At 44.3% G+C, this 105000-nt stretch overlaps 3 protein-coding genes across 3 annotated transcripts in view; 1 reads left to right on the forward strand and 2 right to left on the reverse strand.

Moving 5' to 3' along the window:
- LOC144890812 (disabled homolog 2-interacting protein-like) overlaps positions 1 to 4770 on the reverse strand; it is a gene marked incomplete at its 3' end in the record, with an annotated part of 129530 nt that extends 124760 nt beyond the window's left edge. Inside the window, exon 1 of the mRNA XM_078772652.1 lies at positions 4719 to 4770. Within this exon, the coding sequence (XP_078628778.1) occupies positions 4719 to 4770 (52 nt within the window). The remainder of the gene's footprint in view (positions 1 to 4718) is intronic.
- Positions 4771 to 10671: 5901 nt separating this feature from the next.
- On the reverse strand, positions 10672 to 65863 carry LOC144890813 (disabled homolog 2-interacting protein-like; the record flags this gene model as incomplete). Its single annotated transcript, XM_078772653.1, has 12 exons — positions 65832 to 65863; positions 39699 to 39751; positions 38577 to 38674; positions 33853 to 33990; positions 33410 to 33628; positions 31760 to 32164; positions 27248 to 27392; positions 22394 to 22538; positions 16617 to 16853; positions 16158 to 16359; positions 12121 to 12362; positions 10672 to 10864 (listed from the first exon to the last, which is right to left on the reverse strand). Coding segments are annotated over exons 1-12 (2109 nt in total), but the record flags the coding sequence as incomplete, so codon positions are not given.
- Positions 65864 to 69689: 3826 nt separating this feature from the next.
- Positions 69690 to 90915, forward strand: LOC144890671 (proteasome subunit beta type-1-like). The gene is made up of 6 exons (XM_078771834.1): positions 69690 to 69853; positions 71476 to 71583; positions 82920 to 83001; positions 86888 to 87017; positions 88623 to 88729; positions 90419 to 90915. The coding sequence occupies exons 1-6, from the start codon at positions 69783 to 69785 to the stop codon at positions 90581 to 90583; spliced, it is 663 nt and encodes a 220-aa protein (XP_078627960.1). The 5' UTR covers positions 69690 to 69782; the 3' UTR covers positions 90584 to 90915.
- Positions 90916 to 105000: the final 14085 nt, after the last annotated feature.

Genomic DNA, 105000 nt, shown 5'->3' on the forward strand with positions numbered 1-105000 from the left:
GCAGCCTTCTTGGCTGCCTTATAACTTTCATGCTCTGCCTTTTCTGCCCCCATACCCTCGCCTTCTGCCACTCCTTGAACTTCTTCCTCTTCTCGGCAATCTTCTTTCCAACTTCATCTCGCCACCACCATGTTTCCGAGTGCCTCGGTGGTCCTTTTGTCATCCACATACCTCACCAACGGCTCCCAACAGACTATCTTTCATTGACATCCAACCACTTTCAAGCTCAACCACATCATCCTCCACCATACTCAGCCTCTCTTTTAATGCCTCCCTCACTGTCACCTCTTTCAACCTCCACACCTTCATTCTTGGTTGGTACTTCACCCGCCGAGCTCTCCTCGCACCTTTCACCCTTATGTCGCAGACAACCAAGTGGTGCTGTGAAACAGCCTCCTCCCCCGGGATCACCTTTGTGTCTGGAGGTGCCCCCTATCTCGCCTACGCATCAGCAGGTAGTCAACGGTTGTCATCGACCCACCTGACGTGTATGTAACAAGCTTATTATCCTCTTTCTGGAACTGAGTATTGCAAATGAACAAATCAGCTCCATCAGCAAACTCCAAAATCCTTTCACCTTCTCCATTTCTCACACCATATCCGTAACCCCCATGAACTCCCTCAAAACCATCCATACTCCTTCCCACAAGTCCATTTAGGTCTCCTCCTACCACAACAACTTCCTCATCTTTCACATTTTCCATCAGCTTCTCTATAGCACACCAGAACTTGTCCTTCTCTTCATCGCTCCGGTGGAGCATATCCCGAGATGATGTTCACCAAGAGCTTTCCAATCATCATCAACCTTTCACTCACTCTAGTCACACTCACCACACTGTCTACAAACTCCTCAGAAAACAGGACACCAACACCATTCACGCCCTCCGGGCACCCTTGCCACACAAACTTGTATTTCTGTCCCTGCCTACCCTTCACCATTCTCACACCACTTCCCTTCCATCTCGTCTTCTGCACACAACATATGTCCACTCTTCTTCCGACCAATACAGAATTTATGGCACAAAAAGAAATATTTATTAAACGGAACTGAGAACAATGAAACGCGACAAAAGATAAATGTTCCAAATCGGGACGGCCCCATACCTCACTTCAAATACACGGACCGGAGGTGCCCCACCCCCCCCCCCCCCCCCCCCCCCGTTCACCAGGCCTGACGCAGCATTTATGGACAAGAGACCACAAGATAGTGTGTGTAGACTCGTAATAGATATCAAATTTACACACCAATAGATATCCAATATATATCAAAATTACACACAAATTCCAACAGTGGGTGGCAGTCTTTTTCACAGACTACAACCGAGCTGGAATGGGTATTTAATTTTGATTTCTTACTTTCTATTTATATTTGAAGTTTAAATCATTCTATAATGAACACAAAAAGGGTCCATATGTGACAGATCCCGCCCTCTTTCCCTCCATTGTAGGTTTCACCCAACAATATGAATTTTGTTCTTTCCTGCCCCCTTTTTGGGTAAAGTGGCAATGTTTGTTGATTTCCAAGCTGATGGCAGATGACCTTGAGCAAAAGAGAGGGTGAAGAGAACAGAGAGAGGGTGAGATAGAGTGGCAAAGCAGGATTTTAGGACCCATGGGCTGATGCCTTCTGGTCCAGTTGCAGAATCTTAGTCATTTCAACATCACATTTGTACATTTACTCACTATCATCAAGCCTGTTTAATTCAGAACAAAACTGAATGAAACGTCACAGTATATCCATTTTTCATGCACACAAAGACTGGTGCTGTAAAGTCCATGTAGCCATTGAGATCAGAAGTTACACAAGAAATGGGGATAACCTGGATGGTTTGAGAAAAAAAAACTCTCCAAACATATAAATCACCAGGTCAAGTCATAAAATCTTGCATCAATCTATTCATTGTGATATATATATATTTTTTTTTTTTTTTTTTTTTTTTTTATTTATTTATTTATTTATATAATTATATATATATATATAATTATATAATTATATATATATACATACATACATACATACATACATACATACATATATATATATATATTATATATATATATATATGATATACAGACTTGGCATTTAATATGGAATATTTTTTTTGTGGGGGTGAACTTACTTTTCAAGATGACTTAGAACCAAAAGTTCATTGGAATTATGTTGACATTATTCTAGATTTTGTTAATGTGACCTTTAAAAGAAACAAAAACCACATTTGACATTTCGAAGCAAATAAATTGATCCTTGAAAGTGATGTAAACTGATATCGAACTCAATTCACGGACAGTACTGTGTAAAACTTCTGTACGTTTTCCAGAAGTATCTCTTTATTTTGCACATTAGCCAAAAAAAATTTCAACAAAAACAAAAGCTAAATAATGACTGGGATTACGGACAGTAAAATTACAGTTCAGTACTTCGTGTAACCCCCACGAGCATTCAGGAGAGCACGTACACGTCGAGGCATGCTGTTCACGAGATTTGCCAAGGTTTGGACAGGAATCGCTTGCCATGCAGTGACAATAGTCTGCTGCAATTCACGCACAGAGGTAGGCTGCGGGTCCAAGTTGTCGATTTGACGCGTTAATTCTGCCCACAAGTTCTCTATCGGATTCATATCCGGGGACATGGCAGGCCACTCCATATGCTCTACACCACGGTCAGCAAGAAAGTGTTGGATCATGTGAGCAGGATGAGGCCGTGCATTGTCATCCTGGAAGACAAAGTTTCCTCGAAAGGCTGCACGAGCAAATGGAAGCAATGTTTCTTCCAGAATGACCCTGTACTTTAACTGGTTCAGGTTTCCATTCAGAACAACCAGGTCAGTTTTGCCCCCTGCATGAAAAGCAGCCCAAACGGTCACCCCGCCACCTCCAGCTTGGACTCTTGGCACTATACAATCTTCGTTGTGGGCTTCATGCACTTGTCTGTGCACTCGGACGCGGCCATCTTGATGATAGACCAGAAATCTAGACTCGTCACTGAAGGTCACGTGATTCCAGTGTCCTGGCTGCCATTGACGGTGCTCTCTGGCCCACTGTAATCGGCGCTGGCTGTGTTGTCTGGTCAGGCGTGGCTTTCTCAGGGGACGCCTGGCACGATAGCCTGCTTGAACCAGTCGTTGGTCGACTAGCCTTCTGGATACAGGCACATTTGTCAGTTGCTGCCACTCAGCCCTAAGCCGATTAGCTGACTTGGTACGGCCATTGCAGACTAACCGGTGCAGCTGTTGATCATCTCTCCTTGTGGTTCTGCGTGGACGTCCTGGCCTCGGTGTTGGAGTAGGGACACCCCTATGAGCATTTCGTTTCAGGTTCTTTGACACCTGACCTTGAGTGATGCCATACTGCCGAGCAACAGCACGCTGTTTCATGCTAGAATTTCGTAAAGCCACCACTCCATGACAAACAGCATTGTAAAGTTGACGGACCATCTCCAGAGGAAGCGGCAATAACTTTTGTAGACGTGCAGCAGTTGTTTTCCACTAATACAGAATGCAACAACCCTTATATACCCGATTGTGAAGCCAATCGTCAAATGTACCTGTCCTTGCATTTTGTCACGCCACCTGTGATATAATCCTGTTATTGACTTCTTGCTGCGAAAGACAATCAGTGACATGGTTCTTTCAACAAAGACATCACCGAAGGGTAAAAGAAACTCACCAGATTGATATACTGAGTTCAGAAAGTAAACCCAAGTCAAGAAAAAAAATATATTCCATATTAAATGCCAAGTCTGTATATATATACACAGTGCATTCAGAAAGTATTCAGACCCCTTCACTTTTTTCACATTTTGTTATGTTGCAGCCTCATGCTAAAATCGTTTAAATTCATTTTTTCCCTCATAGTGGAGTGGATATGTGCCAAAAAACACCAGAGTAGTGCACTTCTGGCAGAAAGCATGACATTTGGCACACGGGGGTTTTCGAGTATGCTGAATTCAATAAGAAGAGGCAAGTCGCAAAATGATTACTTCCGGTTAAAAATGGCGGATTTCAAAATGGCCTCCAAGTAAACCGATAAAAAACGTGTATCTCATATATCGGGCATATAGCAATGTGTTTGCATAACCAAAATAGCTAGAATATCATTATTATTAACTGTACATTGCTTCTTCATGTCAAGATGTACATTTGGTACCAGTGAGGGCCTGAAGGCATATTAATAACGTTCAACCCTGCGCGCCTATAAAATTGACAACTGACACCATATTGACACAATATTTTTCATTAATATCACACCATGAATTTTTGTGAGGTTTTAATTTTGTCATCACGTTAATTTTGACATAACGTTGGTGAGCTAACAGCGCCGTTGGTATGTTTAGTGAAAGTGCCATGGTCATTAAAATGTGGTAAAAATAACTTGTGTTGTTGTTTTTCTCTACAGTTTGGTACAGTCGATATATGGTTCGAACAGTCCACTGGTTATTATCTTATATTTGCATAACATAAATGATAAATGATGTTGAAGTCTATGAATAGTATTCATCTGCACTGATTGAGGTGTGTTCTATCTTTCCAGGGTTTGGTGTTTGGTGGTAGTCTCCACGCTACACTGCAGTGATGTCAAAGAAAATCAAGCTCGTGTTACCAGACACACCAGGTCAAGGCACAGACTGGTCACTGTGTGTTCTATGTCAAGAAGCCAGCACCGAAGTATTGGTAGATCCAAAGAGGAACCGCAATGTGTCCTACAGATCTATAGGATACCAGACTTTATCAGAGAATCTCCACGCATTGAAGGATTTAGACGCTGTTCCATTCTCCATGAATATTGCCAAATTGGACGATGGATCTGGTATTGAAGAAACGCTTACTAGAAATAACGCTAAATGGCACAAAACATGTTATCTATCCTGTAACAAACAACAAATTGACAGGGTTCGGAAACGAAATGCCAAACAGGACACAGGTACTTCGTCAAAAGCATCAACGCCTGTTAAAAATAAACTTCGGTGCAACTTATCCTTCGGTCAGTCAGATGACGCCACCGTATGTTTCTTCTGCGATCAACCTATACAAACTGAACACAAATATCACTGTGGAGAGACAATGAATGTCGATCAGAATGTTCGGCTAATGGCGACAGCACTGAATGATACAAAGTTGCTAGCTAAACTTAGTTCTGGCGACATGCCAGCTAAAGACGCTACATATCACAAGATCTGTATGACTGATTTGTATACGAGGTACAGATCATATCAACGACACCAAGACACTACAAACAAAGCTCGCGATATTACGCCAGATTCGATGGCTCGAGCAGAATTGGTCTCGTACATAGAAGATGCACACCAGAGCGATGAGAAACGAAACAAGATTTTTAAACTGGCAGATCTTTTTGTTTTGTACAAGGATCGTCTACATCAGCTCACAGCTGATAAACTAGGGTATATTCATGCCACTAGACTCAAGGAAAAGCTCCTCGCTATATTACCAGGCTTAGAGGCAAACAAGACCAAATCAAATGATGTGATCCTTTCATTCAAAGATGATATAGGTGATGCAATACTTACTGCTAGTCAGACAGACCCAGATAGTGATGCTGTCACACTCATGAGGGCCGCACAAATTGTACGCAGAAAGTTGTTTGAGGTAAAACAGTCCTTCTCAGGGTCTTTACTGGATACTCACTAGAGCAACCTTCCGTCATCCTTGCTAGCCTTGGTCCAGATGATACTCTGTGGTACAAATATCAAGAGTCAAACTGCCAGCAACACAGGACAGAGCTATACAGAGCTACAGATACAGAGCACCGTATCATCGTAGTCCCAGTTGTTATGCTACAATGCTGTGAAACGATTTCGCAAGGAAACTAAACTTGTAAGGCACAATCCCGATCGTGAGACAACTTCCACTATACTTGGGTCTTCTGGTCCATAACAAGACCAGAAAGCGTGATTTGGTAGACATCATGTTTGAGAAAGGTATATCAGTGTCGTACGATAGGGTACTACAAGTATCCACTGACGAAGCTAATAAAGTGATTGATCAATTTGAGCGAGATGGTGTTGTTTGCCCTACTTTAATCAGAACCGGACTCTATACTACCGGGAACCTCGACAATATAGACCACAATCCCTCGTCATCATCAGCTCAAGATTCCTTTCATGGCACTGCATTATCTCTAACGCAACATGTGACACATGACAATCCTGGTATTGCTTGTGAGCGGAATGAGCAAGTTGTTCAAAGTGAAACTTCTGTGTGTAAATCCAGAACGATTAAACCATTACCAGATGCTTATACATATGTCCCACCAGCACAGTTCCCAGTGGCCAAGCCTGAGCCTACATGTCAAATATATCACAGCCGTATACCAGATACCACACTACTGGAGGCAGATGAGACCCAGCATCAATGGCTATCCAAAGTTCGTGAACTCATTCATAAAGAAGACCTGGATAGTCATGGCAATATATCTTGGTCGGCATATTTTGCAAGTCTACAAGATTCGGTTCCACGTCCTCCAGCCGTCATAGGACTGATGCCCTTGTTCCGTGACTGTGCCCACACGTTGACCATGGTAAAACATGGCATGGATCTCATCAAAAAAATCTACAGAACACGTCAATCGAGGACAAATTCCTGTTATCACACTGGACCAACCACTATATGCTCTTGCAAAGAAGGTTCAGTGGTCTTGGCCTTCATTGTATGGAGAGGACAAGTACGTTGTATTACTAGGGGGCCTTCATAGAGAGATGGCAATGCTCAACCTCATGGGAGACTGGTTAGAAGGAAGTGGTTGGACGGCTGTTTTGTCAAGTGCAAACGTTACTCCCAAAGGCCGAGCTGATAATTTGCAGAGGGATTGATACAGCTAGCGCACAGTGGGCACACCAGGTAACAGCCGCTGCTCTCTTCATGCTGCAGATGAAATCATATAGCGCTGCAATAAAGACTACTGCACCAGATGATATTTTGCCTTTTCGTGAATGGTGTAACCAGATGGAACTCAACCATCCACAGTTGTGTTACTGGAGTAAAACTCTCCAACTAGAGCTCCTCTTCCTGCAGTTTCTTCGATCACAACGCGAGGGGAACTTCAAATTGTATGTGGAAGCACTTGGTAAAATCATTCCATGGATGTTCGGTTTGGACCACTACCACTATTCCCGATGGCTCACTGTACATGGTTGTGATCTCGTACAGCTCCAGGAACAATGCCCGAATGCTTTATCTCAATTTTACAAAGGACATTTCGTGACTCAGAAGACCTGTCACAAATTTTCTGCGATGGCCCATGACCACGTTCATGAACAGCTCAATGCTATGGTCAAAGGTGAAGGAGGAGCGATTGGTATCGAAGGAGCTTTGCGAAGGAGCTTTGCGACGTTGGATGGTAGCTGGGCCGGAGGTATCAATAATTCTAAACGAGTATGAGGACAGTCAATTGTCGAGGAGTACAGACAGTCGTCAACATGAACAGATACCCAGTACACAGAAATCATTTGCTTCTGATGTGACAAATGTGGTGCACGTGATTGATGGAATGGGTAATCCCTTTACAGATGATAGTGACGAATTGTATTCCTTGGACACGAAAGTAATCATGTCGGAAGAAGTGGTTAACGGTGTACGAACTGTAGAAGAACTTGGCAAAACCCAGTACAAGAGCTTTGTCGACGATCGAATTGCGAATTGCAAGCACGCGTACTCCTTTCTATGACACCATCACCAAAAACAACTTACCACTATTCAATTGTTACCACTATTCGTGGTAACAATTGTTACCACTTACCACTATTCAACTTACACTTGTCAGTGCAAAAAGAGCTGCTCTAGGAGGTGCAAATGTTCTAAAGCAAGCCTTCCGTGTACCCAGTTGTGTTTATGTGCAGGCCAATGTTCCAGGGACTGAGAACACTGGACGTTTACGTGTATATAATGTATTTCTCCTTAAGCTACCATATTTGTTGTGGACAATTTGTATATTTTAATGATATTAGATAAGCGTTAAGGTTGCGATGTATTTTCACAGTTCAAGTGATATTATTCAACATAATTCTATGTAAAATCAATCATGTTTAATTTAAAAAATTGTGTCGATATTGTACCAATTGTTTCAATTTTTCGGCGCACAGACGTAAGCATTATCCATATGCCTTCATGCTCTTTCGGGCAGCACTAAATGTAAATCTTAGTGTGCAGAAGCAATGTAGAGTTGGCATCATGATATGTTACTTTTTTGGCTTTGCAAACACATCGCTATGTAACCAATATATGAGATAAACGTTTTTATCGGTTTACTTGGCGGCCATTTTGAAAACAGCCATTTTGAACCGGAAGCAATCATTTTACGACTTGCCTCTTCTTATTGAATTTAGCATACTCGAAAACCCCCATGTGCTAAATTTCATGCTTTCTGCCAGAAGTGCACAACTTTTGCACTTATCCGCTCCACTATAGGTAAAAGGCGCTATATAAATACAATTATTACTATTATCTCGTCTGCATGGAGAGCTCGAGTCAGTTCTAGTCCCAATGATTTGTCATCTTTAGGCTTCACTAAGTATTCTACTTGCCATCGTAACACAGTCCACCAAAGGAATTACGCAATGTTACCTTCTCCAAATCTTGATCAGGTGTTTTTTTTTTTTAGTTGACACTTCTATAACTGTGCGGTACGTGCTGGGTGTGAAAATTGCCTTGGCCTAGTGATGAATGGAAAACACAGCCTGCACATGGACGGCTCTTTCTTCGATGTTTGAAGAAAATTAGAGCTTAACTTTTTCCCATGTGTATATAATGCCAATGGGTTGTAACAAACAATGAGAATCGTATCAAAACCACAAAAAAATAATGAAGTAACAGCTATTCAATCGCTTCCTTCCCTTTCTCCGTTTCTCCCACATTTGTATTTCCCTCAATCTTTCTCACCTCAGCGACACTGGGCCCATCCCACTGCACACGGCCGGATGCAGCATTCGACGCTAAAGTGCTGCCTGGGCCCAGGCAAAGTGACGGTGGCTCAGAGCGGCGCGGACGAGCTGCGACAAGTGGGGGGTTTTTGTCGGGCAATGTCTGCCGGCGTGCATACTCTCCACCGCGGTTAGCTTCATCGCCAGCTGTGAACCCCGTGCTAGAGAGAGAACAGCAAGAGGGAGGATGTCACAGCCAACATATGGTGGCTTGAGAAGGAGACTATTGTAAAATGTATAAAAATATGTACCACCTATGTGGTATACAAGTTGCTTCCATTTACTTGGCAGTAAGCCAAGGAAAAACGGCTAAGTTAGTAGTTATTGTGAAGTTTTCCGGATGGGTTGAGCTAGAATGCTCCCCACCGTCCTGACAAACTGCATCTCTGAAATAAAATCCTGGCTTCAAATCAACTTCCTCAAACTTAACTGTGATAAATCTGAAATAATCATCATTGGCCCAAAAACGCTCACAAAATCCACCCATAATTTTGCCCTCAACATCGACGGTATCCCAGTATCCACCTCCCCTCTCATCCGGAATCTTGGCGTCATCTTTGACCAAACCCTCTCCTTCGACAAATACACTAAACAGATCACAAAGACAGCCTTCTTTCACCTGAAAAACATCGCCCGTCTCCGCTCATCCCTCTCCTCCACGGCTGCAGAAACCCTCATCCACGCCTTCATCACTTCCCGCCTGGACTACTGCAATAGCCTCCTCTATGGTTCACCCTCAACAATCACCAATAAACTCCAATATATTCAGAACTCCGCTGCCCGTCTACTCACCCATTCCCGGACCCGTGACCACATCACCCCCGTCCTTTACAAGCTTCACTGGCTCCCCATCTCCCAGAGAATCCAGTACAAAATCCTCCTCTTGACCTACAAAGCCCTCCATAACCTGGCCCCATCCTACCTGGCTGACCTCCTCTCCAGACACACTCCCACCCGCAACCTCCGCTCTGCTGGTACCAACCTCCTGACCCCCCCCATCCGGACCAAATTCAGATCCTGGGGGGACAGGGCCTTCTCCATCGCTGCTCCCACCCTCTGGAACTCACTACCTCACACCATCAGAGACTCCTCCTCACTCACCACATTCAAAACATCACTCAAGACCCACCTGTTCAGCACTGCATTCAACATTCAACCCACAGCATTTAACCCCTGACTATCACTTCTCCTTCTCCCTCCTTTTGCTTTAAATATTTCCCTATTGATTCTTGTCTTTTTGCAATTGTTGTTTTCATGTTTTGTTATGCATTATGTTTTGCACTCTGTCAAAGCACCTTTGGGCTTCATGAAAAGTGCTATACAAAATAAATGAATTATTATTATTATTATTAGAAGCTCACCCGACACCATCGCCAGCAGGAAAATCGAGCATTGGGGCTCGGAGGCCAGACGTCCCCTCGGTGACCGACCCGGACGTAGAGCCGCGGGTGCAGTCGGGCGGCACGCCGAGATGGAACAGCGGATTGTGAAAAGACAACGGAAGCAGGGGTGGTGGTGCAACTGAGTGGCCAATATCCCTGGGGAAGGGGAAGTAAAATTACACATGTAAGATGGGAAAAAATTAAGGAAGGGTTGTTGGACCAGAGCGAACCATTGGTTCCATACCTGCCAACCTCTGCCATGGTCAACGCTAGCTGTTCGGGTCTGCGAGCCAAAACACCACCAGAAGTTTGCGACCAGCCTCCTTTAGGCCACAGCTTCCCACCTGGCCCCGTGCTCTCATCGGCCGAACCAAGGTCAACGCCACCACTGTGGAGGCTGCTGCTGCTTCCACCACCCACATCACCATCACGATCAGAGGGAGGGTGGCTGTGCGGTGCGGGTGGAGAGGATAATGGTGGCGGTTCGGGACGCGTTACGAAGAAAGCTTCACGGTTCTCTTGTGTCGGTGATGGTAAGCGAGTGACTCCCCTGAGAAAGGATAGAGGTGAAAGATAGTCGTTAACGAAAGGTAGTCATTCAAAATATTGTTTGTTCATAATCATTTTGTTCATAATGTTCATAAAAGGTAGTTTGAAATTGTTCATAATCGATCGAATGACACATATGTCATATAAACTCATAATGTAATCTTTAAAACAATCCTCGTGCTTGAAAACATGTATTTTGACACCCTGTTTGCATTTCTATCATGTTTTTAGGTGATATGATAAAATATGATATGATAAAATGCCAAAATTGCCGCCATTTTGGACGCCATCTTGAATTTCCGTTGAAGCACAAGGCGGATGTCTGGGGACTTTTAGTATGTTATTCAGGACAGTTTTCTGAACATATCCTGAAATTTACAGCTTTGTTTGAATTTGTTCCGGGTTAAATCTATTATTCCTGGACTACTTACTGTGGATCAGAATTGCCAGTAATAAATACTGACAAGCTTCTGCAGATGAATCTGTGCGAACACTGCATTTGAATCCAAATCCTTCATGCTGCTGGCTTCGGCATCCCATTACAATGTCTTGACCCACTACGCCGCCAACGTCCCCTACAATTATGTTCCGGGCAACGGCCATTGTAGTATGGCTAATATCGAGTCAAAATGAACAATAACAATCATCCAGCAGGACACAATAGGAATGTTAATTGGACACCGTACTACAGAGGGCGGTGACAAAGAGCCATTGTTGTGTTATCAGTTATCCTGTATCTGAGGCTCGGAGACTACGTAACTTGTACATATGATTCATGTGCATATTCCTTTGCTATCTTTGAGTAGTTCCATTCTCGAACCATATTATCTCTAAATTAACATACATATTTGGCAGCAGTCGCTCCTCCATCACAAATGTGCCTCCTGAGCACAATCGAAAAAATAAAATTCACAATTGGGAATAGTACAATAATTTATACTTGGTGCTCAAAATCTACTCTTCTGACCAGTGAGTAACATTTGACAATATCATGTCATTAATATTGTAAATTACTCATGAGCAGAAGAACATGTTATTACCATCGACATTGGGAATTAAGTGTTTTAATGGCTTGGATGTGCTCGTGTTAAAATAGTTACGATGAATCCTGACTTGTTCAGCTTTGGGGCCACAATGGGACTGCCAGGTATGCACGAAGGAGATCAATGCTTGCCTAATCCACATTACATTGATTCGGTTTCCTGGTGCCAACCAAAATAGATCCCATCAATCCCATTTATGCCACCAATCTCTCACCCGGCCATATCTCCATCTTCAACTATACGATGGAGGCCTGAAGCCAAGCTCATGCTGCTGATGGCGGGCCCACTCGCAAGCCGATCTCCTGCAACACCCGTTATCAACAGGCCCGGGCATGCCGTGCCGGGTCCGTGCATAGATACCAAGGGCGCAGGTGGGGCTGGGGGGCTCGTTGAAGCGAGCGCTGCACTGATGTCACCCAGGATCCGTGGCAAAGGACCGAGTTTGGCTGCAAGAGTCTAAGGCAAGGGGTTGGGGGTGGGAGAAGGTTAGGGAAGAAAACGGAGTCTTTCACAGACAATTATCACGAATGTACAGTGATCAGACGGTATTGCCAAAACTCAAATCAACATGACGTTTTGGGCAGATTTTAGGCTTTTAAATAATTTTCCCAGGGTGCGAAGTGCAATTGGGTTTATAAGTTTTTCATATCCGTGTTTCATCCTCTTTGCAAGTGGTTGGGAAACTTCAGTGGCTATTAAATCACCAAATCTCCACCACCAAGCTCAATTTTGTGTTTTCCTCTCAGGAGATATCAATTCACGTGGTACCCCACGACAAATTACAGCAAGCTACAGGCACCGGCAACATGTAAAACTTGGCTTAAAATGCAGAGCTTTCAAGTCAACCTGTATACTAATTTGCATATACCAACAGATCCTCAGCAATGTCATCATGAATGATTAAATGAAGTAACCAATCAATAGAAAGGTGGACGAGGGAGTAACGAAAGGAAGCAAAGAGATGGTGAGGGAAAGGAGATGTGGGAGGAGATGAGGGACGGGAAGGAGAGTATGAGGGGAAGTAAATGGGAGAAGAGTAAGCTAGAAGGAGATGGGGGAAGAGAGGAACGAAGGAGAGGGAGGTTGGCAAAGAGAGGTTCGGAAAGGATGAGGGAGGTTGGCAAGGAGAGGTTCGGGAAGGAGAGGGGGATAGAAGGGAAGAAGGGGGAGGGAGAAAGGGAGGAAGGAGAGAGGAGGCAAGCAGGGGGGAATGAGAGGGGTAAGAAGAGAGGTGGTGGCAGGGGGGCGGAGAGGAGGAAGAAGAGGGAGGTTGGGGGAGGAGAGTGGGGATAGGGAGGAGGAGAGGGGAAGGAGAGGGAGAAAGCAGAGGGGAGGAAGCAAAGGGGAAGAAGGACAGGGGGGAAGGAGGAGGAATGAGAAAGGGAAAGGGGGTGAAGAGAGAATGGGGAAAGAGATGGAGAAAAGAGAGAGGGGGATGAGAGGGGGAGTGGAGGGAGAGGGGAGGGGAAAGGGGGGAGTGAGAGAGAGAGAGAGGTGACCATGCCTCATTAACAGGTCCGATCACCATCGAAGGATGCAGCTCAGCTTTGTGGTATCGCAGTACCAGCAGAATTCTGAGTTGAGGCTAGTTCTGCCACTGTGGCAGTGCGTGCGCAAATGAGCCAATTATTTGACCATCTCTTCTTCCCAAAGGATGTCCCATGTCACTAACAGAAATGGTATGCCAGCTGTCTTGGATCACTGTATAGTTACGATGGGTGCATTCATGAAAATGGCAACAGTAATGAAACTGCAGCTATGGTGTGGGCTTTCAGAAATACGCAACGCAGCGCATGGAATGGAGCCACCACACACTGCGAGTAAAATTTTGTAACGTAGGATGAAAAAGCCTTTTGCACTTCTTTCCTTCTGTGTATTTGGGAAAAAAACCCAAAAAAAAACAACCAAAGAGAAGGCCACAATTAATATAGCACTTGGCCACAAAGTGAATCCCTTAAACAGCGGGTACAAGAGCAGCGTTTAATCCAAATGCCAGATTCTACACAATTTGGTGGGGATTCTACAACGTGCATTTCGTGGTAATTTGCATTCGTTCTCATAAAAGCATTTTGGAAGACCAAGCCTCGATGGCCTGAAATTGGGTCGACAAGGGCTGTTTGAAAACGCCAGTAATTAGATAAACATTTCAGAAAGAACAAAGGCTTCCTCTTCAGCTTACATAAATTGGAGGTTTTTTTTGTTGTTGTTGCTCTAAAGTCTAAGCACACTGTCCTTTTCACAGAACCTATGTAACTACTAATGTATGGGCGATGTTTAATGGCGAGCAATCAACACAAGGCCTTTGGTAAACGTTCCGACTCATACATATAACGAAACACCACCAAAGCACATCTGTTTCACTCGCCACGTCACTGTGGTAGTTTTGTTGGCATTCTGCTTGCCTTTGGTCTGATCTGTTTTGAGCAGGCCTGCCACCAAAGGTCAAATACGGTATGTTAACGAGTCAAAATAACTGTGACATGTCTGTTACTTGTCGTATTTTGCACATGTATGCACTAAACTAAGCATGTGTGCAAATGGTTGCATTGCACTAAACTTGCTCAAATCTATAGTGGTTTTCTAAAAAGGGATCTGAAAAACATGGTAGATGTATATCTGCTTTTGCATCTTCAAGAAAAGATGCTGCAAAAGCACCTATTGCAATGTCCTTTGCAAACTCGTCGAGACCCTGTTAATTCACCATGACAATGATTGGCAAGCTACGCACACCTCCTGCTCAGCTGAAACAGGTCGAAGGTAACACTCGTGATTTGTCGACATGATTACTCCGCCAGGGAGTAATGCATTCGATCGTGTCCGTCCGTGTGTGTGTGGTGTGTTCGTGTGTTTGCGAACAAGATATCTGGAAAAGTTCTGAACGGATTTGGATGAAAGTTGGTGGGATGATTGCCCTTGGGATAAGGAAGAATTGATTAGTTTTTGGTGAAGCTCAGGATATTATTCCCGATCCAGGAATTTTTGAAGGATTTTTTTTACCATTGGAAGATAGGGCTCGTTTTTTTTAACATTATCTTCTATATATTCTATATTTAACATTGTGATATGAAAATAGTTTTCATATTTGTTGTAAATGTAGTTTAAACTCGTGGTTATGCGTTGGAGCGGTGTATTTTCTTTTAGCAGCGTCGTCTTCAATATTCTTTTTTTTTTTCTAATAAAGACATATTCTGTCATTTTAAAACCACCAAAGTGTGTATTAGGTTTCCCCGTTTCATAAAATGTATCGCTTGATACGTATAATGCTTTAAAACTTTTTTTTTTTTAATCTTTACCTCAGAAGAGATATCAACATTTAGCTCAGCGAATGTCATTCGCGGTGTCAGTATTTGATGAACTTATAAAGACTTAGTTCCAGATTTGTCAATGGCTGAGGTATATTAACAAACGAATTAAAACAGATTTGGCAAAATTTCACCTTTTTTAAAAAAGATCGCACATTCACTCAGGGTTGCGAGAGGCTGAAGAAGAAGAAACCTCGCATGGGCTTCCCCGACCAAATAAATAATTCTGGTTCTGGCTCTGCGATTTTCAGGTTTATTACTCCCGCTAGGGAGTAACGCATTCGATCCTGTCCGTCCGTGTGTGTGTGTGTGTGTGTGTGTGTGTGTGTGTGTGTGTGTGTGTGTGTGTGTGTTCGTGTGTTTGTGAACAAGTTATCTGGAAAAGTTCTGAATGGATTTGGATGAAAGTTGGTGGGATGATTGCTCTTGGGATAAGGAAGAATTGTTTAGTTTTTGGTGAAGCTCAGGATATTATTCCGGATCCAGGAATGTTTTTGGAAATTTTTTTGGGAAAGATTTTTTCTGTTTTACAGCATTAAAGCTTTTATTCTTATTCTTAAATGATGTTTTTCTCCTCTAATTCCGAGATATATCAAAATAAATTCTGACAGTTAGGGCTTACTTCCTTTTTCATTTATTGTTTTGGGGAGAGGGGATGTCAAACAAAACGTATTATTCCAACTAAACCCACGGCGGGAGTATGCACTCTACTGAGTGGCGTTCTAGTTGGTACATGTTGCAGATTTAAAATCCTAGATATTTCATACTTAACAGTGTGGAAGGTTTATTACTTGGAGTAACCATAATTCTTCCTCCACAATGTCTGGACTGGCAGAAGAAATGAGGCTGTGCACCTGCTTTGAAGAATTCAACACCGATTATATAGTCACCGTAACTCCGGAATGATTGAATTGTAATGTACTGTATCCCCATGTTCTTGGCTACGTACCGCATCTCCTTGAGCGAGGAGTTCTGAAAGGAGGATGTGGAGGAAGGAGAGTTCACGGCCTAGGTCTATGTAGCCATCAAAGCTCTCAGAGTGAGGCCCTGAATCTGGGTTGGTCATTTCCAGCAGATACCGCTTCATCTTTCCCCACTCGTTTTCCAAAAAGTCATTCATGAAGGCCATGTAGTCTTCCTTGTTTCCAAACCTGACATGGAATGAGAAAATGTGGCATGGGTTGAGGAAATACGAAATGAGGGGAAGATAGGGGCTTTGGTGCAGGGTATGAGAGCACAACAAAATGCACAGGTAAAAAGAAGTTGAAAGTCAAGGAATTATGGATGGCAAAAGTAAGACAAGGTGGAATTATGTCCAGGAGTAAACAGATCTAGACTGAAGACAATAAGCTAATAATTGCAAGCATGATGGTTAAGTATATCTGAAGGCCGGATACCCAGCACTCACTTTGTGAAGTTAGCGAGGTTCTGGATGACTTTGGCAATGAGTGTGAGTGTTCGAGCGGTGCGCTCATCTGGGTACTCCTGGGTCAAACCAAACAGACTTGGGGACATGATGGCGGGACACAGGAAACGCAGGAAGAGGGAGGCAACTACGAGGCGCTCACTCAAATCGTGGCGCCCACGGCCGCCACATTGCTGCCGACAAGATGCAAACACTTCACGGAGCTCTCGAGGAAACACGCTGTGAAGGAAATGCACAAGATTATAAGTTTGTAATTAAAGTACCATGGGCTCATCTAAACCAAACAAAGTATGCAAGGCCTCTCAAACAGTATTTCTCTTGTTACAGGGTAAGTATAGCTAAAGTGTAAAGTTTGTGGTGGTTGCATTTCCTGAAACTTTGTTGCATTGTCATCACTGGTCCAGCTTCAATTCTCAAGGCTGCTCAGAAAAAAACCTCGACCGGAGGAGATGGGCACCACTGGGTATATCTGTGCAAAGAAAAACCACTATGGTGGCCTGACGAGCTTCATAAGGTCCACAGGAGTATTACCACCCTATTTCTTTTACTATACAGTACTTGCACTTGAAAAGAAAAAGGTGCGTTTTCTAAGCTGAGTGTTTATCTCAACTGATAAACCCACAATGCTCCACAAATTAAACTAGAAGCATCTGAAAAGGCAAAGCCCGTCCGCGTCTGCTTTGTATTCAGACTTCTTCTTCCGGATGGTAAACATGACGAAAACGGATAACAAACCCCCACCCCCAAAAACCCATTTTAGGTGATCTTGACCTCTTGACCTCAAAAGCAATAGGCTTCAATGACCCAATATGCAAATTCTTAAAACTTCAGGTAAATTGGATGAAAATTGACGATTTTATGACACTGACCTTTAACTTTTTGACCAAATAATTAATTTGTTTTCTCCATATTAGAAATATAACTTTAAGAAAATCTGATGACAAAAGTTCAAATGTTAAAAGGTTACCGCCCGGACAGCCAAAGACACACACACACATACATACGCACACACGACTAGAACACTCGGTAGAGCGCATACCTCCGCAAGGCTGAACGGTTTACCTTTTGTATCCCATTGATAGGCCGGATCTGGATCCAGACCTGAACCAAAATCGAATCGTCTTGTTCTTGAAACACACCCAACCTGTCAACTAAGTTTCATCCGAATCTGTCTACAACTTTCTGAGATATCCTGCTCACAGACAAACAGTCAGACAGACAGGTGTGAAAACATAACCTCCGTCCACCTTCGGTGGTGGAGGTATTAAAGCACAGGAAAGGACCACTTGGCCCATCAAGCCTGTCATATTCACATCCCAAGGCCACAACGGTCTGCTCTTTTTAAAATACACAATGGGATATTTAATGTCCAGGACCTAAACATATATGGGACAGCCAATCATACAAAGCACCGCTCCGCTCCGCTCTACAATAGAGTGACACGCTGTAAAATTTTCTAACCTGAACCAAATTTCAAAATTTTAACTGTGGATTTGAGCTTAGCAGCAGTTCCGACTGTTAAAAAGGTGTCTCCGGGCGGTGCTTCGTATGACCCACTGAACGTGTTCTTCAGGCGCGGAAGCTCGCTGGTGATCGTTCCGGGTCTATTCTCCTTATTCCTAGAATTTTTCTTTCTCCATCTGACACGGATCATCCTTTACAACTCCGCGGAGGACAGTTTCCGGTCAGGCCGGTCTTTGCGATGACAATCAACAAAAGCCAGGGTCAGAGCTTGCTGGAGTGCTGCTTCCCACCAGTGTTTTTACGTTGCACCGAGTAGAGTAGGAGACCCACATTATCTGCGTGTCTTTGCCAACCAGAATTAATTGCGGATAAGGAGAGAGACTGAGCTTACTGCAGGCCGACTAACCCGCAACGTTGTTTATGGGGAGATCATCTACGAACTCAGGGGCAGATACAGAGTGAAAGTTTGAGGGATAATAGCTCCCAAGAAAATGATGCTTTAAAAAAAAATGGACTAATTTGGCTCAGTAAATAAAACTTTTTTTTGTTCATTACAACTGACTATACCTAACTATTGTTCACCGTCACAAAGCATAAATGATGCCAATGGAAACAAACGCGATGCCCCTATAAGGCTAATTTGCAACGTTTGTTTTGGTCAGATGTATAAAACAACACGTTTGTTTTTCCTGATTGTCACTTTCATTTTGCAATTCATCATTTATCTCCACTTCAACATCTGATCTCTGGGAACATAAAACAAATTCATGACATTATCTTTTGGTAATAAGTGTGCAGACGACGAACATTAACGCTGGCTTAGCAGTAAACATAAACTTCTGAAAGCATGCGAGGCACCGCTTCGTTGCTTATACACCACCCAAATAAAGCGAGGCTTTTCCACAGAACTCTGTTCCACGGGTCCCTGCTCGTTCTTTTTTAAAATGTTCTTTTTGGAAAGCAAAGGTTTCCTCCTGGCACACCTCCCATGGAGATCAAATTTGTGCAGCCTCTTTCTAATGGTAGACTCGTGCACTTTGACATCAACAGTGGCAAGAGCTACGTCGGTCCCATGATGACATTCTGGGGTTCTTACAGACTTCTTTCAGCATCTTGCGGTCTGCTCTCGGGCTGAATTTGCTGGGGCGGGCTGGCCTGAACAAGTTGGCAGTTGTTTGGAATCTTCTCCACTTGTAGATGATCTTCCGGACAGTCAAATGATTGATTTCAAATTGTTTGGAGATCTTTTTAAATCCCTTCCCCGCCTTGTAGGCATCTATAACCTTCTTTCTGAAGGCCTCAGAGAGCTCTTTTGATCTAGGCATGGTGACGCTGCATACTTCAACAACAAAGAGCAAACCCAACTAAATGTCTGAGGTTTAAACAAGACAGGTTCCTGCAAGATCCTCTCTAACAATGTTCTAATCATTTGCACCTGAGCTGGTGCACCTGATTCTAATTTTAGGTATTTGAAGTAGTGATAAACGTAGGGGTGTACTTACTTTTTCTACATGCGGTATTTGCATTTATGTTTATTTAAATTATACAATGGACTACAAAATGTAAATGTTTCATGATATTTGTCATATTATATCACTTTTATCTATCAATATTGTTGAAATGAAGATCAAATAGCTGTATGTTGAAATATGTTGAAAAAGTCAAAACTTTACATGGGGTGTACTTACTTTTTCACATGACTGTACAGCTTACTGTGGCATTTTGTGGGGCTCACGTACCAGAAGTTTAAAAATATTATAACCACAAACTATTCAGTTAATTCTGTCCATTGATAATGGCATAATAAAAAATAATGATAATATTAACAAGCTGCCATCCATACATCACACGAAGAAGAAGAACATCAAGCATCGAGCACGTCCCCCAAAGACTAACGTACCTGAGTCGCATTGAGGAGAGTGAGTGAGCCTTCTAAGTAGGCCGCTGGCAAGGCTGCAATATTAATATTAATAATAATAATAATATTGACAAAAATAATCGTAATAATAATTTGACTCGACCTCAACAAAATCTGGAGGAATTTCCATTTTTTATCAGCTTTTCCACCTTGGAAAATGCCATGTTAACGTGTATAGATAGCAGCTTGAGTGTCATTTCATGTTGTGGCATTTTTCCAAGGCCATAACATGGCTTGTTATGGCCATAACATGGCGCACCCAAGAACAAAAGTGATAACAACAATAACAATAATAGCATAATAATATTAACATTATTCTGATTCTGATGCACCATGCTATGTTTCAGAGTGTCAGTGTTGCCAAAGCAGTTTCCTGGCAAGGACTAGGTGGTTTGCCATTGCCTTTTCAGGAGTAATTTGGGCAGGAATTTGTAATGTGTTCATGGTGCCGGCAATAACTTGCCAACTCTTCGTGAAGGACAATGTGGGATCTGTAACGTCAACAACTAATGCAAACAGACAAGACGTCCAGATTACCGTGTCCATCCGAGGGACGACACACACATTGATGAATCATCCTCCCAATGAAACACCAGGATGATAGTTTATAGCTGGGTCTGGATTCAAACTCAAGCTCGACAGCTTAAAGGCGAGTGTGCATACCTCTAGGCCATCCTGCTGGCCCTTTCACATTATTACTAAGGAATAATATTAATAATAGTAATAATAATAAGGGTGACAGGATGACCCTCCACACTCACCCCTATTCTCTGACCACTCCTGTAAGGAATGAGTGAATATTTATAAAGGGAAGGGTGATGCCTGAGTTAGGGATAATTATAGGGGTTTGAAGCTGCTGGACCATGGAATGAAAGTGTTCGAGAGAGTCGTGGATAAATTGATAAGACGGAGTGTTAATATACATCAAATTCAAATTGGCTTTATGCCAGGATGGGGCACGTTCGATGCTATTTTTATAATTAGGCAAATACAGGAAAAATATCTGGGGAAGAAGAGACAGCTGTACTTTATATTTGTGGATTTAGAGAACGCATTCGACAGTGCCTCAGGTGCCTCGGGAAGTGGTGCAATGGTCAATGAGAAAGTTATGTGTGGAGGATTGGTTAGTCAGGGTAGTCATGGTGATGTATGATGGACCAAAAACTTCTGTGAGGGTAAATGGAGTGCAGAGTGAGGACTTTGAAGTGAAAGTGGGGGTTCACCAGGGGTCAGTCTTCAGCCCAATCTTGTTCATCATGGTTCTTGAAGCCATATCACAGGAACGTAGAGGAGACTTACCTTGCGAGCTCATGTACGCTGATGACTTAGTGCTGATAGTCGAGAGTGTGGAAGAGGTCATGGGTAAATATACAGTATTGAAGGAGCGTTTGGAGGCCAGAAGATTGAAAGTGAAGAGAACAAAAACAAAAGCACTGATTAGTGCGGTGGGAGAATGAACTGTGGAAAAAAAGTGGGAGGTGACCTTGTGTTGTCTGTAAAAAGGGTGCAGGTAGCAACTCAATATTGTGTAAATATTGTAACTGCTGGGTGCACAAGAGGTGTAGTGACATCAGGGGTAGACTGCAGGTGGTTCCTGACTTTAAGTGTGCTGTCTGTGCAGGTAAACAACTGGTACCAGTCAGAGTGGAAAGATTAGTTGATGGGGACATATCCCTGGAATGTGTAGATAGATTTTGTTACCATGGTGTTATGATTGCTGCAGGTGGCGGTGCAGTGGCAGCAGTGACTGCAAGAAATAGAAGTGGTTGGCGGAAGTTTAGGGAGTTGTTACCCCTGTTGACATCAAGGGGGATATCTCTCTCCAACTAAAGGGAAAACTTAATGCAGCTTGCGTTCGAAGTGCGATGATGTATGGCAGTGAAACCTGGGCGATCAAAAACGATGAAATATGAATGGTGAGATGGATGTGTAATGTGACACTGAAGGATAGGAAACCAAATGTGGAATTAAGAGGTAGGTTAGGTATAGAGAGCATGAGTGAGGTTATGCATAGGGGTAGGTTGAGGTGGTTCGGACACATGGAAAAGATGGGGAAGGGCAGCTGTGTGAAGAAGTGTATAAATATGAATGTGAATGGAAGAAGAGCTCCAGGCTGTCCGAGGAAATCATGGAATGAGTTGCTGAGAGATGATCTCAGAGTTAAAAGCCTAACAAGAGGGCTAGCAACGGATTGCGCTGCCTGGAAAGCAGCCATTAGGTGAAACACGGCTTACACATTCAAGCATGCAAATGGCCGTAAAACAACGACGACGAAGAAGAAGAAGAAGAAGAAGAAGAAGTAGAAGCAGAAGAGGAAGAGGAGGAAGAAGAAGGAGGAAGCAAGACCTTTATGGGTGAGTCACATTTAATCACCCACCAATAGGAATTGATTATTTTGCAGAACGCCAACTCGCAACACATGCGCAGGTTATCCTGGTTCATCTGCAGGTCACCGGGTGTGCAGCGGCTTGGGTCCACCTCGCAATTCTCATCTGACTCGTATAGAGCCTTGATGAATTCCCCTGAACGGTGTAAACAAAACGCACTGTTAATCAGCATCATCTGCTTCGCATCGTGTGATGAAGGAGGATCTTTCGATCTCTCAATAATGGAGACAAGTTCAGAATACCAAGTATCTTGATAAAAGGTCAAATTTCATAAATATAAACTTAGCGAAATACCAACAACCATCAATGACATCATCAGTGACATAGGGGACATAGCATGTATAATTGTATATATATGAAGAACACAAAGGACAAAAGGATTGTGACACCAAAATGTAAACAACCATTAACATGGATGAGCTTTCGGGTCTTTGAAAACTCTGTAGAACAGCAAGGATGGTTGTGATTTATTTCAGAAAATTATATTCTGCTTGACCTCTCTGGCACTCCGATGTGAGCACTTGGCTTACGATATTGAGATTCTCGGCTCAAATACAATACAACGTGTTGATTTGTTCACTGTGACCCGGACGTCATTGTCAACATGTAATGTATGTGATGACGATGGTGTGAGTCGTCGCTTTCTACGACTCTCTTCACTTTGTTGGCATGCTCACAAAGCATTGTGCGTTGTGCGATGGCTGAATAGGTAAAAATGGATGGTGAGCAGGTGAGCTGGTGCCAATGAAGGGAAAAACCAGCATGAAGTTGACACAGCTGTCTGCAGATGCTGCGCAGTGAAGCCTTAATTTGTGCCACCACTGACTTTCATGGGCACATTTATCCACGATGTTGTGCTGCCCAGGCTGACCTACCAGTGCGGTTTGATATTTGAGTGTCCTTCTCATAGCCTTAGCCGAAAGAGGCTTCCCCCACAAGGCAGTGGGGATCCGTTACCCTGGACAAGGGAGGGGCCCATACCAGGTACTGTTAGCCAGAACCAGCTGAGCACGGGACTCGCATGGGGCAGGGAGGTCACTCCCTGAGCGTCCTCCCCGCTTGTTCCCCCTTCCAACTTTCACCTTCATCTCCCTCAACATTCTGCCTCGCTCTTCCCCCTCGTCAAACACCTCACTGCGCCTCTCCCAATCACCATCAAACCTTTTGTCCGCCCCATTCTTCCCTTTCTCCAAGCTATTCTGTAATCTCCGACACACCTTCAACAGCTCCCCCTTCCTCTTCCTCTTCCTTAATGGTATGGACCTCAAACATCCGGGGCCTTCACTCAAACAGACGTGATCTGCTTAACAGAAACTTTACTCCTTCATGACGTCTCTGATTCCTTGGTATCTCTCCCAGGTTACTCCCTCCTCCGGTATGATAGACCTGAGCCTCGTCCTGGAGGTGGGGTTGCTATCTTTATAAAAAACTCTCTTCCTCACTCGCCCTGCACTGCCCTCTCTCCACCTCACCCCCAGGAATACCTTTGGCTACGGCTTCCCCTTCGCTCCCACCTTTTGTTCATATGTGTGTTGTACAGTCCACCAAACAGTGGTGACTCCATCTACATCTTGCTGTCTGAGAATATGGACCAACTTCTATCTACCCATCCCAACTCTCTCTTCCTCATATGTAGTGATTACCTTCGCAAAAGCCGAAGGTTATGTTTTGATCGCTGTGTATTTATTTGTATGTCTGTGTGTGTGTGTGTGTGTATGTTATTCGCATAACTCAAAAAGTATTCAACCGAATTGCATGAAATTTGGTGGGATGATTGGTTATTATACGGGACACATTTGATTAGATTTTGGGAGCAATCGGGTCAAAGGTCAAGGTCAAGGTCACGAAAAGGTCAAAATCGTATTTTTGTTGTTCTGTTCCCTACACTCCCATGCCAAGTACAGAACAGTAGCTGCGGCGAAGGTATGCGCTCTACCGAGTGCCCGTTCTAGTTTCAACTGTCACCATGCCAGTTGGCTGGGTGTGGGTACCTCTCTCACCAGATATGGCTCTTCAGCAAAGGACTTCTGTGACTCACTGGGACTGACACAATCTGTCAATTTCCCGACCCGGATTTCAGTCAACCGAGCATCTTCTCTTCTGGACTTGGTTATGACTAACTTCCCTGAAAATGTCTGCTGCTCTTCTTCTGCTCCAATCGGCTCTTCTGATCATGTGCTTGTTAAAGTGGACATCTCTCTGACCATTCTCAGAGAGCCTCCTCAGCGTCGACGAGTCTGGCATTTCACTCAGGCCAACTGGCACGGTCTTCAAGCAGCCATCAATCATCTGGACTGGTCTCCCATCTCTACTGCCTCTGACATAAATTCTTCCTGGGAATTCTTCCAAAGCAAACTGCTCTCTCTCATGCACAGATTTATCCCATCTCGTCTTCTGTTGTCATACCCTTCCTCCCGTCCATGGTACACGGAATCTTGTGGTGAGGCTATTGCCCAGAAACAACTTGCTTTCGTCTCCTGGAAAGCAAATCCAACGGAAGGAAATCTCATTTCCTTTCACAAAGCCCGAAACAAGTGTGTGTCCACCCTCAGGAGAGCCACGAAACAATATCTCTCCATTCTCAGGACCGAACTCTCTTATCTGTCTCCCTCTTCCAAATCCTGGTGGCATCTGGTCAAATCTGTTTCTGGTGTTTGTTCCCCCTCCATCCCCTCCCTCACCTCAAATGGCCACACGGCTGACTCCGCACGTGAAAAAGCTGAATGCCTCAACTCTGTGTTTGCCTCTAAATCTTGTGTCCCAAACCCATCCCTCTCTGTACCCACCGTACCCAGTCGTACCCAGCTGCTCCTGGACTCTGTGTCCTTTCCTCCTGACAAGGTGGAAAAGTTTCTGTCAACCCTTGACTCGGATTCTGCAACTGGACCTGACGGCATCAGCCCACGGGTCCTAAAATCCTGTTCTTCCACTCTTTCACTCCCTCTCTCTGTTCTCTTCACCCTCTCTTTTGCTCAAGGTCATCTTCCATCTGCTTGGAAATCTGCCAACATCACCGCTTTGCACAAAAAAGGTGCAAAAACAGATCCCAGCAACTACAGACCAATCAGCCTTCTCCCAATTATCAGCAAAGTCATGGAATCCATCATTGCTTCAGATATGAAATCTTTCCTCTTCTCCAATGGCTTGATCTCTGATCATCAATTTGGTTTCAGACCTGGACACTCTACTCTGGACATGCTGCTTCTGCTTTCTCAACAATGGATGGAGGTCCTCAATGCCAAACAGGAAATTAGAGCAGTCTCCCTTGACATATCACGTGCCTTCGATACGGTCTGGCACCCCGCTCTGCTCACCAAACTCTCCTCTTTTGGTATCCATGGAAATCTCCACGCATGGCTGGCGGACTTCCTCTCTAGTCGTAATCAACGTGTGGCCCTGAATGGGTTTCTCTCATCTCCTCTTCCTGTTCAGGCTGGAGTTCCACAAAGCAGTGTTCTGGGCCCTGTGCTTTTTCTGGTCTTCATCAATGATCTCTCTGACTCTCTTGAAAATCCTCTGTATCTCTTTGCTGATGACTCTACTCTCTGTCGCTCCATTCTTCATCCCTCAGATCGGCAGTCTGCAGCCTCCTCACTCTCTGCAGACCTGGACAAAATCACAGACTGGGCAAACAAGTGGAACATGTCTTTCAATCCTGACAAATCTCACACTCTTACGATGTCTCTCCGAAAAGACCGACTGGACAACCCTCCCATCCACTTTCTGAATAATCCTCTCCAAGAAGTTCTGTCACTCAAGCTTTTGGGTCTCACTATCTGCCATGATCTTTCCTGGGAAAACCACATTTCAAATCTGGCCTCCAAAGCCAGTCGCCGACTGGGCATCCTCCGTCGTGCGAAGTCCTTCCTTGGCACACCTGAGCTCCTCACCACATACAAGGCTTTCATCCGCAGCTCAATGGAATACTGCTCTCCCCTCTGGGCTGGTGCTCCTGCCTCACACCTAGCTCGTCTTCACGCTGTTGAAACCAAAGCATTCAGAATCATTGGAATCTCCCGCGATGAAGCTAACTCCAAGGGCCTCTCACTCACTCACCGCAGGCAGGTTGGTGGTCTTTCCGTCTTCTACCGACTCCTCTCTGGCCTTGCCCCCCCAGCTCTCTCTGGGCTCTGTCCCGCAAATATTCCTACAGGTCGCACAAGATCTGCCTGGCAACCCTCTTATGGTCAAACTGCCAAAATCAAGACTCTCTGCTCACCTTCACTCCTTCATTCCTCTTTTCTCCCGCCTCTGGAACAAAGTCCCTCACTCTCTTCAATCCCACTCCACCCTCCAGGTCTTTAAAACAGCTGTTCACCACAATCTCTTATCTTCCCCCATCCAAAACCTTGATATTTTCTACCCCCGCTAATTTCACCCTCGTTCCACTTTTTTGAAATACCAACTTCTGTCCTGGAAGTCCTTGGTGTCCTTGTGTTTTATACTTCTCCCTCCCCCCCCCCCTTCCCACGCCTCCTCCCCCCAAGCCCTCTCCCTTCCACACATCTCCCTGCTCTCAAATGTTGTGTTTGTGCGCTTCCCCTTCTCTCCCTATCTTATTTTCCGCTCCCTCTTTTTATATATTTTGTTTGTCTGGTTGATTTGTTTGTGAAGTAAATGTTAGCTCTTTCACGAGCCTCGATTCAGTATACAAAAAATAAAAAAATAAAAAATAAAAAAAAAGCTGTGAATGTGCCGTTCATAAAAACAGCTACTCTGCTACCCATATTCCTCCATAAGAAACAAGCTCCTTCATGAGCCTTAAACACAAAACAGATAAATGTACACACACAAAGCAAACACACATAAAATACACTCAAGTTCTCACTACTCAACATACGCACCAAGTGCATCCTGGAGATACTTGTGCCCAACGAGCTTCAGGAACTCCTCAATGGCTTTGGTACCCAACGTGTTTTCTCGAAAGAGTAGGTGTTCGTTCTCGCCGCACCTTTCAATCTCTGACAGCACCATCTCACAAAGAAATTCCTGCACAATGGAAGGTGTGGGGAGCGGGATGGGGTGAGCAGAGAAATATAATGTCATTGATACCAATTTATAATGTTTAAAGGAGCAGACAAAATGAAGACACCCATTTCAGTTGAACTATCAATAATATCCGTGACAAAATTAACGGGTGAACACAATGAACTTGTTGCTTGAATTAAATACAAGTTACGAAAGATAAATCTTATGTTTATAAATAGTAAAACATTTTTATCGCCTGCTGTTGGGTTTTATGCTTTAATCCATGCACACTTGGACGATGCATTTTTCCACAGGCACTGGCCATAATGACGGGATATATAATCACAACACAACAGATCAAAACAATTGTATAATTATTGTCGTTGTGTGTTAAAAGTGGGCTTGGCTGTTCACAACACATTCTGCGGTGATCGAGTGATCATTTCGGTGAATTCGGGGCCAAGATAAGGTTAATGGATCTGCTTCTTCTTTTTTCTTTTGTTGTATACGAAGTTGAGGCTTGTGTAAGAGCTAACACATAGAACATACAATAAAGGGAGCGGGAGACGAGAAGGGAAGGGAGAGGGAAGCACAACAATAGAGAATAGGGACATCGGGAGATGTGGAAGGGAGAGGGCTTGGGGAGGGGGGGTGGGGGCGGGGGGAGAGCAGTATTCCATCAAACTGAGGCTGAAAGCTTTGTATGTGGTGAGACGCTCAGTAGTACCGTGGAAGAACTTCGCATGACAGAGGATGCCCAGTGCCAACTGGCTTTGGAGGCCAGCGTGGAAATGTGGTTTTCCCAGGAAAGATCATGGCAGATAGTGAGACCCAAAAGCTTGAGTGGCAGGGCTTCTTCGAGAGGATTGTTGAGAAAGTAGATGGGAGGGTTTTCCAGACGGTCATTTCGGAGAGACAAAGTGAGAGTGTGAGATTTGTCAGGATTGAAAGACATGTTCCACTTGTGTGACCAGTTTGTGATATTGTCCAGATCTGCAGAGAGTGAAGAGGCTGTTGCCTGCCAATCTGAGGGTTGAGATATGGAGCGGCAGAGAGTGGGGTCATCAGCAAAGCGATAGAGAGGATTATCCAGAGAGTTGGAGAGATCATTAATGAATACCAGAAAAAGCATAGGGCCCAGAAAACTGCCTTGATGAGCTCCAGACTGGACAGGAAGAGGAGATGAGAGAATTCCATTTGGAGCCACACGTTGACTACGACAAGAGAGGAAGTCCACAAGCCATGCATGGAGATTTCCATGGATACCATAGGAGGAGAGTTTGGTGAGCAGAGCTGGGTGCCAGACTGTATCGAAGGCACGTGATATGTCAAGGGAGACGGCTCTGATTTCCTGTTTGGCATTGAGGACCTCCATCCATTGTTGAGACAGCAGAAGCAGCATGTCCAGAGTAGAATGACCTGGTCTGAATCCAAATTGATGATCGGAGATCAAGCCATTGGAGAAGAGGAAGGATTTGATATCCAAAGCAATGATGGATTCCATGACTTTGCTGATAATTGGGAGGAGGCTGATAGGTCTGTAGTTGCAAGGATCAGTTTTTGCACCTTTTTTGTGTAAAGCGGTAATGTTTGCTGATTTCCAGGATGCTGGCAGATGACCTTGAGCAAAAGAGAGGGTGAAAAGAACAGAGAGAGGGTGAGATAGAGCGGCAGAGCAGGATTGTAGGACTCGTGGGCTGATGCCGTCTGGTCCAGTTGCAGAATCAGAGTCGAGGTTTGACAAAAACTCCTCCACCTTGTCAGAAGAGAAGGACACAGAGTCCAGGAGCAGTTGGGTTCGATTGGGTAAGGTGGGAACAGAGAGAGATGGGTTTGGGACAAAAGATTTTGAGGCAAACACAGAGTTGAGGCATTCGGCTTTGTCACGTGCGGTGTCAACTGTGTGGCCATTTGAGGTAAGGGAGGGGATGGAGGGGGAACAAACACCAGAAACGGATTTGACCAGACGCCACTAGAATTTGGAGGAAGGAGACAGGTTTGAGAGTTCATTCTCTTGTTCCGAGCTTGGTGGAAGGAACTGAGATTGCCTTCAGTTGGATTAGCCTTCCAAGAGGCAAAGGCAAGTTGTTTCAGGGCAACTGCCTCACCACAAGATTCAGTGTACCATGGATGGGAGGAAGGGTAAGACAACTGAAGACGAGATGGGATTAATCTGTGCATGAGAGAGAGCAGTTTGCTTTGGAAGAATTCCCAGGAAGAATTTATGTCAGAGGCAGTGGAGATGGGAGACCAGTCGAGATGAGATGATTGATGGTTGCTTGAAGACCGTGCCAGTTGGCCTGAGTGAAATGCCAGACTCGGCGACGCTGAGGAGGCTCTCTGAGAATGGCCAGAGAGATGTCCACTTTAACAAGCACATGATCAGAAGAACCGATTGGGGCAGAAGAAGAGCAGCAGACATTAGCAGGGAAGTTTGTCATAACCAAGTCTAGAAGGGAAGATACACCATTGGCTGAGATCCGGGTCGGGAAATTGACAGATTGTGTCAATCCCAGTGAGTCGCAGAAGTCCTTTGCTGAGGTGCCATGGCTGGTGAGAGATGAACCCACACCCAGCCAGCTGGCATGATGACAGTTGAAGTCGCCACAAATGAGGAAGAGAGAGTTGGGATGAGTGGATAGAAGTTGTTCCATGTTGTCAGACAGTGAAATGTAAATAGAGTCATCACTGTTTGGAGGACGGTACAAGAATACAAGCTTTCACTCGCGTGATGATCACAAAGCCTATCGACACGTGATCCATTTCAAATTTCTAGACTATGACGTCACACTGTGTGGCAATAACGCGAGCATAAAAGCAAAAAATAATGATAAAAGTAAGTACGTGTGCAAGTTTCTTATCGCTGCAGTAAGTAAAGGAAGTTATTAAAGGGTAACCACACTCGTTTCAAAAACTGAGAATTGCAAGATGTGATCATTTGAAATTTTCTGCCTTACACCCTTGTATGAGAACAAAAAGGCAGAAGCACTATTAAGCAGCAAATGTAACTTCATGAATCTGCTGGCAATGTCTGTGCATGTGGCCACGCATTTCCTTTGTTGGTTCCTGATTGGATGCGAAAGACATACCTTCATGCGGCTTTCAGAGCCAATCAGAGACGTCAGATAGGAACGCATGGCTGGCTGCACAGAAACAGATGGGGAGTTCAATGAAGTTGCATTTTTTGCTTAATGTGGAAGTTTTCATACAATAATGGGAAGTGGCAAATTATATGGCAATGAAATGAAGCTATTGTGTGTTTTTACATTTCAGTGTGGTTTCCAAATTTCCTTTGATTAATCTCAAATAATGTTCATCATTGAGACGAATAGCGATGGTAGTACTCGGTAGAGAGCATACCTCTGCCAGGCTGAGCAGTTTACGTTTTGTATCCCACTGATAGGCCGGATCTGTATCCGGACCTGAACCAAAATCGAATCGATTTGTTCTTGTCACCTACCCAATTCATCCACCAGGTTTTGTCATAATCCGTCCACAACTTTTGGAAATATCGTGCTATATATCGTTTTCGGTCCCATCTCTCAATGCTGAGGAATCACTTTAAAAATCCTTGTATCCGGATCCGGATCTTCACCAAAATTTAATTAATGTGCCCTTATCACACACCCAATCTATCGACCAAGTTTCGGCCAAATCTGCCAATAACATTTTGAAATATTGTGCTATATATACTTTTTGGCCCTATCTCTCAATGGTGAAGAATCACTTTAAAAAGTCTCGTATCTGGATCCGCATCTTCACCAAAAAAAAAACCACCTTTAGAGGCCATTTTTCCCCGCAAGCGGGGGTTGGCCTTTTTCGGGAACTGTGGTTGTTGTTGTTTTTCGGTCCCCTTTTTGAAGCAATGTTTTACGGCCGGATGCCCTTCCTGACGCCAACCCTTTTTGCCGCCTTTAACGACAAGCAGGGAATTACCAGTGAACTGGTACTCAATTTGCCGACCTCGGAAGGATGACAGGCTGAGTCAACCCCCCTGGCGTTAATTCAGCGATTGACCGGGATTCGAACCCAGGATCCTAGGTAATCCTAAGCCGGCACCCTAGCCGCTAGCCCAACACCAGGGATCTTCACCAAGATCGAATCAATTCGTCATTGTCACACAACCAACCTGTCCACCAAATTTCATCCGAATCCATTCATAAATTTTTGAGATATCCTGCTCACAGACAGACAGACGGGTGAAAATACAACCTCCATCCACCTTTGGTGGCGGAGGTAAAAAGTGGGAAACTAGCGATCAAGAAGAGGATGGAAAGAATATAGCAGGAAGAAAAGACAAGGGATCTAGGTGGAGAGATAGGTAGAGGATCCCAAAGTCCACAAAATATTACAAGGAAGGTCCATTCGTCGGGCCAGCTGTGTCTCACCTTGGCATTCCCGGTGCTCTGTAAAATGTGAACGAGGGCACGTGCCACCTCCTCCTTGCTCTTTACTGACAGTAGGGGCTCGAGAGCAGCACATAGTGCTCCGTGCCGTGTTGTTATGTGCTCCGCAAACTCCTTGTAGCACTCCATGGGGAGCACCGCGATGCTCAAAAAACGTGCCTTTATGCGTAGGGCTGCAGGTGGGGATGCAGCCTTACCCGCACCACTCAGCTTAGTGGCGGCCCCACTCACACCACCCCCGCCACCACCGGGCCCGCTGCCACCGGGAGTTGAAATGGCGTACCATTTCTCAACAAACTGGCGGCCCCGTACCGCCATCATCGGTATCATGACCAGCCCCACATAACCACTCGCCTTGTCTTTCTTCTTCTTGCTTTTCTCTTGTTCCTGTGGAAGAGGTGAAAGAGGGCATGATGAAGACCAAAAAAAATGGATGGGTTCTCTGGAAAAAAAAACAAAAAAACAATGGACATAAGAAGAAAAGAACAAAGAACAGTGGAAAAAAATGGTGAATAAGCGACAAACAAGAGAGATAAAAATAAATAGCGAGTTCAGGTAAGCAGGCGCTGAGTGCAATATGGGATTGTAATTATTTAAGGAACAAATTGTGGATTAGGATTAGATCACAGATACGATCAGCTGGTTGCATCATCAATACGGTGTAGTTATCGTCATCACAAGTCATTGTAGATCTCATTATGCTACCTCGCTGCATGTTATCTCTTGTGTTGTGATCAGAATGCTGCATCAAGGAGGACGCCTCCCTTCATGGGAGATGTTACGCTTGTTGTTCCACCTGCTCTTGTGACTTACGGACGTTAAATATCTCGCGGTCTTTCAAAAAGAGCATGCCGATGTACGCCGGTGCCCTGGCCAAATTCTGCATTCTTGGGCTGGTATAGAGTGTGGACGCAATGCATCAGCAGCGTAGCTGTACCAAGTTTGCTGTGTTTAACCGCCAACTGTCCGATCAGCTGTACGGATCCAGCACTCGGGAGGAATGAATCCTTTAATTGTTACAGGAGCCCGTTTACCTATGTTGTTGCAATGTTCACAAAGGAGCATCGCCCGTGATCACCTTTAAAGCTTCAGAGCGAAAACCCCCTGCACTGACAAGACTTGGATTCAAATTCAATCCTTCCGGGCTCTACCTCAGGCCACTGGGGCTAGCAAACCCCGTGTGACAATGAGCAATGTCCGTGCATAGCTGCTAAGCCAGCTCCACAAAACTTTTAGGCCGTTGCTCTTGCCCTAGCCAGGTGATAGACCCAGGAGATGATGGTGCATTATTTTCTGGATGGATTCTTGTGTACGGATCCCCTGTAGCCTATATGTTTTCACACATCGCTGGTAATCCACAAATACCTTTCAGGGATGCCTTTTCAAATGAACTATGGTAATATGCCTTTGGCGAGCTGGCTATATGCGCACTCTATTCGGAGGTCATTATGGCAGTACCTGCCGACAACTTGGTCAGTCGGTTGCCGACTGCTTTTGCAATGGCATGAGTGTTTTCACTTTGTCGATTCCACATTTTTGTTAGCTTTTTACCGTCGGTATGAGGCATTCCTGTTTCCCAAATTGTCCAACGATTTGATTTGCTATTTGGCCAATTAGCCGTTTGTTACGTACCTTGTACAAGTGTATGGTCAAGTGTCGAGCGGAAGACGGTAAAGCTGCAAACTCAAACTGCTCTCCCCAAAAGAGGTTCTCACGCCGCGCCTTGCTCGTGGTTCGTGCACACAGGGCGTCATCCACACACACCTCACAGAAGTAGCGGCGTTTCGGTGGAAGGTCTCTCGCTTCGATCACCCACACCCGAAGGGAATTCTCCACACGCCGAGTGTTGTCCTGTCAGGCGGCCGGTGGAATTGGACAAAAAGGTCATGGCTTGGAACATCCTTCGGAGCAATCCACACCGTTGCAATCTTTGCATGTTTACCTGTGCAGCTTAAATTTGGGTATAACTCGAAAAATGATATCAAAGATGAAGAAGTCCTGAATCCATTTTGTATAAAGCATCCTCGACTGCAACCGCTTTAAGTCACCGAGGTTGCCGATTCCAAATGGCCCACCTGCCAACTCAGAATGCTAAACGCCAATCGGAAAAAGAAGATCGTGTACAGACCGTGAGAATCAAACATGTCCACATGGAAATTCTTAAACTTGGCGACTTTATGCTCGGTGGCGTGAGCAATATTTCGAGGTATGCACTGTGGGTTTATCGATAGTGGTCTTTGTGGATTCAATCATTTTGTTCACCTCTCCGTTGTTATTATTCGATAAATTGATAAGCAATTGTCGGATATACATATCACCAGCAATGAGCCTCATTTTATGCCACGTTTCATTAAAAACACAGAACCCAGAGCCGTACACACTTTGTCTTGGTCCCTCCTGTTTGCCTGCAAGGTAGTGGAGCGACAGGGACGCAGTGGGAAGCCGGCTGCAGGTGGAGACGAGGGAGAGGTTTGTGGACGTCTCGCCTGATGGCTCGGCTCCAATTACTGTGCGCTGCCTGAATTATTGATGTCGTTTACATGCAGCACGCTCAAGACAAGGCCAAAATGGATGCTTGGCCAATTTTGCTGCCTGGTTGGATGATGTGTCCAAGTTACGGAATTTAAACTTTCTGAACACTTGTCGTGAAACACAATGAGCGACATTCCAAGATGTGTCAAAGCAACGACTACGGCAAGAATTGCACAAGAAAAACATATTATATCCCACCCGAACAATAATAGGAGGCCAACTTTCAAGTAAGGCTGTGCTGGTACACTGGAGGATTTTTTCCCCACGATTTTCCGGATTTTACGTGAATTCCCCCCGTTTTACAAAAATACACGAGACACGACATATCCAGAAAACATTACCACGTGAAAACGGATTGCTTATGGGAGTTCAATAGAATTGGAGATGAGCATAAAGCATTTAAAGTGCTTGGTAGTGAAAGTAAAATGATGGATTTAAAATAAGGTGAGGAACATCAAAGATGGGGGAGACATCCCCGATGGCTCGAACGCCATCGCTTCTTCAGTCGGACACAATTGGTGAGCATATGTCGCAGACAAACATACTGACGATGGGAGGTAAACGGTAGATTGACACCGGCATGGCGTAAAACTCAGGCTATTGTGCCATAAGAAACAGCCAATGGAGGCAGCTTGCTTTGCCAATAAATCTCCAGCATTACCCGAGCGTAAAGTAGGCAGCTGCTTGGATTTCATGAGGGCCCACCATTGGAATCGATACGTGAACAAACAACAATATCTTGAGGAGCAAATGAGTCTTCTGATGGTTTGACAAGGGATTTGATACCATTCATTCATCGTAGAGGGCATATTTCAATGAAGGTTTGTTTGGTGACGAGGAAGTGCAGCTGCACACTTGTAGTTCCAAACCCAATGCAGGTCGTCGTTGAAGGATTTTGATTCAATTTATTCGGAGAAAGTTCCTTATTAGTGCAGCTCATAGATGCATCGTCATCACGAAAAATTAACTCTGGCCAGTGTGGCATGCAAATATGGATGCTGTGCCACTAAAATACAACGCCAACACATGTCACGATGACAAAGAGCTTGGTTCCTTCACAGACATTTATAAGGGGCTAAATCATCGGTGACCTTCCACACCGTAAAGGTCATTCGCCGCTTGTGATATTGAAAAATACAGCTCCTCGGGACATCTACGGACACTCATCACAGCACACCTTCGGAGTTGAGGTCGAACCCCGATGTATATTTCACACACGGAGACACACACACACACACACACACACACACACACACACACACACACACACACACACACACACACACACATACACACACACACAGACATGTCAGGTCCACATCCTACAACCTTCATTTCCACAATGCCACCAGCGTTTTGCCTTTATGTGCTTTCCTGTTGTTATTGCCAACATGGCTCCAATCTGTAACTGTGCAGCCTGAGGACATCAACTCAGTTTTAGACTGTACGGGGCAATGTTGCTGTCCCTCACAGACAGAAGCGCTTGTTTAATTGTGGTAGCATTCGCAAAGCTGTATCTGAGATGCATTAAAAGACAAATAACCAGTTATAAAAACCACTGGTAACTCTTATTCATCTGGAAAGATTTTTTTTTAAAGTATAGTGCTTTTACACAGAGTTTGTAGGTCATTAAAGAGATGTACAGGGGAGGGGAGGGTGGGTCAATTGAGATGGTGATGAGTCACCATTTTGAAGGAATGGAGAAGGTAACGGCATTGGACAAAGACAAGGAAGCAAATCAATATACAAGTGAAAAAAAACCACAAAGGAATAGATGAAAGTATACAGCTCCGATTTGAGCAGGATTAACAAGAGAAAAGATACCAGATGAGCAGGTGCTGATGGCGATGACAGAAGGAGTGATGGCCATATTTTGAGCAGTCAACGTGTAACAGGCCTTTCACAATAATGTTAATCAACCATGAGCTTTCAACAAAATTGTGAATGGTGTTGAAATGCTCAAAGAATGTCGAAAGTTACCTTTCATCGACTTTATAGTAGATTCTCAAGGAGCACAACATATATTTAAGCTATGGGCACAAATGTGAACGCTAATCCATTGATACCAGACACACGTGGATGCACGTCAGTCATATTACCCATTCAGATAACATTCAGAAAGTCACGTTACCATTTTAACACGAATATCTCCAACTTTTTTTTTTTTTTTGCAATACAAGATCGAGTGAAAGAGCTAACATTAATCACACAAAAAGGCAACCAACACAACACACAAAATAAGGGGAGCGGACCACAAGATGGGGAGAAAGGGGGAACGACACAAACACAACATTTGAGAGCAAGGACATCGAGAGAAATGTGGGAGGGGGAGGGCTTGGGGAGAGGTGGGAGAGGTATAAAACACATCAACACTGCAAGGACTTCCAGGAAAGAAGTTGGAATTTCAATAAAAGTGCATCTGGGGTGAATTAGCGGGGGTAGAAAAGATCAAGGTTTTGCATGGGGAAGTTTTTATGATGGTTTTATGATGTTTTTATTTTTATGATGGTTTTAGAAGATTTTAGAAAATCCTCTCTATCTCTTTGCTGATGACTCCACTCTCTGCCACTCTATTCCTCATCCATCAGATCGGCAGTCTGCAGCCTCCTCACTCTCTGGACACATGGACAAAATCACAGACTGGTTAAACAGGTGGAACATGTCTTTCAATCCTGACAAATCTCTCACTCTTACAATGTCTCTCCGAAAAGACCAACTGGACAACCTCACTTCTGCCATCTGGTCTCACTATCTGCCATCTGGTCTCACTATCTGCCATGATCTTTCCTGGGAAAACCACATTTCCAAGCTGGCCTCCAAAGCCAGTCGCCGACTGGGCATCCTCTGTCATGCAAAGTCTTTCCTTGGCACACCTGAGCTCCTCGTCACATGCAAGGCTTTCATCCGCAGCTCAATAGAATACTCAAATGGAATACAGCTCAAATGAATACGCCAGCTCTCTCTGTGCTCTGTCCTCCAAATATTCCTACAGGTCGCACAAGATCTGCCAGCAACCGTCTTATGGTTAAATTGCCAAAATCAAGACTCTCTGCTCACCTTCTCTTTCATTCCTCTTTACTCCCACTTCTGGAACAAACTCCCCCACTCTCTTCAATCCCACTCCTCCCTCCAGGTCTTTAAAACAGCTGTTCACCACCATCTCTTATCTTCCCCCGTCCAAAACCTTGATCTTTTATACCCCCCCACCCCACCCCCGACCCCTTCCCATGCCTCCCTCCCACAAATCTCCCGATGTCCCTGTTCTCTGCTGTTGTGCTTGTGCGCTTCCCTCTCCCTCCTCATCGTGTCTCCCGCTCCCTTTATTGTATGTTTTGTGTCCGGTTTTTTTGTTTGTTTTTTTTGTGATTGATGTTAGCTCTTACACGAGCCTTGATCTTGGATACAAAAACAAAATAATAATAATAATAATCAGTTCATCTTTGCATCATAATATATACTTATACCAAGTTTGGGCAAAATCCCATCGACGGTTCACAAGTTAGAACAGCAACAGATGTTTTCCTTAATGTGACCTCTGACCTCTTCATCCAAAAATGTAATCAGTTCACGTTTACATCATTGTAATACCTGTACCAAGTTTGATTTAAATCCCATCAGCTGTTCTCAAGTTATCATATTTTTACCTGACATGACCTCTGAACTTTGATCTGTTGATGCCACAAGCCAATCAGTTCATGTTTGTATCATAAACACGAATACCAGTGTTTGTTCAAAATCCCGTTACTGGTTCACGAGTTGGCGCAGCAACATAATTTTTACTTAACATGACCTGTGACCTTTGACGTCTTGATCCTGAAATTAAACAGTTAATCTTTACATCATTATACATACCTGTGCCAAGTTTGAATTAGATAGCTTCAGTCATTCTCAAGTTATAGACCTATCCCAGACTTTAACCTTTGACCTCTTGACGCCAAAATCAAATAATTTCATCTTTGCATCATAATACATTGTTGCATAAACTTTGGGCAGAATGACATCACTGGTTCACAAGTTATTGCGGTAACAGGATTTTTACCAAACATGACCTCTGACCTTTCACCCCGTGACCCCAAAATCTAATCAGTTAATCTTTACATCATTATACATACCTGCACCAAGTTTGACTAAGATCCCTTCAGCAGTTCTCAAGTTATCGCAGTAATGAAAGCCTATCACGGACGGACGGACGGACAACCTGAAACCATAATGCCTCCCGCGACTTCGATAACGGAGGCACAAAAAGTAAATCTAATGTCTTGCTTACCACCACCTCCGGCAGCTCGTACTCTTCAAAATCAGGTCTGCAATAACGACCATCACTGGAAGTGCTCTCATCATCTTCACCGTGACGGAGAGAAGATCCTGGAAAGAAGAAGCAAAATGGACATGAAACAGATATTGTGACAGAAAAAGATCAATGGACAGAATATCACGAAGTTCAGGTGTGTGTGCATTGTGGAAATAAGACATCAATTTCATAAATTAGTCTTCGTCTTCTTCTTTGCCAGCCAGGTGTTCACATACCATATCCCCTAGTAAGAGATCAAGGGCTCAGAACATGCAGAATTGGCCCAAGTCCTTGAGCAACTGTTTGGCTAGGCCTGACATCATCGTCGTGGATAAAGGCAGGAATTTGGAATTTGTCCAGAGTGCCAGTGATAGCTCCACTACTCTTGGTGAAGGTCACCATGTGATCTTTAACGCTCACCACCTCATGCCGGCACACGGGATACCCAGTTTAAGCACCATCTCACGTCATCCATCCTCATGACCATGATCTATATGAACCGCATTAACCCTTCCCAACCCAAACCAATCACTTGCTTCCTTTCAGCGTTTCCTCCACCTCAATGATCACGTCGTTTTACATTTTCATTGAAATTGATTTGCACTCTCACCATCATCTGGTACCGTCTACGATTCAGAGGTTGCTTCTTCAGGAACACCATTCAAATGTCTATCCAGCAGCTCGATCTTTAACTTCCTCATCTATTCCATCATCTTGTCTGTCCATTTTAATCCTTGCCTTCCTCCTCTTCCATCAACATTTCCAATCAGTATTGTTTTGTATTGGTTGAGGTGATTCTCAGCGTGGCCAAATATTACACATTGGGTCCCTCTGAACGATAGTTACACCTGTGACCGAGTGAAGCTGCTAAAACACTGCCATGGCATGACTGGAGAATCAAAACAAAAAGTTTGGAGCATTCACGGGAAAGATTGCTGTGATGAGAGGAAGTTGTTTGCGTCACTGTCGTGAGGAACAAGCAGCCACCACCGGCAAATTGGAAAATAAAGAAAACAACAACAAAACATTTTCAGGTCTCTCTTCTTGGACTTGTAAATAAGTGTATATTTTGTGAAAAGATAAATTCTCAAAACTCACCAGGAAGCAGCTCTTCATCAACAGAACCATTCGACACTTTATGCTCCGCATTCCTGCAGAAAACAGATTTTGTAAAGCTGTCGTTAAATAAATGTCACAAATAAGAAACAATAGCAGAATAAAAATGCCGTCAGGCAGGAGAAAATCAGCTGCATCGGTTCTTTGTGTTTTCTACATTCAGACAGAAACACCACCACTACACTGTGCTACCCTACCAAGTATCTTCATACCTGATATCTCTACTAACCTTCACTCTTTCATTCCTCTTTTCTCTTGCCTCTGGAACAAACTCCCCCACTCCCTTCAATCCCACTCCTCCCTCCAGGTCTTCAAAACAGCTGTTCACCACCATCTCTTATCTTCCCCCATCCAAAACCTTGATCTTTTCTGCCCCCGCTAATTCACCCCAGATCTACTTTTTTTGAAATTCCAACTTCTTTCCTAGAAGTCCTTGCAGTGTCCATATGGTTAATACCTCTCCCACAGCACTCTCCCTCCCACAGATCTCTCAATGTCCCTGCTCTCAAATGTTGTGTTTGTGTCCTTCCCCCTCTCTCCCCATCTTGTCTGCCGCTCCCCTTATATATGTTTTATGTGTCAGTTTGACTTTTTGTGTGATTGTTAGCTCTTTCACGAGCCTCGATCTTGAATAAAAAATAATAATAATAAAAAGGAATTGAAGACAATATTTATCTGCTGGGTTTAGAGTAAAGAAAGTTAATAGAATTTTAGAATGTAAATAAAGTCATTGTTAAAAGACCTATATTGATGTTAATACAAAAAGGAGAACGGAAGCAAAAACATATTTTCAGAAGGACTTTTACATATTAATCAATAATGCTGTATTTGGAAAAACTATGGAAAATGTTAGGAATGGACAAAACATAAGACTTGTTACATACCGGAAACAGGCATCTAAATTAATTAATAAACCAAGTTTTCAAAGGTTGGAGGTGTTTTCAGAGAACTTATTGTGCTTTTCATTTGAATAAAGAGAGCATTGAAATGGATAAACCTATTTATATGGGAACATCAATTATTGACTTGTCAAAGTTGTTAATGTATCACTACTTTTACAACAACTTAAAGAGGAGATATGTGGATGATATTAATCTACTTTTATGGATACAGAGTTTTATTTTGAAAATCAATACGGAAGATATTTATGAGGATATGTCTCAGGATGTTGATATTATGATACAAGCAATTATAAATCAGATAACAAACTATTCTCGACAAAGAATAAAAAGGTTATTGGAAAGTTTAAAGATGAATTGGGTGGAAAGATAATGAGTGAATTTGTAGGATTGAGAGCAAAGGCTTATGCTTATAAATATATTGATAATAATATTGACAAGTCAGGAGACGACGATGGTTCACGAGCGAGCGGTATTCAATGACAAAGGACGGACTATAAGCGAAACAGGCCCGGACTGGGGGGTTCGGGGGCCCACGTGGCAGGTGTCGGCCCCTGGATTGCGGTGTACATGCCTATTTACAAAGGGCCGCAATGCGCTGCATGCGCAGGCCTTTAATTTAAGAGCCAGCTGTACGTAATTGTGTGGGGTTTTGGCCTGGAAATGTCAAAACGAAGGTTCCTGACCTTGAAATGAGATAGAATATAATGTATAATCAGTTATGACGTTAGTTAGCTACACAATACCAAAAATTGAGTTCGATTCTGACAACTTTGAAAATTTGACCTTTGTGACCTTCAAAGGTCAAAGGTCGAAGATTCTGAAATTTGTTGGAAAACTTGTATTTCATGATGTATGTGATAATATAAAAACATGTATGACATTTCACCCTATCAGGAAGCGAAGAATGTAATAAAACCATCAAAAATCGACTTTTCTAAATTTCGTGACCTTGTGACCTTGACCTTGGGGCGAAAATGAAAAATCGAGCTCCGTGGGGCTAGACACGTGACATTGGCCTAACCAAATATCGAAACCCCTGTCAGATTCCACCAACTACCTCGGAGAAGATGTAGCTTGAAATCGGTTACCCCCGAAAAAGACATCTTTTTCGGGCATGGCTCCGCCCACAATGGCGCAATACGCCCACTCTCGGCATGACACAACTAGATCATGATATCGACCTCCCACCCAAATTTCATCAAGATCGGATGATATCATCGGGTAGTTATGCTGCGGACAGACAGACACACAGACACACACCCATGACGAATATAGTGGTCACTCTGACAACTCGTGAACCAAAAATAGTGATAAAAAGTTAAAGGGGGAAAAGAAAAATGTAATCAAAGAAACAATAAACTTTGAACATTATTACAAATGTTTAACCTTTGAGAAAGAAGAGTACAGAAAAATGAATACAATAAGAAGTTATAAACATCAATTATTTTCAGAGGAGGTAAATAAGAAGGTATTGGGGGCTTTTGATGATAAGAGGTTTATTTTAGACAATGGAATTGACAGCCTCCCTTATGGTTATAAGTGTTAAGATAAGTATAAGTGTTAAGATAAGTATAAGTGTTGAGATAAACATGAGTTAAGATATTTAAAAGATAAGTATGAGTGTTAAGATATAAATATGAATTAGTTTAAAAAGGAAATGGGGGTGGGGGGGGGGGGGTTAACGGGCTCCCCCCACCTTTTTTACTGGCATACAAATGGTATAACCAGCAATAACCAAACCACAGAATGGAGAAAATCACATCCTTGGTATAAAAATGGAAAACGTACAACTCAGGGGGTTCTCAGACAAGAGCAACAAGAGAGGTTTATCATTTCATCTCTGCCTAACAAAGATACTTAAACCAAGAACCAAGTTCAAACATACTGTCACGTCCGTGGCCAGCCTTGGACCAGAGCAGTCTTGACCTTGGCCTTGGACCAGAGCAGTCTTGACCTTGGCCTTGGACCAGAGCAGTCTTGACCTTGGCCTTGGACCAGAGCAGTCTTGACCTTGGCCTTGGACCAGAGCAGTCTTGACCTTGGCCTTGGACCAGAGCAGTCTTGACCTTGGCCTTGGACCAGAGCAGTCTTGACCTTGGCCTTGGACCAGAGCAGTCTTGACCTTGGCCTTGGACCAGAGCAGTCTTGACCTTGGCCTTGGACCAGAGCAGTCTTGACCTTGGCCTTGTACCAGAGCAGTCTTGACCTTGGCCTTGGACCAGAGCAGTCTTGACCTTGGCCTTGGACCAGAGCAGTCTTGACCTTGGCCTTGGACCAGAGCAGTCTTGACCTTGGCCTTGGACCAGAGCCGTCTTGACCTTGGCCTTGGACCAGAGCAGTCTTGACCTTGGCCTTGGACCAGAGCAGTCTTGACCTTGGACCGGACCAAACCAGCCAACCAGTTAACTCCGAGGTGTATTTCGAAACTTGGCGGGATTATCGTTGGCGCGCGCGGGAAACGTTAAAGGCCTAATCTAGTCAGACGGTCTCCACGGGATTTTATTCCTCGACCCACAAACGAGTAAACGAATACGACACAAAAGTGAAATGCAACAATGATGAATTTATTAAAATAAACAGGAAACGTTTATGAACGTTTTTAGCTCTTTCAAGAGCCTCCATATTGTATACAAAAAAAAAACAACATAAAATGGCAAAATAAATGTTGAGGTTAAAAATAACCTATTATTCCTAATTTGAGATGTCTGCACTATTAAGATACACGAAACAGACAACGGGATGATTGAAGAAAATAAAAATAAAATGCACCCTTCGACGTGGCACTGAGCTCTGGTGTCGACGAGTACTTCGTTGGGATCGGTCGCTGAGAGGACCGCACGTCAAGACGGCCGAACAATGGCGCTGGTCGATCGTGCAGCGCACCGAGCAGTGCAGCAGGCGGCCAACGTTCCCCCGCTCCATCAACTTGGCAAAGGCTCCACAAAGCCACGAATGCTCTCTTTTTAGCGCACACGAGGAGAGCGACCGTCGACCACAAAGCGAGCATCAGAGAACTATAGACTGCTTCTTCTTCCTCCTCCTCCACAATCCACGACCAAAGCGACCGCAGCACCAGTTCGACTTTCGAGAGACAGCGACAGGAGTCAGGAAGGGACGCATCCTCCTTTGCCCCTTGCTGACGTCACTCCCTGACGAATCCTGACATCCCATTACATCATCCCATGGCTCCTCAACCAGTCACGAATCTCGGGGCGTGGTTTCTCCGTCTCGAGTCAGAGAGGTGGCGTCCAGCCATCCTTCGGGAATGTTTGGCTGGGTGGGGTTCCCTTGCCGATCGGAATGTCCGGTATACTGTCGGCTATTATGGTTGTTGTAATGGCGGCCCTTTTTGATGAAATAAAAACGGAGGGAACGACAACGGCACTCAGAAGAGAGCAAACCTCCGCCTGGTTGGCCATATCACTCAATGGTGATGAATCACTTAAACATAATACGAGCCGGATCGGGATCTTCACCAAAATTGAATTGATTCTTCCTGATCGCACACACAACCTGTCCAACAAGTTTCGTCCAAATCCATCCATAACTTTTTGTGATATTTTGTTCACAGATAAACGGAAAGACAAACAGACAGGGGTAAAAACATAACCTCCATCCACCTTTGGCAGCGGAGGTAAAAATCGCAGGATGCAATACATACTGGGAATTATTAATGTTGTGCCCTTTCTGACGAACATAAAACACCACCGTCTGTGTGGTGACACGTAAACACTCTTAACCTGAACATTTACCCTGCTGATGTACATTGAAGTTCTGCATCTTCGCGTCACAAGGTCCATGTTAATTAATACATTCCTACCTTTCCGATGAGATTCATCCTTAACCCCACAAACATAACAATACTAATTGTCAATATACTCGATGGTGATGAGTTCAAAAAGAAAATTCAGTTATTCCCTAAAATAGAACAAACAAACATTTGTTGGCTCTCTGTGTGAGTTTAAAGGAAATATGGGGGTCCATTGAGAAGTTAACCTTTGTTGATGGCTTCGATGGGGAAGGGAGAAATAGACAAATTATTTGAGGGATATGGGGTATTGGCCAAATAGTTTTTCAATTCGAAATTTAGACAGTGTGATACGGGAAAAAATAAATTTGAGTGTAAGGGGTGAGCGGCAGGGTGGGGAGGGGAAAGGAGAGGGGGCGCTTGTCGTAGGAAAATGTTGGTTTTGAGATAAGCGCCAAAATGGTAAAATGAGTGCAGCGAGTGAGCTATTTTGGTGATTGTCCCAAAACCATACCTGATAAATCTCACACTCTTACGATGTCTCTCCGAAAAGACCGACTGGAAAACCCTCCCATCCACTTTCTGAATAATCCTCTCCAAGAAGTTCTGTCACTCAAGCTTTTGGGTCTCACTATTTGCCATGATCTTTCCTGGGAAAACCAAATTTCAAATCTGGCCTCCAAAGCCAGTCGCCGACTGGGCATCCTCCGTCGTGCGAAGGCCTTCCTTGGCACACCTGAGCTCCTCACCACATACAAGGCTTTCATCTGCAGCTCTATGGAATACTGCTCTCCCCTCTGGTCTGGTGCTCCTGCCTCACACCTATCCCGTCTTCACGCTGTTGAAACCAAAGCGTTCAGAATCATTGGAATCTCCCGCGATGAAGCTAACTCCAAGGGCCTTTCACTCACTCACCGCAGGCAGGTTGGTGGTCTTTCCGTCTTCTACCGACTCCTCTCTGGCCTTGCCCCCCCAGCCCTCTCTGGGCTCTGTCCCCCAAATATTCCTACAAGTCGCACAAGATCTGCCTGCAACCCTCTTATGGTTAAACTGCCAAAATCAAGACTTTCTGCTCACCTTCACTCCTTCATTCCTCTTTTCTCCCACCTCTGGAACAAACTCCCTCACTCTCTTCAATCCCACTCCATCCTCCAGGTCTTTAAAACAGCTGTTCACCACCATCTCTTATCCTCCCCCATGCAAAACCTTGATCTTTTCTACCCCTGCTAATTTCGGTCCCCTTGTGTTTTATACCTCTCCCCCCCCCCCCCCCCTCCCCTTCCCACGCCTCCTGCCCCCAAGCCCTCTCCCTCCCACACTTCTCCCTGCTCTCAAATGTTGTGGTTGTGTGCTTCCCCTTCTCTCCCCATCTTGTCTTCCGCTCCCTCTTTTTGTATATATCTTGTTTGTCTGGTTGATTTGTTTGTGAAATAAATGTTAGCTCTTTCACGAGCCTCGATTCACTATACAAAAAAAAAAAAAAAAAAAAAACATTTTCCTACTACTCACACCACCTCAACACCCAACACCTTCTCAAAGATAAGTACATGAACTGATTAATTCAATTCATGTGGCGTTAATTGAGGGAAAGCATTATGGGAGAAATGGCTTCCTCAAAGTTCCTTGTATTGGTTGACAGTATTGGTGGTATCTTTCGAATATAATATTGTACAAAGCACTTGGTGCGTCCTTTGTTATGGTTCAAATATTTGCAAACGAAGATTAATATTTTGATACATCTAGTTTAAGTGGTATTCAGTGTGTCACGTGTATCAATAAAAAGCTGAATGCCTCAACTCTGTGTTTAACTCAAAATATTGTCCCAAACCCATCTCTCTCTGTACCCACCTTACCCAGTCGTTCTCTCCTGACAAGGTGGAAAAGTTTCTGTCAAACCGAGACTCTGATTCTGCAACTGGACGAGACGGCATCAGCCTGCGGGCCTTAAAATCCTGATCTGCCACTCTTTCACACCCTCTCTCTGTTCTCTTCACCCTCTCTTTTGCTCAAGGTCATTTGCCAGCATCAGCTTGGAAATCAGCCAACATCACCGCTTCACTTTTTTTTTTTTTTTTGTATACAAGATCGAGGCTCGTGAAAGAGCTAACATTAATCACACAAATAGTCAAACCGACACACAAAACACAAAAAACAAGGGGAGCGGCAGACAAGGTGAGGAGAGAGGGGGAAGGACACAAACAAAACATTTGAGAGCAGGGACTCGGGAGGACTTGGGGGGAGGTGGGAGAGGTATAAAACATATGAACACTGCAAGGAATCTGGGGCGAATTAGCGGGAGTAGAAAAGATCAAGGTTTTGGATGGAGGAAGATAAGAGATGGTGGTGAACAGCTGTTTTAAAGACCTGGAGGGAGGAGTGGGATTGAAGGGAGTGGGGGCTTTGTTCCAGAGGCGGGAGAAAAGGGGAATGAAAGAGTGAAGGTGAGCAGAGAGCCTAGATTTTGGCAGTTTAACCATAAGAGGGTTGCAGGCAGATCTTGTGCGACCTGAAGGAATATTGGGGGGACAGAGCACAGAGAGAGCTGGGGGAGCAAGGCCGGAGAGGAGTCAGTAGAAGACAGAAAGACCACCAACCTGCCTGCGGTGAGTGAGCGAAAGGCCCTCGGAGTTAACTTCATCGCAGGAGATTCCAATGATTCTGAAGCTTTGGCCTCAACAGCATGAAGCCGAGCTGGGTGTGAGGCAGGTGCACCAGCCCAGAGGGGGGGAACAGTATTCCATTGAGCTGCGGATGAAAGCCTTGTATGTGGTGAGGAGCTCAGGTGTGCCAAGGAAGGACTTCGCACGACGGACGATGCCCAGTCAGCGAATGGCTTTGGAGGCCAGCTTGGAAATGTGGTTTTCCCAAGAAAGATCATGGCAGATAGTGAGACCCAAAAGCTTGAGCGACCGAACCTCTTGGAGAGGATTGTTGAGAAAGTAGATGGGAGGGTTTTCCAGTCGGTCCTTTCGGAGAGACATTGTAAGAGTGTGAGATTTGTCAGGATTGAAAGACATGTTCCACTTTTTGACCAGTCTGTGATTTTGTCCAAGTCTGCAGACAGTGAGGAGGCTGCAGACTGCCGATCTGAGGGATGAGGAATGAGCGGCAGATAGTGGAGTCATCAGCAAACAGATAGAGAGGATTTCCCAGAGAGTCGGAGAGATCATTGATGAAGACCAGAAATAGCACAGGGGCCAAAACACTACCTTGGGGAACTCCAGCCAGAACAGGAGGGGAGATGAGAGAAATCCATTCAGGGCCACACGTTGCCTACGACCAGAGAGGAAGTCCGCAAGCCATGAGTGGAGGCTTCCATGGATACCATAGGAGGAGAGTTTGGTGAGTAGAGCTGGGCGACAGACCGTATCGAAGGCACGTGATATGTCAAGTGAGACAGCTCTGATTTCCTGTTTGGCATTGAGGACCTCCATCCATTGTTGAGACAGCAGAAGCAACATGTCCAGAGTAGAATGACCTGCTCTGAATCCAAATTGATGATCGGAGATCAAGCCATTGGAGAAGAGGAAGGATTTGATATCCGAAGCAATGATGGATTCCATGACTTTGCTGATAATTGGAAGCAGGCTGATCGGTCTGTAGTTGCAAGGATCTGTTTTTGCACCTTTTTGTGTAAAGCGGTAATGTTTGCTGATTTCCAAGATGCTGGCAGATGACCTTGAGCAAAAGAGAGGTTGAAAAGAACAGAGAGAGAGGGTGAGATAGAGTGGCAGAGCAGGATTTTAGGACCCGTGGGCTGATGCCGTCTGGTCCAGTTGCAGAATCAGAGTCGAGGTTTGATAAAAACTTCTCCACCTTGTCAGGAGAGAAGGACACAGAGTCCAGGAGCAGTTGGGTTCGACTGGGAAAGGTGGGAACAGAGAGAGATGGGTTTGGGACACAAGATTTTGAGGCAAACACAGAGTTGAGGCATTCGGCTTTGTCACGTGCGGTGTCAACTGTGTAGCCATTTGAGGTAAGGGAGGGGATGGAGGGGGAACAAACACCGGAAACGGATTTGACCAGACGCCACCAGGATTTGGAGGAAGGAGACAGGTTTGAGAGTTCAATCTTGAGTGTGGAGAGATAGCGCTTCCTGGCACTCCTGAGGTTAGACACACACTTGTTTCGAGCTTCGTGGAAGGAACTGACATTGCCTTCAGTTGGATTTGCCTTCCAAGAGGCAAAGGCAAGTTGTTTCAGGGCAACTGCCTCACCACAACTTCCAGTGTACCATGGACGGGAGGAAGGGTAAGACAACTGAAGACGAGATGGGATAAATCTGTGCATGAGAGAGAGCAGTTTGCTTTGGAAGAATTCCCAGGAAGAATTGATGTCAGAGGCAGTAGAGATGGGAGACCAGTCCAGATGATTGATGGCTGCTTGCAGACCGTGCCAGTCGGCCTGAGTGAAATGCCAGACTCGTCGGTGCTGAGGGGGCTCTCTGAGAATGGCCAGAGAGATGTCCACTTTAACAAGCACATGATCAGAAGAACTGATTGGAGCAGAAGAAGAGCAGCAGACATTTGCAGGGAACTTAGTCATAACCAAGTCCAGAAGAGAAGATACTCCATTGACTGAGATCCGGGTTGGGAAATTGACAGATTTTGTCAGTCCCAATGAGTCGCAGAAGTCCTTTGCTGAGGTGCCATGGCTGGTGAGAGATGAACCCACACCCAGCCAGCTGGCATGATGACAGTTGAAGTCGCCACATATGAGGAAGAGAGAGTTTGGATGAGTTGATAGAAGTTGGTCCATGTTGTCCGACAGCGAAATGTAAATGGAGTCATCACTGTTTGGAGGACGGTACAGAACACATATGAACAAAAGGTGGGAGCAGAGAGGAAGCCATAGCCAGAGGTACTCCTGGGGGTGGGGTCGAAAGAGGGCAGTGCAGGGAGAGTGAGGAAGATAATTTTTGATAAAGATAGCCACCCCACCACCAGGTCAAGGTAAGGCAGACATAAGAAAGGTGCGAAAACAGATCCTTGCAACTACAGACCAATCAGCCTGCACTCAATTATCAGCATAGTCATGGAATCCATCATTGCTTCGGATATCAAATCCTTCCTCTTCTCCAATGGCTTGATCTCTGATCATCAATTTGGATTCAGACCAGGTCACTCTACTCTAGACGTGCTGCTTCTGCTGTCTCAACAATGGATGGAGGTCCTCAATGCCAAACAGGAAATTAGAGCTGTCTCCCTTGACATATCACGTGCCTTCGATACGGTCTGGCACCCCGCTCTGCTTACCAAACTCTCCTCCTATGGTATCCATGGAAACCTCCATGCATGGCTTGCAAACTTCCTTTCTGGTCGCAGTCAACGTGTGGCCCTGAATGGAATTCTCTCATCTCCTCTTCCTGTTCAGGCTGGAGTTCCCAAAGGCAGTGTTCTGGTCCCTGTGCTGTTTTCTGGTCTTCATCAATGACCTCTCCGACTCTCTGGGAAATTATCTCTTTCTATTTGCTGATGACTCCACTCTCTGCCGCTCCATACCTCATCCCTCAGATCGGAAGTCTGCAGCCTCGTCAATCTCTGCAGACCTGGACAAAATCACAGACTGGTCAAACAAGTGGAACACGTCTTTCAATCCTGACAAATCTCACACTCTTACTATGTCTCTCCAAAAAGACCATCAGCACAACCCTCCCATCTACTTCCTGAACAACCCTCTCAAAGAAGTTCTGTCACTCAAGCTTTTGGGTCTCACTATCTGCCATGATCTTTCCTGGGAAAACCACATTTCCAAGCTGGCCTCCAAAGCCAGTTGCCAACAGGGAATCCTCCGTCGTGCAAAGTCCTTCCTTGGCACACCTGAGCTCCTCCCCACATAAAAGGCTTTCATCCGTAGATCAATGGAACACTGCTCTCCCCTCTGGGCTGGTGTTACTGCCTCACACCTGGCTCGGCTTCACACTGTTGAAACCAAAGCTTTCAGAATCATTGGAATCTCGCACGATGAAGCCAACTCCGAGGGCCTTTCACTCGCTCACGACAGGCAAGTAGGTGGTCTTTCTGTCTTCTTCAGACTCCTCTTCGGCTTTGCTCCCCCAGATGTCTGTGCTCTGTCCCCACAAATATTCCTTCAGGTCGCACAAGATCTGTTAGCATCCCTCTCTGGTGAAACTGCCATAAATAAAGACTCTCTGCTCACCTTCACTCTTTCATTCCTCTTTTCTCCCACCTCTGGAACAAACTCCCTCACTCTCTTCAGTCCCATTCCTCCTCCAGGTCTTTAAAACAGCTGTTCACCACCAGTGTACATTTGTTTCATACCTCTCCCACCCCCTCCCCTTCCCCTGCCCTCCGCCTCCCACAGATCTCCCGATGTCCCTGTTCTCTACTGTTGTACTTGTGTGCTTCCCTCTCTCTCCCCATCTTGTCTCCCACTCCTTTTATTTTATGTTTTATGTGTCCATTTATGTTTCTTTGTGATTAATGTTGGCTCTTACACGAGCCTCGATCTTGTATACAAAATGATAATAATAATAATAATAATAATAATAATAATAATAATAATAATAATTCACATCCCTCTCTTCAGATCAAGTATCTCCTGATGCTCTCATTTGCACTTCTCGATAGACATTCATGTCACCTTTAACTTTCTCTTCTTTGTCAGATACCTCTCCCTTATTTTGGAGTCTCGCTGTGGGAACAGTTGTAGCAGTGGGAACAGGTGTGGGTCAAGATTTTCACGAATCGCTTGACCAATCAACCTCGACTTGGACAAAATCACAGACTGGGCAAACAAGTGGAACATGTCTTTCAATCCTGACAAATCTCACACTCTTACGATGTCTCTCCGAAAAGACCGACTGGACAACCCTCCCATCCACTTTCTGAATAATCCTCTCCAAGAAGTTCCGTCACTCAAGGTTTTGGGGCTCACTATCTGCCATGATCTTTCCTGGGAAAACCACATTTCAAATCTGGCCTCCAAAGCCAGTCGCCGACTGGGCATCCTCCGTCGTGCGAAGTCCTTCCTTCGCACACCTGAGCTCCTCACCACATACAAGACTTTCATCCGCAGCTCAATGGAATACTGCTCTCCCCTCTGGGCTGGTGCGCCTGCCTCACACCTAGCTCGACTTCACGCTGTTGAAACCAAAGCGTTCAGAATCATTGGAATCTCCCGCGATGAAGCTAACTCCAAGGGCCTTTCACTCACTCACCGCAGGCAGGTTGGTGGTCTTTCCGTCTTCTACCGACTCCTCTCTGGCCTTGCCCCCCCCAGCTCTCTCTGGGCTCTGTCCCCCAAATATTCCTGCAGGTCGCACAAGATCTGCCTGCAACCCTCTTATGGTTAAACTGCCAAAATCAAGACACTCTGCTCACCTTCACTCCTTCATTCCTCTTTTCTCCCGCCTCTGGAACAAACTCCCTCACTCTCTTCAATCCCACTCCACCCTCCACGTCTTTAAAACAGCTGTTCACCACCATCTCTTATCTTCCCCCATCCAAAACCTTGATCTTTTCTACCCCTGCTAATTTCACCCCAAATCCACTTTTTTGAAATACCAACTTCGGTCCTGGAAGTCCTTGGTGTCCTTGTGTTTTATGCTTCTCCCACCCCCCCACCCCCCTCCCCCCAAGCCCTTCCCTCCCACACATCTCCCTGCTCTCAAATGTTATGTTTGTGTGCTTCCCCTTCTCTCCCCATCTTGTCTTCCGCTCCCTCTTTGTATATATCTTGTTTGTCTGGTTGATTTGTTTGTGAAATAAATGTTAGCTCTTTCACGAGCTTCGATTCAGTATACAAAAAATAAAAAAAAATAAAAAAAAATCGTTTTGTTGACTGGCAGGAATTTATCATTTGTTCAGGGTACTGGCAATAATTTGTCAACTCTTTACAAGAGACATGCCAGCTCAGTTTAAACAACTCAGTGGAATCCTTCAGCCCTGAAACTTCCAAACAATGGTACAGAAAATATTTCAAGAGCAAAATGTGATGGAGATACGACAGGGAGAGCTTGAATTTCCTGAAAGGAATACCATTTCCATTGCGCGCAAGTTTCATGTCGGGACATTCCAAAGGGATATTTTCTCATACTTACACGTCATGTGCAATGTCACCACCGCACTTGTTCTTTTTATGTGTTGTAAACTTTTGCCTAGGTTGAAAAAGATTGAAATGTTAGCTTCTTGTACATTTGTTGTGGTGGATATAGTCAAAAAGAAGTTAAAAAAGTCAAGAGGAGGAAAACAAAATTATTTACTTCAGACGCTTCCAACAGCTCATTTTCTTCGTCTTCGATGACGAAGACGTTTTAATCTTTGGTTCCCTGCAAAAGAACAGATCTCTTCATCCACAACCGAGTTCAAATGTGCTAAACCGGTGAATAATCAATAAATGAATGAATTCAAACAAATAAATATGTAATAATGGTAATAAATAATAATAAATGGTAATAATGCTCCTAATCTATATACAGACTTGGCATTTAATATGGAATATTTTTTTTTTCTTAACTTGAGTTTACTTTCTGAACTCAGTATATCAATCTGGTGAGTTTCTTTTACCCTTCGGTGATGTCTTTGCTGAAAGAACCATGTCACCGATTGTCTTTCGCAGCAAGAAGTCAATAACAAGATTATATCACAGGTGGCGTGACAAAATGTAAGGACAGGTACATTTGACGATTGGCTTCACAATCGGGTATATATGGGTTATTGCGTTCTGTATTAGTGGAAAACAACTGCTGCACGTCTACAAAAGTTATTGCCGCTTCCTCTGGAGATGGTCCGTCAACTTGACAATGCTGTTTGTCATGGAGTGGTGGCGTTACGAAATTCTGGCATGAAACAGCGTGCTATTGCTCGGCAGTATGGCATCACTCAAGGTCAGGTGTCAAAAATCCTGAAACGAAATGCTCAGAGGGGTGTCCCTACTCCAATACCGAGGCCAGGACGTCCACGCAGAACCACAAAGAGAGATGATCGCCAGCTGCACCGGTTAGTCTGCAATGGCCGTGCCAAGTCAGCTAATCGGCTTAGGGCTGAGTGGCAGCAACTGACAAATGTGCCTGTATCCAGAAGGCTAGTCAACCAACGACTGGTTCAAGCAGGCTATCGTGCCAGGCGTCCCCTGAGAAAGCCACACCTGACCAGACAACACAGCCAGCACCGATTGCAGTGGGCCAGAGAGCACCGTCAATGGCAGCCAGGAAACTGGAATCACGTGACCTTCAGTGACGAGTCTAGATTTCTGGTCTTTCGTCAAGATGGCCGCGTCCGAGTGCGGAGACAAGTGCATGAAGCCCACAACGAAGATTGTATAGTGCCAAGAGTCCAAGCTGGAGGTGGTGGGGTGACCATTTGGGCTGCTTTTCATGCAGGGGGCAAAACTGACCTGGTTGTTCTGCATGGAAACCTGAACCAGTTCAAGTACAGGGTCATTCTGGAAGAAACATTGCTTCCATTTGCTCGTGCAGCCTTTCGAGGAGACTTTGTCTTCCAAGATGACAATGCACGGCCTCATCGTGCTCGCATGATCCAACACTTTCTTGCTGACCGTGGTGTAGAGCATATGGAGTGGCCTGCCATGTCCCCAGATATGAATCCGAAAGAGAACTTGTGGGCAGAATTAACGCGTCAAATCGACAACTTGGACCAGCAGCCGACCTCTGTGCATGAATTGCAGCAGACTATTGTCACTGCATGGCAAGCGATTCCTGTCCAAACCTTGGCAAATCTCGTGAACAGCATGCCTCGACGTGTACGTGCTCTCCTGAATGCTCGTGGGGGTTACACGAAGTACTGAACTGTAATTTTACTGTCCGTAATCCCAGTCATAATTTCGCTTTTGTTTTTGTTGAATTTTTTTTTGGCTAATGTGCAAAATAAAGAGATACTTCTGGAAAACGTACAGAAGTTTAACACAGTACTGTCCGTGAATTGAGTTCGATATCAGTTTACATCACTTTCAAGGATCAATTTATTTGTTTCGAAATGTCAAATGTGGTTTTTGTTTCTTTTAAAGGTCACATTAACAAAATCTAGAATAATTTCAACATAATTCCAATGAACTTTTGGTTCTAAGTCATCTTGAAAAGTATGTTCACCCCCACAAAAAAAATATTCCATATTAAATGCCAAGTCTGTATATAAACGTGAGTTGTCTGTGTGTGTGTGTGTGTCCGCGTATTATTCAGAGATGGCTGAACGCATCTTCATCAAACTTTCATCAGTGAGTGCCTGGGAGTGTTTTAGGCAAAAAAAAAAAATTGAAAAAATAAAGTTCGTTTTTTTGGACTTAACAAAAATAAAATAATTTTTTTTTAAAAACATCGCTCGATAGTGCTGAAGCCTTTTTAAATGAATGAGAGTTATATACAAGTACACATTCGCATCAATAAATACAAAACAATTACCAGACATTTGAATACAAATAAATCAAACAATTCCGGAAGTGTACGAATGAGTATTAGCACGTAATTAGTATTAGTAATTCAATAGTACGGCTTCTTCTTCTTCCTGATCGGCATCACACTCAACTAAGAAACGTGAGCCACTCCCCTTCCCCCCTCCTTCCCCCCTCCCCTTCCCCCAATCCTCTTCCTCCACCCCTTCCCTTCCTCCCCTCCCCTCCCCTTTAAGATATAAATACTCTGTAAAAGAGCTTCCAATTCTGACTGCTCCCCTTCCTTCCCCCCTCCTTCCGCATCCCCTCCCCCTCCTTCCCCATCCCCTCCCCATCATTCCCCTCCCCTTCCCACCCCTCCCTCCTGCTCCCCCCTCCCCTTCCCCCCCTGCCCTCCCCTTTAAGATACAGATTCTCCGTAAAAGAGCTTCCCCTCTGACTGCTCCACTTCCACCCCTCCCCTCCCTCCCCCCTGTTCACCTCTCCTCCTTCCCGTTGCCCTCCTGTTTCCTTCTCCTCCCCTCCCCTCCCCCCCGTTCCGTTCCCCTCCCCCTTCCCCTCCCCCTGCCCCCCTTGTCCTCCCCCTCTCCTCCCCTCCCCCCCCATTCCCTTCCCCTCCCCCCTTTTCCCACCCCCCCTTTTCCCCTCCCCCCTCCCCTCACCCACACTCCCCTCCCCCACCCCTCCCCTTCCCCTCCCCCACTCCTCCCCCGCCCAGCAACGCCGCGTATTTCTGCTGGTATGTAATAATGGTGAATAATGGTAATAAATGTGTGAATCTGTATCACATACATTCTTCATTTCAACAACTGACATAATAATGTCCCCTCCAGAAACATCATGTAAAATAAAACTATTTGGGCAACGGTGTATAAAAGAAAACAAAAAAACCCCACAATTTTGGCAAGATGGGCGGACAGACGAGAGAATGTGCAATCAATGCGTTTCAGATTTGGAAAAGACCTCGCAGAGTAACATCCAACACATAAGATGAGCCTGGAGTTCAGATATTTCCAAAGTGATTGCTTCTTCAGGTTACCGTCCTCGTACCAGGGGAAAGGGAGATGCGTTGTGATTGTGGTTTGAGCCTTTCCCATTGTTCTCTTCCTCATGCCCAAACCTTCATTTTCCTTAAATCCTCTTTCCCAAACCTTCATTTTCCTTAAATCCTCTTTCCCAAACCTTCATTTTCCTTCAGTATTCTTCCCAAACTTTCATTTTTCCTCTTTTTATTCGAACCTCATTTCCAAACTCGTATTTACCGACACCTGTACTTGAACTGACCGCCATTTTCAAGCACCCATTCTCAAACCGTTATTTCCCGACACCCGGATTTGAAACCCCCTTCTCAAACACACCTTCTCAAATCACATCACCTCACCATTCTTTCCACCTCCTCACGTCTGGGTAATGCAAAAGCTCCTCACATTCTGGTAACTGTTTTTCGCTACTCATTTCCTGGTAACGCAAAAGGCGCCACACACGGTGCTCCCCAAACTGCCGAGCAGAACAGGCAATGACCTCATCCCGGTAAGACTGACATCTTGCATGGCTTTCGCACACGCACCGCACAACCTTACATTTTTCAGCGCATACACCTCAGGGCTCACCTGTTGTGGAGCATCATTGAACGACACAAGACCTCCAATATTTGTCAGCGCTAAACACCCACGATACACTCCACGACAGCACACCTCTCGCTTGCACCACTCGTCTTCCTGCATTGACACCTCGTTGAGCCCGACGGAGCCAAGCCTATTTACATGAGGGTGAGGAATGGGTCGCCAACACGCCCCCGACTTCTTACTTTATGTCCCCTTTTCTGTCTAATTTCCCAGGATGAACGTGGAACCTATCTGTATTTTGTTTAAAGCCAGTTGTACAAGGGGTTTCGTTGAATGCTCGGGATAGGACTGTTTCTCATGTGACACTGCATTCTCTTGTAAATACGTGCCTGTTTCATGCTAGATTTGTTGTTTCCAAACCTGCTTGATTGTCTCTTTCCTTCATTGGTTAGACGTAGCAAACAATAAATAGAAGGGAGGTTGTACCCCACTGATTCACCACGCAAGTCTAGCCGGAATCCCGCCTACGGTTTTGCTCGGCCTTATGTAATAAAAAGATAAAGGTGGGAGCCGAGAGCATAGTCCGATCTGATGTAACTAGTTCGTCACCGGGAAAGTAAAGTGAAAGTTGGCCGCAGGGACTCTGCCAGATTTTAATCACCTTAGACGGCGTCCGTGGTTGCTTCGCAACCCGTCGGGTCGCGGATTTATCCACGACTCATTGGCTTCAGGATCCAACGTCAGGAAGCAGGTCCGAGAGAGGCCACTAGTTACCAGGTGATGTACCCATAACATATGCTTGTTCATCGCCAGGTGATATTTCTGCAGCTCCTCCACCACCTTCTCATATCCATAAACTCCAACACCACCTCAACACCATCTCAGTGATAAGTACATGAACTGATCAATTTAATTAATACGGTGTTCATCGAGAGCAGGCATTACGGGAGAAATGGCCTCCTCAAAGTCCCTTGTATTGGTTGACAGTATTGCTGGTATTATTCTGATATAATATTGCGCAAATAATTTGTTGCGTTCTTCGTTGTTAATCAAATATTTGCAATCGAATATTAATATTTTGATACGTCTGGTTTAAGTGGTATTCCGTGTATCACACCCGTCTCCTCAGATCAGGTACCTCATGACGCTTCTCATTTGCACTTCTCGATAGACATTCGTATCCCCACCTTACACTTTCTCTTCTTCATCAGATACCTCTCCCTTATTTTGGAGTCTGGCTGTGGGAACAGTTGTGGCAGTGGGAACAGGTGTAGCACAAGGTTTTCACGAATCGGTTGACCAATCGTTTTGTTGACTGGCAGGAATTCATCATTTGTTCAGGGTACCGGCAATAATTTGTGAACTCTTTACAAGAGACATGCCAACCCGGTTAAACTACAACTGCACTCAGTAGAGAGCATCCCTCCGCCAGTTACGTTTTGTATCCCACCGATGGGCCGGATCTGGATTCGGACCTGAACCAAAATCTAATCGCCTTTTTTGTCACCCAACGAACTCATCCCCCATGTTTCGTCATCACTCGTCTATAACTTTTTTTAAACATCATGTTTTATATCGCTTTTCACCCGATCTCTCAATGGTGAAGAATCACTTGATAATCAAATAATTGTCAAATCCAAATCCACATTCAGATCTTCACCAAAAGCAAATCGATTCGTCCTCGTCACACACACAACCGGTCCATCAGGTTTCGTCCAAATCCGTCCATAACATTTTGAGATATCGTGCGATGTATCGGTTTTCGCTCCATCACTCAATGGTGAAGAATCACATCAAAAATTATACGATCTGGATTCGAATCTTCACCCAAATTGAATCGATTCTTCCTCGTCACAAACACAAACTGTCCACAAAGTTTATTCCAAATCCGTCCATAACCTAACATAACAAAAAAATTCTAGTAGCCGGATCCGAATCCGGATCTTCAGCAAAATCTCATCATTTTGTCCTTGTCACATACGCTACATCTCTGCCAAATTTCGTCCGAATCTGTCCACAACCTTTTGAGATATCTTGTTCACAAACAAACAGACAGACAGGGGTGAAAACATAACCTCCATCCACCTTTGGTGGTGGAGGTAACAACTCAGTGGAATCCCTCAGCCCTGAAACTTCCAAACAATGGCACAGAAAATATTTCAAGAGCAAAATGTGATGGAGATACGACAGGGAGAGCTTGAATTTCCTTAAAGGAATACCATTTCCATTGCGAGCATGGGTCATGTCAGGGCATTCCAAAGGGATATTTTCTCATACTTACACGTCATGTGCAATGTCACCAACACACCTGGTCTTCTTTTGTGTGGTAAACTTTTGCCTAGGTTGAAAAACATTCAAATGTTAGCTTCTTCGACATTTCTTGTGGTAGATGAAGTCAAAAACAAGTTTAAAAAGTCGAGAGGAGGAAAACAAAATTATTTACTTCAGACGTTTCCATAAATTGGTGTTCTTCGGGGAACTTGACGGCGAAGGATGGTTCATGCCGTCATCGTCCGAACAAGTCGACTTGTTCATATTTAGTTCCCTGAAAAACAACAGAACCCTTGAATCGACAAATGAGTGCAAATGTGCTGAACCGGATATATATACATATACATATACATATACATATACACATTCTCCATTTAAACAACTGACACGACAATGCCCCTGCTGCAACTCGATATGAAAAGATAAAATTCACTTAATGCTGTGAAACCCGTGTGCGATACCTTCGTTGCGATCTCTTGTTGAAAAGAGGCATCGTGGGAAATTAAAAAACGTATGGGGGAGGGAGGGCAGAGAGAATATCTATGAAACAATTCGCAAGATGCCGAACACACGTCCCACACCACGAGATATCTGCATCAAGATGATTTTAATGTTGTTGTTCCATGGTTACCACGTGATACATTTGTGACGTCAGCCTTCCTAGCCGTTAAATATTGAGGCGCTTAAACACGATCCGATTGGTAGATTTTAAATCTTCATCATCGTTATTTATTACGTTTTTAAAATAAATCAATCGTTATATATTTATTTTGGGGAAGTTGCGTTCAGGGTCGCTTGGGGCACTTGAAGGGTGTTGAGACTATTTCGATGTTAAACTTGATCGTCAGGATGATGATCGTAATGTCGATTTTAAAATCCTTTCTTGAATTAATCTATCTATAATGCCAGTAATCTCTGTGTGTCTGTCTGTGTGTTTGTCTGTGACCGCTGTTTCTCGACAACCACGGGTCCGATATACTTGAAACTTGCCAGGTATATTGCTGGGGACCCGAGGATGTGCCTTTTCAAGGTTTCATATTAATCGGACAATTACTGACCGAGCTATGTCCAAAAAACGCTTCAACCAATCAGAGAGCAGCGAGCTATCACGTGTGCCGAACGTGGCGATCAGACTCTGCCTCGGACGGCACATTTGACAGCGTATTCATTTATTTCACGTTGGAAAACTATGTTGCCGTTAAACTATGTTTTAAAACGAATTCAAACTGCGATTAAATTAAAACGATTCATCCTAACTGCGATTTGCGAACTTCCGGACAGTGACGACTTATCTTCCGGCAGCCAATCACAGAACGCTCTGTTGCGTAGGCGTGGCCGATGTGAGACGAGCGGAGCTGAGCGCGTTACGAGCTGACCGCCATTACGGTACGTAATTCGATTTCTTATGCGCATTTTTTCTCCCAATTCAGTCAGAGCGAAGGGCGGAAGCGAAGAGCGTTGGTTTTTTTGTTTACGGGCGTACGGGCGGGGTAGAGCGTACGGGTAGCGTTTTTTTTTTTTTTTGGCCACGGGACGGGCACCCACGTACGGCCAATGCCCTATGTTGGCGTTAAACTATGTTTTACAACTAATAAAAACGAATTTGCGATTCATTCGCTTTCCTGCGCGTTTGTGTACGCGATGGCGATTTCTTTACCAAACTCCGGAAGCCGTTCGCTTTGGACCGAACCATTGCATGTAAATAGAGGGGGGGGATTGTCACCACTCGCAAGCCGTTCGCTTTGGACCAAACCATTTCATGTAAATAGAGGGGGGGGATATAGCGTTTTTTTTTTTTTTTGGCAAGGAACGGGCACCCACGTACGGGCAATGCCCTAGTCTATCTATAATTCCAGTAATCTCTGTGTGTGTGTGTGTGTCTGTGTGTGTGTATGCGACCGCTGTTTCTCGACAACTACCGGTCCGATATACTTGAAACTTGCCAGGTATATTGCTGGGGACCCGAGGATGTGCCTTTTCAAGGTTTCATATTAATCGGAGAAGTAGTTACCGAGCTATGGCGATTTCTTTACCAAACTCCGCAAGCCGTTCGCTTTGGACCAAACCATTGCATGTAAATAGAGGGGGGGGATTGTCACCGTACTCGCAAGCCGTTCGCTTTGGACCAAACCATTTCATGTAAATAGAGGGGGGGGATTGTCACCGTACTCGCAAGCCGTCCGCTTTGGCTTTGCGAATGGACCAAACCATTTCATGTAAATAGAGGGGGGGGATATAATTTTGTACGGGCATGCCCTAGTACATGGTAATTGCTTTAATAGAAGGTGTTATTTTCATTTAACCTCATCAAGTTCAACCTTCCCGTACGAACACCCCTCCCCCGATAATCAGCATATGACGTCACTATTCGTGCGATCCGCCATGTTGGATCCATCTTACCGGCGACATCGTGAGGATAATTGATTACCAGGGACAGCAAACTAAACGAAACCACGTGGATTGTATCATCGTTTCCACTTTTGTTGAAACTAGCAGGGGCCCGAAGAACAGGGTTCCACAGAAAACCCTCCCTTTGTTTGGGCAGTGTATAGGCAACAAAGTGCTGTCTCGCATGCTCCCAGAAGTTTATGTTTACTGCCAACAATTCAGTGTCAATTTTCGTCATCCGCACACTTATTGCCAAAAATAATGTTATGAAATTGTTTTATGTTCCCAGAGATCAGACGTTGAAAGGAAAATAAATGATAAATTGCAAAATGAAAGTGTCAATGATGGTGAAAGAAAGCCCCAATCAGGAAAGTCGAACGTCCCTCAGTGGAGAGCATACCTCAGCCAGATGAACAGTTTAGGTTTTATATCCAAGAGTAGACCAGAAAATCACAAAACAGAATCACATTTAATCAAAATCATCCGTCCACAACTTTTTGTGATATCCTGCTATTTATCGTTTTTCGCCCGATCACTCAATGGTGAAGAATCACTATTAAAATTGTAGTAGCCGGATCCGGATCTTCACCAAAATAGAATCGATTCATCCTCATCACAGACACAACCTGTCCAATAAGTTTCGTCCAAATCCATCCATATTTTTATTGTGATATCTTGCGATGTATCGTTTGGGCCCGATCTCCCAATGGTGAAGAATCATCTAAAAACATTCTACTAGCCGGATCCGGATCCGGATCTTCACCAAAATTGAATCGATTCATCCTCATCACAGACACAACCTGTCCAATAAGTTTCGTCCAAATCCATCCATTTTTTTTAGATATCTTGCGATGTATCGTTTGGGCCCGATCTCCCAATGGTGAAGAATCAATTAAAAAATAAATAATTCTCATATCCGAATCCATATTCACATCTTCACCAAAATCGAATCGAATCGTCCTTGTCAGATACCCAACCTGTCCACCAAGTTTATATTCCAGGAGCCAGAATCTGCTCAAAATGGTTTCGTGCAACATCCACTACACAGTTGGTTTGTCACTTCCAGGTGATTGGGGAACATCTATAGAACAAATCCAGCCCTGATGAACAGTTGAATTGTGGCAGCAACAATAAATGGCGGCCACTTTTCTATGAGTGGGGTGGTGTCCGAGGCGTAAATCTGAGATTTTGACGGATTTCATTTATTTATTTTTTCTCTTAGCCCCTACAGGCAAGATACATCCAATTTTGTTGTGAAAGTTTCAGTCATGAGTATTGAGACATCTATATGTATATGTTATAAAATAGTTTTATATTTAGTAGTATTTTTTATTTTGTGTCTTCGACGCGCGGTGTTCGACATCGCCATTTTGGACCACTTCCCGCATAAGTGGCTAACCCAGTTCCAACAGCCGCCAAGCTCCTGAAAGTACTCTTTGGGACGCCAAGCTAAGTGCCGGCTGAAGGGGTTTATTTTCATTTTATCTTTCCCTTGACGACGCCGCCCCCCCTCCCCCCCCGAATTTCCATGTTTTAAACGTTTCCCGGTGTGTACCCTGGATAAGAATAGGTACACCGTATCCCTGCGTGTCGTAAGAGACGACTAAGAGGCTTGGCGTCAGGAAGGGCATCCGGCCATAAAAAAAACAAAAAAAAAACATTGCCTCAAAAAGGGAACCATGACAATTACAACTACATATGGGCAGGGTACAGCCCGAAGTGCAGATCGGTTTCTGAGGTTTGGGACATGGAATGTAGGGACAATGACAGGGAGATCAGGAGAAGTGGTGGAAGTATTGGTCAGAAGAAGAGTGGACATATGTTGTGTGCAAGAGACGAGATGGAAGGGAAATGGTGTGAGAATGGTGAAGGGTAGGCAGGGACAGAAATACAAGTTTGTGTGGCAAGGGTGCCTGGAGGGCGTGAATGTTGTTGGTGTCCTGTTTTCTGAGGAGTTTGTAGACAGTGTGGTGAGTGTGACGAGAGTGAGTGATAGGTTGATGATGGTGAAAATGATGATTGGAAACCTCTTGGTGAACGTCATCTCGGGAAATGCTCCGCAGGTTGGTCGAAGCGATGAAGAAAAGGACAAGTTCTGGTGTGCGAAAGAGAAGCTGATGGAAAACGTGAAAGATGAGGAAGTTGTTGTGGTAGGAGAAGACCTAAATGGACATGTGGGAAGGAGTATGGATGGTTTTGACGGAGTTCATGGGGGTTACGGATATGATGTGAGAAATGGAGAAGGTGAAAGGATTTTGGAGTTTGCTGATGGAGCTGATTTGTTGATTTGTAATACTCAGTTCCAGAAAGAGGATAATAAGCTTGTTACATACACGTCAGGTGGGTCGACGACAACCGTTGACTACCTGATGGTGCGTAGGCGAGATAGGGGGCACCTCCGGGACACAAAGGTGATCCCGGGGGAGGAGGCTGTTTCACAGCACCACTTGGTTGTCTGCGACGTAAGGGTGAAAGGTGCGAGGAGAGCTCGGCGGATGAAGTACCAACCGAGAATGAAGGTGTGGAGGTTGAAAGAGGTGACAGTAAGGGAGGCATTAAAAGAGAGGCTGAGTAGGGTCGAGGATGATGTGGTTGAGCTTGAAAGTGGTTGGATGTCCATGAAAGCTAGTCTGTTGGGAGCCGTTGGTGAGGTATATGGATAGACAAAAGGACCACCGAGGCACTCGGAAACATGGTGGTGGGATGATGAAGTTGGAAAGGGGATTAACGAGAAGAGGAAGAAGTTCAAGGAGTGGCAGAAGGCGAAGGGTACGGGAGCAAAAACAGCAGAGCATGAAAGTTATAAGGCAGCCAAGAGGGCTGCAAAGAAAGAGGTAGCAAAGGCGCAGGAGGCATGTAGGAAAATGTTCGGAGAAAGCTTGGATTCAGAAGAGGGTCAGAAAGCAGTATTCAGGATTGCAAAGCAGATAGGTAAAGAGAGGTGTGATGTGATGGGGGTGAGTTGCTTGAAGGATGAAGTGAGACAAATCGTTGTCGACCCAGATGGAATTAAAGGAAGATGGAAAATATATATGGAAATGCTGTTGAATACAGAGAATGAATGGGATGGCAACATAGAGAGTAACCCAGTTTTAGGACCGGCAGAGAAGATAACTGAGAAGGAAGTTGCGGAAGCGATAAAAGCAATGAAGGGTAGAAAAGCGGGAGGACCGACGGGAGTTGTGGGAGATATGTTGAAGGCAGCAGGAAGTTGGGGTGTGAAGAGAATGACAGAGATCTGTAATCTGGTGGTGAAAGAAGGCCGCATTCCAGTGGCTTGGGAACTGAGTACCCTCGTCCCTCTATACTAGGGGAAAGGTTACCCTCTGGAGTGTGGCTCGTACCGAGCGATAAAGTTATTGGAGCATGGAATGAAGGTATTGGAAAGAGTGTTGGAGAGGCGGATAAGGAAGAAAGTGAAGATCGACGAAATGCAGTTTGGATTCATGCCAGGAAGAGGAATGACAGACGTGCTTTTCATTGTGAGGCAGTTGCAGGAGAAGTACATGGATAAGAGGAAGAAGTTGTTTCTTGGGTTTGTTGATCTGGAGAAAGCATTCGATAGGGTACCACGCAAAGTATTGACATGGGCATTGAGGAAGTTAGGAGTGGAGGAATGGTTGATCAGAGAAGTGATGGCAATGTACAAAAGAGCGCGCACAGCTGTAAGGACGAAGGACGGGAACAGTGGTGAGTTTGAGGTGAAGGTGGGAGTGCATCAGGGGTCGGTACTAAGTCCACTACTATTTGTAGCTGTGATGGAGGTGCTGGCTCAGAACGTAAAGGAGGGTTTACCGTGGGAGTTGTTGTATGCAGATGATCTGGTGTTGATTGCGGAAAGTATGGATGGACTGAAGGAAAAGATGAACACGTGGAAGGAATGTATGGAGACAAAAGGTCTGAAGGTGAATATCGGAAAGACGAAGGTGATGGCAAGTGGTAAAGCATGTGGTGAGGTGGAAAGAACTGGGAAGTGGCCCTGTGCTGTGTGTAGGAAGGGTGTCGGAGTGAACTCCATTCAATGTACAATGTGCGCTGAGTGGGTTCATCAAAAATGTAGTGGTCTGAGAGGGTCATTAACCAGTGTGGCAGCTACATTCAAGTGTAAGGTGTGCACAGAGGGAGCTGCAGATGGAGGAAATGTTGAGTTGGATCTTGGAGACGGCGTGAAGCTGGAAGGTGTGAAAACATTTTGCTACCTCGGAGACATGCTGAATGGAGAAGGTGGATCAGACTCGGCAACGGTTGCTCGAGTGAGATGTGCATGGAAGAAGTTTCGGTAACTGAGTGGCGTGCTGATGGTGAGGGGAGTGTCGTTGAAGCTGAAGGGAAAGGTGTATGCTGCATGTGTGAGAAGTGTTATGATTTATGGGAGCGAGACATGGGTAATGAACGTAGAGCAGCAACGAAGGTTGGAAAGGGTGGAAATGCGAATGGTTCGACGGATGTGCGGAGTATCGTTGAGAGAGAGGAAGACAAATGATGAATTGCGAAAGATGATGGGAATAGAGCCTGTGATTGATGCTGTGAAGAGGAACAGGTTGTTATGGTTTGGTCATGTGTTGAGGAAGGATGAAAGTGACTGGTTGAGAAGAGTGATGGAAATGAATGTAGAAGGAAGCAGAGGATGGGGAAGACCGAGAAAGACTTGGCTAAAGATGGTGGAAGAAGAAATGCGGGCAAGGGGGTTAACAAAGAGAGATGCAGAAAATAGGGGAAAATGGAGAAGATTGTCATGGGGACCGCAAGGCTAACCCCCGCTCTAGCAGCGGAAATGGCCTTTAAAATGCATGTTGTTTTGTTGTTTGTATTTCGTAGGATGTAGCTGGGATGACTTCCTACTTCTATTGTATGGACAGAACAAATTACTCACGATGGCTCCCCATATACCTTTGCGACATTCATCAACTACCAGAGAAGTTTCCTTGAGTACACGAAGAGTTCATGAAGGGCAACCACGCTGTATGTAGATCCAGCCAGCCATTTAGTCGTGTCTGGACTGACATGGCTCTGGAGCAGTCCATCAACCTTGACTCTAAGAAGAGAGGAGGGATTGTAGGTATCACCCTGAAGCAACAGGCCCTAGACAGATGGTGCTTGACAAGCCATGAGCGAGCAGCAATTACATCGGCAACAAAGGAGATGTGTGATATTCAAGACGGTGAGAGGATCGGAACACACAAAGAAACTGGTGCGGCCAGGCGAAAGAGAGACGAAGAAGATGTCCAGAAGCTGATGTCTATTTTCAAATCTGGCCTTGCAACAAATCCGTTCGACACTGATACTCTTGAAGGAGATGAGTGTCAGCCCCTCATTAACATCATATCAGGTGTGATGCTCCCACAAGCTGTTGCAGTGCGTCTTGTGACAGCACGAGATATTGGTCAGGAGCAACTGAAAGAGTTTGTTTCCAAACGCCTCGACACAAATGAGAAGGGGTTCTGGGACACACTGCACACATGAATATCATGACATTTGCATCAATGGCAAAGAAAAAGACGATGAAATCAGCAAAAGACAAGACAGCTGCCGTCAGTGCAGATCGAGATATCTTTGGCAGATTACTCATTGTTGCTAAAGCACGTGATGTCAACCTCAAGGAAGTCCTCGCACATGAACTATCATCTGTGCCTCATGCATTGGCACATTCTGACGGCAGTATGCGTAAGAATGTGAAGAGTGATCTGCTAGCAGAGTTGGAAACAAAAGCTGATGTGTTGCCAAATCTTCCATATAATGAAGCACCACTACCCACTGCTAATGTCATTGATGCGATGGCATTGGTCCAAATGGCGAAATCTGGCGGCACTAAGACATTTGGCCAATTGGCAGAGAAGTATTATGATCTGATATCAGCACCATTTGGGAAGAATGGCTGCAACAGGGTAGATGTGGTCTTTGATCGCTACGATCACCGTTACTCTATCAAGACCGGAGAACGCATGCGACGAGGGTCTTCTACATAACTGGAGATTAAGATATTGGGACCCAGTACACCTCTACCTGAACAATGGGACAAATATATACTTCATCCAAACAACAAGCAAATTTATGTGCATTCCTATGTGATCGATGGTGCCAAACTGCACCAGAAAAACTAGCACCAGGCAATCAGCTGGGCCTCGGTGGTGGCTTCAAGAACGGAAAGGAGTGCAAGCTGATCGTAAGAGGGCATGTGACTAAACACTCACCTCTGGAGTCTGACCACGAAGAAGCAGACACCAGGCTTCTTCTGCATGCTCACAATGCGTCATATGACCTCCCACAGGTGATCGTGCAATCACCAGATACTGACGTTGCAGTCATATGCATACACATGTACGCCTCAATGAGATGCCAAAAACTTTGGTTTCATAATGGAATAAAGGAAAAGTTGCGACACATACCAATCCACGAAATAGTCTTGGCCATTGGTCCAGAAGTATGGAAAGCACTCCCATCATTGCATGCACTAACAGGAAGTGACACGACGAGTGCCTTCAGTGGAATTGGTAAGAAGACAGCTTTGAGGAAACTTCAGGACGGTAAAGACCACCAACAGAAAGTGTCACAACTGGGAGATATTATCCCACCGACAGAGGATACTGTCCGTGCTTGTGGACAGTTCATATGCTCCCTGTACACAACAGCTCAGGCAGCAGGTGACACGGCGGACGAAATCAGATATTGGATGTTCAGCCAGAAGAGGCAGAAGAGTGAATGCCTACCACCAACATCTGACAGTATTAGGCAACACATTTGTCGAGCTAACTATCAGTCATTCATCTGGAAGAAGTCATTGCTCCCCAACCAAGCACAACCAAAGCCAGATGGTAATGGATGGAACATCAAAGATGGAACTCTCCAGCCCACCCTCATGACGAAAGACCCTGCTCCAGTTGGACTAGTTGAGCTGACCGCGTGCAAGTGTAAAGTGTCTGCATGTCAACGCAGCCATATATGTGCCTGCAAGAACAATAACATGCCATGCACAGAAGCCTGCACTTGCATGGGAGGTGAACAATGCAAAAACCCAAACGAAGAACCGACCACAAGCGACTCAGAAGATGATGATGATGAGGAAGATTAATGATGACATTTTCGTGATTTTATACCACTTAGAGAATGATTCAGAAGCAAAATATGTGTTTATTTTAATAATAAAACAAATAACAGTTATATGTTCACATTGTAATGTTCAGTGAATGACTATGGTTATGATACGCAGCCAGATTTGACCTGGTGAGATATTTTTGCTGAGATTACTTGTGGACTTTTGGTCATAACAGGAGTGGGGTTGATGATTTAAGAGGAAATGAATTCTAGATTTTTCTGACTTTACTTAAGGATTGTCCAATTTTGTTTCTTGAAAAGATCATAAAGATATATCGTATTACAACCATAACCGCATTTGAACAACAAAGATGATATTGCATAATTAGTCGAAAAGCAAAAACTACATATTTCAGCGATTTTGTGTGTTTTGGGTATAATACAAGGTATAATAATATTTTTTTTTTTTAAATCATACTTGAACAGCATAACGAAAATCCCCTCATACTTCCCACTATCCTTTTAATTATAATGTTGAAGAATCCATATTGGAAGAGCTGAAAAAAACAAAAATACAAAAAAAAAATCGTCAATTTCGAGCTTTACGCTACCCCCTTAATAGAAAAGTGGCTGCCATTTATTGTTGCTGCCACAATATAACTGAACATCAGGGCTGGATTTGTTCTACAGATGTATCCCAAGCACCCTGAAATGACAAACCAACTGTGTCGTGGGTGTTGCACGAAACTCATTTTCTAGGCCTCTCTTGAAAACTGGCTCCTGGACTATCAGTCCAAATCCCTCCACAACATTTTGAGATATCCTGCTATGTATCGTTTTTGGCCCTTTCACTCAATGGTGAAGAATCACTTTTAAAATTCTAGTAGCCGGATCCGGATCTTCACCAAAATTGAATCGATTCATCCTTATCATACACACAACCTGTCCAATAAGTTTCGTCCAAATCCATCCATATTTTTTGAGATATCCTGCTATGTATGGATTTGGCCCGATCACCCAATGGTGAAGAATCACCTAAAAACATTCTACTAGCCGGATCAAAACAATATCAAAGTCAAAACAATAAAAAAAATAAACAATATTTAATTTTTAGTATGGTTAAAATTACCCCATGGCCCCCCGAGAAATACACAATGGCCCCCCTGGGGGCCATGGCCCCCAGGTTGGAAACCACGGGTCTAGACTCCAGAACTTTCAAATTTCCTGAAGTAACAAATGAGGTTCTGCACCAGCAAATAATCCCAATGTTTAAAATAAACCCTGTAATAAAATACAAACATTATGGCATGTTGCACGGGACAAAATTGAAGAGCTTTTTATTCAGAGATAAATTAGAGCAATCATTTCTGTTCGGGTTTTTGTTACTCACAACTGATGGATGTTGGATATATGTCACTAATAATTCATGTTCTTCTATTCGTCTACTAATATTTTCTGCACAAACGTGTGGAATCCATTGATGCTCATGACTTTTTTTTACGGCCCTCACACCTTATTTGTTATTGTACAGTTGCTGTAAGCCATGACGATATAGTTAACGTCAGTCCGAAATTTGGTTAATAATGTTATAGCGTGTTTATTGCGATAGTTGTTGAGAGCCCATAACGTTACTGGGTTTGTGAACATAAATTCTTCGTTTCTGAGAAAACTGTCTCGAAATGAAGGAAATAACAAATCCAGTGGTTGACGTCACGATGACAGCGAGATTTGCGCATTGGTTTCCGTCTTTCACCGCGTGTTGTTTTAATCGATACTTCGTGCGGCGTCCACAATGCCGAGGTTGATAGAGGATTCTGTGGGACCGATGCAGCACCGTTTTTCACCTTATTCTTTCAATGGCGGGTACGTGCACTCGCTGGACTGCTCATGACGTGTGGGCTTTAGTTCTTCACTTTTGCAACCATCCATACTCGGTGGCGTCGCTGCTATAGAGAGGGTTTAGCATAGAGCAAACTAGATTGATTCGGGCCTACTTATTCCTATATCGCATAGACGAGGCTACGAGGAACGGCGAAAAGTAAAGGAGACAGGACTTCATCCATCTACTAAAAGTAAAAGGGGGCGATTATAATGGGATGTGTTGTTTGGGATAATGAAGGATATAGAACGAATAAGACATAAGTGTAGAATTGACAGTGATACATAGGACCAGAGGCCACAGCTTGAGTTAGGAGGATGTTGTGGCAGGGGAGTTTCTCTCAGTGAGTGGTTAATGCATGGAATGGTCTCCCTGGAGTGGTGGTGGTGGTGGTGGTGGTGGCGGTGGCGGCGGCAGAGGTCGTGGGTGGATTTAAAGTGGAATTGGATTGGTACCTACAGGGTGAGTCATAAGTCCCAGGAGTAATAACATACTACAGTAATAACAATAAATAACAGGAGTAATAATTCCCCCATCCTGCTGGAAATAAATCCCATGGGGCCGTCCACGTCGCTCAAGTTCAGGTGTGAGGTCATCCTCCAACATATGTGCATATGTCTGCTGGTGGACCGACGCATCAAAACGCAAGGACCAATGAGGTCAAAGCATATCATGTGCTGGATGGTCTTGCACTTCAACATCATGTGGGTTAGCAACATTCCAAAAGTAAATAGTTGTGTGAAGATGAACTGAGGTAAACAGCGGCCCCCCCCCCCCCCCCAAAAGATGAATATTTGAATTTGACAGTGCTGGTTTTCCAAAACGCTCCTAAAAGTCTTCTTACACCTGCTTCATCTTATTGTCTGTGTTTCTCCTCTCGTGGTACCACACCACTGCTACCAGCCCCTCTTCTAATGTAAATGGACTGGTGTCTGCCATCTTGGTTCAATGTATTATTTGTATTACTTGGAAGAAGAAAAAACCATAATAAATACATGATATAAACAAATCTTGTCTAAGCCCCTAAAACCGTGTCCTGGGACTTATGACTCATATTGTTGAAGCAGTGGGGATGAATTCAGCCTTTCATCCTTCGACTCAGTCGATTCAGCCTTTCATCCTTCCGAGGTTGGCAAATTGAGTACCAATTCACTGGTAATTCCCTGTGTCGCAAGAGGCGACTAACTGGGTTGGCGGCAGGAAGAGCATCCGGCCATAAAACATTGCTTCAAAAATGGGACCATGGTGTCCGAAAAAGGCCGTACAGGGGTGAATGCACCACTCTAAAGGTGGTTAATCCTGCTCCCAGACAGACAACGGACAGGGGTGAAAACAACCTTTGGTGGTGGAGGTAAATATTGGGGTTTGCAGTATTTTTTGGGATAGGTCATGATACCAGAAACTCAGGTTTTTTTTGCCTTTTTTATTCCTTAGTTGTGTGTATGCAATATATAGATTGTAAAAGGCAACATCGTGTTCTTTGATGTTTTTTGTTTAAATCTGAGTGATGGGTGTCTGTGCATTTTGACAGTGGAAGGAATGATTTGATTGTTATTACAAACAGGAACCTATCTAAGATATGTACATTTACCCTTGTGCTTTTCAGGACGCTACTGGCTTTTGCGGGATCGGATTTTGCCTTGCTTGCTGCAGATTCGCGGCTCAGTGAGGGGTTCGGGATTCACAACCGCAACGCTGCCCGCTTACATGAGCTGTGTGTACATACTGATGCGTTATTCTGTTTTAAACGGTCAATGAGAATTTTTTGAGACATTATTTTTCCAAAGAGTCCTGGCTGTTGTAATATGATATCTGGATGGTTAGAATCATTGTTATTCATTCAAATCTTCTTTTTTGTAATGAGATTGTTTGTGGTTGGTGCTGATAAAATGAGTCTCATGGCGCATGTATTCATTTACGCGACTGGGTTTGAAAGGTAATTTATACAAAAAAATTCCAGCTTATTTTATTTTCTGCCACATTAGCATCTGTATATTATGAAATGCATATTGAAAAATCAAAACTGATGCTTCAAGTATTTATTGAGTACTTTTTATGGCTGTATGCAATTTTTCATGAAAGTACAAGTAATGATCAGTTTACATGTCATCAGAGTAAATGTAAATGATCAGATCAGTAATGATCAGTTTTTCCTGTAATTTAGTTAATTCTGATTGGAAATAGCTGATCAGTTTAATTCATATCAGTTCAAGTCGTGTTTTCCAGAAACGTAACCCCGACTTGAACTGATACAAAATATCATCATTATCAGTATAATAATACCCTGCCTTTGATGCAAAGCAATACTCTGCCTACAAAGCGTCAGGTTGATCTACTATATACAGACTTGGCATTTAATATGGAATATTTTTTTTCTGGGGGTGAACTTACTTTTCAAGATGTCTTAGAACCAAAAGTTCATTGGAATTATGTTGAAATTATTCTAGATTTTGTTAATGTGACCTTTAAAAGAAACAAAAACCACATTTGACATTTCGAAACAAATAAATTGATCCTTGAAAGTGATGTAAACTGATATCAAACTCAATTCATGGACAGTACTGTGTTAAACTTCTGTACGTTTTCCAGAAGTATCTCTTTATTTTGCACATTAGCCAAAATTTTTTTTAACAAAAACAAAAGTTAAATTACGACTGGGATTACGGACAGTAAAATTACAGTTCAGTACTTCGTGTAACCCCCACGAGCATTCAGGAGAGCATGTACACGTTGAGGCGTGCTGTTCATGAGATTTGCCAAGGTTTGGACAGGAATCACTTGCCATGCAGTGACAATAGCCTGCTGCAATTCATGCTCAGAGGTCGGCTGCTGGTCCAAGTGGTCGATTTGACGCGTTAATTCTGCCCACAAGTTCTCTCGGATTCATATCCGGGGACATGGCAGGCCACTCCATATGCTCTACACCACGGTCAGCAAGAATGTGTTGGATCATGTGAGCACGATGAGGCCGTGCATTGTCATCTTGGAAGACAAAGTTTCCTCGAAAGGCTGCACGAGCAAATGGAAGCAATGTTTCTTCCAGAATGGCCCTGTACTTGAACTGGTTCAGGTTTCCATTCAGAACAAACAGGTCAGTTTTGCCCCCTGCATGAAAAGCAGCCCAAACGGTCACCCCACCACCTCCAGCTTGGACTCTTGGCACTATACAATCTTTGTTGTAGGCTTCATGCACTTGTCTGCGCACTCGGACGCGGCCATCTTGACGATAGACCAGAAATCTAGACTCGTCACTGAAGATCACGTGATTCCAGTGTCCTGGCTGCCATTGACGGTGCTCTCTGGCCCACTGCAATCGGCCCTGGCGGTGTTGTCTGGTCAGGCGTGGCTTTCTCAGGGGACGCCTGGCACGATAGCCTGCTTGAACCAGTCGTTGGTTGACTAGCCTTCTGGATACAGGCACATTTGTCAGTTGCTGCCACTCAGCCCTAAGCCGATTAGCTGACTTGGTACGGCCATTGCGGACTAACCGGTGCAGCTGGCGATCATCCCTCCTTGTGGTTCTGCGGGGACATCCTGGCCTCGGTATTGGAGTAGCGACACCCCTCTTAGCATTTCGTTTCAGGATCTTTGACACCTGACCTTGAGTGATGCCATACTGCCGAGCAATAGCACTCTGTTTCATGCCATAATTTCGAAAGCCACCACTCAATGACAAACAGCATTGTCGAGTTGACGGACCATCTCCAGAGGAAGTGGCAATAACTTTTGGAGACATGCAGCAGTTGTTTTCCACTAATACAGAATGCAAAAACTCTTGTATACCCGACTGTGAAGCCAATCATCAAATGCACCTGTCCGAGTGTCCGTACATTTTGCCACGCCACCTGTGATATAATCCTGTTGTTGACTTCTTGCCGCGACAGACAATCAGTGACATGGTTCTTTTAACAAATACATCACCAAAGTGTAAAAGAAACTCACCAGATTGATATACTGAGTTAAGAAAGTAAACCCAAGTCAAGAAAAAAAATATATTCCATATTAAATGCCAAGTCTGTGTGTGTGTGTATATATATTGTTACTGTCGCGGTTAAGATGTTATTTGTTGACCGAGCGGTTGGTATGACCGCGACCTAACAGTTCCCCCGATTCTTCCCCAACTCACCCGATTCACCCCAAACTTTGGCCGTATCGCACCGCAGCTGCCCAATCTGGAAAACTCTAAAACGACCGAATGCAAAGAGGAAAAGGAATAAGACGAGAAGACGTACAGAAGAGTAATTGGATTTATTATACACACAAGCAAAAAGAAAGCAGTCACGTTTATTTACAGACGAGATTAGATACACAGTGCAACGCTAGCTTACCTACAGTCTTAATTAACCCAGGGACAGAACAAACAAAAGACAGACTCACGCGGGGAATGATGACAGGAATTGGCTGGAAGGAGAGGATGGCTAGGAGTTGTATTGTACAGCACGATCGGCGCGTTTAGCAGCCGCCGTTCCTTCGTGGCCCTGCTCAAAACCGCCGTCCAGGCCCCAAGCGGCTGTTGAGTGTGGTTGCTGCTATGGCCGCCGCTGCTGCTGCTGCTGTGGACGTCGCGTGCTTTTCCAGGATTACAGCAGGCTTTGTGCTTTCTGGGATGTCCCCTCCTTGGATGTTCTCTATGTTCTCTTGGTCCAATCACTCCTCACCACCGACAACTCAACGCAACCAACGCAACCACTGACCACCACAACGCAACCACTGACGACCAAAACCACACAACTCAGCTCCGCTTCTTGGACCCTCTCTCTTCTCAACGGCTTGGGCTCCCTTTTCTCTGCCGGTAAAAGCTCATCTGCCAAAGCTTGTCTCAGCTTCTCTTTTGGGAGCGTCGCGCTGCGGATTTTAGCTGCGGTCACGCCTGCTCATTCCCTCCTCTCAGCGCCTCTCTTTAAAAGCGCAGCCTCCTCTCATCTCAATGCTCAGTACTCATCTCTTTCTTCTTCAAAGCTCGTCTGCCTTGGACCTCCTCTCGTCTCCACCGCTTGGGCTCCCTTTCGTCTGCCGGTAAAAGCTCATCCCCTTTGGACACGCCCTGCCTTGGGTTATATAGGCCCCGCCCCTCAACCTTTGCGAACCTCCCCGATCGCTCTTCCTCCGCCCTCTCTAGCCAAACCCCTGGCTCATGGTTGGTCGAGTGGTGCTGGCTCACTCCTCCCCTCTATGACGAGGTGGAGACACGCCTTTCTTCTCCGACCCTGCCTCGTGGTCAATGGCGGTAATTGGAGCGGAGGTAGTTTCTAATCGACGAAAAGGGGGAATGGAGGTTTTGGGAATGGGAATGAAGGGAATCTATCTCTTTCACTTGGTGCAATGGAGTACTTCTATTAATGGGAGACACAGCCTTACCCTAAAACACAGAATAAGATATAACTATTGAACAGGGGTATTCTATGATTGGCTGTGGTGTGGATGCTTTATGGACTAATTATGGGATGCCCTTTGATCTTTACACAGCTCCGGAGGCAGGAGGCGCAGAATAACCAATAATAATAATTCACACAATCAAAAAAAAATATACAGTCCTCATATCCGCAACAATATATATATATATATATATGAGCCAATGGTCTGTCTGTGTCGCCATTTTTCTCAGAGATGGCTGAAAGGCTCTTCGTCAAACTTCCAGAGGTTAATCAGTGAGTGCTTGGGAGTGTTTTAGGCAAAAAAAAAAAAAGTTAGTTTTTTTGGATTTAAAAAAAAACCGCTCTATAGTGCCTAAACCTTTTTGATTAATGACAGTTATATACAAGCACACATTCGCATAAATAAATACAAAACGATTACCAGACATTTGAACAGAAAAAATCAAACAATTCCGGAAGCGGTCAAACTTGGTGTTGAGGCTTCTTCTTCCTGAACGTCATCATACTTAACTCAGAAACGTGATCAATCGCACATTCACCAGCATATGTTCAACGAAAAGGTAAAATGATGATTTGACATTTATGTGGATTCTGATTTGGATGTAATTGCTTTTCCATTATATTTGCCCTCATTTCAAATATGTTAATGTTTCTTTTTCGCTTGAGCAATGCCAGGTACTCCAGCTATAAACACTTGTATACTTTACTCTGGGTACAAATACAAATACAACTTTGTCTGAGGAGTAACATCGACTATGTGGCCACGGCCTCATTCGGGTGTATGGGGGACCGGTAGAGGGCGTAAATTCTCTATGTAAATGTGTACCATGTAGCGCCACCTGGTGATGGTGGCAGAGGGGATTACAATTTCCTTTTTTACCTGGGCAACACTGAGGTTAAAGCACTCTTTGCATGGGTAAATTTTTTCCTCCTTCCCTTACCCCTCCCACAAAATGGAGGGCCTGTCAAAGCCACTCCCCCCCCCCCAAAAAAGCCCCTCTCTCCCCACCCCCTTCCACTCCCCCCACTCCCTTCCTTACCCCTCCCTCTCCTGCCTACCCCTCTTCACCCCTCCCTCCCTCCCTGCCCCCCCGGCAACGCCGGGTACTCCTGCTAGTAGCATATACAGTCACGTGAAAAAGTAAGTACACCCCATGTAAAGTTTTGACTTTTTCAACATATTTCAACATACAGCTATTTGATCTTCATTTCAACAATATTGACAGATAAAGGTGATATAATATAACAAATATCATGAAACATTTACATTTTGTAGTCCATTGTATAATTTAAATAAACATAAATGCAAATTTCGCATGTGGAAAAAGTAAGTACACCCTTGGCTATAATAGGTGGTATTGCCCCCTTTGGCAGAAACGACCTCAAGTAGGCGTTTCTTATAACTGTCTACCAGTCTCTGACATCGACTGGGAGAATTTTTTGCCCACTCCTCCATGCAGAATTATTTCAGCTGTGCGATGTTTGAGGGGTTTCTTGCATGCACAGCTCATTTCAAATCCCCCCACAACATCTCGATGGGATTTAGATCCGGGCTTTGACTTGGCCATTCCAGAACCCTCCATTTCTTTCTTTTCAGCCGTTCCTTCGTGGATTTACTGGTAAACATACCAGTACTGGTAAACAAGGTCCACCCTCAGTTGAGCTTCAACATTTCCGACAGATGGCCTCACATTATCCTCAAGCACCCTCTGGTACAATGAAGAATTCATAGTGGATTATATGATGATGAGCTGCCCAGGCCCTGATGCAGCAAAGCTGCCCCAAACCATAATATTTCCACCACCATGCTTTACAGTTGGTATCAGGTTCTTGTGGTCAAATGCTGTCTTTGGTTTTTGCCAAACATGTCTTCTGGTACTGTGGCCAAATATCTCTACCTTTGACTCATCTGTCCAGAGCACATTGTTCCAGAAGTGCTGGTCTTTGCCTTGGTGTTCATTGGCAAACTTTAGTCTTGCCCTGATGTTCTTTCTGGGCAGCAAAGGTTTCCTCCTGGCACACCTCCCATGTAGATCAAATTTGTGCAGCCTCTTTGTAATGGTAGACTCGTGCACTTTGACATCAACAGTGGCAAGTGCTACCTGTAGGTCGTGTGATGACATTCTGCGGTTCTTCGAGACTTCTTTCAGCATCTTGCGGTCTGCTCTCGGGCTGAACTTGCTGGGGCTGCCTGGCCTGAACAAGTTTGCAGTTGTTTGGAATCTTCTCCACTTGTAGATGATCTTCCGGACAGTCGAATGATTGATTTCAAATTGTTTGGAGATCTTTTTAAACCCCTTCCCAGACTCATAGGCATCTATAACCTTCTTTCTGAAAGCCTCAGAGAGTTCTTTTGATCTAGGCATGGTGATGCCGCACACTTCAGCAACAAAGAGCAAACCAAACTAAATGTCTGAGGTTTAAATAAGACAGGTTCCTCCAAGATCCTCTCGAACGATGTTCTAACCATTTGCACCTGAGTTGGTGCACCTGATTCCAATTTTAGGTATTTGAAGTAGTGATAAATGTAGGCGTGTACTTACTTTTTCCACATGTGAAATTTGCATTTATGTTTATTTAAATTATACAATGGACTACAAAATATAAATGTTTCATGATATTTGTTACATTATATCACCTTTATCTTTCAATATTGTTGAAATGAAGATCAAATAGCTGTAAGTTGAAATATGTTGAAAAGTCAAAACTTTACGTGGGGTGTATTTACTTTTTCACGTGACTGTATAAGGCAGTGATGCTCGCATTGATATGCAATCAGCCCAGGAAACCGTGCCAGACACTTTCAGCCCGAGATAGCAATCGAGAGAGCCACGGACGAGAGTTAGGTCCCTACACACAGAGTTAGACGTTGAGTCACCAGGGGCAGTCATACAGCACAGCCCAGCTGGGACGCCCTGCCAGCCACACAGCCCAGCGGAGAGCTTTGCCAGAGTTAGAGACCCAAGGGTGACACCAGATCGAGAGAGGGGTCTGAAGACATGCCGCCACGCTGGTGTCTCCAGAACGGCCTGCACAGTCCCTCCCTGTGCTTCATAGGGAAGAACATATTACACGCACACACGTACACCTTCGTCAATTCTCCCGTGCATCTTGTGTTCCAGATCGAGTCTGTCCATGCTAAGATTAGTACTGAGAATAGCCAGGAAATTGGGACCATCCTGTTCAGTGCGCTGTTTGGTTGTCTCTGCATTTTTGCTTCCTGTGCCCCCATCCCCATTACTTATTAAACCTGTAGCTTTTAAAGCCATTTCCGTGTACTTTGAGCTGCGGTGTCGTCCTTCAGTGTAATCAAATCCCTCATAAAACCATACACCGCGTGCCAAAACTACCATGCAGTTAAATTAATAAAACATAGCCACATCACCCGTGTGTGGAGTCGCCATGCATGCGCAGAACGCCTCTGTTTGCTGTTTTGGGAGTTAATCTCTGGTGGTCTCGCATTGCCCGTTTGGGAGCCGAGATCGCTACAATATTGTTATGTCGGTGGGGTCGGGGGTGTGTGTGTCGATTTAGAGGGATATATCGATTTATATCACCATCGATTTAGGTAGATCTGCATAGGTAGGTGCTCCGATGGCGCGAAGAAGAAGAAGAACCATTTCGATGTACAGTAATTCGGGGACCAGTCTACCCCGTTTGTCGGATTAAGTGTATATTCGTGGTCATGCAAGGATGGCCCTTGATAGGTAGTGTAGGGATTAGGCTAATTCTCCCATGTGTCAAACCTGTGATCATACCTGTGTCCCGTATGGCAACGCATCATATACATTAGTTCGGCCCAATAGCGCACCACACTAATTAAATCCCCCCTCTGCTACAATTACTTGCGGAAGATTCGAGAAGGCGAGAAGCGACGCTCTGGTTGGAGAGGAAGAGGGCTGACATCACGAGACGGCCAGTAAAACAACTCGCTGGCCGACATTTCCTTTCTCCTCGTTTTGGCTTCCTTCCTGCCTGGACCTCTCTTCCCTTCTCTCCCGTTTGGACCTCTTCCCGTTTGGACCTTTGCTTGTTGGGTGCGACGAACGGTGGAGAGACGGTGGAGTGCCGACGATCATCCTCCCCTGTTATTCTTGCTCTTGGTGCCTGCATACGAGTGCTGTGTTGTGGGATGGACCCGTGCAGCGAGGCCTGTGTTCGCGCCAACGACCGAGCGGTTCGCGCCAACCGGAGCTGTGGTCGGACGACGTGCTCGGACCTGACGATCCCCGACATCACATCCAGACAGATAAGACGCACCACACAGAACACAATGTTTGTTTTATTTATCCTTCCATTTGTCCTGTAGTTGAAGTCTGTGTGTGAGCGCTCATTGGAGGGGTTTATTTTTTACCGTCGCGTTCTTTGTTCTCGGGGTCCGGCAATAAAGCCGTGTTTATTTTTCTACCTTAATTCCGTTTCTGTGTTTATTTTCAAAGGGTGAAGACATCGTCGAGGCCACCCAGGTAAGTCGGCATTCTCCCCAAACCCCCACCTTCCCCTCGCGTCTCATCCACCATCAATTGGATAACGCCTTCATTGAGCTCGATTGCCATCCGTGGCGTACTCTCGGTGTTAACTGAAAGCCAGCCACAGTGCAATATATTCCTGTATTAACGAGTCTTGTCGGCGACCTTGTTAAACAGTAATCAACTCCCTTCATTGCTATGATTAGTTAGGTTATGCACACACACACACACACACACACACACACACACAGACACAGACACAGACACAGACACAGACACACACCCCTACCCCTACCTGTTTGAATATGTTTTCACCCCTGTCTGTTTGAATATGTTTTCACCCCTGTCTGTTTGAATATGTTTTCACCCCTGTCTGTTTGAATATGTTTTCAACCCTGTCTGTTTGAATATGTTTTCACCCCTGTCTGTTTGAATATGTTTTCACCCCTGTCTGTTTGTTTGTCTGTCTGTCTGTGAACAAGATATCTCAAAAAGTTGTGGACAGATTCAGACGAAAAACAAATCATAGGTAGTGTATGTGACTAGGATGGAATGATTAGATTTTGGTTAAGATCCGGATTTGGATCCGGTTCGTAGAATTTTTAAAGTGATTCTTCACCATTGCGAGATCGGGCGAAAAGCGATTATATAACAGGATATTAAAAAAAATTATTGACATCTGGACGAAACTTGGTGGACAGGTTGGGTGTGTGACAAGTATGAATCAATTCGATTTTGGTAAAGATCTGAATATGGATTCGGATATGAGTATTTAATTATTTTATCTCTTTTATCTCTTTTTATTCTATCCTCTTTTGGTATCCATGGAAATCTCCACGCATGGCTGGCGGACTTCCTCTCTAGTCGTAGTCAACGTGTGGCCCTGAATGGGTTTCTCTCATCTCCTCTTCCTGTTCAGGCTGGAGTTCCCCAAGGCAGTGTTCTGGGCCCTGTGCTTTTTCTGGTCTTCATCAATGATCTCTCCGACTCTTTGGAAAATCCTCTCTATCTCTTTGCTGATGACTCCACTATCTGCCGCTCCATCCCTCATCCCTCAGATCGGCAGTCTGCAGCCTCCTCACTCTCTGCAGACCTGGACAAAATCACAGACTGGTCAAACAAGTGGAACATGTCTTTCAATCCTGACAAATCTCACACTCTTACGATGTCTCTCCGAAAAGACCGACTGGACAACCCTCCCATCCACTTTCTGAATAATCCTCTCCAAGAAGTTCTGTCACTCAAGCTTTTGGGTCTCACTATCTGCCATGATCTTTCCTGGGAAAACCACATTTCAAATCTGGCCTCCAAAGCCAGTCGCCGACTGGGCATCCTCCGTCGTGCGAAGTACTTCCTTGGCACACCTGAGCTCCTCACCACATACAAGGCTTTCATCCACAGCTCAATGGAATACTGCTCTCCCCTCTGGGCTGGTGCTCCTGCCTCACACCTAGCTCGCCTTCACGCTGTTGAAACCAAAGCATTCAGAATCATTGGAATCTCCCGCGATGAAGCGAACTCCAAGGGCGCCTCACTCACTCACCGCAGGCAGGTTGGTGGTCTTTCCGTCTTCTACCGACTCCTCTCTGGCCTTGCCCTCCCAGCTCTCTCTGGGCTCTGTCCCGCAAATATTCCTACAGGTCGCACAAGATCTGCCTGCAACCCTCTTATGGTTAAACTGCCAAAATCAAGACTCTCTGCTCACCTTCACTCCTTCATTCCTCTTTTCTCCCACCTCTGGAACAAACTCCTTCACTCTCTTCAATCCCACTCCACCCTCCAAGTCTTTAAAACAGCTGTTCACCACCATCTCTTATCTTCCCCCTATCCAAAACCTTGATCTTTTCTACCCCCGCTAATTTCACCCCAATTCCACTTTCTTGAAATACCAACTTCTGTCCAGGAAGGCCTTGGTGTCCTTGTGTTTTATACTTCTCCCTCCCCCCGGGCCCTCTCCCTTCCACACATCTCCCTGCTCTCGGATGTTGTGTTTGTGTGCTTCCCCTTCTCCCCATCTTGTCTTCCGCTCCCTCTTTTTGGGTATTTTGTTTGTCTGGTTGATTTGTTTGTGAAGTAAATGTTAGCTCTTTCACGAGCCTCGATTCAGTATACAAAAAAAAAAGAAGAAGAAGAAAAAAAAAGATTCTTCACCACTGAGGGCTCCGGCGAAAAGCGATATACAACATGATATTTAAAAAAGTTGTGGACGAGTTATGACTAAACTTGGTGGACGCGTTGGCTCGGTGACGAGAGCGAGAGATTAGATTTTGTTTCTGGTCCGAATCCAGATCCAGCCAATCAGTGGGATACAAAACATAAACTGTTCAGCAGGGTGGAGGTGCTGGTCTTGTTACCCTCACCAGAGGAGAGGTTATTGCATTTGTTGAGTTCGTTTGTCTGTTTGTCTGTTTGTTTGTCTGCACAGAGTAAATATGATTTTCTCTACATCCGTTGGTCCGATCGGCAGGAAATTTTCACCATAGGTGCAACTCCACCTGTATTATGTTTTAATGATAATTATGACGTCATATGTCTCGTGGTTCGGCCGCCGTCTTGGAAAAACCGAAAAACTTTTCACCTCTATATCTCCGAAAGCGCTGAATCTAAAAAATTGAGACACGGCTCATTGTAAAGAACTCTCCATGGGGAATAAAATATGTCAATGATGTCATTGGTGCCTCCATTATGACGTCATAATTCGATAAGTACAAAACTTCATCCGATAAAGATGAAATTACTTGAGCATAATCGAGGAATAAATTAGCTTAAAAAAAAAATAATGATGACGTAATCAGTCACGTGGTTCGGCCGCCATATTTGTTTTAACACAAAAGCCTTAAGAACAACTGAAAATACATCCTGGCGAGGGTTTGCAATCTCTGATTGCTCTTTTTCTTGTTATTGCTTTTGATTGACATGTACAAAAAAAGGCAATCTTCTCAACCAATTCTTGGGAGGGGTATGCTTTCTGCCATTGGAAAGAAGTTGAAGTGATATTTCGCTTTCAGTAATAACTAAAATTTTGATTGGCTGGGTAATGTGACTCATTTTTCTGTGATCTGCGGCATTCGATCACCGAGAGAAGTTTGAAGTGACAACCTTCTGAGAATTGGAATGACAATGTGTATACACTTTGTTTTCTCATTCCAAGTTGATTCCTCAGTTAATTGGGTAAAATAAACCTGGAATTGTTTTGTGTTCCTCAGTTCTGAATCCTGTGTCCTGGCTTGCTGTGGATTCCAAGGAGACTGCCTTTCTCTTCTGCGCATCCTCGAAGCACGTGTCAAGGTTCGTTCCCTATTGGGTTATTTCACTTCTCTCGTCGATTGTTAGTCTCGACCCATTCCTGAATGGATGCGGCACACTGTTGTACACTTGTTTTGTGTGTTGGTGAGTGTGAGTCCACACTCAATGATCTACTTTAATGTAGATTTTTCAAGCTTACGGATCTACTGTGATGTATATAATCTCACATGGGTCTTGATTGTTAGATGCGTGCGTATGTGAAAAGAAAAGCAGGGTTAAGCAATTGGTTCGCTTCTGTCTGTCTATCTGTCTACAAACGTCAGTTTACGATACAGGAACTACAGGGAGGTGTGACGATTTTCAGAAAACTCGTACACAGTTATTTTTAGTCGAATTTCAATTTTTATTTTTTTTAAAGACTACATATATAATGCCATGTAATACACTGTAACAAAGACATTTAAAAAATGTAATTAATGTTTGAAAAATGACATCATCTAAATGGCGGCCGTTCTTGTCCAAGCATTCTTGCAGACGCGTGGAAAAGTTCCAGCATTTCTCAGCACAGCAGCATCCCTCAGCAGTTCCAGCATTCTTTCTGCGAACGTAAACCGCCGTACGAAATCATTCTGCTGCAGTTCTTGAACCACCATGATTTTGTACGCGTGATAATGAAGGTCCAAGTGCAAAATTCGACGAACTGATCTGTCTGACATCCGTAGAGCGCGAGCGTGCCGTACCGCTGACCGACGAGGGTTGGCCTCCACAGCTTGTCGAACCCTTTCGATGTTTTCTGGGGTCCTAACGGTTCGATCACCTCCCCGAGCTGCTCCCGGCCTCACATATCCAGTTGTCCTGAAGTTTTTTACCCACTTCAATATTGTGTTTCGAGACGGAACGGCGCCACGTCGACCAACATTGAAGTGAGTACGAAATCTGCGCTGTGTAAGCACCACCGAACTACCCGTTTGAATAAACGTCTCGACAACAAAGACGCGATGTTCAATCGTCCACAGCTCCATGGCTACTGAAATGGCGCCTAACAACGAGTAACCAACAGCCATCACGCATGCGCTAGACCCCCCACTTGCATTGTTATACCCAATTCAAACATGAATTACATTTTTTAAAAGGTCTTTGTTAGTGTATTAAATGGCATTATATATGTAGTCTTTAAAAAAAAAAAAATTTGAAATTCGACTAAAAATAACTACGAGTTTTCTGAAAATCGTCACACCTCCCAGCCAGACCCTGTACTTGTTTAAATTGCTGTGATAATTTGAACATAGATGGGAAAACAAACCTGTAGCTTTGTTGTACTTTGTCTGAATTCATCCAGAGCACGCATGCACGCAGAGGATTGAGGTAATTATTTTACTCTGGCTGTTCGTCAGGAAGTCAAACAAGATAGAAAATCATTCCAAACAGAAAAATTACTGTTTGAGGACATCATAATCACCCTTCCAAAATCAACTCTCTGCTCACCTTCACTCTTTCATTCCTCTTTTTCTGCCTCTGGAACAAACTCCCTCTCTCTTCAATTGCACTCCTCCCTCCAGGTCTTTAAAACAGGTGTTCAACACCATCTCGTATCTTCCCCCATCAAAAACCTTGATCTTTTCTACCCCCGTTAATCCACCCTAAACCCACCTCCTTCAAATTCCGATTTCTTTCCTGAAAGTCCTTGTAGTGTCCATCTTGTTTATACAATGAAACCCGCCCAAGCCCTCTCCCTTCCATATATCTCCCGATGTCTGTGTTCTCTACTGTTGTGATTCCTTCTCCCCCCTCTTGTCTCCCGCTCCCTTTATTATTTGTTAGCTCTCACACGAGCCTCGACCGAGGGATACAAAACAAAACAAAATAGGGATACAAACAACAGACACGAATAAGTAATGTAACGTGTTAAACAATGTGGTGTAAAAGACACCGCAGTAATGGCGGCAAATTTCCAGAATATTTTTTTCTGCGACCTTTAAAATCTTTCTTTAATTTCAATTGAATTATATACTTAACGCTGTAGACTACAACTTTCCTTTTTGGCACTTTCAAAATCCTTCGTTTTAGTCGTACTTGGACAAAGTATTCTGGCAATTTACATAATCTCGACCAACCAAATTTGCTGCTTAGACCCCGCCCATGTCCGTGTGTCTCAAGACTGTGCGGGGTAAGATGTTCAATGAACTCTTTAATTACCCTCGCCAGAGGAGAGGGTATTGCATTTGAGTCCGTTTGTCTGTCTGTCTGTCTGTCTGTCTGTTTGTTACTTGCAAAAATCGAAGATTTTTCAAGTATATTGGTTGGTCATGTGCGTTATTGTGTTTGTCTGTCTGTCTGTATGTCAGTCGCCCCAGGTCACAATTTTCAACGGATCTTCACGAACTTCACCAAATGGTAAAGTTGGTCATAAGCAAGAAGTCTGTTTTTGGGGTCAAAAGGTCAATAGGTCACCATGTTTGTCAAATTTCTAAAATTCTCAATTTTCATCTGATTGACTTGAAATTTGAATAGGATTTTCACATCGGCTTATTGAATTCAATCACCAATTATATTTTCGGTCAACATAGGTCAAAAGGTCAACATAGGCCAGATTTCTAAAATCTTCAATTTTCATCCAATTAACTTGAAATTTGAAGAGCATTTGCATATCTGGTCACTGAATTCAACCCCCAACGATTTTTGAGGTCAACGTAGGCCAAAAGGTCAACATAGGCCAAATTTCTAAAATCTTCAATTTTCATCCAATTAACTTGAAATTTGAAGAGCATTTGCATATCTGGTCACTGAATTCAACCCGCAACGATTTTTGAGGTCAACATAGGCCAAAATGCCAACATAGGCCAAATTTCTAAAATCCTCAATTTTCATCTGATTGACTTGAAATTTTAAGAGGATTTGCATACCAGGTCGTTGAATTCAACCACCAATTATTTTTGAGGTCATCCTCGGGACCTAGACCAACAACTTATTTTAGGGATTTCACAAGTATCGTGCTATGCATGACATATTTCTTGTTTGTTTGTCTGCACAGAACAAATATTATTTTCTCTGCAACGATTGGTCCGATTGACAGGAAATTTTCACCATAGGTGCACCTCTACCTGTATAATTTTTTAATGGCAATTATGATGTCATAGGTCACATGGTATGGGTGCAATCTTGGAAAAACTGAAAAACTTTGCACCTCTATATCTGAAAGCGCTGCATAGAAAAAAAATTGAGACATGGCTCATTGTAAAGAACTCTCCATGCTGAATAGCATATGTTAATGATGATGTCATCGGTGCCTCCGTTATGACGTCATAATTCGACACCTACAAAACTTCATCCGTTCAAGTTGAAATTTGTCGAGCATCATCTGGGAATAAATTGGTTGTGAAAAACAAAATGATTACGTCGCCGGTCATGTTGTTTGGCCGCCATATTTGTTTAAACAAAAAATCCTTTAAAAACACGAATAACATCCTGGCGAGGGTCTGCAATCTCCGATTGCTCTTTATTGTTGTATTTGTGCCTTTTACCTAGATGATGGGCAAAAATGATAAACCTCAGCTGCCCCCTTGTGCAAAAATATTAGGTAGCATTGTGTTGAAGTAAGCACCGTATTTGGAATGATCATCAAGTCAAAGGGTAATAAATATTCAGATGTTAGGTGATACATTAAACCATTCAATATCTACTTTTTTTTTTTTGCTGCCCTTTTTTGTTTATTTATTACATTACCTTGCTGCAAAAAAGTGTCTGCCTATTTTGGGTTTTTGGATATTTTTTATCACGTTTTGGTGAAAGACCTTGTCCATAAATGGGGTTAATGTGTAATTGCTTGAAATGTATTTTGATTTATAAAATGGAGACTTGTTTGGTAGATTCCCTTTTCCCTGTTTGTTGGGTTCTCTTCTTCTGATGTTTCTCCAATCTTGTTCCGCAGATGTACAAGCAGACACACCAGCGTCCAATGACCTGTCCTGCCATAGCTTCCTTGCTTTCTCAGCTCTTGTACAGCCATCGCTTCTTTCCCTACTACTGCTACTGCCTGATTGCTGGACTCGATTCTCAGGGTAGAGTTATCTTCTTATTTTATTTAAAGACTCGTGTCGCTCTTGCAGATGCAATGTAAGAGTAGAGTAGAGTAGAGTAGAAGGAAGGATTGGGATCAATAATTGCTTCAATGTTCGTGCAGTTGGTATGCATACGACCCACAATGAGATGCTCTGCCTCATGCAAAATTATTCCCTTCCTTCGATAGCAAAAATAAGAATTTGATGCTGTTTTTAAAATTGTATTTTATCTTCCAACACCAACGGAAGTGTAGTGAATGCTTCCCTGCATTCACCAGGGAAGTGTAGCTCGTGTCATTTAGGATGTACACTTCACCTGAATAACACGAGATCACTCTGATGTCTCTATTGGTGGAGAAATTTGTGCTTGATTAGGCAAGGCCGTTTGAGATTCAGACTATCTGAGTCATGTCACCTGGGGAAGTGTTAGAGGTCTTGCATTCTTGAAGCACAAGGTGTTTTGGATCATGAAGCTACCATTGTTATGGAGCAAAGGTTTGGCTCGGTCCAAGCACAAAGATGTGCACTTCCGCATTATTCAATGCTCAACCATTCAAAGCTGGTCCAACATGCAAATCCTTTTATTTTTCACGATATGCAAGTAAGTAAATAAATGAAAGTGACCTAGACCGTTACCTTGCTTCTTGGATCTTGTCTCCTGAGATTTTCTATAGCTTAGAGGGCACCTTTAATGCTGATGATTTATCCGAGGACTGTACAGTGTTTGAGATGCTCATACTTGAATAAGCTCCACGGAACTAGAACCACTTTGCTGGATTAGAAGGTGTGTGAAAAATGTGGCCATGGTCCCATGAGATCTCCGATAGCGGTGAATTCGAATCGAACATTTGGTATGAACTTTGTATAATAGAGTTAACGAGTAAAGTTACAGTGGAGTTGATCGAGTTCGAGAGTATATTTAAAGTTACTTTTTTTGTTTTGACCATTTATGGAATGAATGTGAGACGTGCAAAGTTGTGGAGAAATTAAACAACCGGACAAATTGAAACTACGATTCCTTAGAGAAGCAATGAATGAATTATCCTTTTTAAGGCCATTTTTCCCCCTGGAGCGGGGGTTAGCCTTGCGGGCCCAATGACCTCATGGTTCCCTGTTTGAGGCAATGTGTTATGGCCGGATGCCCTTTCTGACGCCAACCCTTAGTTGCCTCTTACGACGCGCAGGGATACGGTGTACCTATTCTAAATCGGGGTACACACCGGGATCATTCATCCCAGCATACTGGTACTCAATTTGCCGACCTCGGAAAGATGACAGGCTGAGTCAACCCCCCTGGCGTTAATTCAGCGATCGACTGGAATTCAAACTCAGGATCCTAGGATCGCAAGCCTGCACCCTAACCGCTAAGTCAACACCAGGCTCCTTAGAGAAGCAATACCATATATTTTGTGATTGTGTGCCGTGGTTTGTAAAATTCCAAGATTGGATTCCATTCGCTCAAGCATTTACATCCCTCAGGGCTTTTTCTGTGGCAGTTTTGCTCAGGAATAATCGATTTCACTTCTCATGGATTAGTGATTCTCCTCTGCACATTGCTTTGCTATTGTTTTCTGCTGTAAAACTAGTCTTCTTGTGCATTCACAGGCCAGGGAGCTGTTTTCAGCTTTGACCCTGTTGGTTCATACGAACGAGTTCCGTTTTCATCACTTGGCTCAGCCAGTGCACAACTGCAACCGTTGCTGGATTCGAAGGTAATTTCTCACCTCAAAGCTGTGCATGTTGAGGTGCATCCGTACTTTCATCCATAAAATGTTATTATTCAACCAAACTTGGCGTAAGTACTTGTGTTGACTGCAAGACAAATAAAGATGAGCTGATTCAGCTTTGAGTTCAAAATGTCTAAGGTTGTGTGACCTTTAATTGAAAGTCTGTTACCACAATAACTTGTGAACCACTGTTCAGAGATTTCAACCAAACTTGGCACAAGTATAAATTGCAATACAAAGATGACCTCATTCAATTTGGGGTTCAAATGTCACGTGCCCTTTGAAAATCATTTTGCAGGTAATAACTCGAGTTAGAAGCATGTGATGTTTTTCTCTCCTCTACTTGTCTCTCTTGCATTCTCTGTCATTTGACCTTTAATTGAGATCAAATATAACCATGGTTTGACATTTGACGTGGGAGAAGGCAAATCCAGTCAATCGGATGAAAATTGACGATTCTAGGCAACCTTGACCTTTGACCTTTTGATCTATAAAATAAATCGGCTTCTAGCTTTTGATTGGTGAACCAATTCGGTGACCCATTATGTAATTTCTTTAAATGTCAGGTCAATTGGAAGGAAATTGAAGATTTTATATGATGTTAACCTTTGACCTTTTGACCAAATTATTAATTTGTCTTCTCCATATTCTCATAATTAAGCTTTGTTGAAAAATTTATGACAAAAGCTCAAATTGTAAAAGAGTTATGGCCCGGACACCCACATACCACACACCACATACCACATACCACACCACACACCACACAACCCAAACCACACACCCCACACACACCGGTTGGGCTCTGTTCCACCTTCTGAAACCCACATTTGGACTTATTTCTGCTAATGTTGCCAGCTGTTCTGACCTGTTGTTATTGCTTCACGAGTTATCAAACAGTGACCACTATATTCGTCGTCTGTGCGTGTGCATGTCCGTGTCCGCAGCATAACTACCCGATGATATCATCCGATCCTGATGAAACTTGGGTGGGAGGTTGATATCATTATCTAGTTGTGTCCTGCCTAGAGTGGGCGTATTGCGCTCATTGTGGGCGGAGCGACGCCCGAAAAAGATGTCTTTTTAGGGGGTAACCGATTTCAAGCTACATCTTCTCCGAGGGGTTTGGTGGAATCTGACAGGGGTTTCGATATTTGGTTAGGCCAATGTCATGTGTCTAGCCCCACGGAGCTCGATTTTTCATTTTCGCCCCAAGGTCAAGGTCACAAGGTCACGAAATTTAGAAAAGTAGATTTTTGATGGTTTTATTACATTGTTCGTGTCCTGATAGGGTGAAATGTCATACATGATCTTATATTATCACATACATGATGAAATACAAGTTTTCCAACAAATTTTATAATGTTCGACCTTTGACCTTTGAAGGTCACAAAGGTCAAATTTTCAAAGTTGTCGGAATCGAACCGAATTTTCGGTATTGTGTAGCTAACTAACCTCATAACCCAGCGCATTGGGGCCCTTTGTAAATAGGCATGTACACCGCATGTCGGGGGCCGACACCTGCGACGTGGGCCCCCGACCCCCCAGTCCGGGCCTGTTTCGGTTATAGTCCGTCCTTTGTCATTGAATACCGCTCACTCGTGAACCATCGTCGTCTCCTGAGTTGTTTTATTTATTTCTGCCTCTTTTTTTCTCCTCTTATTCTTTTGTGCGCAGCTGTCTGCAGGTGTGCAACTATCTGCTTCCGAAGCGGAGCAGTTGGCCAGGGACGTGTTTGTGTCCGCGGCTGAGCGGGATGTGTACACCGGCGATAGTGTCAAGGTTTGCCTGGTGTCATCAGCTGAATTGCGTCGTGACAGCCACAGTCTAAGAAAAGATTAGGGTGGTCATGGAAATTTTTGTTGGTATGATTTGTATAGACATGTGAATTCAGTGTTTGGAGACAGGTGTTTAGCTGTACGTGCAATTAGTATGAAACTTGCAAATGCCGCATATATAAATAATACTTTGACGAAAGGATAACAACAATACCAATGTGGTATGCATGTGAGAAGAAAAAAGAAACAAAACCTCACCAATGCTGAAACAATGACATGCATGTACTGAAGTTTCCTTTTTTTTAATGAAGAAGTAGCAATTTGTCACTTAAGCTCAGAAAAACTTCATTTAAAAAATGCCATTTTTGCCTGCAACAATAAAAGGTTCCCAAAATAGTTTTTGATACATTACCTCTTTCATATAAATTTGTGCTGGGGGAGGATAACTTGCCACAGGTGTGTAGGGCCGAAACTACACTTATAATGGACATCATTACGTTATTGGATGTTGCATGTTAGCTGCAGTAACAGCTACAAGCCCGATGGACTGGGCAAGTATTTAATCCTTGTGCAAGTCTTTCTCACGAGATCACATACAAACAACAACAACATGCATTTTAAGGCCATTTTCCCTGCAAGAGCGGGGGTTAGCCTTGCGGTCCCCATGACAATCTTCTCCATCTTACCCTATTTTCTGCATCTCTCCTTGTTAACCCCCTTGCCCGCATTTCTTCTTCCACCATCTTTAGCCAAGTCTTTCTCGGTCTTCCCCGTCCTCTACTTCCTTCTACATTCATTTCCATCACTTTTCTCAACCAGTCACTTTCATCCTTCCTCAACACATGACCAAACCATCTCAACCTGTTCCTCTTCACAGCATCAATCACAGGCTCCATTCCCATCATCTTTCGCAATTCATCATTTGTCTTCCTCTCTCTCAACGATACTCCGCACATCCATCGAACCATTCGCATTTCCACCCTTTCCAACCTTCGTTGCTGCTCTACGTTCATTACCCATGTCTCGCTCCCATAAATCATAACACTTCTCACACATGCAGCATACACCTTTCCCTTCAGCTTCAATGACACTCCCCTCCTCATCAGCACGCCACTCAGTTCCCGAAACTTCTTCCATGCACATCTCACTCCAGCAACCGTTGCCGAGTCTGATCCACCTTCTCCATTCAGCATGTCTTCGAGGTAGCAAAATGTTTTCACACCTTCCAGCTTCACGCCGTCTCCAAGATCCAACTCAACATTTCCTCCATCTGCAGCTCCCTCTGTGCACACCTTACATTTGAATGTAGCTGTCACACTGGTTAATGACCCTCTCAGACCACGACATTTTTGATGAACCCACTCAGCGCACATTGTACATTGAATGGAGTTCACTCCGACACCCTTCCTACACACAGCACAGGGCCACTTCCCAGATCTTTCCACCTCACCACATGCTTTACCACTTGCCATCACCTTCGTCTTTCCGATATTCACCTTCAGACCTTTTGTCTCCATACATTCCTTCCACTTGTTCATCTTTTCCTTCAGTCCATCCATACTTTCCGCAATCAACACCAGATCATCTGCATACAACAACTCCCACGGTAAACCCTCCTTTACGTTCTGAGCCAGCACCTCCATCACAGCTACAAATAGAAGTGGACTTAGTACCGCCCCTTGATGCACTCCCACCTTCACCTCAAACTCACCACTGTTCCCGTCCTTCATCCTTACAGCTGTGCGCGCTCTTTTGTACATTGCCATCACTACTCTGATCAACCATTCCTCCACTCCTAACTTCCTCAATGCCCATGTCAATACTTTGCGTGGAACCCCATCGAATGCTTTCTCCAGATCAACAAACCCAAGAAACAACTTCTTCCTCTTCTCCATGTACTTCTCCTGCAACTGCCTCACAATAAAAAGCACGTCTGTCGTTCCTCTTCCTGGCATAAATCCAAACTGCATTTCGTCGATCTTCACTTTCTTCCTTATCCTCCTCTCCAACACCCTTTCCAATACCTTCATTCCATGCTCCAATAACTTTATCGCTCGGTACGAGCCACCCTCCAGAGGGTCACCTTTCCCCTTGTATAGAGGGACGAGGGTACTCAGTTCCCAATCCACTAGAATGCGGCCTTCTTTCACCACCAGATTACAGATCTCTGTCATTTTCTTCACACCCCAACTTCCTGCTGCCTTCAACATATCTCCCACAACTCCCGTTGGCCCTCCCGCTTTTCTACTCTTCATTGCTTTTATCGCTTCCTCAACTTCCTTCTCAGTTATCTTCTCTGCCGGTCCTAAAACTGGGTTACTCTCTATGTTGCCATCCCATTCATTCTCTGTATTCAACAGCATTTCCATATATCTTTTCCATCTTCCTTTAATTCCATCTGGGTCAACAACGATTTGTCCCACATCATCCTTCAAGCAACTCACCCCCATCACATCACACCTCTCTTTCGCTATCTGCTTTGCAATCCTGAATACTGCTCTCTGACCCTCTTCCGAATCTAAGCGTTCTCCGAACATTTTCCTACATGCCTCCGGCGCCTTTGCTACCTCTTTCTTTGCAGCCTTCCTGGCTGCCTTATAACTTTCATGCTCTGCTGTTTCTGCTCCCGTACCCTTCGCCTTCTGCCACTCCTTGAACTTCTTCCTCTTCTCGTCAATCCTCTTTCCAACTTCATCATCCCACCACCATGTTTCCGAGTGCCTCGGTGGTCCTTTTGTCCATCCACATACCTCACCAACGGCTCCCAACAGACTAGCTTTCATTGACATCCAACCACTTTCAAGCTCACCCACATCATCCTCGACCCTACTCAGCCTCTCTTTTAATGCCTCCCTTACTGTCGCCTCTTTCAACCTCCACACCTTCATTCTCGGTTGGTACTTCACCCGCTGAGCTCTCCTCGCACCTTTCACCTTTATGTCGCAGACAACCAAGTGGTCCTGTGAAACAGCCTCCTCCCCCGGGATCACCTTTGTGTCCCGGAGGTGCCCCCTATCTCGCCTACGCACCATCAGGTAGTCAACGGTTGTCGTCGACCCACCTGACGTGTATGTAACAAGCTTATTATCCTCTTTCTGGAACTGAGTATTACAAATCAACAAATCAGCTCCATCAGCAAACTCCAAAATCCTTTCACCTTCTCCATTTCTCACACCATATCCGTAACCCCCATGAACTCGCTCAAAACCATCCATACTCCTTCCCACATGTCCATTTAGGTCTCCTCCTACCACAACAACTTCCTCATCTTTCACGTTTTTCATCAGCTTCTCTATCACACACCAGAACTTGTCCTTCTCTTCATCGCTCCGACCAACCTGCGGAGCATATCCTGAGATGACGTTCACCAAGAGCTTTCCAATCATCATTTTCACCATCATCAACCTATAACTCACTCTTGTCACACTCACCACACTGTCTACAAACTCATCAGAAAACAGGACACCAACACCATTCACGCTCTCCAGGCACCCTTGCCACACAAACTTGTATTTCTGTCCCTGCCTACCCTTCACCATTCTCACACCACTTACCTTCCATCTCGTCTCTTGCACACAACATATGTCCACTCTTCTGGCCAATACTTCCACCACTTCTCCTGATCTCCCTGTCATTGTCCCTACATTCCATGTCCAAAACCTCAGAAACCGATCTCCACTTTGGGCTGTACCCTGCCCATATGTAGTTGTAATTGTCATGGTTCTCTTTTTGAGGCAATGTTTTTATTGCCGGATGCCCTTCCTGACGCCAACCCTCTTAGTCGTCTCTTATGACACGCAGGGATACGGTGTACCTATTCTAATCCAGGGTACACACTGGGAAACGTTTAAAACATGGAAATTCTGTGGGGGAGGGGTGGGAGCGGGGTGGGGGGGGGGGCATCACGGCTGCGGGGGCCCCGTCAGCACCACGCCACGGCGGCCCGGTCAGCACCGCACCACGTCAGCCCGGTCAGACATCACGAGACGTGCATTCATGTCACCGCATTGAATATCAAGCCGACCCTGATGGTCGTTGTCGTTGAAGAATGAACAATATTGGAATCTCCCTCTACCTTCTCAAAGTACGCTCAAACCCTCAATTCTGATTTGAGAAGGACATGCGGCCTGCTTTTATTGTCCATTTGGTCTCCTCTGTTCAATGCCGCTCATTGTTCTGACAGACTGAATTAACTACCATTGTGAGACCATCATGCAACAAGTCCACTTAAAATGAGTGGATAGGTAAGTTCTATAATGTCATAATTTAATGAAGACGTGTAACAATTAATGAATGAAAGCAGTTTGTATTGCTTGTTTGCAGTGGTTCTGTGTCTCTCAAACTGCAGCATAAGCCAAAAGTACCTTTTTTAAACTGTAAAATCTTGTTTAAAAATCCTCGTAAACGTTGTAATAGAAGCTGAAAAAGGGCGGATGCCTGGCAGGCACCCCACCCGTGTTGGGCAGAACCCTTGCAGCAATTTCGGGTGTGAGACTGGGATTCACGGTCACCATTCTAATGAAGAGCTACTATTTGACATTTATGGTAGAGCTTGACAGCTAAACTGTTGAGAGGCATCTCAACTCCATGCTGATGAAGGCCAGTAAGCCAGAAATGTGTCCATGGATTGAATCCCAATGGATGGGTGAGCATTGCATTGGATGACTGACCTGTGGACCACAGTCTGTCGCGCTGCTTGCAGGTTAACCTTTTTAACTGTAAAATAATATTTATTTATATATGCTAGATACATCCGATCCCTTCGGGAGCAGCATTGAGGGGGAGGGAAGGTAGGGCACTAGTCGGGTAAATATATTTTGTACCGTGGCTAATCCCCTCTTCCTCACTCCTTACTCTGGCACAATTAGCTGGTTGGGTAGTATGGCTTAGATTTCCTATATTCTGGTTGTAGCGACAATTTGCAATTTGAAGCCATTTTGTTTCCATCTAGCACGGCGCGCCGTACTGTGCCTGTTGTATGTGAAGCATGACATATCCATTTTCTAATCTAGCTGTGTTTCTCTGCACCCAAAAGGTCGATGATATTACTTGATACTTTTTTTTTTTTTTAATTCTTTCAGCACATCAGAATAAACCTTACACTTAGCCTGGATTGATTTATCCATAAAGTATATCGCAGAAACCATGACAAAATGAAGTGTAATGCACAAGTAATGGTTCACACAGATGAGTGCCTAATGCAAGGTGTACAGAGCGAGTGAGTAGAAGAAACACATCGGTAGTGACAGAATGCAGAAATGTGAAATAATTGGAGGAAGGAAAATGAAAGACAGAAATGGAGGTACACCATGCATGCCAGATGCCCACACCATAAATAAATTAGAGAATTAGAAAAGATAACAGTTCTGAGTGAAAAAAGGGAGAGAGAGCTTGAGAAGATTTATTGAATGCTTGATTGTGTGCTCTGGCTGCTTCACAAGGGTGATACCGGGTGGTTGCCATTGCCTTCCCAGCATTTAGTCAGGGCAAGAGTTTGTAATTTGTTCAGGGTGCCGGAGATAGTTCGTCTACTCTTCGCGAAGGACACTGTGCAATCTTTAACATCGACCAACGAATGCTGGCAGACAGGACACCTGTCTTAACGTCCATCTGAGGGACAGCACACACGTCGATGAATCAACCTGCCTGTGAAACACAGGGATGACACTTTATAGCTGGGTCGGATTCAAACCCAGTCTAAACGACTAAGAGACTTGTGTGTGTCTACCGACAAGGCCATCCTGCCCACCCCTCAAGAAGGTATGGATAGGGAAAGTTTTTCTTTGCAATTGAACGGAACAGGAAAGAAAATTTTTGGAGAAAAAAGAGGGAATAAGAGAGCTACATTAAAATGGAGATGAGCCATAAGTGATGAGGTTATTTTTTTCCCTACTCTTCATTTATTTTAACACAAATATTGCACTGTGCAATTGAAAACAGTAGTGGGCACTCACGAGCCATGTCCCCCTTGCAGGTACCCTTCGGCCTTCCTTCTTGGCCTACTTTCGGTGCTGCTATATGCTGCGGCACATTGGAAATGCACTTCATAATTTTTGAAACAAATGTTATTGATCACAACATATACTTCATATATTTTTGAGAAGGTTCCATTATATTATGAATAAATTGCCCTGTGGGGGACTGATAGTTATTTCCCCACAGATTCTGGGAAAATTTTAAAAGACACCTGAATTTGGGGTGAAACCCCCTTGGGGCAAAACCCTCCTTTTACCCCCCTTTAAATGGGCGGATCTAGATGGGGAGCCCAGCCCCATGACACCTTACTGTCCTGATGCCTCGTGGTAAGTTTGGTCTGGATTTGTCTCGTGGTTTCTGAGAATAAGATTTTGAATGAAATACCAATATTTGGGGCTAACCCCCTCTTTTACCCTCTTTAAATGGGCAGATCCACATGGGGATCACAACCCCATGAGATGTTGTCCTGATGCATTGTACGGGTCGTTTGTGAGGAGAAGATGTTTCGGTCAAATGTTATCGGACAGACAGACATCAGGACCCACCCTGAGGTTATTTCAGAGAAATAAACTAAAAAGATAAAGGAGGATGATTTGTATAATCAACTATTTATTCATATACAGTACACGTCTACAATATGATTACAGCAACACACATACATGTACACACAGGGGACTACAACTTATCTGGCACAGAAACCACCCAAAGTCAGTTTCCATCTCAAATGACAAACTTTTAATATTTTCCTAATTTTTTTTCCTTCCAGGATCTGCAGGAAATCCATACATTTTGAAACCTTTCTCTGATCGATTGGTGCATCCAATGGCACAGTATCTTGTCATTTTAAAAGAAATGATGAGTTTTTGTGTCCCAGTGCTCATTCAATGCAATGAGCTATAGATGGATACAAAATGGCGACTATGACCCACGTCACCAGAAATTTCCGGGATGCGCCATGTCCCAAAGACAGGCCTTACCACTTAAACATTTACTCTCTAATTAACTATCTTATAAAATAAACCAGAAGAGGCGTTGAAAGGTGAGAAAGAGGTCACTGACTTACACTTAATAATAAAACATTTAATGCACAATAAAATTATACAAATGATGGCCTACTCCCTCCCAGGTCTTCTTCATGGGGTGGCAATATTCCCAGGACTGGGATGGAGAAGTTGTGTAAAAACGCATACAGGTCTACCTTATCGACAATTATCAATCCCAGGTTCTAAATTTACCGTCTCCAAGTCAATGCCACTGGATGTGTGTGACAGTGGTACCTACCATTTTAAACAAATGTAGCCAGGTGGTAAAATGTTGACTATGCACCTAAATATAAGTGTCCCTTTAAGAGAGTTGACCACATCCAGTTTTGAGCGGCACCGACCTTTGGCAGTAGCCTGTTTGGAGATGTGTTGTAAGCCATCCTGGAGCAAATATACATGTAGCCTAAGGCTGGTTAAATTTTTTTCCTGTTTATCATCACTTTTTTTCAAAAAGGTGGGTCGGGAGGGAGGGTTTTTTGTTTTTTTTTCAGTGAAATTTTAATGGATTATTCAACGCACAATATGTTTTTTTTCTTAAATATACTTGATCGGACATACATGAATCATATTATGATTTCTAAACTAGTAAACCTTCGTATGTACGCACTGATACGATTCAAATAAAGAAAATAAAGAAACCGATGTCACATTGAGTTCTGTTTACTTTTAATATTTGCTGATACATATAACAATGGTGGACCAAAACTTCGGCTTTTAAGAATAATGTCCGGTTGCCATACATGTATCTATCAGCAGCTATTGCCATGGCATTCATACATATCGAAAGCATTATGTTCATTGGTCTTCTGTTGGTTTGGCTGATCCAGGACAGTAATGACGAACTCAATGAAATTTCCAAGGGTATTGATGACATCTGCCAATGTTGAATCTCTAGCTGCAACATGGGTCATAGTCTTTTTATCTCCCACTGAGATGTTTACCGCTCCATTGGTGTCCTCAATTGGTACACCTGAAAAAGAAAAATCACTATAAAATATACTTGTACATTGTCTACCATACTGTTTACCTATCAGCCAAGCCACAAACATCAAGGTTCAAACAACAAAAATGTGGGGAAAACATTGTACATTGAAAAAATGAGCACCCCCACTCCCCCCCCCCCCCCCCCCCCCACACACACACCCTTTCACAACTAATAATTGCAAGTATTCATCAGTCTCAGATCAAATTCAGTGTTTTGTACTGAAATTCTGTTTTTTCCAAATCTGGATTTGGTTTGGAATTTTGAACCACCCGGGAATGAAAACTCGAAATACAGATCTGGGATCCCAGGACAGATATATCGACAGATTTGAGTTTAGAACAGGACTGGAGTCCAACATTTCCCACCATTGTTTATGAATAAAATAAGGAAGCGCACACCCCATTTATCAGAAGCAAAAGCTTGCGGTCCACGTAAATGGCGAGTGAGGGGGAAACACGTACACAATAAATATTCAACAACAACAACAACAACAACAACAACGTACATTAAAACGGTTATATTTCTTACCATCAAGCACGAGCTCATAATACAGTTCGTCTAGTGATGTTTTCTGGCACTTTGACACCAACCCAGGCCTTTAGAACACTGGACGTTCGCCGAATTTGGCAAACAACGAACGGCATTTTCTGTCACTGTCGCGCACATGTAACTTGGCTCAGACAGTACGTGAGCACATACAAAATTCGAACCTGTTCCACTGAGAGGGAACGGATTTTACTGACTTAGCGAGCAAAAAAAAAAAAAAAAATAATTAGGGGCGGACGACTTTTATGGGGCGGGCGGCGATGATAAACAGGAAAAAAAATTTAACCAGCCTAATCCTTACAATATTTTACGGACCGGTGTTTGTTTGTTTGTTTGTCCCGCTACTCCCTCTGCCGTTGTGGCCCGACTACCTCCAGGCTTGCCAGTAGCATCAGCATGACCCCAATTAATATATTGGGGGCATTTTAAATTTTTGCCCATGGTCTTGGGGGGGGGGGGGGGGGGGGGGGGGGGGACGATGACGAGGACGACGATGCAAATCCTCCATGTAAATGTGTATCGTGTAGCGCCGCCTCCAGGCGGGAGATTACAAATTTTACAGTACAGTACAGTATTCCTGTACCCGCATTTTCTAGGGCATGCAGCGAGGTGTTTGAATTATAAACAGTACATATACTGTATATATTTTTGCTTCATGCATGTATCCCTGGTTATTTTTATTTTTGGAAGCGATTGAGGCAACGATCAGTTGCCTATACACCGCCCAAATAAAGGTAATTTGTCAGAAGAACGTATTGCATGCTTCGAACAAAATCGCCCGTTGGACGAGTACTCTGCTCGTATCCTTAAAAAAAAAAAAAAACGTGATAGTGTTCTGGAATGTTCCAGCGAAGGATTCCTGAGAAGATTTTCGTGTTGGTTTTGGAGGAAATGTACACATGTTTGTAAGTAAATCCAAAGTTTCCCTGAGTAATGACTACAAAGTAACTGTTGTAACTTTATGTTGGCCAAGATTGTAGAAAATTGTGCCCATTTCAAACAAACTATTCTGTCATGAAAAGTGGTAATTAATGTTGTTACAAACCGATGTATTATATCTGTGATGTCGGAACTAGTATAGTAGAAGAAAAGATGTAGTCACGTGATTGAAATTGAACTGAAATCAGGCCAAATAAGGTTTATAAAGAAATGTTTTATTTCTACAAAATGGTGCCAGCTGTAATGGAGGGTGGTCTTGACCCTGAGAATGTGTTCTATTTCCTGTTTTAAGGCCTCCACCGTTTTTGCCCTTGACTGTTTTGCATAGTTTGAATAAACTTCCAAATTACTTTAATTATTCTTGACTGTACAGTAAAAGAATTCCAGGATAAAATCCCCCAGACGAACTGGTGTGTCCGAGTCGTTAACGAGCAAGCGAGAGTCCACCGCCCCCCCCCCCCCCCCCCCCCCCCCACACACACACACACACACACACACACACACACACACACACACACAGTTTCTATTTCTCTTTATTCCTTGCAAGGCCTTGGGATTAATTTACCGACATGGTCGTTACTAACATGGCAGTGTTTGGTGGGGATCCTGAAATGAGGTGCTGGGTGATGGTGTAACAGTGTGCTGTCCGCAGGGCAAAGCCAAAGTCCCAACTCAAGGGAAATCAGGAGCTCCACATCCATCCTGCCCACCAGCACCGACACAACTCCCTGAGGTACGATGATTACCACCCGTCCCATCTCTCCACTTCCACCTCCCAACCCCTCGCTCCCATCACACTTCCCAACCGACGCCAGAGAGCGTACCTCATTCATGCAGTCACCTCCCCACAAATGTACACAATGCTGCTTGGGGATGGGAATCTAGGCCCAGCAGACTCGGTCTCTTCGACTGTCTGGGTCTCAGATATAATCAGACAGATATAACCTTCGTACCTCCTGACCTTAAACATTCTTCCACCTGAAAAAGGCCCAGATTGTAATGGAAGCTCAACGCACACACGAGGCGGAGGAGATGTGTATTTGATGGCAACAATGGGCACGCACCTCAAATGTTTTTAAATATTGAAGGCGATCTTATTTGGGATTGGCATGAAAAACCCATAACAATCTGTCCATTATGACAGACATTAAAATTCTGTGCTACAGCCAGCATCTCCACATCCCATGAATGAATAAAAAAAGCAATCAGAACTGTTGGCTCAGGCAAGCACATTTATCTTCTCCTGTCTCGTCTTTTGCCAAATCATCATTCCCCTGTCCCTACCAAATCTCACACCACTTCCTGTTGCCCCCCCCCCCCCCCCCACAATTCCCCTACATACTACACCCTGCCTGGTGTAGACGTATATTTCAATGTGACCCCAGTCAATCATGTGACGATACAACACTTCAAAATCTCACACAGAATATCAACTTCGTTACCAGCCACGTAATGAAATCTTGCTCGTGAGAGGGCGGTACGTGCGTATTTCAAATGATGAACTACAATCAACATTTCACCGATTTGACCAACAAATTGGATTCCAGAATCTGAAGATTCAAATCAGGATTAGGATTCATCAGTGTCGACGTTATAGATTCCAAGGTAGAAACTGAGCTCGTCTCAGGAACCTTACCATGTTGCTATTGCTGTATACATAATCTGGCCTATTGACCTTTTTTGAGGGGGTCATCTACAGCCTCACCTGGTCCACTGCATGTTGACGCGAGTCATCACTTCCTTTTGGCTGACCCCTTAATGACCCCAGGTAATATGGCCTCTTTAACAGGTTCGGTATGATGGACAGCTAGGCCTGTTTGAAGGTCCCTTCTAATTGCATTTGGCACCTCATCCTGGTGACCCCAGGTCTGTACCCCTATATACCTTGTTCCATGTCTCCTATAATACATCCTTGTTCTACAACTACATATACCATGTCGAGCCTTGTTTACTGTAGAAAAGAAAATACAGTACGATGCAGGAAGATATTTGATAAATAAATAAAAATCTGTCATGGAAAGACAATTGGAGTTTCCTATTTGGAAGGTTCTTCGGATAATTTTTAAAGTAATGAATTTGTGATTTGGTTTGTGTTGATAAGTTGTGATGAACAATGAAAAGGAAGGGAAGGGGCAGGATATAGGTGGAAACAGAGCGTTGACAGACGGTGATAAGGGGTTAGAATAAAGCTTGGGAGCAGATAGGAGGAAAGGAAGTGGAAGGGAAGAGGGTGGAGGGTTCAGAGGGGGATATAGCACAGAATGGGGAGGGTGGGGAGAGAATTCCATGATTTATATGCAACTAGCAGAAGCCCGTGGTAAATATACCATGCCAGAAAAACTTTAGTGTATTATTTTATAGAAGGAGAAAGCTGGTGTTGGCTTAACCTTAACGGTTAGGGCAGCTGGCTTGGGATCCTTGGGTCCTGAGTTTGAACCCCCGGTCAGGCGGTGAATTAACACAAAGTGTGGTTGACTCAGGCTGCCATCCAGAGGTCGGGAAAATGAGTACCAGTGTATTGGTAATAGGAGCATTCATCAGGGCACAACCACACCCTTGGACAATGATGCTCCCTGCACTCCTGTGCTGCATACGAAAGAAGAAGAAGAGATGATCGGATAACCTTCCCCTGGAGAAGCAAAGTTTGCGACAACATTCTACACTGTTGCTCAGCACGCCGAAGGGACGTGAAGATTGCATGATGCGAACAGCTGGCCCAGCATGGGTAATGTGAGCGTGCAGTTGCACTCCCTCCCCCCGGAGAAGCAAAGTTGGCGTTTTTAGCGATGTAGACGCCAAGGATGAAGGCGACAGGAGAATCAGAGTGCTTTTCACCATGGACGACATCCTGTATCTGCCTTGAACCCTAGAGGGTCGGTGCGGAGGAGGAGGGGGGCAACCATCGGGGAAAAAGTATTTTTAGCTCCATAAGGATAGACCGCATTCAACGCCTTAGCGTATTATTATATAAATAGGTGGACATCCCACTACTTCCCATTTCCTGTTCTTCAGCCAATTTTATATCCAATCTGATAACTTGGCTCCTGTGCAGCTTGCATTTACTTCAATTGAGGGCTTACGTATTGGGGACACCTTCGCGGTGGTTGTATCCCGCAATGCAAGTCGGGGGCCAAATCTTCCCCATGTTTCCCTGCTGCCTGGATTAGTCAGGGGAGTGCAGTCACAGTAAGAGAGCTGATTGGTCTCCATGGACCGGCCCTTTCCCTCTTCTCTCTCTCTCTCTCTCTCCCTCTCTCTCCCTCTCTCTCCCTCTCTCACCCCTCTCTCTCCCTCTCTCTCTCTCCCTCTCTCTCCCTCTCTCCCCCTCTCTCCCCCCTCTCTCTCCCTCTCCAACCCTGTCGTGGCGCTGACTACGTGAAGGTGGGGCTACACCATCCTGGATGCGGGGTATATTCTGGATCGCTCCTGGAGATCGATCGGCCATCTCCATGTCGCGGGCTCTTCGAGAACTGTTCGGGGCTATACAACAACAACAACAATTGAGGGCTTACTATGGAACCTTCGCAAACGCTTTCTTAAATGGCTAAAAAACAATTAAATTAAATGAATTTTAATTAAATTAAAGTAAGAGCAACATTAAAATCTTTTTCTTAACTATTGACAGGGTGTCTCACACAAACCCGGATGATTTATTAATTAAATTACTCGTAAATGTGAAATTATTTCACTTGTAATTTGCATTAATCAAGAGTAGGATTTGGCATCTACTCAGTAAATGATGTGAATGTAAGTTATTCAGCGCGTCCACTATTTCCTTGGAAACTCCTGTCGTGCATTCGTCATGGAAAGTCGGAAATTGTCACATTTCCTCAGAATCCTGAAGTTATTCAATTGTATGAGATGTTGGCCGAGTTCCACAAAACAATTTCTTAAGGTTCCACAACACCCAATAATGTAAAGGTGTGAGGTCTGGAGATGGTGTCAGTCCATTGCATCCGTAACCGGGCACATCTCGAACCCCTGCAGAGGTACTCATACATTTGAAGGTAAAGCATTTCCTCATTGAATGTTGCCGTTTGTTGCAACTGCGAGAGAAGCCAGATAGCTTGTAGTTGTGAAGCCACCGGAGAAGGAAAATGGGCCGATATCGTCACCGGATAACATGGTGACCCCACACAACCTTGAGTGAGCGAATCAGGGGTGTCGCCACACAATGGGCACAATTAGACTGTCAGGATGCTGCTTTGGTTCTTTCAGAATCCCCCAAACTCAGCTCGTTCACCCCGTTCATCTGCAAAGATACCTGACATACAGACATTTTGGAGATGTTACAAAAACCTGAAAGTTTTACATCTTTCTCCTTGGTGCGCAGAACTAACCCTAACACACTTATTCTGAGATTCATTGGGTGGAACTGGTAATTCATATTAAATGGCACCAGAATGTATTTTGCGAATTGTTTTTAATTGATGCGGATTGTGCCATGTCCCTGCCTCAAAAGACACTGCAGCACCATGCACTCCGAGCGTGTCCTTTCAAACTGGAGTGTCGCTACATTGTGAATTATCATTATTTATTTATACCAGTGGAAAGGCAAAACCTAGCAGGAACAAGAAACCCAAGCGGAATCAAATGACAATGGCACAAAGTTTAAACCCAGAAAGTTTTCTGAAATGTGAAATATGTTTTGTTAGGTTTAATATACAAATCGTTCAGTCTTATCTGGGGCATCCTATAATTTTACATTTCTAAAAGGAGAAGCGTGCATGTGTGTGATGGCTGTCAACACCAAACCTGCTTGAAGGAATGAGAATATTTTGTAACCATGGTCCAGGTTCCGCAGGCCCTGCTTAGGTATAGGGGTGAGGCCCTGGTGGGGGCATGGCCCCCCCTGCCCAGAGCAAATCGAATAAAATAGAACCTAAATGGAGAGTTCTGGTGGCAAAAATCTGAATTTCGCGGCAAAGGAGAAGGAAAAAAAAAATTATTCACAATTACAGTGAACTCCTCAAACTAATAATGGTCAATCAG

The sequence above is a fragment of the Myxine glutinosa genome, chromosome 2 (genome assembly GCF_964187855.1).
Source record: "Myxine glutinosa chromosome 2, kmMyxGlut1.1, whole genome shotgun sequence".
Classification (NCBI taxonomy): domain Eukaryota; kingdom Metazoa; phylum Chordata; class Myxini; order Myxiniformes; family Myxinidae; genus Myxine; species Myxine glutinosa.

Excerpts from the sequence above, each read along its gene's own strand:
- LOC144890671 (XM_078771834.1), top strand. The coding sequence starts at position 69,783 with ATGCCGAGGTTGATAGAGGATTCTGTGGGACCGATGCAGCACCGTTTT. Across the intron at positions 69,854-71,475 it reads CCTTATTCTTTCAATGGCGG|GACGCTACTGGCTTTTGCGG; the intron begins GTACGTGCACTC and ends TGTGCTTTTCAG. Across the intron at positions 87,018-88,622 it reads TGCTGGACTCGATTCTCAGG|GCCAGGGAGCTGTTTTCAGC; the intron begins GTAGAGTTATCT and ends GTGCATTCACAG.